General features: G+C 26.1%; 1 protein-coding gene and 1 long non-coding RNA gene across 7 annotated transcripts; one reads left to right on the top strand and one right to left on the bottom strand.

Moving 5' to 3' along the window:
- Positions 1-41,537: 41,537 nt before the first annotated feature.
- On the bottom strand, positions 41,538-115,908 carry LOC135927413 (uncharacterized). Of its 5 annotated transcripts, none has more exons than XM_065463390.1 (13): positions 115,875-115,907; positions 115,759-115,832; positions 115,510-115,721; positions 92,381-92,504; positions 84,232-84,631; positions 83,826-84,021; positions 74,936-75,072; positions 69,402-69,602; positions 66,191-66,436; positions 65,700-65,915; positions 65,487-65,594; positions 42,185-42,388; positions 41,538-42,119 (listed from the first exon to the last, which is right to left on the bottom strand). In XM_065463390.1, the coding sequence occupies exons 1-13, from the start codon at positions 115,885-115,887 to the stop codon at positions 41,956-41,958; spliced, it is 2,295 nt and encodes a 764-aa protein (XP_065319462.1). In that variant the 5' UTR covers positions 115,888-115,907; the 3' UTR covers positions 41,538-41,955. The 5 variants fall into 5 exon arrangements, with proteins under 5 accessions (XP_065319462.1, XP_065319461.1, XP_065319463.1 ...); XM_065463389.1 differs by having other exon boundaries at positions 65,487-65,597; positions 115,875-115,902; XM_065463393.1 differs by lacking the exons at positions 41,538-42,119; positions 42,185-42,388 and adding an exon at positions 64,556-64,788 and having other exon boundaries at positions 115,875-115,908.
- On the top strand, positions 55,723-74,689 carry LOC135927415 (uncharacterized). Of its 2 annotated transcripts, none has more exons than XR_010572078.1 (4): positions 55,723-56,080; positions 56,343-56,446; positions 57,209-57,320; positions 72,515-74,689. It is a non-coding gene; the product is annotated as an uncharacterized LOC135927415 (long non-coding RNA). The 2 variants fall into 2 exon arrangements; XR_010572079.1 differs by lacking the exon at positions 72,515-74,689 and adding an exon at positions 58,774-61,062 and having other exon boundaries at positions 55,724-56,080.
- Positions 115,909-126,287: the final 10,379 nt, after the last annotated feature.

Here is a 126,287-nt window from a genome sequence, read left to right as displayed (position 1 = left end):
CATGTAAATACATTTTATTAATTTTGAAATTTAAATATATTAAATCCTCGTTCAGAAGAAGCACTAGTTGCAGGAATTGCCAATATTTTTCTTGATAGCTTTGGTAAAATCTCTTTTTTGTCGTTTCCACTCCACCAAAGTAGTTTTAAATATACAAAAAAGTTTATTTATAAAAAGTTTTTATGATACCAAAAAGGACATTTTAATGTTTAATATTCAAAAAAGTTCATAGGAACAATTTTTTATTAATATTTACTTAAATGATTTTAAATTTTTTAACCCGCCCGCCCATTGTTTAAATTTCTTAACCAGCCCATTTAAAAATTTTTTAACCCGTCCGCCCCGGCCCGTTCTTATAAAAAATTTTGCCCCTCCACTTAGTTGGGCGGGCGGGCCCAAACCCGCCCAATGCAAACCTCTAAGTCCAATAGTACAATCAAATATTGAAAGAAGAATTTTAAACAAAATATCACTTCATCAATATGTGAGGTAAAACATATCTTAATTAATTAAAAATCACTTCTAATAAGAACCCTCTAGAATAGTAGAGATTGCATAGGGATCGTTTTTCCTTGTTGTCTGGCAACTGATATTTTGTCCATTCAGGGATCTTCGGCTTCATGTGAGCGGTTATTCTCAATAGGGACAAATATGATAATGAAGAATAGAATTCTTTGAAGGAAGAAACCATTTGAAAGACATGCTCTAAAAACTGGTTATTGTCAAATTCGATTATGCATAATTATATTTTTTCAGTATTATATTTTGATATTTATAATGAGGTCATTGTACATTTTTAGTTAATATTAAATTGAGGAAATTATTTAGATATTTTTATAAGCGTTTTTAATTCTAAAAATTGGGTGTTTTTGGCCAATTTGTTTGGATAACATTATATGAAATCATTGGGTTTTATTTCGTTTATTTTCTGTAAATTTTGATAAGCAATGATAATTAGTTTAGAAAATCCTAAAAAGGTAAATTTAATACATCTACATCTGTTTATAACTTTTTCAAAAAATAATTTATTTTTTAAAAGCTTTAGAAAAATTTTCGAATCTAATATTCAACGAATCTAATCGACTAATAATAATAATTTTATTATTCGATTCGTTTTTTGCAAAACTAAATAAATACTAAATTAAATAGGTAAATATATATTTTATGAAATTTTTTAAATACTAAAAAAAATTGCAAAAAGTTTATATATTTCTTTTAATGTTTGAATTTAAAATTTTTCAATAAATAACCTTTTACTTAATTTTTTTTTATAAAGTAGCTAATAAAAATAGTTAACTTAAAAAAAGTTTTATTTTATTTAAACAAAACGTATTTATTTATAAAAAAGTATATACATCAGAAAAATATATATGGTTTATATATGTAATATCTCTTGTCTGATTTGAATGGCTCAGTCAGTATAATATAAAAATATATAAGTAAGAGCTAAATATTCAAATATATACTTTTCTACAAAAATAAGTTTAATAAAAAAATAAGAATAATATTACAAGGTAAAATATCAATATTTTAATTTATATAACATCTCCCTCTTCTAAGAAGCATTCCTCATGAATTTATGTAAAATATTATTGAGAGCTTGTCGTCCAAATGCTCGTTGGCTTGTCTATATCGCATTTGATTTTATACATTGGTTTGTCCAAATAGTTTTGAGTTTGTACTGGTTTGTCTAAATTGTTAGCTTGTTATCCTTATCGTAATTTCGTCTAATTAGCTTGCTTGTCTTACTCTGTTGTTATTATTACCAATTTTCAAAATTGTTAACATCATCAATAATTGGGAATTATAAGAATTGATCAAATTGGATATTAGAATAAATGAATTATGGGAATAATATATAGAATTTGGAATAATGTATAGAATCGAATTGAATAATCGAATGTTGGAAATAAATCAATAAAGTTATTATATCACATTTTTGATGTTTAATTTATTTTCGCGTTTGTTAAATATTTGTTTTATATATTAGGTTACATAATCTTTAAGTAAGCATGTTTTTGTTTTATTCGTATAGGTCTATAAATTGGTGTTAATATGTCTTTATTTGTAATATTTTAATCTGTGTCCACACTGTATTCCGTAAAAGATCTCTTAGATTTAATATAAATGGCGTCACTAGGGGGACGAGCCCCCTGAAAAATTTGAACAGCCCCTGGAGCAAAAATTTTTTTTAATGGCAATATCCCCTTGAACTAAAAATAAATTTTTTTTATTGTCCTCTGAACGATTTCTTTTATAATTCTATTAAGTAATATATAGACTTAATTTTATTATTTATAAATTAATAAGACTATCTAAATTTTTATTTAATGAATACTATTAATTATTAGATTAATATATAAAAATTATATTTTCACTATGTCAGTTTGCAATCAAATTCGGTATTAAAAATAGAATATCAATATCACTCACTAAATATAAATTTAGCATTAACAGTTGAAGCTTAATTGACTTTTATTATTTAAATTATTATATAATCCTAATTAAATATATATTCATTTATTAATTGAAAATTAACAAATTTAATATTGTAATTAGCCAAGTTCAAAATAACTAATCAATATATTATTAATTTTTAAATTTAATTATCATGCCTCTTCCTAAAAATATTTTCAAGGTCCATATAAGTATAAGAGATTTCTTTATAAAAAGTAAGTAGACATAAAGTTTATAATCCTCTTTTATATATAATCGATATAAAATATTAGGTAAAATGTCACTTTTACAGACTATTTGTCAGTTATATAATATATTACAATTAATATTTTAATAAATTTTACTAATAAATGCTTTTGATAATAAATATAAGTAACCATTCAATTCTTTAACGCCATCTATTTATTTAAAAATATTATTAAAAACCAAACATCTTATTATTCTCCCACAATGGATGTAATAAATTAGATATCTTTTCTACTCTTTTTTACGTGTTTTTAGGAAAGATATTTTTTCTTCTTTGAAAAATTGTTTTGAGTTAAATTTATAATATTAGTATGTTTTTGATATTATTAAAAACTACTATGATTTTAAGATATAATATACCAACTAGAGGTAGTGAGACAATAATATATAAAATCTTAATTGCTTTCATCATATCACTTTGGCTCTTATTTTATAGTTAAAATGTTTCATTTCTAATATGGCATCCTTGCCGTGTAAATAACTCAAGGCTTCAATATTTTGCATAATTAAGATTTTTAGTGTTTTTGTTTTAACAATTTATCTAACATAATATTCTGATATGAGTTAACGTTGTGAATGTCATGGCTATGACTACAAATTAACCAGCATCTATTATATATGTGGCTATGTAATTTATGATTATTCCTACAGCTACTGAGAGCATATTATTGCATATTTTAGATAGGTAATAATTGTCAACTGTGTAGTCCTTTTTGTATCATTAAAAATGGAAGATAATCTTTTAGAAATTTAATATCTCACAATAATTTTCTCGATTACTTATCTAGCTTCATAATGTCATCTAGGTCTAACCACTATATAGTCTTATGATTTGGATGAGTCGTTTATGTTATCCTCTTCAAGAATTATTGATTTGGTTAGGCCTATAAATTTTTCTTATTAGTCAATTCTATAAAACATTGTCTAAAATAATAACACAACGTTATATTAATTTCGTGAATTTTTGTCAATGGGTTGTTAAGAATTATATTATATTATGTGGTTTTTAAAAACCATTATCAATTGAGGCATATGAATGAATTAACCTTTTTTATCACTTGTAATTCTTTAGAGCAAAATATTTTATATCAGCAATCGATAATATTTTATATTATAATAAATAGATTTTGTATTAAAAAATATTATTTTAATGTCTTGTATTGTTTTAATTATTTATATGTTAGTTAATTTTGTACTCATAATAATATACTAAATGGCAAAATATGAAATTCAGAATAATCGTTCAGAGTTAGCAAATTTTAAAAAGTATAATATATCAATATAAAACCTCTAATTCAAATGGCACGATTAAAAATCCTTTTGCAACTCCTGTTGTAGCATTTGGTGTATTTCTGTAATTAAATAAGTATTTATCAAGTGAAGTATCTAAATCATTCTTAAATTTCTTTTCATGTGCATAACGTTTTAACCACACGTTCTACCTAGCCATTAGACTGCTGGTGGTATTCGGGTGTAAGTATATGTTTTATGCCATTTCTCAAAATCATTACTTCTGAAGTTAGTGCTACATAGGCGTAGTCAGGATTTTCTTAAAGGGTGGGAGAAATTAATAAATATCTGGGGCTTCTCCCCCAGACCCCATTTTGGGCGGCCTTTCGGCCCGCTTTTGCCCGGGATTTCTTAATCTATATATAGCCATAAAATAATTTTACAAGATATTTTAATTTTTGAAAAAAATATCTCAATTTAAAATATAAGAAATTGATTGGTTAAAGGCTAATATCAAAAAATAAGCCTGGAACAAAGAAATATATTTTTATTAGTTTATATAAATAATAATTTTCATATATATACATTAATACAAAAACGTGGTAATTTACAAATAAGTATAAGAAATTTCTTTATAAAAAGTAAGTAGACATATAGTAGATACAATTCCATTTTATAGAATTGGTTACAAAATATTAGGTAAAATGCCACTTTACAGACATATTTTACAGTTAGAGAATATATTAGAGTTAATAATTTAACAAATTTTACTAATCAATGCTCTTGATAATAAATATAGCAACAATTTGCATTCAATTATTTAACGTTATTTATTTTAAGTAAAAAATGATATTAAAATTTAATCTTCATATTATTTATCCCACAATGTCTTTAAAAAATATTTTCTGATGTCCTTATCAATATTTTATAGTTTTCTGTAAAATATAATATTCGCTATATTGGTAAAAATTACTTGATTGTCATATGATAATTGATAAAATTAGATATACTGTAAATCTACGACATATAATATTACACTGTTTGTATTGTGCTTTAGTATTTTTATTTAATTTATGAAATTTTATCAATAGTTTTATAATTATATTTTACTTTTATTAAGATAGATAAATTAAAATTACTCACTTTATAAAAAATTATATTTGATATATATTATATTATTTAGTAATTTTATGGATCTATTATTAATAATTTTAATACATTTCACTTTTGTCTTAAGACTTATCTTTGGCTTATATTCCACTTATTAAAAAACATTTTTGGTTCATTTTATATATTTATAAATTTATTTTCCCAAAAATGTATAAATTATGATGAATAGTTTTATAAAAAATATCAACTTTTACATTCTTTCTTTCAAATTATTGTTTAAGATATATGCATACATTTTTGAGGGTCAGGGAGTGGGGGGAGGACTAAGGGGGATATTTTTTATTAGCTAAAAATGATATTTACAAAAAGTAATTTCTGAAGAGGGGGTGGATTTCCCCTTGCCCTCCTCCGGCTACGCCTATGATAAAACTATCTATTAATTTCACGGATTTATAAAAAGAGTCTCAACTTGTTATAACAGGTTTAATCAAATATCGTCCCATGTTTTCCTTAAAAATGGCTGCACAGTTTGAAGATTGCCTATTTATATTCCACAATAACTTACCCTTAGAAAATGTAATTTTTTGAAATAGTTTTAAAGTTGGACTTGCATTGATATTTAAAGTGTGTGTTGAACAGGAATGATGCTTAGGTAAGTATAAAATACTATCATTATTATTTTGATTTTCAAATAGATCAAATAATGGCGGAGAAACTATTTCATCATCCGATTCCTCTCCTTGTTCATATACTTAATAAATTTTTAATAATTATATTATAATTTCTAGCATTGTCGGTGCTGCATTTGGTCACTTTATTTTGAATTTTATATGTGGTAAAATTTCAAAGATTATTTTTGCTAGATAATCAAATTTGTATTTTTTATTTAGCCCCTTAAAAGCTAAGTAGGTTGAAACCCTCTCAAAAGTGTCTGGATGTAGGCAGTATACTGTCATCCTTAAAAAAGAACTTTGATAAAAGACAATATTATCAATCTATAAAATATATATTTTATATACCGGTGATAAGCTGACCAAGAATCCATAGTTGTACAAACAATTTTTGGGATACACAATAAATCCACTAATTTCTTTGCCATGGTATCATATGCTTTATAAATTTTTAATACAAGGGTAGGCCTAGACATCACAATTTTAGTTGGCCGCAATTTTTTGATAATATTAATAAATGCAGTGCTTTTATTGAAAATGGTTGTAATTCTTCAATTACAAAATTAATAACTAGCTGATTGTGCTGTTTTTATTTTTTATATAGATGGATTCTGCATCTCAATGAGTGTGAGTTGATTGGCTTCAATTTTATTTATATTACTATTCAAATGTTCATTAATTCATTTTTGTGGAATTACAGTCTATAATTTTTTAATTAAAATATTATTAATTCCTGATATTTTTATAAAAATAACAGCTTTTTCAATAATTAAAGATAAATCTTTAAAAAAATTAATTGAATTTTTTAATCCCTCACTAAACTTATTGTCACGAAAAACATTAAAAATTGAAATTATGATAGCCAAAGATAATTATTCAATTTCTTATCTTTTTCAGAACTCCATTTGTAAGGAATCAAAAATATCTAGATTCAGTTCTCTAAAACAATATTGCTTCATAGTTTTATTCCATATATAAATATTTAAAAACACATATTTATTTGAACAAAGTATTTTAAAATCACTATTTTATTCTTTAATTAAATTTATTAACAATTTGAAGTTAAACCAATAGCAATACTAAAACAAGAAATAGAAGATATTATTTAAGCTCAATATTAAATTTTGAACCAATACCAATATTTTGTTAATCTTCGGATTTTAATGTTGGTTCTCAACCTTAGGCTGCATTCAAAGTGGAGACGGATCCGTTCCGTCAAAGTCAATCTTATTAAAAATGATATATATATATATATTGATTTTCATTTTTAAAAAATTAAACGTAACGTTATAACGCTTTATATAATTTGCCGGATCAAAAAGTCAAAATGTTTTGACTTCAAAATTTGCCGGATCCGTTTTAAGACGGAAGGTATCGGAACGGACGCACTATGAACATATATATCATTTTTAATGAGATTGACTTTTGACGGAACGGATGTAAAAAACGGATCCGTCTCCACTTTGAATGCAGCCTTATACTATAGTATAATTTAATTGCTTATATAATTTCATGATTAAGCTTTTCAAAATATTATGAAAGAATACTTCTTTTATAGTTAATTTATAATACCCATGATTTAATATTCTATTATTAAAGTAATGTTTAAAAAAGTTTGAACTGCTGGACATTGAGATTGAAATATTTGTGTTGGGACATAGTTTATATTTACAAAGTGTAGATTTTTTACCCTTAATTTTCTTTATTGGTGTAAAATATATTTCAAATTGGGCCAAGGGAAAGGTTAAATCATCTTCATCTGAAGAACTAAAAACTATGGATATAATATTCTTAAAATAAATTATAAAATAGAATAATAATATTATTAATATTTACTTTGAATTTTGATTGAATATTCATTAGATTAACATTCGATTGAAAATTTAACAACGAGAATTTAAAATAAAATAAAGGAATGGGGGTTAATATGAATTAAAAAATTGGACTTAAATTTTTTATATTAAAAAATACATAAAAGTAATTTTAAAGTACAATAAAATATGTTTATCTTTTTTTAATATTTTTAAGAGAAAATATTCAGTAACGTTGTATTACCCCAAAAAAAGAAACGCGTTACCCGTTACCTCTAGAAGAAGGTAACGAATGGCGTTCCTTTTCTTCAAAAAAGGTAACCACGTTAGTAACGACTTTACTTTTTTGAAGTTTTAAGCACTAGATATATGCATACATTTTTTGGTGACAGGGGGTGGAGAGAGGACTAAGGAGGATATTTTTTATTAGCTTAAAATAATATTCACAATGATAAATTTCTGAAGTGTGGGAAGGGGGATTTCCCCTTCCCTCCCCCCTTTGGCTACGATGTTGTACCATTATCAGTAACTAGAGTTTCAGGTATTTCAAATAGCGATATGGTTTTAAAAATTTCTTTTAATGTAATTTTAGTTGTAATGTTTTGAGAGTAACAATAATTGGAAATTTACTATACGCATCGACTACTATCAACCATTCTGAGAACGGACCCGCATAATCTATAAGTATACTTTCAAATGGTTTAGTTGCCGAAACTCATAGTTTTTGTATTTTTTTAGGATTGTTACAATATATAATACAATCGTCACAACTTTTATATTAAGTCCCAATTAAGTATTCCTGGAACCTTTTAATGGCGAATATAATGCAAGAGTCTCACGCTTAATGTTGCTATAATTCATTTCAGATTTTTTGACGAAAATTGGTTTTTCTTTGCCATTTTTCAGTACAGCTGCCAAACCACATTTAAATGCATCAGTAGCAATTCCGATTTGCAATTCAGGGTAGTCAATGTTGGACGAAGACTAATCAACGTCTTTAAGTCATTAAAAGTTCTAAAGTGTTCTAAATTCCATGCCCATTTTTCTTTGTTGACAATTTTGTATAACCGATCAGCAATATCTGCGCAAAGTTGTTTAAAAATTTTCTATAGTAATCAGCTATATACAGAAATGTTGATAGTTCAGCTGATTTTGGTTCTGGCATGTTTATATTGTTTTGATCTTGTCATGGTTGCGATATATTCACCCCAGAAATTTAACTTTTGAAAAATAAGCTTTTGCAAAATTAGGTACTAAACCATAATAAGATTTTTTCAAAAACTTTTTTGATGTTGTTTAAATGAGCTTTATCGTTATTTCCATTTATAGATAGATCATCAATGTAAATATGATATCTTTCATATCACCAAACATTGCAAAAGGTCTTTAGCCCAAGGAAGTCTGGTAAATTGGCATTATCCCTTTTATGTGGATATTGTCAAAGATTTTTGCAATTTTATCAATGGGATTCTGTAGAAACGCGTTTTTAAATTGGTAAATTTCTTTCCACTCGAAAGTTTAGCTATTAAATTATTTATTCGTGGAAGTGAATATTTAAAATCTTCTAGAGCTGGATTAATTGTGTCTTTAAAATGCACAAAGCCTAATGCTCCCATCATCCTTGTAGACGGCGATTATAGGACTTGCCTATCGAACATATTTAACCGGCTCGATGATTTTTTTTTGTATCCATCTTGTTAATCGATTGATTTTTTTATTTAACTTAAATTGTTATTATAGCCTTTAACTATGTATTTCGTTTAAATTGTTTTTTTTATAATACATATATATACCTTATTTTATATTTATTTTAGTTTTAGAATAAAATTTATTATAAATTAAAATCTCCACCGTTGTCTTTCACCACTGTTATCGCCTATATAACATGGTGCCCTGGAATGATAACTCACAATGATATATAAAAAAATCTCATATATATTGTGCATATGCCGATAAATGACACACACAAAATTATGACACTGGAATCGTACCAAATGATGATCAAATGGATGATTCAACTGGGAAGGAGAATGACTAAACTTAATATCAAACTAGACGAATCCATCATGGATAATAGAGTTGTTAAATTATTAAAATTGGGTATATGAACTTACAAGAACCATTATGATAGTTAGACAATAGGTTATGAATTCTATGTAGTAAAACCAATGACGATTTATAAAATATTCTAAATCCACGTTAAAAAAAGTTATTATAAAATTCCAATATAACTTAATAAAATAATTTTAAAAATTTTTAATATAAATCAGTCACAATTATCATATATTAATACTTAGATAACCTTAAAAAATATTTGCTTAATAATGAATTAACAGTTAAATTTCTTGATGACCTACCCATTGATATTTTTCGTATTTTTGATTTCTGGGATTATGACCAAATGTGGGAATTAACTGAATTACCTAAAGATCAATTCTTAGGTATAATTAAAAAATATTATGTAGATAGGCCATATTTAATTCAATTCCCGGATCATTATAGATTTCATATTGACAAAATTCAGTCTAAAAAAATTATAATACTAGTGACATAGGTTATTATAATAATAATAGAAATAATAATTATAACAAAAGAAATTATAACGATTATAAACCTAATGAGCATTTTAAAAACAACTTTAGAGGTCATAACTGTGAATCCCATGATAAGAAAAATGTTCGTAATAAAAATTTTAATAAATCTAATAATGAGAATTATTATGAAAATAGAAAATTAGACAATAAATATGATAAAGAAACACATTATAATAAAAGAAATTATCATTGTAATTGTAAATCTCTTAGTAACAAAAAATTGAAAAATATTGAATTAGAACCAAATATTCAAAATGAAAGAGATTCTTATAAACTAAAAGAGATATTATATAATAAAATTTGAAATATTCGTGATTATAGAAAATAAGGAAATAAACATTAAAGAAAACAAAGATTAAAGAAAATAATAAAATTAAAAAATCTCTTATAAGTAATACTAAATGCGATAAAAAAAAAATTGAGGCTTATAAATTTGAAGACAATTAAAAGTATCACTAAGAGAAGTCATATAAAAGCTAAACGTCTTCATTCTAGAATAATACTCAAGGATGTGATGAAGAGATCTTTTTCTAAAAATTTGAGGCTCAAAAAATTATTTTTTACTAAAAGCAATCTTATGAATAATTATTATTTCAAAATACTTTTTAAATTAAAAAATAAGGGAATAAAGCTCTGAAGAGAGATATGGATGTACAGACGTACATATCATCTTTTATTAAAAAAAATACATAATATAATATTGATTTTTTAAAGAAAAAAAAACGCGTAATTAAAAATAAATATAAAATGATATATTATAAAAAACGCGGAATTAAAAAATAAATGATATATTATGAAATTTATTTATAAAACGCAAAATTGAGAAACGTAAAACGCTATTATCTAAAACGCAAAATATATATAATATAAAATAAAAATAAAACGCGACCAATTATTTATTTTATTTCTATTCAATATTTGATAAATTTATTCTGATTCAAATATTCTTAATCAAATTCCTTATTCGTTAAATTAATTCTATTTCGTTTACTCGACGAATCATATTCTATAACGATGTTATTCAATAATATCTACATTCTAAAATCATTCTAAATCTTCATATATATTTAATAACAAATAATGATAATAACAATTTTAAAAAATTAATAATGATAACCACTGATATATGAAGCTTACGATTTAAACAAGCCAACAATTAAGACGACATATGCAACAACTTGACAATCAATTATAAATCATTTGGACGACAAGCTTGCTATGACAGCTCAGATGAATTGTGGGAATGCTTTCAGAAGAAGGGGAATGTTGATCGATTGATTTTTTATTTAACTTAAATTGTTATTATAGCCTTTAACTATGTATTTCGTTTATATTGTTTTTTTTATAATACATATATATATATATATATACCTTATTTTATATTTATTTTTAAGTATCATTTTAGTTTTAGAATAAAATTTATTATAAATTAAAATCTCCACCGTTATCTTTCACCACTGTTATTGCCTATATAACACATCTATTGAGTTCTTTACCCACAACATCAGTTTTTGCATACGGTATACGCCTTGGTGGTATAATCTTAGGTTGGGAGTTTCTCCTTAAATTCAGCTTGACATTTGCTTTGTTAATTGGTCTGTTGGTCATTTTAGATTTGCAGTTTTTGATCAGTTTTTTAATTTCATCATCATAACTTGTATCAATTTTTTCTATGAACTTATTTAAGATATTTTTGAAAGCGTTGATCCATGAACATCCTAATAGTGCATTTTTTCTTGGTTCAACAATCATCGCTTGTAACATTTTTGTGATACCTTCATAATTTACATTGATCTGAGTTGTACCAATTAATTTAATTAGATTGCCATCATAAACTGTTAGTTGTAGTTTGGTTTCATTTCTGATATGCCAATTTTCTTAGCTATGTCGCGAGGTATAATAGTAAATCTTGAATCTGTGTCAATTTGCATTGTGGTAGTATATTATTTAATTTCAAAGTAGCCATAAAAGCACTGTCATCACCATTGTACTTGTTCTCAGTCAAGTTGTTGACATTAAAATCATTATCAATATTGTCTTTGGCGGTGTCGACTTTGTCTTCAACAATTTCTTCAATGTTCATTATGCAATTTTGTGTTGTTATATCGATTTTAGTTACCTTATTGGATCTGTTTTCTCTGATTATTATCACTCTAAGTTGTTTACCGTATTTATTTGAATTATTATCATGCTGCCTATAATTATTATCATGCTGCCTATAATTGTTATTCTGGTAGGACCGATAATTATTATTATTGTTATAATAACCTCTAAAATTGTTGTTATGATTTCTCTATCATTATAATTATTGTTATATCTGTTATCATAATTTTGTTAAAATTGTTTCTACTATTAACATTATCAAAAGTATTTTGATTACGTGAAAATCTATCTAAATTCTTATATAACAGTATTTTTAGTATATATCTTTATTAAACTTTTTATAATTGCTCATATAATTTATATTTATAATATCATTATCTGGTTTAATATTATTATCATATTTTCTTCCTAATAGTAACATATCATAAGTTAAATTAACATCCTTATTTAATTTATGTTTAATATTGTTATTTAAGCTAGATATAGATACCCTAATTTTTTTATATGGTCATTATTACATTATTACTAAAGTCGCATTGTAGTTTAGATAATCGAGACCAGTCCAGAAATGATTAATCTTTGCCTTGAACGGCGTTATTAAAAATTACAGTTTAAATTAACATTCGGTATTAAGTACCTTTATTTTTTAATTATACAGTTAAAGTCCATAAATACACTGACTTTAGCATACATATCATCTTTAGCAGAACCAGATGATATGCTATTATAAAAATTTTGAATTATTATATCTATATATAAATCAGTAATAGCTTCTTGTTTGGGAAATTTATATGGTAGTTTGTCGTATAAACTTTAATTATTTAGTGACAAATAATTTCGTAATGCATTTATTTGAATCTAATTAATTTTATGACAAATAATTTCATAATGCATATAAATAATACATGTTAATTTAAATTTTAACAAATACGCAAGTTAATTGTAAAAATTACGTCTCTTATATATGTTTTCTGTGGAGCAATTCATAATACTTTAACATTTATTTTAAAGTTTCAAAAACGTAGGAAAACATCCCCGCAGTTCGGGAATCTAAAATACTCAACACCGTGGGTCTCAATTGTATCATAAACATTGTGGACAGGGTATTAAGAATAATATTGAACATGAACAAATAAGAAAAAAGATTTGTTTTTACCTTTATTTATATGTTGGAATATACTAAGACCATTTTATTTTGAATATATTTTTTTTTTATTTTTAATCACCAGTATAAAAAATGGAAGAGTAAAATAAAAATAAGATATTTTTTCAACCAGAGATTAATTTTAAAAATTATAATATTGTTAGACGGCTTGATTTGAGTCTATTTTAAAAAAGGGCTAACTCAATATTTTATTCCAAAAATATAATGCATGCCTAAGGTTTAAGCTCATAGATGGCACAAAGGTTTGGACATCTATTAGCGAAATCCCAAAAATCTGGGTTGGATCTGAAAATATATAACTCGGGCAGGGCCAAAAAAAAAAAAATCTGGGCAGGCTTCTGATATAAATACATAAATTATTTAAGAGTTAACTTAAATATATTACAATTGATGATTTATCAAATATTTATTTTGAATTTTTAAAAATGACTAATGATTAAAATGCCATATCTCTTAAACTTAAGCTTGGTCTTACTTAAAATTTTGCACATTTATTATTTCGTTCCATATCCATAGAAAATGGCCAAAGATCCCCATAAATTAAGGACCTTTTGTAAGTTGTGATCCAGATTTTTAAAAACCTTAGATCTCGGTTTGGCGTCATTTTATAATCTGGCAAATTTTCTAGTTTTTTATTTGCATTAAGTCACAAAAATATTATTGTATAAAATAGTTTTTATAATCATTTGGAAAAATCTACATTATTTTAAAAGAAAAAAAACCTGAAGGTGATAAGTTTATTTTATCAAGCATTTAGTGGATCACGAAAAAAATTTTTAAATTTCTTTTTTGTTTTAATTTTTTTTTTATTGCTAATAATTTTATTAATAAAATGGAAATAAAATAATATGTACGATGTCAAAATGAAATATATTTGAAAAAACAAATAAGAATTTTCAATTTTAAGTGATCACATGGTTTAAATAAATTATATGAATTAAAATATTAAATAACAGAGGGAGGAGGGGGGGGGTGCTATAAAGATATATTGAATGTTTTCTGGCATAGTAGAGCCAAAGATGGATAAAAAATATGATCTACATATCTCGAAAGATATTTCTTGAAAAACAATTATAAATTTAATAATATAATTTTTATTGTTAAAAAATTAGATAGGTTTAAAATTTTAATTTATATTTTATAATTTTTAATTATAAGAAAAATCGTTTAATTTTGTAAAAATAAACAGCAAGCTTTTATTTTCTTTTGCCGGTTGAGTCTGAATTGTTGATTACACTTGAATAGAGAAAGGATATTAAGAAAATCTCAGAGTTTTACTCTGATGATTTATCATGTGATGTTGAATTTTGGTATAAAAATCTTGACAAAATAGAGTTCTCTTTGAGGCCAAAAAATGCTTTGAAGGCCTTTTCCATGTGTAATTGCACTTTAGATTCCCTGCCTAATATGAAAACATTGTTTTTTTATTTTAGATACCTTACAGATTAGTACCTGCTTTTTCAACTTTGAAAAGGTTAAAAACCTATTTAAGAAATAGCATCGGTGAAAACCGTTTAAATGGATTAGCCCTATTAAATATTTATAAGGAGATTATTCTAGATAAAAATTTGGTTCTAGATAATTAAATATCAGAGAAAAATAGATCTCTCTTTATAAATTCAAATCATAAAATTGCAATATGATTTTAATATGTTCTTAGGAGAGTTGTTAATCCCTACTTTTAAAAGAAAAGTAGTGCACTACCGCTATCTGTCAAAAATATTTGCGCGCTATTAGCTACTATCTTTTATAAAAGTAGCTTTGGCTACTTTTTGTAAAAAAAATTTAGAAATAAATTTGTTTTATTTTTAGAATATAATGTAATTGTATAGTATATAATTTAACTAATCAACATTTATAAATATTTAAATATAGGTAGTTTTGATCATAAAAAGATTTATGTAAAAAATACAATTTATGTAATAAGAATAACTATTTATAGCATTTTTAATTTATTTTGTTGCATTTTAATAATAAAATCATATATAATATCATTCTCAAATCTAGAGCGACGATCAGATAGTATAAGTTTGGCCTAACTAAATAATCTATCAACACTAGCACTTGAGGGCAAAGCAGAATTTAGTTCTATATACATATTTTTATTATAAGAAAAATTATTTAAAAAATTTATATGGGTATTTTTAGATTTAAAAAAAGCATCTAGAGGATTTTCAATTATATTTGTATCCTTCATTTAAAAAAATTATCAGTGAAAGTCGTTTTTGTGGTTGTAACCAGGGCATTTTTGTTTAATGAGTATTCACCTTTCCCATGAACTTATTACGTTGATCTTTAGCATTATCGTAATTGATATATGGCCAATTTAGTTAGTCATAATTTCATTTGCAAATCGTATATCTGGCATCCTAATGCTACATATCTTCTTTTTAAAGTCTTAGGGTCTAGCCAATGGCCTGTGATTTCTAAATAAGCTCTAAAAATATTAATATCAGATTAATTTATAAATATAAATAAGTTTTTACTTTGTGTGAGTCCAAATATCTACCGTGGTACAAATATGGGATGCCACTAACTCTGCTATTAGAGCATCTTTTATAACTTCAAAATTATCTGCTATCTTAATCATTAGTGTATGGTGACATAAAATAATTGTTGTAACAGGGAATAGTCTTAATGGGACATTGGCTGAACTTTAATTATAAAATCGACAATGACTTAATCAGCCAGTATCTAGGAAATTTTGGCATGTGCAATATTATTAATCAATTAACTTGAATTGGATTGTCTTTTTGGATGTAGTCTTCCCTACACTAAAATTATTATGATGTTTTTCTATCTCTTAAAACTGTTGGTATGGTATGAACATTCTTATAAAATAAATACTATTGGAATTTAAAATTGACAATTTTTTGATTTATTTTATTGTATATTATCATTAAAATAAATACATAATTAAATAAAGGGATGTTATTTATACTAATGTATTTTAATAATAAATAAAATCCATATTGAAATACTTTGTAAAATTTTGTTATATACAAAAATTTAATTAAAATAATTATTTTTAATATAGAATAAAATATATTGAGTGATCATTAAAAATGGAGGTTGGGGGAAGGGGAATTTTTAGTGCTTCTACACCGAATATATTGAATTAATTTACAATTTGACACTAAACATTGATAAAATTTTCAGAATAATTGAAATGAAAATGTATCAGAATAATTTATTATCAACTATTAATATTTATATATATGTTTTACAATTTTTATAAATTGTAAATAAATTGTCGCTTTAAGCCAATATAAAAAAAAATCAATTTATTTAAATACATTACAGTTCTCCCCACTATAAATTGAATTCATCATAATAACGTAATAGGGGTTTCGTAACTCTTTTTTCTAGAGTTGTATTTCCATTATGTTCTGCAATATCCAAATCCTCAGTCATTGTTATGGCTGTTTCTTTAGCTTATACATGAGCTTCCCTCAGTTGGTTAGCATGCTTGTTTTTTACAATACCCTCAGACTCAACATCATACAATATCGCACTTTTCCGTTGAACCACTATTCCTTCATGCCATCCCGCATTTCTTTCGTTTTTTACCCAAACCTTTTGCTTCTCTTTAAATTCACGGGGCTCAACGTTCCTATCATTATAATTTTTTTGTTTCCATAACGCGTTTTCAGTCCTTTCTCTCGTATATAATTTCCATTGATCTAACGTCGTCCTGAGCGGCCTTCCAAACATCATTTCGGCAGGGGATTTACCGGTAGTTGCGTTTGGAGTATTTCGGTGTGTAATTAAAACATTCGCTAAATTTAACTGGTCCGGAGTCCCACTTCTCTTTCCAGCATAGAAACGCGTCTTTATCGTACGTATATAGCGCTCAGCCAAACCATTCGACTTGGGGCTATAAAGGGCTGATCTAAAATGTTTTATATTATTTTTATAAAGAAACGTTTTGAATTCAGATCCAGTAAACTGAGTATCGTTATCTGAGACAATGTAACGAGGTAAACCAAATCTAGCGAAATAATTACGCAGATTATTTATTACACTCGTTGAATTAATATGTGTTAAAATTGCAACTTCAACCCATTTGGTGAAAGCGTCTTCGCAAATTAACCAGTACTTTCCAGACACGGGGCCTGTCAAATCAATGTGTATTCTTTCCCAAGGTCGGGTAGGAAAATTCCAATTATATAATGGTACATCTATGGCTCCCGGTCTTCCTTCCTGACAACTTTTGCAATTTTTTACGAATTCTTCAACATCTCGGTCAAGATTTGTCCAGAAGACATAGTATCGGCATATCCCCACTATCCCCGGATGTCCTCGATGGATAACATTCAAAACCTCTTTTTTTAGGTTATCAGGAATGATGATTCTATCATTATAAACTAAAAACCCTTCCTCGAAAGAAATATTATCTTTAATTAAGATAAATTTTTTTAAACTTTCCGAATAATTATTCATATTATCCATATGCCAATGATTTTTTATTAATTTAACAATCTCTTTTAGATTTATATCATTGATCGTTTCACTAATAACTTTACTTCGAGTGAACGATAAATCTTCAATTAAATTTATCCTTACTTCTCTAATTTCATTTACAAATTTTTTTTTAACTTCATTCATTTTTTCTCTCTCTACCCCCAAACGGGACAGAGCGTCAGCGCATTTGTTTTGATTACCAGGCCTATGAATTATCTCATAGTCGTAATTTAAAAGCTTCGTGGCCCACCGTATTAAAAGGTTTGTTATCTTATTAAGGTCTCTTTTATCACCTAAGATATATTTTAAAGGTTTATGATCAGTAACCAAAATAAAATGTCTTCCATAAATGTACTGATGAAACTTCTCGATAGCGAACATGATCGCCGAAGCCTCTCGATCAATAGTGGCGTAATTCTTTTCAGCTGCCGAAAGTGTCCTCGATGCGTAAGCAATCGGTTTCTCCTGGCCAGTAAGAAATCGGTGTGCAATAACAGCTCCTAGACCATCTTCGGAAGCGTCACAAGAAATCACGACAGGAATATCGGCTGAATAAGAAATTATTATATCTTTTGATAATATTTTTTTAACTACATTAAATATTTCATCTTCCTTAGCTGACCAAAACCAACTCATTTTTACTCGTTAGTCGGTGTAAAGGCGCACAAATAGAATGTAAATTTTTAATAAACGATTCATGATAATTTACCATTCCCAAAAACGAACGTAATTCTTTAACATTAGATGGTGTTTTACAATTTTTTATAGCATTAATCTTATCTTCGGTCGGGTGAATTCCGAATTCATCATTAACATGACCTAAATAAGTAACTGACTTTTCTCCAATTTTAATTTTATCGGTCGTAGTTGTTAGTCCAGTCTTATTAAATCTTCTTAATACTTCTTCTAGATTAACTATATGATCAAAATTATTCTCGCCTGCAATAATTACATCGTCTAAAAATACACTAACCATAGGAATTCCCTTTAATACGTTTTGCATAAAACGTTGAAATATTATCGGAGCGCTAGTCAACACAAAAGGAATTCTTTGATATCGGTAATAACCGACATGAGTCGAAATTACTAAAAGGTCTCTACATTCTGGACTAACTCCGAATTGTAAAAATGCATCTCTTAAATCTATCGTTGAAAATATTTTAACACCCGCGATCCTATTTGTCAGGTCAACGAAAGTTGGTAGTAAATCGTTATCTATCGCTAAATATTTGTTAATTGTTAAACGAAAATCTCCGCATATCCGCATGGCACCGGATTTCTTTAAAATATTAACATTTGGCGTAGCCCAAGTAATTGGAGTCTTTGTTGGATCTACCTTCTCGATAACGCCTTCATTTAAAAGTCTGTCCAACTCAGCTTCAACGGTTCGACGCAACGGAAATGGAATTCTTCTAGATGGCAACGCAATTGGCACTATATTTGGTTGTATCTTTATGACGGCTTCCTGTAATTTTATTTGTCCTAATTTTTTTTTAAAAACTTGCGGAAATTTTGAAACGTATTTAAACTGGAATCTTTCATATTTATATTATTAATACGAACTTCTTCAGGAAGTTTTATATCAAATTCTTTAAGAAAGGGCATTCTAAAAATGAGAAAATTCTCACCCTTAACTACCCAAATAGGTAAAAATTTTGAAATATTTTTTACTTCGACTTCCACTAAACATTTACACAATACTTCGATTTTGATATGGTTACATCCTACTAGTTTATAAGCAGGTGATAATGTTGGTTTGCCTATGCGACTCCAGGTAACCTCGTCTATCACACTACACGCCGCGCCAGTATCGAATTCCATAGTAAGCTGCAGCCGATTTATCTTCGCATCGATTGTAGCTTTATTAGCAAAAGACAGGCGAGGTGTCCGTGGTAAAATCATTTGTAGCATGCGTTCTACACTCTTTCGCTATGTAGTTTGCTTTTCTGCACCTAAAGCATATTACTTTTTTTTGACTGAAATTAGGTTTAAAACTTGGTTTGTAAAAATTATGGTTGAATTTGTTAGCATTATAATTATTATCATTATTGAATTTGTTTACGTTGTTATAATTATTCTAAAATAAGTATTTTTGTAACCTTGCATAGGCTTATGTTTAATTATTTTATTAACTTCTGTCAGGGTTTACTTCTCCAATGAAGACAGCGCGATAGCTAGACGCACAGTATCTTCAAAAGTAATGTTTCTTTCGGCATATTTTGACCGAAGTTCTTTGTCCAGCTCAGATAACCCTACTCCTAAGATGAAAATATCTCTTAAGAGTTCATCAACTGGCGATATAAAATTACATAAAGCGCAAATGCTTTTTAATTTAATTGAAAAGTCAATTATACTTTCGTTATTTCTTTTTAATGTAAAAAAAGTATTCCTATGAAGAAAAATACTCGAGACATCCTTAAAATTTTTTTTATAAATTCTCGAGTAAAGTTAAATAATTTATATTAATCAAATTATTTCGAAAATAATATTTTTTATTTTAACTTGTGTGCCTAGCCTATATAGGCCAATAAAAAATCTTTTTTTTTATTTTCATCGAAAATATTTTTTACTTTGAAAATGATATCTAAATGATATAGGTAATCCTGAATATTAACTTTTTCTTTGACAAATTCTGGAATATGAAATTGAGTATGTTCTTCAATCTTCTTCAAAGGCATGTTATAATTTTAATCATTTTATTTTAAATAATTCGTCGTCGTCGAAAATTACTTGAAAAATAAATCGTCGCCAAATGAAATGAAATGAAAATGTATCAGAATAATTTATTATCAACTATTGATATATATATATGTTTTACAATTTTTATAAATTGTAAATAGATTGTCGCTTTAAGCCAATATAAAAAAAATAATTTATTTAAATACATTACAATAATGCTTTCAGTCGCCTATTGATCATAAATTTGGTAAAAATGTTATTAATATTCTTTCATTTATGCTGGCTACTTAAGTGGTTAGGCACTATAAAGCACAAAATATTGACAAATTTTATAATTAGTATTTACAATTGTTCAGCCAACTTTAACAAAGATGATTTAAAATAACTACCGAAAAATTGATTTTATATAATATTTTTAAGGGTCCGGTCTAATACTGGAGGCAAGGGAGTTTGGGGACTTCGCCTCCAAATTTTTTTTTAAAAACCCCCCTATTAATAAATCCTGGATACGCCATTGCAAACATCTCTAAATGGTATTATGTCTTTTCAATCGTCAAAGCAATATTACCTTTTCATATTATGGAAAGATATAATAATTTTTATACAGAAAACTGCTTTATATAAAACGAGGAAGGTAAGGAGTCTATGTTTTTAAATTAATTAAATCAAAGACTTGTTCAAATCAATATTATATAATTATTATAAAACGTTTTGGTGGGAAATATTTATATTTGTAATAAATATTAAAAAAATAGATAAACATCATTATAAGTTATTGTGGAATATTTTACTCTTCATATCACAGGTGAAAAAAATGACCCCAATTAAGATATTTTATATCTAAGAATTAAATGTATTTATAACTTTCATATTTTAAACAAATATTAAATAAACTTGACTAAATTTTAATATTTTATTGTTATTTCAAAATTTTATGGCAGTTTTTGCCAAGACAACTTATTTTAAAATGTTACTATGATATAAAAAAGAATAAAATTAAATGTAGAATATTTAACTTATTTTAAAATGTTACAATGATATAAAAAAGAATAAAATTAAATGTAGAATATTTATCTAATGTTCAAATATATATTTAATTTTAAAAATGATATGTTTATTTATGGTTGATACATCAATACTAAAACAGATGGAAAGTTGAGGTCTATGCAGAATTCTCAAAACACAGTTATCTTATAACTCAAAAACTACAAAATCAAAGTTAATTTTTCACATATATAAATTACCTAAAAACATTAAGCTACTAAAAGATCCAGACATACATATAGAAGAGTTTGGAGTAATAACATGTTAAAATGACTGGGGCTTGCATAATTCCACCTATGCTATGAAGGGTTAAATTTAGTGCATACCATTAAAGTAAAATATTAAAAAAAATATTTTGAGTTTAAGATATACTTATAAGCTAAATAAAATTAATTTTACAGGTCTTTGTAATAATTATAGGATTTATATAATGCTAAATAATATATAAGATAATTTTTTATTGCTAATGAAGAATTAAAATCTTGTAATTAGAATAAACAAATATTAAATAATTATTTACATATTTAAATTCTTAGATGTAGGTTGTGTTCAAACTTTCCCTAATTTCTATAGTTGATTTTATATCATCTTCATTTTTCGATGATTTTGAAGACTTATTAGAGTTATCATTTTCTCTTTCATCATTGTATTCTGGAAATTTGACTATGTATTTATCATAGTCAAATTTACATTGTTCGTTAATATCAGAAGATATTGGAGATATATTTGAGGATTTTAAACATAAAAACAACAATATTATTAGAAATAAAGATATAATCGACGTAACTAATATTAGAAATATCATTAATAACAAATAAGCATATATATTTCAGCAGGTGGTAAACATTGACTGACTTCTTGGAAATACGTATCTAAAAGGCTGTCAATCATCGTGAATTATACCCAACAAAATAAAGATAATTAATATTTTATAAGACTTTGTTCAAAGCTATTTTTTTTTACTTTATGCATTAGTGTTACTAGGGAAGGGGGGGGGGCTATATCCCTCTGAAAATTTTGAATAGTCACCTGATGAGAAATTTTTTTTTCTTAATAGCTCCTTAATATGTCCCCTGAAAATTTTTTTTTCTAAGAGCCCCCTGAACGATTTCTTTTACAATTCCATTACGTATTATATATAGAGATTTGATTTTATTATATCATAATTAATTAGACTATCTAATTTAATACTAAATGAGTGCTATTTTAATTATTAGATTAGATTAATACATCTATACAGAGTTGGGCAGGTCCTCCAGAAAAAGAATCTAGATACAGATACAGATTCTTTATAAAAAAATGAATCTTAGATACAGATACCAGTATCTTTTTCAGAATATCAAAAAGAAAGATACAAGATAAAAGATACTTGTATCTTTTACTAAATTAGAGTATCTTAAATACAAGATACTTTTAAATTATAAATACCAATTAAATTAGAATAGTTTATAAAATACAGTTTTTATTATTTATTTGTGAAGAACATAGCATACACATATAAGTATGAATATTTGCAATAATTAATAAAATATTTATTAATAAATTAATTATAATAACCAGGAATTTTAATATTAGTTTTTGCCCATTAATAGCTTAAACAGGGAAGGGAGAGTAGTATATTTAATGGGAGTTGAAAATTTACAAATAAGAAAAAAAAATTATATCAAATGATTTATTAGAATTTGCAGGTTATTTTCTATCTTGTTTTAAATATAGCTTATATTCGGAGTATATGGCTAAATGGCATCTCTAAAAAAATATAGTAGTTTTATTTTATTCATTATCTTTAATAAGTATTTATCATTACTTATTTGTGATTTTTATGTATTATTTAAATTAGTTTATTTTCTAATATGACTTATTAATTCTTGCGTTTGTAATATCATATATATAAATATCATTTAAATCTCTTTTCAAATTTTTTTTATATATTTCTTGCAAAATCATTAATTATATATAAAAAATATCATAATAATGTACAACTTTATATTATAATTATTAAATACATAATTATTATTAAAAAAATATACATAAAAATGGATTTCGATTTTATTTATAGAAATAAATGATTTTATATATAATTTTTTTTTAAATTTTATAACATTTTATTTTTGTCAGAGACCTGCAGAGGCACCATTTGCACGGCCCGGCCCGGCCCGGATAAATTAAAAAAAAATTTTTACGGCCCGGCCCGGCCCGGCCCGGATTTAAAAATTTAAGGCCCGGCCCGGATATTTTTTAAAAAAAAATTTCAGGCCCGGCTCGGAATTTTTTAAAATTATATGCGACCTGGTATATACAAAAATTCACCTATGAGGTATTTTACCATATTTTTCAGCGAGTATTATCGCTTATTATTTAAAAAATACATGAAAAAAGCTAATATTTTGAGAATATTATATTGAATTTATAAAAATGGATATTTGAGCATATACTATATTTTTTGCATTTATAAAAATAAAACTAATATTCATAAAAATGGTAATAATATTTTGAGCATATACTATATTTTATATTGCATTTAAAAAAAATAAAACTAATATTTAATTTATAAAAATGGAAAATATTTTGAGAATATAATATATTGTATTTTTACTATTTAATTTATAAAATAAAAATAAATCGCTATTTAAAAAAATGCATGTATAATAAATAGTATTTTGAAAATATAATCTAATTGCACAATATTAATATAATTTTTTTTATAATTTTTAAATATTTTATATTACATTTATAGGTTGGTTTTTCAGGTGTAAAAAAAATTTATTAATTTTCATGGATTTACCATCACATTTATGTCTTTTTAGATGTGATGTACCATGTTTATAATTATAAGATAATATACTTGAACAATTCTTACATTGTACGTAGCCAATGTTTTTTTTATTTTCATCTATGATGATGTTAAATTTAGCCCATATTTCAGATTTTAAATTATTATTTGTATTTCTAAAAGAATAAATATTTAATTTTATTAATTATATCATTAGTATTTTGTGCCATGATATTCCTTTATTTGATTGTTTTGGTAAATATTCTAAAAATTTAGATATGAATTATAAAAAATATATTATTAATACTTGAATATTGGGGCTTATTTAAGATTTGGTAAAATATGTTGTAAAAATTTAGATATGAATTATAAAAAAATATATTAATACTTTGAATAAATTTGCAGGAAATTAATAATTAGATCGATCTGTGGGTGTTAGGTGTGTTAACCATCACCCAATATTATATTAATCATAACTATAATATAATATAATCTTATAACCATTAACTCATAATGTAAAAATTTTTATAAAAAATATTAAGGCCCGGCCCGGCCCGGGTATATTTAAAAAATTTAAAATACGGCCGGGCCGGGCTTAGGGCCGGGCCTGCAGGTCTCTGATTTTTGTTAAAGAAGCCATTTTATATCTGAACAAATTTTATAATATTGGCGGATAACCGATATTTTAAAATGGGTGAAACCGGCCCGATCCGATAAAAAAATCGGCACATCCCTAATATATTTTATATATAATTATTTTAGCAAGTTTTTATTAGAGAAAATATTTAAGCTACAATTGATATACAAAAATATTAGATAATTTTGGCTCTTAATAAAATAATTATAATAAGGTAGAATTTAATTTTATTAGTTACTTTTATTTATTTATGATATAAGTAAAATTACATTACAGTATTTATTTACAAAATTTAATCAATTTAAAATGCATTAAAGAAAATTATCATGTTAATAATTAATTAATAAATATTCTGCCATATTGTTATTTTTTTACGCATTCTGTTTATAAAGGTGTGCGAGATTCTCTTCAGAATCTGTTTTTAGTGAAGCTTGTGATATTGGCAGTTATTATCGCCGCAAGCTGACCTCTGGTAAATTGGAAATATTGGTATTTCTAAAAAGAAATCTTCGTTATATTAATGTTAAATATTATTTTAAATATTATTTTAAATAATTATTTTAAAAATTGTTTATTACTTATTATGTATATAGATTAATGTTATTATTTATTATATAAAAGTGATTTAATAATAAAAATATTTTATATACTTTTAGAATTGCAATTGAATTGAATATAAACTATAACTCATCATTATAATATATTTAAATGACATAAGTTATGGTATAGTTAAATTATAGATGTTATACTAATAAAGTATATTAAAAATTAAAAGCATTGGTATCTTTAGAGAATACAAAATTAGATATGATATCGGATCGGTAATCGGCCGATATCAATTTAATATCAGGAATATCGGATAGGCCTCCAAAAAGTGGTATCGACACACCCCTAAAAAATATATATCCAAAATGATTTTAATTTGTAATCAATCATCTTCTATAAAAATTTTTAATAACAATTATCTAAGAGGGACTGAAGTATAGGTATTATTATGTTGATAATTATAAAATAAAAATATAATATACTTTAATATGTTTAACAAAGTTTGTAAAGGAGTTTGTTGAACCTTTAATAACTTTTTACTTGTGCAATTTTGACATTCAGCTTGTACCTTGTTCTTTTTCACATGAATTACTTTATAAAATTTTCCATCTAGAATTTTAAGATTCGGCTTTGATTCAGGAGAACCCATCTCCATAATTTCATCTTCACTATTATGTTTGTTAAACATTTTACAAATTAAAAAATATTACATACAAAATATATCCTTCTCTTATTTAGTTTTGGTGTTATTTTTAATCCATTTATCTTTGTGACCTATAACATTTCCAACTAATTTTGGTTATCAATATATTTAAAATATAGCGGGAAAAAATAAAGAAAATAATACAAGATTTCACGAAGAAAATAAAGTTACATTGTGTGATATGTAAATGTTTTAAACAAGAATAGTAAAAAGAATCTGTGTCTGTAATGAAAAAGATACAAGATTCTTTTCAAAATAAAGGATCTTAGATACAGATACTAGTATCTTATTAAAAATGTCAATAAGATACTGAGTTAAAGATACAAAAGGATCTTGTATCTTAGATACAAGTATTCGCGGTACTGCCCAACTCTACATCATTAGATTATATTAAATTATTTAAAAATTAATAAGACTGTTTGAATTTTTATTAAATGAGTGTAATTTTATTAGATTAGATTAATACATATAAATTATATTTTCACTATGTCGGCTTGCAATCAAATTCTGTGTTAAAAATAGAATATCAATACTATCACTCTAAATGCCTAAATGTTAGTGCTGTAAAGTAAAGAAAAGGAACGCAATTCGTTACTTTGTTTCTTTTTTTTGAGTAAAGGTAACTCAAAACGTTACTCGTTACTTTAAATTTTTTTTTAAAAATATTATGAGTGATAAATAATTATAATTTTCTATTATTGAAATTTATGAGATAGATAATATTTTAATTTCTGATATTTAGTTATATTAACATCTAAGTTTTATTCTCTACCTTTTTAAATTTTTTATACCACTTAATAATTTAACGTCGAAAACGTCATAGCTTAATTTAAAAAAAATTTGATCGAAATCTATATACACATGGTAGGTTAAATTTATTCATATTTAAACATAAATTACATACCATTCATCAAATGATTCAATATCGTACTTTTTATAAAAATATCTATTAATAAAAAATATAAAAAGCTTAATAATATAAATTAGCAATTGAATAGGACTTAACTCATCAAAAAGATGGGTAACTATTGTTGTTTTTTTTATAAAAATAACTATTAATAAAAAATATAAAATGTAATAAATATATTGTATAAATTCGCAATTGAATAACATTTAAGAAAAAGATGAAGTATTAAAAAAAATATAAAATGCATTAAATATAATTTAAATTTGCAATTGAATAGAATTCAACTTATAAAAAGGATGTCAAACTATTGTACTTTTTATAAAAATAACTATTAATAAAAATATAGAGTACAATAACATTTAACAAAAAGATACTTACCAATTATCATCTTTCAACTAAATTGCAATAAATATAAAATGCAATAAATATAATTTAAATTTGCAATTGAATAGAATTCAACTTATAAAAAGGATGTCAAACTATTGTACTTTTTATAAAAATATAGAGTACAATAACATTTAACAAAAAGATACTTACCGATTATCATCTTTCAACTAAATTGCAATAAATATAATGGAATAAAAATATTAGAATAGAGTACAATAACATTTAACAAAAAGATACTTACCGATTATCATCTTTCAACTAAATTGCAATAAATATAATGGAATAAAAATATTAGAATAGATAATCACATTGATATAATTCTAACAAAATGATTGTTATTTACATTGCATAAATAAATATTTTAATATTATTAAAAAATTTCATGGGCGAATAATAAGCCCACTTATATTGGGTATAGATTAATATATTTGTCTGTAACAATGTGGCCATAGATAATATTTCTACCTCTGTTGCCCAGACACCGTTTCCAATAACATTTCTGTTAACTAGGTATTCCTCTACAGGATATCCTATAAATTTTCCCATTTCCAATTTGAAATCTTCGCTCCTCATAAAAAGAACACATTCCTCTCTAAGGTAATTATAATTTTCCTGGGTATTTGATATCTCTTGTCTTATACACCTATAAACATGGTAAATAATTAAATATTATTAGATACTAACCTAAAAAAACAGTTCCCATCACCCACAATATGATCGGTTGTAAAAATTTCTTTTAATATACCACATTTTATCTTGGGATAACGTCCAATTACTTTGAAATTGAACCGTTTAGAGTGATATACCTTCCAGTTCCTTGTTGTGGGCAGAAAAAGTTCACCAATTTTCTTTGGTATTATTGCTTCCAAATAATTTCGTCATCTAAATTTGATAATTAAATAATAACATATTTTTAAAAAATATAACTACCCTGATCAGAGGATAATTCTACATTGCCTAAATATGTATAAATATTTTGTTAAAAAATAATAAATTTACTATTAACAATTTTAACAATTGTATAAGGACCTACCCAAGGCTGCAAGATTTTCCCTCCTTTCCTGTCAGTCCGACGATTATTCCACACAAGCACTTTATCATTTATGTGATAAAGTGCATTCTTAGCAGCATTACGAGTTTTATAATCTCGTTGCTGCATAAGCTGAGCCTTTATAATATTTTTTGTTGCAGTCTTGAATATGCCTTTCATATTGTCTGCCCTTTTTGGAAATTGCAGTCATAATCTGTTTCTGGTTCTCTATCATCCTTAAATAATAAAAATAAATATTTATTATATATAATAATTTTATACAAATTATGATATATATATCATACCTCACAGGGCAGTAAAGCTTTCCTGCCATACATCATCTCATATGGCATAAATTTTGAGGATTCATGCCTTGATGTATTGTAGGCAAATACAATACCAGGGAGAACTCCAGGCCAATCTTTCTGATTGCCTTTTGTACACTTCAAAAGGAAATTTTGAAGAGTACGATTGGCTCTCTCTACCATGCCATTAGCCTGAGGATGGTAGGCACTTGTCACTCTCTGCTGGGTTCCCACGAGTTTGTGATATTCATTGCTCACTTGATTTACAAACTCGCGCCCCTGATCATTAATTTGGACCTATAAATATGATAAATATCATTATATTATAAAAATTTCATCAACCTTGACTCTGCCATGCCTGCATAACAGAGAGTATAAAAAGAGGGTCACTGAATGGGCTTATCATTTATAAGCTGTGCTTCGATATATTTTGAAAAATAATCAACAGCAACATATTTGAACCCATCAATGCTCTCTGGCAATGAATATAGTTCTACCCCTATTTGTGTCCATACCTTAGATGGAATAGGAATAGACTGCATTTCCAAACTTGTTTTGTCAAATCAGGAATTGTATCTTTGACATAGGTCGCATGATTTTACAAAGTCAATGACATCTTGCCGCATTCCTTGCCACCAATATCTAAAAGACATAATTGAAATGCTATATTGTTTTTTAAAGTTTTAATGTTAAAAGAAATTGGGTTAAAGGTTAAATTTTTCCTATCAATTGAAAGAGCTGAGTGTATTGGTACTGCTTGATGTATAAGTTTTTAAAGTTATAAATTCTTTCTAAAAGTGGTGCAAGCTTTTTGGGTCATATCAGGTTAAAACTGAGCAATATTTACTACCTGATTATGTTAAAGGAAGTGTTGCAAGCTTTTTGGGTGATATCAGGAATTTAATCAATATTTTAAAACAATATTCTATTAATTGAAAGAGATTTTTGATAGATAATAAATGGAATTTAGCTTACTTACTTTTTAAGTAATAATACAATATGATTTTAAAGTATATTATAACAAAAAATAATTAATTTTTTTTATAAAATAATAATACGCCAACTTGCGGATTTAATAATAATGAAATTTAAAATGTAATTATAATTATTTTTAATTTAACTATAATTATTTTTAATTTAATTATAATAAAGGATTTAAACTCTTTATAATGAGATAAAAGGAAATACAACTATTAATGTCTATTCATTTATTATTGAATATATCTAAAGAATATAATTTTTTATAAGTTATTTATAGAATAAGAAAATGAACCTCGCTCCAATAAAAAGAGAATATAACAAAAATTTTTACTTAAGCATTTGTAGTTTACCTTGGCATTTGTAGTTTAGTCAAACCGTTAATGTTATCTAGTTTTCCAAATTAACTATCTTACCTATAAAATTTTGTTTATAATCTTATTTTATAAAGTATGATAAAGAGATATATAAATTTGATAAAATGAGAAGCAAATAAAACTATAAATTTTCCGATAAAATGAAGTTAAAATATTGTCTTTTACTGATTACATAAAATTACTAAATGTTTACAAAATACAATACCTTAACGAGAAAATTTTTTATAACTAAATAATTAATAGGTATTTTGTATTAGGAAGATATAGTTTTTCTTTTTTTTACCTTTTTCTCCTTACACTCATAACTATTATACCTCACTCAAAAACTATAAATTGAATAGGGCATAATTCCACTCATTTTGGTAAATATACATCTGTATTACAAGGTTTGTTGGTATCCTTGAGCAGTGGCCCCTACACTTTCTGAGCGAATAAAGCAGAATACCCCCCCCCTCCCCCTCCCCCCTGAAAATTCCCCCCCCCCCTCGAAAAAATGATAATTATTTTATGACACCCATAAATTCCAAAAATAATTTTTATTGCATCAATTTTTAATATATAATATAAATATGCAAAAAAAATATACTTTATAAATATTATTTTTAAATTAATAATTTAGATAAAAAAAAATATACTTTATAAATATTATTTTTAAATTAATAATTTAGATAAATTAGGGGAAGAGAAAGCGAATTTATAATTTCATCAATATTTAATTGTTTAAATAAATTTTTTTCCATTGATAATATGGTTAAATTATTGAGAAATGAATCTTTCAGGGTACTACGAAGTCTTGTTTTAGTTAATTTAATTATACTCATAACTCTTTCGGCAGTATATGAGGTTTTAGGAAGTGCAACATATAACACACCTATTTTAAAGTTAAAAAAATTTCTATATTTAATGATGAAAGTATATATACCTCTCCTTTTTGGAATGTAATGTTTGATGTCTAGAACTTTCAAAATCAAAAGGTAGATTTCTCTCCTTCATAAAATCTTGTGCCTTTGAAAAAACATCCAAAAATTCTTTGTTATTATCTATTAGATTAAAAAATAATTAAGATAATAATTTATATCATACTTCTCAAATTAATCAAGCAATCTTTTGACAATTGAATTTGATTTATTGCAAACCCTATATCCTTCGAAATGGTTTGCAATTTTGTACAAGCCAAACTTGTTATCAACAATATTTTATCCAAAACACAAAGTGATAAGATAAAATCAAATTTTTCAATTCTAAAGACTATAGCACTAGCCATAGTGGAAGTGGCAGGATCTTCAGAATCCTTTAAATTTGTAAAAGCTGCCCTCAACTTATCTAGTATTCCTAGAACATTTCGAAGTTCTTTAATTGATTGGCATAATTGAACAATGATTAAATTTAATCGATGAAAATAACACCAAATAAAAGCTGCCTTTGGCGCCTCTGCTCTAATCAAGGCCTGCACACACCATTGATTCTTCCACTCATGTTTGAGGCGCCATCATAACTTTGCCCAACTAGAAATTCAAGGGGTAAATTCATCGAGTCTAGTTTGAATATAATATTATGCTTAATATCGAGACTTCCCGTACAATATATGTCAATCAGTCTTTCATCAGGCTTCGGCGTCTCACTATTTTCAACATATCTTACTATCAAAGCTATTCCTTTTGATTTCGAATCAACTATGATTGAAAAGCACCTGTTAAATGTAATATTTTGAATTTTTTTTATAACCATATTTTTCATGGTTTCAATGAGAATATTTATGTTATTATATGAAAATAGATTTGAATATAATTTCGTTTTTAATCCCTTATTTTTTTTATCCCTTTTTCTTTCTTCATCTTGTTGTATATACATTTTTAGTACAGGTTCAGAATCTGCAATAAGCTTAATAAGGGCCATCATATTGTTTTCTTGTTGCCTGTTCCCCCAGTAGGCTTGGTTACGAGATATTAAATAATCTAAACATCTTATTATAATTCTTATTTATAGAACGGTTATTATCTACACATTCTTTCTGGGGTGTTATAAATTTTAATATCGAATTTTTATTGTGAGAAAGCCTTCCATAATCGGCCATCATATGTGCCTGTGAAGATTCATGCAGAATATCACGATTAATATTTATTCTGCCATTTATCTAGACCTTCACATGTCCATTTTGAATTTGTGTGTGGACCTCCAAATAAGAGACATGTTAAGCAAAAAACTTTATTCATTTTAATACTATAAGTAATCCAATTTCTACCAATTTTGCTATTGTCAATATTAGTTTTTTCATAAAAGCTTTCATTAAAAGATCTGTTTGTCAATTCTTTTTCCAACAATATTGATGGTATCATTTGATCCCTAAGAAAAGAGAGAGAGGGATGATAAGATATTTAAATTAAAATATGAATACTACTATCTATTCATATTATGCTTATAAAAAATTAGAAAAATTTCCGTCAATATATATTAAATTAAATATTAAGTTGGGGAAAAGTACCCTCACTCAAATTTACTGAAGCAGTTGCTTCGGCCCCCCCCTTCGTTCTAGGGGCCACTGTCCTTGAGAAAAAAATCAGCAAAATTATAGGGAGGATGAGCCTCCTTATAATACACATTGGTTCACTTTCGGCAGGTCTATGACCAATGTGACAGATAAGATAAGAAGATAAAAAATTATAATTTACTTATAAATAAATTTAAAAAATTGAGCCGACCCAGCGAGTAGATGATGTGAGTATTTTTGATTTTATCTTTTATATAAATACTTTTTTCTAAAAATTTTAAATTATGGTCGATATTTCAAAATTATTTCTTTTATATATTGTAAACATTCTTGAGAGAAGAGGTTGCCAAGGGAGCGATAGTTTAGAAATTTTTTATTAGCTTAAAATGATATTTAAGAGATCAAGTAAATTTCATTAATGCTTTACCTGAGTTTATTTTAGGCTTATTAAGAAAATGCAAAGATAGAGTCGACTCGAATAGGAGTAGTTTTTTCGACTAGAAACTAGGCTCAAGTTGCAGCTAAGTCGACTCAGCTTAGCCATTTAACAACACTAAATTGCACAATTAAAATTATTGACTTCATATTTACAATTATTACATATAGTACTATAAAATTTAAATAATTCAAATCATATTTGATTGTATAAAATCAGGCATTTCCCAAATGGAATTTAAATAAATAAATTAAAAGAATGATAAAATTCTTAAAACTATTATATCTCATCAGTTTAGAACTTTAGCGTAAATAAATAAAATTATTTCTAGCAACAATTTACTAAGGATATCAATAAAAAATGCCTATAAATTATTGCATCTCATCTTCGCCCTTAGCCTATTTTAAATTTACTAAACGTTCTTTCACAATTCAATTGCATAAATTATATTGTTAAAATATTCATAAAAATAATCGAGATTATTAAAATCAGTTGTGTTTGTGGAAAAAATTTTATATATCATTAATTACATACCTTAATAATATTGTTATTTTCCCATTTTTAAAATCTAACGAAGAGCTTCTGTTGGCAATATATTGTGTGTCACTTAACGTAATCCTTGTTTTCATTACTTTTGAAAGGAAATTTTCATGATTTAAATTTTTATTTTCAAATTTTATAAGTGTTTTATTGTGGTCTGATCTTGTGTTGCATAATTGGCTATAAACTATGCTAATTAGGCTTAGCCTAAAAATAAGCTAAACTAATTAGGCATTGGCTAAGGATTTCGGCTAATTATGCGTCAGCATTACACAATTTTTATTTTTATTTATTACAATTTATTTTATTTATATTTATAATATAACCCTGAGGTTGATTAGCAGAAATCCTTATCGGATGTCTAATTTTTTATTAATTAGTTTTGGCTATTTTTATCTATAAACTTGGCTGAGGTTAAACAACTTTGACCAAACAAATTTTTTTATTATTCAAAGATTATATAGACAATGTGACTACTTGGAATTTTTATTTCCATCCATTTCTTCTAGAGATTCTGACCTAAGATCTTACATGCAATGTCTATAACATATCTCTTAAAGCATCGACTTGGATTTTTTGTCCATTTTAATTATATTCGTTTTAAATTTTGCCTTTATTTTTAATGGAAAAATATTTCATTTTTTTTTCGGTTAGCAAATATTTTAATAATTTTAAATTAATTAATATTTCAATAATTGATTTAATTTTTTTAATGAAACTTATACATAGAGGAATGGGTAAATCACAGATATGCGTTTTTAAATCATTTTAAAAAATCGAATAATTGGTGGATTGTTAATTGAAAGAAAGTACAATTTTAGGGCTTCATGCATTTTAAGAAATGATATAAGGAAATAAAAAAATTCATATTTTTATGATAATAAGTTGTTTATAATCAAACTCAATGAATTCAGAAAAGTACATGATAGGGATACATAAAAAAATATTGAAAATTTTTTTTTAAGAGGACATAAAGTAAAATTAAAAATAGGCACAGTTAGACCTGTGCGCCGACGAAACTATCGGCGGCAGGCGCAATTTTCAAAAAACTAATCGATGGCCGGCGGCGCGCCGATTTTTAGCCGCCGTCAATAAAATAAGCGTAAATCGGCGCAGTTAAAAATTTTTATAACATAAATTTTTTTAATTGCTTATTAATTTTTTTTAAAGAAACAAATAAATATACACAATTCTACAGATATCTCGGAATATTTTTTAATATTCATTTAACAGAAAACTTATTATATCCAAAATCGATTTCGTAATTTTATAATTATCATGTATAAAAATTATTTTATTTAAATTTTCGAGACATAATGATGATCTCCTTTAATTTAACGTCAATCCAGCGGTAGAAAAAACTCTTTCACTAGGTGTGCTAGTCGCCGAAATGCAAAGAATTTTTTTGTCGAGCCTGGAAAGATTTGGAAGTTCACTCTTCTTTTCTCTCTAAAAATTTAGAACATCCATATCTTGTGAATGTCGTTTTCCAAGAAAACTGTGGTTCTTGTTCTAAGCCACCTAACTTGGAATCATAATTTATATTTGTTGAATGTTTATTTGCCAATTTTGTCAAATAACTTGAATTTAATCATTCATCTTCATACTCATGTTATATTTACTACCTGATTATCATCATTCTCTATAAGTTTAAGATGTTTTATTATAAATTCTGAAGGTGAGCAATTTTTCTCTATTAAATACTTTGACACAATTGTCAATCTTTAAAATCTTGAATCTAAAAGAGAAGCCAATACCTAAATAATTTTAAATAAAAAATAAAAGAATATACTAATATAATATTACTTGCAGATTACAAACCGGAAATCGTAACGCAAGTTTTTTTAGCATATTTTCCTTAAGTGAATAATTTTAGAACTATCACTAACATTTACTATTAAATGTGTTTCAATTTCACTTCTAAAAAGTAATGCCAAATTTAAAGTAGGCCCTTTTTGTAATGAAAGAAATTCTACAGTTTCTTTAAATTTTGAAAGAAATGTTAATAGTTTTTCTACCAGATCAGATTCATAATTTGAGAAAGTGCTTTCCAATTCTTTTCAAAGCATTATTAATTAAATTCGTATTTAATCCAGATACTAGCATAATTAATATACTATGCCAACGTGTTGGGACATTTAATTTTAAGGTTTTCATATGCATTGGAATTGTCAATTTGAAAACGGGTACCTGGTATGGATCAATGTTGTCAAGATCTAACATGTCTGGTGTTAAATCTATTGTACTTAGACATTTTTGATATTCCTCGAATTGTAAATTCAACCTCTGCAGTTTTATATCTTAGAGCAGTAATAATTTCTCTAATTCTTTTGCAAAAAATTCCCAGACTTTGGATTTTTCCAGAGTTAGGATACTAAAATTATTTATAGAATTATGAAATATAGATACATCCATTTTAAAAATATGTAAAATTATGGTAACTTTTGGAATTTTAGATTTTTGATTGATTGAATTCTATAATGACGTCAATATAATTATGATTTTAAAATAGTAGAAAATAAAAATTCATCAAAATCCTGATTGACATTAAGAAATTACAAGAGTGACGTTGACCAATTATTAGAATAAAAAGGTATAAAATATGAAAGAAATTTATGCGCCGGCTGTGCGCCGCCAACACAAAAAACGGCGGCGCGCTGGAGTGATTTTCTTAAACGGCGGCGTTTTCGGCGTAACCAAAAAAGATCGGCGGCCGGCCGGCGCACAGATCTAGGTATAGTACATCTTTTTGGGGATTTATCGTTATTTCTAAAAAATTTTTACCCATTTCCACAATGCTTTTAGACCATTTGTTTTGGAATATACTGGAGAAAAGAAAAAAATAGGGGGTATAACAATCTCCCCAAATAAGATATCGATATCTTTTCCTTATCATTCTTTGGAAACTATTTGTGTCGTACAAAATTTTATTTTGCTGTAATTTTTAATCAATTTTCTGACATAATTTATCATAAATTTTTGTAAAAATCACAAATTACGATAGTTCAACTTTTGTTAAAATTATTTGTCTTACAAACATTATCCAAATTTGATATAAAAAATTTGTAATATTTAAATATTTCAAAATATTTGTAGCATATATATGAACGATTTAAGATCTATTTTAGGATAAATTTATATATCCAAGTGTCTTAATTTAAAATGGGATTACCCCAGTCTTTTCTTTTCCACTACAAATCCCCTAATAAGTTTCAAATGGTATACCACTCATTTCTAATACCAAAAATTTTAAATTAAATTCATGTTAAAATAAATAAAAAATAATACCATTATTAATTTATCCTAGACAGACACTAAGGCTTTGGAACTTTTTTCTAATATCAAAAACTTTTTATAAGGCACAAAACAATGTTCGTAAAATTTTTCAAATTTGTAATTATCTTGTGGATCAAAAGAGAAAGATAGTGGCAATTTATTACTAGACCCAAACTTACCTTTGGGCTCAAAACATAAATATATATATTTTTTTAATATTTCTAAATTTTAACGCAAGAAATTACAAAAAATAATGTCAATAGGAATCTCTCGATGAAATCAAAGGTTTTAAAAAAAATTAATAGTATCAAGAACTTTTAACTAGTTTCATAATAAATTTATTAAAAATATTTATATTTTAACTTTCCTTGTGGAATAAAATGGAATAGCAGTGTGGATTTAATACTATATGAACCTTGCTTAAAACATAAATATATAATTTTATTTTTACATTTGCCGCGGGGGTTAAAAAATATTGCACTAGAAATTTCTTTGAACTTAAATGTTTTAGAACATCTTTATAGTAACAAAAATATTTAACTAGGCTTAAAAAAAATTAAATAATTTATTTATTCTCGCGATAATTTATTTTTTTTCATGGGGTAAAATATAATGGCAGTGCCAATTTATTACTAGAACCAAAGTTTTCGAACATTTTTTAGTATCAAAAAATTTTAACTAAGCTTAAAACATAATTTAAAAAAATTTTCATAATTAATTTTTCCTCGTGGAGTAAAATAAAATGCTAGTGCCAATTTGACCCAGTAGTTTTAAACAACTTTTTACTGTAATAACTAGGCTTAAAACAAAATTTAAAAACAATTTCATAATTTTTTTCCTCGTTGGGTAAAATATAAAGACAGCGCCAATTTATTACTAGACCCAAAAGTTTTAGAACCTCTTTCTAGTATCAAAAACTTTTAACTAAAATCTTAGAGCAAATTTTTTTATAAATTTTCGTATTTTTTTTTCCTCGTAAACTAAAATATAATAACAGTGCTTATTATTAAACCCAAAAGTTGTTTTTTAGTATCATATATTTTAAACTAAGTTTAAGACAAAATTTAAATTTTTTTATAATTTAGTTCTTCATGGAGTAGAATATAGTGGAAGTACCAATTCATTACTAGACCCAAAGGTTTTAGAACATTTTTCTAATATCACAAGCATTTAACTATGTTTATAACAACGTCTTAAAAAAAATTCATATATTTTTTTCCTCGTGGAGTAAAATATAACACAGTGCCAATTTATTACAAGACTCAAAGATTTAAGAACATTTAATAATCGGCTCTTCTAATTCCATAAAAGCTGTTAATGCTTGATGGCTGAGACTCGATCGTTGTGGACAAGTTTGCAATTTCTTTCTCCCTGGACAAGCAGTTTCAGAGATAATTATCATTTGACTAGAAATTTAGATAAATATTACGCTACTAGAAACTTAAAAATAATAGGTAAATATTACGCCAAGGAAAACTTAAAATCGAAATTAATTGATAAAATAACTTAGTAGATGAATGTCATAAATATATGTAATTAAATATATATATGAGATAGGAATAAATATTAACAAATTAATATAAACAATAATATTTTTGAAAAATATAATCCGGCATCTGCATTTTTTGTCTTTGGGAGGGGGGAATTTGCCCCCCTGCCACCCCCCCCCCCTCGCTGCGTACGCGCCTGGTCTAAGAAAATCTTTCTAGTATAAAAAACTTTTATCTAGGCTTAAGATAAACTTTTAAAAAATTTTCACAATTTATTTTTTCCTTGTGGAGTAAAATATAATGGCAGTGGAAATTTATTACTAGACCCAAAGCTTTTAGAACATCTTCCTAATATCATAAACATTTAACTAGGTTTAAAACAACGTCTTTAAAAAATTCCAATTTTTTTCTTTGGAGTAAAATATAACAGCAGTGCCAATTTATTACAAGACCCAAAGGTTCAAGAACATCTTTCTAGTATCAAAAATTTTAACTAGGCTTAAGATAAATTTTTACAAAATTTACACATTTATTTTTTTCTCATGGAGTAAGATATAATGGCGGTGCCAATTTATTACTAGAACCAAAGATTTTTGAGCATCTTTCTAGTTTAATTTTTTATATATTTTGTTGACCCAGCTAGTCGACTAGTAAGCCAACTCAGCAGCAACCCGGGTCGACTCAACAGGCCCAATGGGTCGATTTTCGACCCTGGCTCAGGGTTGGGTTACTTTTTACGATTTCGATACGGGTTATTGGTCGAAAAAAACCAAGCATTTAACAACACTATAGCTGATGTCCCACAAGAATGAAAAGCAATTAGTATTCTCCATAATTTGTTGATGGATATATTAAAATAAGCCTGTATGAGTATGAATCAGAAACTTACCTTATTTTGATGTGTTAATTCCAAAATTTTTATTATTCTTAGAATATGTTAATGAAGTATATATATATATACTTATTGCGTTCAATATGAACAAATATTTGAAACATGTTTGAATATACTTTTTTTAAATTATATTTATTTATGTACTCAATAAAAAATTAAATCCTGCTAGGTGAGGGTTTTGTATAGTTATCATGGAAACAGATTTTGGAATTGGACTTATTAAGAACGAGTCAAATTGGCTTCAAGAAATTATAAAGAGCATTACAGATTGTTCCATCATCAAGATATCAAAAATTCATATCCAAATCAAATTTAGATAGATAATAGATGAGACAATGAATATCAAGGTAAAATAAACGAGGATGTGTGCCCCCTGCTGGCTTTCGTCAGAATCTATGACATGTGGGCTAAATAACGGAGTTTTAATGTTCAGTATGTCTCTCTAGGAATTTTGAATAAAGAGGAAATTTGCGATAAAAACAATTTATAAATTTGTTATTGAAAGTAGAGATCTGCAAGTCTATTTATATAATTACAAATAAAGTCCATGGCTCTTAGTATATGCCTTTTTTTAATATCTGGAATGCCCGCCGTGCCGAGACTTTTAGCGGGCCAAGGTAAAAAATAATTTGGCGGCCCCTTAAAAAAAAATGTACCTAAGCTTTATTAATATTTATTCGCAATGAGAACTAAAGGCATATATATTCTATTAAATTTCAATCATAAATGAATAACGCACATTACAAAAATGAATATAATCATAAACTAAAAGATACAAGACTCTGTGCCATGCAAGATCGTAGGTAATTTTTAATTAATTTGAGCGACAAGCTGGGTTCTGCGGATTCCATGGCAGTTAGAATGGTTAAAATAATCCTTAATAACAATTGATATATAAGGCAAGACATGGAGTTTTTATGGAATGCTTGATTAATATATTCACTAAAAATTTCAAAATTAGTAGATCTTGCAGATTAATATATTACTTACGTATCGTTAATAAAATATTTGATTGACAACATATTTCCTTTAGCTCTCTCTTTCAGGGACATTTATCAATTCTTGTATATTAAATAAGAATACAAAAACTGCTGGAAACGTTCCTCAAACGAATTTCTCGCTTGATCTAATGCATTAAAAATTCAATCTCACATGTTTTTTGCGTATCATGTATAGGCGTGTCATCTACTTCGTAAGGAAAATATTTTTGAACTTTCAGTCTACGTTTCCGATTCCTGTGCACTTTGGCTGAATATAGGGAATTCTGAAGGACGTTTTCCTTAAAGCGATCTTAAATATCTTGCATACTTTCTATAAGTGTATTCTTTTCAATTCAATATTGTCACTTTGTATGACCTTATTTACTAAATTCAAGAGATACCAAAAATGGAAATGTTTTAATTTTTAAAGAAATGACTTCTGTGCAGCAATTGGAGTCATCAGTTTTTTCGGATGAGTCTATTAGAGCATAGTAAATATCACCAACCTGATTTTTAATTGCCTTTACACTCTCATCCTGATAGAGGTAACGGGTTTAGAGTAAAATTATTATGATCTTTCAAAATTTGCCATCGCTAAGTCGAAACAAAAAAAGAATATATATATTCGTTGGACAACGTTAAAAAATGATTTTGGGACTAATGATGTTCGTGCCATATCACCAAGTAGCATATTTAAGCTGTGGCAACAAGGCATAAAAAATGACCTTCGATTTATTTGTTATATACAAACTTGAACCCCCTTATCTCATATTGATTTTTTAAATAAATGATAAAAAAAATGCTTTTACCAACGCTTGGCCAGTACTGGAATCAATTAGAACGCCAATAAATCGTTCATTTATTTTAACGGAGTTGTTAAATTTTACTTATCTTATAACTACGATTAATTATTTCTGGTGACTTATGATTGGTGTGTAGTCTAATATTACGCGAAAAATATATTGGGTTTTTAATAGAATCAACAACTTTTTTCTACGATTTTATCTCCTATCAAGTTTATAATTTCATCTTGAATTCGATTTCCAAGGTAATGATTATGAAAACTTCACTATTCTTAATTCGACGAATGTGGCCGAATAATATTATATCAAATTTTGATAAAAAAAAATAATTTCTTATTTAACGAGGTTTTTTTTTATAAAATATATATTTTCAAAATTAATAAATGGATTTTTTACAAAAAAAGAATAATGCCTTGCTTGTATGTAGTATAAAGAAAAAAAATCCCTTTTTTCAAGAGCTAAAAATAAATGAGTAAAATTACAAAATTTGGCGGCCCCTAAAATTCTCTAATTTCGAAGGCCAGGGTCAGCTGTCCTGCTCGCCCCCCTTCTGCAAGACCCTGGGGATGGCCGACAAAAGTCTATAATTAAAGATAAATTATACATGTGTTAAAAAAAACTAGTTAGATTTTTAAATTATTTACAGTGGAACAAAATTCGTGTAAAAAGGACCCAATAAACCTTCAGTATAAAAAATTAACTGAGTCAAACTAGAGATTATAGATTTAGTCTTCATTTACCCAAATATTTTTGTGATATCTAATTAAAAACATATTATATAAAACGTGACAGGCATAATAATTTATTATAAACTACAAAAGCGCCATATATAATCATCTTTTAATTTTCATCCATAGAGAACCGATGTCCAAGGATGTCACAGTCGATGTAGACTTAATTTGATTCTTATGTTGTTGAGAGGTTAGCCAGACTATTGGAATGAATAAAGTGTTGGAAGGGGAAGAGGTATATAAATCTTTCAATGTCAGGTCCATATCTATTTTAATGGCCATAAAAAAATTTAATCTTTGTATTCAAATTTTTTTTAAAATTCCTGTTTACTTTCGTAATTTTCGGTATTCACTGGGATTCTTAAATTTGTAAAAGTCACATATTTATCTAGTGAGTGTAGCTTTTGATAAGTGAGTAAAGAAATAGGATCGGAAAATTTCAAAAAATTGCTATTCAATCTCTTCGTGGAATCTGAAACGACCGGCGGTTCATCATCGATATTTTGGCTTGATGAGGTGAGGGATAAAATTTGCCCTTATTAATATTATAAGAGAAAAAGATTTTTAAAAAATGATTTTTTTCAAAAATTTAAAACTATGAAAGATTCATTGAAACCTGAGAGGATTAACGTTTTACTGAAAAAAATTTAAACAAAACGCATAGAGTTGGTTAAAAAAGTACATCGCATTTATCTGGTTATATTTGTTAATGAAACTTTAGAAAACAATAAACTATTTAAAATATAGACCATTTAATTTTTAATTTGTGTTGATATTAGGGTTTTAATTCCGCTCAGATCAATTTTTCATGAGAGCGATTCAAAGAAACATGATGGTCTTTGGCAAAAACTGTAAGATAGCAAAATTTTTTTTAGATATGTTGTATTCCATAATAAATCAATAAAAAAACTCGATTCTCAACCCGACCCCTTTCGAATTTTTTAAAAATTTGTATGTTAGTAGTATATATGTTAGCGGCAATGTGAAAATTCCGGCAATGTATACATTGCCGGAATTTTTTCGGCAATGTGAGGTAGTGGTAGGCAATGTAAATGCGAAATACCCCGGCAATGTGAACATTGCCTATGTGTATTTTACAAATTTATTATTTATTTAAGATTAATTTATTATTTATTTAATATTAATTTATTATTTATTTAATATTAATTTATTATTTATTTAATATTAATTTATTTTTTGATATAATATTTTAATTTGTTATATTATCTTTTTAAATATATTTTTTGATTGATATTTTTTTTTAATATATTATAATATATTATAATTTGTTACATATTTTTTTTGATAGATATTTTTTTAATATAATTATTTTTTTATATATTTTATTTTTTTTGATTGATATTTTTTTTTTAATATAATTTTTTTTATATATTTTTTTTAATATAATTACTTTTTTAAATATTTATTTTTGACGTAGATTTTTTTTGATAGATAATTTTTTTTTGTTTTTTGGTTTATATTATTTTTTAAATAAAACTTTAGAGGTAATATATAATATATTTTTTTTTAAGTATATTGAAATAATATATTATAATTTGTTATATTATTTTTTACATATTTTTTTTGATTGATATATTTATTTTTTACGTAGATTTTTTTTGATAGCTAATTTTTTTTTGTTTTTTGAGAGGTAATATATTTTAATTTGTTATATTATTTTATTTTTTTTTGATTGATATTTTTTTTTAAATAATTTTTAGATAATATATTTTAATTTGTTATATTATTTTTTTATATATTTTTTGATTGATATTTTTATTATAATGGTTTTTTATGTATTTATTTTTCACGTAAATTTTATCTTGATATATTTTTTGATAGCAAAATTTTTTTTAATTTTTTGTGTTACATTATTTTTTTAAATATATTTTTTGATTGATATTTTTTTTAAGATAATTTTTAGAAAATATATTTTAATTTGTTATATTTTTTTATATATTTTTTGATTGATATTTTTTAATATAATGGTTTTTTATGTATTTATTTTTCACGTAAATTTTTTCTTGATATATTTTTTGATAGCTAAATTTTTTTTTTATTTGTGTTATTATTATTTATTTAAATATATTTTTTGATTGATATTTTTTTTTAGAGATAAGATATTTTAATTTGTCATAATTTTTTTAAATATATTTTTTGATTGATATTTTTTTTAAATGATTTTTATATAATTTATTTTTAACGTAATTTTTAATCTTTAAATTCCTAATTTTATAGGTAAAAGTGATAAAAGGTATAATCGTAATTTTTGAACTTTTTAAGTTTTTAAAAGCAATTTTTAGTGAAGATGTATTATAGAAAAGTGACAATTGTCATAATTGTTATTTTTGAACATTTTTTAGTTTTTTTAAAGCAAATAGGTAAAAATATGTTTTGTAAAAATGTTAAATTAATATTTCAGTGAAGATGTACTATGGAAAAGTGACAATTGTCATAATCGTTATTTTTGAACATTTTTTACTTTTTTTAAAGTAAATAGGTAAAAATATGTTATGTAAAAATGTTAAATTAATATTTCAGTGAAGATGTACTATGGAAAAGTGACAATTGTCATAATCGTTATTTTTGAACATTTTTTGGTTTTTTTAAAGTAAATAGGTAAAAATATGTTTAGTAAACGTGTTAAATTAATATTTCCGTGAAGATGTACCATGGAAAAGTGACAATTGTCATAATCTTTATTTTTGAACATTTTTTAGTTTTTTTAAAGTAAATAGGTAAAAATATGTTTAGTAAACGTGTTAAATTAATATTTCAGTGAAGATGTACTATGGAAAAGTGACAATTGTCATAGTCGTTATTTTTGAACTTTTTTGATTTTTTTTAAAGTAAATAGTTAAAATTATGTTTTGTAAAAATGTTAAATTAATATTTCAGTGAAGATGTACTATGGAAAAGTGACAATTGTCATAATCGTTATTTTTGAACATTTTTTAGTTTTTTTAAAGTAAATAGGTAAAATTATGTTTTGTAAACATGTTAAATTAATATTTCAGTGAAGATGTACTATGGAAAAGTGACAATTGTCATAATCGTTATTTTTGAACATTTTTAGTTTTTTTAAAGTAAATAGGTAAAAATATGTTTTGTAAAAATGTTAAATTAATATTTCAGTGAAGATGTATTATGTAAAAGTGACAATTGTCATAATAGTTATTTTTGAACATTTTTTAGTTTTTTTAAAGTAAATAGGTAAAAATATGTTTAGTAAACGTGTTAAATTAATATTTCAGTGAAGATGTACTATGGAAAAGTGACAATTGTCATGGTCGTTATTTTTGAACATTTTTTGAGTTTTTTTAAAGTAAATAGGTAAAATTATGTTTTGTAAACATGTTAAATTAATATTTCAGTGAAGATGTACTATGGAAAAGTGACAATTGTCATAATCGTTGTTTTTGAACATTTTTTAGTTTTTTTAAAGTAAATAGGTAAATTATGTTTTGTAAACATGTTAAATTAATATTTCAGTGAAGATGTACTATGGAAAAGTGACAATTGTCATAATCGTTGTTTTTGAACATTTTTTAGTTTTTTTAAAGTAAATAGGTAAAATTATGTTTTGTAAACATGTTAAATTAATATTTCAGTGAAGATGTACTATGGAAAAGTGACAATTGTCATAATCGTTATTTTTGAACATTTTTTAGTTTTTTTAAAGTAAATAGGTAAAAATATGTATAGTAAAAGTGTTAAATTAATATTTCAGTGAAGATGTACTATGGAAAAGTGACAATTGTCATAGTCGTTATTTTTGAACATTTTTTGAGTTTTTTTAAAGTAAATAGTTAAAATTATGTTTTGTAAAAATGTTAAATTAATATTTCAGTGAAGATGTACTATGGAAAAGTGACAATTGTCATAATCGTTATTTTTGAACATTTTTTGAGTTTTTTTAAAGTAAATAGGTAAAATTATGTTTTGTAAACATGTTAAATTAATATTTCAGTGAAGATGTACTATGGAAAAGTGACAATTGTCATAATCGTTATTTTTGAACATTTTTAGTTTTTTTAAAGTAAATAGGTAAAAATATGTTTTGTAAAAATGTTAAATTAATATTTCAGTGAAGATGTATTATGTAAAAGTGACAATTGTCATAATAGTTATTTTTGAACATTTTTTAGTTTTTTTAAAGTAAATAGGTAAAAATATGTTTAGTAAACGTGTTAAATTAATATTTCAGTGAAGATGTACTATGGAAAAGTGACAATTGTCATAATCGTTGTTTTTGAACATTTTTTAGTTTTTTTAAAGTAAATAGGTAAAATTATGTTTTGTAAACATGTTAAATTAATATTTCAGTGAAGATGTACTATGGAAAAGTGACAATTGTCATAATCGTTATTTTTGAACATTTTTTAGTTTTTTTAAAGTAAATAGGTAAAAATATGTATAGTAAACGTGTTAAATTAATATTTCAGTGAAGATGTACTATGGAAATGTGACAATTGTCATAGTCGTTATTTTTGAACTTTTTTGATTTTTTTTAAAGTAAATAGTTAAAATTATGTTTTGTAAAAATGTTAAATTAATATTTCAGTGAAGATGTACTATGGAAAAGTGACAATTGTCATAATCGTTATTTTTGAACATTTTTTAGTTTTTTTAAAGTAAATAGGTAAAATTATGTTTTGTAAACATGTTAAATTAATATTTCAGTGAAGATGTACTATGGAAAAGTGACAATTGTCATAATCGTTATTTTTGAACAAGTTTTTTTAAAGTAAATAGGTAAAAATATGTTTTGTAAAAATGTTAAATTAATATTTCAGTGAAGATGTATTATGTAAAAGTGACAATTGTCATAATAGTTATTTTTGAACATTTTTTAGTTTTTTTAAAGTAAATAGGTAAAAATATGTTTAGTAAACGTGTTAAATTAATATTTCAGTGAAGATGTACTATGGAAAAGTGACAATTGTCATGGTCGTTATTTTTGAACTTTTTTGATTTTTTTTAAAGTAAATAGTTAAAATTATGTTTTGTAAAAATGTTAAATTAATATTTCAATGAAGATGTACTATGGAAAAGTGACAATTGTCATAATCGTTATTTTTGAACATTTTTTAGTTTTTTTAAAGTAAATAGGTAAAAATATGTTTAGTAAACGTGTTAAATTAATATTTCAGTGTAGATGTACTATGGAAAAGTGACAATTGTCATAATCGTTATTTTTGAACATTTTTTAGTTTTTTTTAAGTAAATAGTTAAAATTATGTTTTGTAAAAATGTTAAATTAAAATTTCAGATGAACTTATAATGTTTGACGCATAATCTTAGTAATAAATATAAGGGCTAATAGTATTTAATGTTCGCTATATTGCAACATAGTTAATTGCTAAAATTTATTTCGTTTATAAATATATTCATGAAAATGTAATTAGTGATAGATATACATCTCAATAGCTCTAACTTTTAATTTTAGATAGTTCACTAAAGTGTATAAATATTTAAAATATATTTACTCACAGAATTGAAATAAATAAGTCAAAGATATTATAGTTAGTTGATATACAAATAACCGATGCAGGATTCATATTTAAATATTTCGCAGTTAATATTTTAGGAAAAAATAAATTAATAATAAAAATATTTTATTTATACATCGGTCTACTATTATAAATTATGTTAAAAAACATTTCCGGCTGCTATGAAGATTAAGGTGCAATCGTAATAGTAAAATATTTTATCATTTGAGGTCATTAATGTATTCATGCTGAAATCTCGAGATTAATCAAATCAAGGCATTGACGATTTGCAGGAAAATAATTCATCTTTAATTTTCAATATATAATAATAGCGAATTTAGGAATTTTAATGTTAATATTCCTGTTAGTGTCTATATAATATAAAACATATCTAAACTGAAATTTTAATTTAACACGTTTACTAAACATATTTTTACCTATTTACTTTAAAAAAACTAAAAAATGTTCAAAAATAACGATTATGACAATTGTCACTTTTCCATAGTACATCTTCAGTGAAATATTAATTTAACATTTTTACAAAACATATTTTTACCTATTTACTTAAAAAAAACTAAAAAATGTTCAAAAATAAGGATTATGACAATTGTCACTTTTCCATAGTACATCTTCAGTGAAATATTAATTTAACATTTTTATAAAACACAATTTTAACTATTTACTTTAAAAAAAATCAAAAAAGTTCAAAAATAACGATTATGACAATTGTCACTTTTCCATAGTACATCTTCACTGAAATATTAATTTAACATTTTTACAAAACATAATTTTAACTATTTACTTTAAAAAAACTAAAAAATGTTCAAAAACAACGATTATGACAATTGTCACTTTCCATAGTACATCTTCACTGAAATATTAATTTAACATGTTTACAAAACATAATTTTACCTATTTACTTTAAAAAAACTAAAAAATGTTCAAAAACAACGATTATGACAATTGTCACTTTTCCATAGTACATCTTCAGTGAAATATTAATTTAACATTTTTATAAAACATAATTTTAACTATTTACTTTAAAAAAATCAAAAAAGTTCAAAAATAACGATTATGACAATTGTCACTTTTCCATAGTACATCTTCACTGAAATATTAATTTAACATTTTTACAAAACATATTTTTACCTATTTACTTTAAAAAAACTAAAAAATGTTCAAAAATAACGATTATGACAATTGTCACTTTTCCATAGTACATCTTCACTGAAATATTAATTTAACATGTTTACAAAACAAAATTTTACCTATTTACTTTAAAAAACTAAAAAATGTTCAAAAACAACGATTATGACAATTGTCACTTTTCCATAGTACATCTTCACTGAAATATTAATTTAACATGTTTACAAAACATAATTTTACCTATTTACTTTAAAAAAATTAAAAAATGTTCAAAACAACGATTATGACAATTGTCACTTTTCCATGGTACATCTTCACTGAAATATTAATTTAACATTTTTACAAAACATATTTTTACCTATTTACTTTTAAAAATTAAAAAATGTTCAAAAATAATGATTATGACAATTGTCACTTTTCCATAGTACATCTTCACTGAAATATTAATTAACATTTTTACAAAACATAATTTTACCTATTTACTTTAAAAAAACTAAAAAATGTTCAAAAATAACAATTATGACAATTGTCACTTTTCTATAAAACATCTTCACTAAAAATTGCTTTTAAAAACTTAAAAAGTTCAAAAATTACGATTATACCTTTTATCACTTTTACCTATAAAATTAGGAATTTAAAGATATAAAATAGAAAAATTACGTTAAAAATAAATTATATAAAAATCATTTAAAAAAAATATCAATCAAAAAATATATTTAAAAAAAATTATGACAAATTAAAATATCTTATCTCTAAAAAAAAATATCAATCAAAAAATATATTTAAATAAATAATAATAACACAAATAAAAAAAAATTTAGCTATCAAAAAATATATCAAAAAAAAATTTACGTGAAAAATAAATACGTAAAAAAACCATTATATTAAAAAATATCAATCAAAAAATATATAAAAAAATAATATAACAAATTAAAATATATTATCTAAAAATTATTTTAAAAAAAATATCAATCAAAAAATATATTTAAAAAAATAATATAACACAAAAAATAAAAAAAAATTTAGATATCAAAAAATATATTAAGAAAAAATTTAGGTGAAAAATAAATACATTAAAAACCATTATATTAAAAAATACCAATCAAAATATATATAAAAAAATAATATAACAAATTAAAATATATTATCTAAAATTATTTTAAAAAAAATATCATACAAAATATATCAAGAAAAAATTTACGTGAAAAATAAATACCTAAAAAACCATTATATTAAAAAATATCAATCAAAAAATATATAAAAAAATATATTTAAAAAAATAATATAACACAAAAAATATTTAGCAAAAAATAAAAAAAATATTTAGTCAAAAAATATATCAAGAAAAAATTTACCTGAAAAATAAATACATAAAAAACCATTATAATAAAAAACATAAAAAACCATTATAATAAAAAATATCAATCAAAAAATATATAAAAAATTAATATAACAAATTAAAATATATTATAATATATTTCAATATATTTAAAAAAAAATATCAATCAAATAATATATTTAAAAAACATATTATTATATCTAAAAAAATAATATAAATTATCAAATAAAATTTTAATCTTAAAAAAATTATTAATAATAAAAACAAAATTATTAATAATATAATATTACAAAAATAACACATTGCCGAAATCTCACATTTACATTGCCTCCACTACCTCACATTGCCGAAAAATAAATTATTATTTTCAAATCGGCTTACCTTTTCACCTATGCGTATCTTTAAAAAAGCCAAAATTTAAAAATACGCTTGCTTCATTAAATATCTCAAGAAATAATTAAGCTAAAAACATAATTATCGACCAGCATGATCGTTGACAGGTTATTCAATTTTAAAGTTACTTTATATAATTTCTGCCTTTGATTTCTGCAACCTTTTCATGGTGGCAGTAAAATTTTTTAAAATATTAAATATAAATTAACTTCTTAAAATTTTTATAAAATCCAATACTAAAATAGAAAAATTCAAGGATATTGTAAATTATAAATTATGAAACAGACCTCAAATAATAACGTTAATATTAATATTGAATTTCCAACATACACAGGTAATGGCGATGTTTTTCTAAGTCGTTTCGAAGACATATTCAACGATGCTCAGATCTCTGATATCGAAAAAGAAGGATCCTTCACAAGAAGACTACCAGACGAAGAATACATCAAGCTCAAATCGATATGTTCACCTACCGATTTCATCAATCCATCGATATTGATTGAAAAATTTAGGTTATTACACCCGAGGAAATCTACAAGTTCGAAATTGTTATTATTCAATGCAGCTGTACAAGGTAAAAATGAAAGTTACATCAATTGGGTAAGTAGATTATGTATTTTACAAAATGAATGTTCGTTAAGCGATAGTAGAGTCATTGAAAAAGTAAAAATTTCATCAAATAGCAGAAGTATCAGGCAGAAAATTACGTTGAAAGAGAATATTACGTTAGCAGAAGTCTTTAGTTTAAGAGATGATTTTGAGGAGACAGAATTAAAAGAAAATATAATAGCTAAAGTTGAAAACATTTCTTTAAATGAAAAGACTGAAAAAGAAACAAGCGTAAAACATTTGGAAAGACAAAGAGGCATAAAAGTTGAAGAAAACAAACAGGTGGTCAGATACGACGATAGACATAATCCACGATCGAATAACGATAACAGACAACGATGGACAGCAAGAGGCCATGACTTTCAAAGAAATATTTATCAAGGAAATAGTTATAACCCCAGTTACCAAGGAAATAATTACAACCCTAGATATCAGAATTATAACGCGAAACGTCAGAGCAAACTATCCAGGATCGTACAATAATTCTGATAATAGAGCTAGTTATAATAAAAATGACTATAATAATAATAGATTTAATAATGATTATAATTAGAGATATAACAGACATTATAACGATTCAAGATGTATTCAAAGATATAACGATAATCATAATATTGGAAATCGAGGAACTAATCAAGTATGCAATTGTAAATATCATAACAACGACAATAATCAATCACGATATACAAATAAAGTAAACACTGTAATACAGAAGAGATAGTACAAAAGTTAGATGACGAAATAATTGATGACAATTTTTGGGACACACCAATAAATTTTAAAAGAATAGTTAAAGAAACTAATATTGATCAAGAACTAATGGAAGTAATCAACGATATAAGGAATCATGAGCAGATAAAGAACAAAACGTATAAAAATATGGTATTGGAATTGAGTTTAATCAAAGGTTGCCTTTTTAAAGAGAATAGGATCATAATACCGAAAGGTATGAGAAAAGAGATTTTGCAAGAGTTGCATAATGGGCATCTCGGTGCTGGAAAAACAAAATCATTAGCGAGAGAGTATCTGTGGTGGCCTGGTTTAAATGCAGAAATAGATCAGGAGGTAAAGAATTGCGATGCTTGCAATAAATATGCAGACAATCCTCATAATATTCAAAACCCATGGGAAACAGCAACGAAAGTATTCGAGCGCGTACACATAGACTTTGCAGAGTTCAAAGATAATAATTTTATGGTATGTGTTGACGCCTTCAGCAAATTTCCTATTATTAGGAGAATGAGAAACACAACTACGGAATCAACGATTAAAGAATTGATGAAAATAATAAGTTTATTTGGTATACCTAATAGAATAGTCAGTGATAATGGAACTAACTTTACCAGTAAATTATTTAAGAAATTTTGCGAAGATCACGAAATCGAACACTTGCTCACCGCATCTCACCACCAACAGTCCAATGGCCAATGTGAGCGTATGATTAGATCAATGAAAATGAATATGAAAAGGAATATGGAAAATAATAATAAAATAGACGTAGACATAGCTCTAGAAAAGTTTCTTTTTAATTATCGTAATACACCCAACGCAACGACCAACAAAATACCAAGCGAAGTAATGTTCTCCAGAATGATTAGGACAAAATGGGAGTTGATAAAACCGAGGGATGAAAGAGATCATATACTAAATCGCAAGATATCAATAGATAGGGATATAGAAATAGGAGACAGCATATGGTATAAAACTTTTAAAGATAATAATTGGGAAAAAGGTACAATAATGCGCAAAAACGGAAATTTGTTGTATGATATAGATACTGGGAACAAAATTATAAAAAGACACTTGGACCAAATAAAAAAAAGATCAACTAATGTAGAACTTTCTTCTAATGGTGCAACAGTTTTTAAAGCGAATGTTAATAATAATGCATCACCTATATTTCCCACAAATTTTTTTAAAATATTTTTGAAGGCACTTAGCCAAGTAATGGATTCTTATTGCTATTAACAACGATCGCTTGTAAATTTTTAGTTACTCCTTCATAATTTACGCTAATTTGCGCCGTTCCTAATATTTTGATTTGATAGCCGTCATAGCCTGTTAATTTTAAATTAGATTTCTTTAATTCAGTGATGCCTGCGCTCTTAGCTATCGAACTAGGTATTATTGAGAATCTAGAGCCAGTATCGACCAGCATGATCGTTGACAGGTTATTCAATTTTAAAGTTTGATTTCTGCAACCTTTTAAGTTATAAAATTTATTTTATTGAAACTAGGTTTATTACAAAAAACCGTAAATAGAAAACTAGCTATAAAAAAATCCCTCTTTCAAATTACAGATAGACATTGTATTCCTTAATATTTGTACAAAATCTGAGATGAATCCTGGGCCAAGAGCTATTGCAATTTAAAAATAAGTTGTATGGTTTAAATTCTATATTATACCAAATATATAGTAATTTCTCTTTTTTAAAGTGGTCATATGCATTAAAACTCTAAAAACCCTAACTATTTTACAAATTTTTGAATATTATTACCAAATTGCACTGTATTATTATAAAACGTACGTCTTAAATTGGAAGCATTATAAAAGAAAAAATAATAATGATTTTGTAAAGAGTAATAAAGTAAAAACTATGATAATTAAAACCCAATAAAACTCTTCACTCCATCCAATGGACCTTCGCCCCTTAAAAATTTCTCTTTAGATTTGAAATTTTTGACCTAATAACTCTGCGAGGAACGATGTAGTTTGTTTTTTTGGAGAGATAATTAAATCTTTGTGATAGTAAGAAATATATTTTTATTTTATATATTATCAGAACATTAAGGTTTATTATAACAAATATATCTCATATTTGTCAAAATAAATCTCTCAAAGTTTAATCTGCTTATAATAAAACATAATAATTATATTTTATAAAAAGTCATATTGAAAACAAGAGAAGCAGCGTCATTGTTATTAATAAATTTTATCATCGCCATTTATCTGCGTAATTAAATTATGTATCATTAGCCAATTTATTAATAAATTTCAACAACTGTCATTAGCCAAAATAATTTAATGTTTACAGAGAGAGAAAAAAGTTATTTCAATTCCAGTAATGTGCTGCAACAATCACAATTAAATGATCTTAGACGGATTATTCCTGATAATACCAGTTAATTCCAGCATATCAATTGATCAAAAAATTTGTGTTCAATACTTTTCTGATGGAGATGTTATCCAGCATAAAATAAAAAAACTTTTTAACCTCTAAAACCATGAGAATGATTCTGGGATCAAAAAGGAATGGTATTTTTTGCAATTGCATATCTCCTTACGATAATTTAAATTTTAAGTTTTCTTTTTATCTAAAAAAAATTACTACATATTTTAAATATAAATGATATTTATATACGATTTTAGCCATATGTTTGCAATCGATGATTCAATTAAAAAAATTAATAAAAATCGTATTGAAAATGATTCGATGCGCAAAATATCAATCTAACAGCATAATTCGAAAGTCAAATCAAATAGAGAAATATTAATCAATTCTAGGTTTTCTTGGAATTCTTGAGCTTGCATCCCGTGGTGATAATGAATCTTCTAATTCAGTAAATAAAGGAAATTATAATTAATTAATTTATTTTAGCAGAAGAAAATTTATTATTGAAATATTATTTAGAAAATAGCACAGTTATTGGACTATCAAGTGATATACAAAATGATTTTAATTCTATTTCCTATGTCTTACAATCAAAAAATAATAAATGAATTAGAAGAGACGAATTTATAATAATATAGATGAAACAACTGTATAAACAATAAATCCCCAACTGGCTGTTGTTCTTCGATATGTTTACGATGACGGGACTTTGTCATTGAATTCTTGAATGATAAAAAAATAATAGGTCTAGTTCCGATGGCACAGTAATTATGTCAGGCCACATGACTTGAAGAGAAAATAAGAGGCGTTAATTCTTCAGCACTTTATATTCATTGCTTTGCCCATTTTTAAATATTATACTATCAAAATCTTGCAGCAAAATTTTAAGATTGTAAAGTCTTTTGTCGCAACTTTATATAGTTTAGTCTGTATAGTATTTTTAATTAAAAAGAAAAACTACCATGAGTAGCCCCAAATAGAAGAAATGGTGGGCTGGTTCAAACAGCTAAAGGATTTAGTAGTTTTTTAAACTGATTGATGGAGAATTCGATATTGTTTGGGATAATGTTTTAATAACATCTCATGGCTATTTAAATATATTAAATGATGTAAATTTTCAAATTTTGTTATATTATTTTAAGAAATTTTCCCAGAATCGGATATATTATTTGATATAGACCGAACTAAAATTAAAGATATATGTCTGAAAAGTATTAATGCTTTCAGAAATTCGGTTAAATCAAACAAAGAAAACTTTGATGTTTTTTAAGAAATTAAATGTAAAAGAGAATAATATTGAAGAAAATTTAGATAAATTAAAAAACGTAATAGATATCCGTATTAGTGATCTGCATCAAGCCTAATTTTTCAAGCCCGGTCCGAATTTATTTAAATAAAGAAATTAATTTTTATAATTACACAAAATAAATGATATATGGCGTCTAGTATTTATAAATAAAATCAACATTAAAAATTAGGCATAAAATTGATAAATTTAGATATATTAAAAAAAATTTCCAAAGCCCGACCCGACCCGGCTCAAATTTTTTAAAAAAATATTAGGCCCGGCCCAACCCGATTTCTTTTTAAAAAAATAGGCCCGCCCATTTTTGCAGATCCCTAATTCGTATTGCCCAATATAAAAGAATTTTATAAAAATTTGCTTAAATGAAACTTTTTCTCAATTGTTTTTTTAATTAAAAAAAATATATTATATTTTATTTGTTGTAGTTTAATAATCCCGAAATGTCATTTTTTCTTTAAATTTTGGTTTTCTTATTCTATTTCTAACTTTTTACGATCGCTATAAGTCATTTTTAATCAATTTTTGTCATCTTATTAATTCTCAATTTTTTTGTCCTTTTAAACGATTCTTTTTTTCTTAAAAAATTTATTGTATTTTTTATCATTCTTTTTCTCCTTATATTTTTATCTTCTTTTTTTACCTATTAATGTTTGTATATAATTATCTATAATATATATAAAAGCCTTGTCACAAAAATACCGTTACGCTAACACTGTCACACTTTCAATCTATATATATTTAAAAAATCGTTAATTTTGAAAAGTGCCTGTGGCCCAATCGGCAAGAACGTCGCTTGGACGTTTGGACTTAGGTTCGAATCCCGGCAAAGGTTTTTTTTCTTTATCTGGCAAAATGATTTTTTTTCTTAATCTGGCAAAATTAATCAAATAGATACTTTAAAATTCAAACTATTAAATAGGTATTCTGATATTTTTTACATTCTTTTTAAAAATCACCACAGAATCATATAACATTCATTCATCTTCCATTACCAACTAACTGATAAATCAAATAACTGAACTGAAACTAACTGATGCAATAGATATTCTTGGTAAATTTTTTATTTAATTACTATTTTATTATATTTTTAGATTCCTGCACAAGATACCATTCAACAAAAGATACTGAAAATCAACAATCAAATTGTGGTACTGAAAATCAGGAGCAATGTATTATTGTTTCAAGATCCTTAACAGTAAATTTTTGTCTCAAATTTAAACATAACTGATCATTATTATAACATACAACTCTTTGGATTTTCTTCTATAGGGGCTAAAAATGATAATATACAAAAATATGTTATGCATAACTTTTAAGTGTATATAAGTTAAAATTCAAACCATTAAATAGGTATTCTTATATTTTTAAATTTTAGCTGCCAGGAAGGTACAGTAAAGTTTGTCTGAAATTTAAATATAACTGATCATTATTATAACATACAACTCCTTGGATTTTCTTCTATGAGGGCTAAAAATGATAATTTACGAAAATAAGTTATGCATAACTTTTAAGTGTATAAGTTAAAATTCATACTATTAAATAGTATTCTTATATTTTAAAATTTTAGCTGCTAGAAAGGTACAGTAAATTTTTGTCTCAAATTTAGACATAACTGATCATTATTATAACATACAACTCCTTGGATTTTCTTCTATAGGGAATGATAATTTACAAAAATAAGTTATGCATAACTTTGAAGTGTATATAAGTTAAAATTCAAACTATTAATTAGGTATTCTTATATTTTAAATTTTAGCTGCCAGGAAGGTCCTGTTGCCTTTCATCATATATATATTAAACAATCATTATTATAACATACAACTCCTTGGATTTTTTTTCTATGGGGGCTAAAAATGATAATTTACAAAAATAAGTTATGCATAACTTTTTAGTGTATGTAAGTTAAAATTCAAACTATTTAATAGGTATATATTTTTAAATTTTAATAACATATCAGCATAAGGAGAAAGCCAGACGGAGACAGGAACTTTGTCGAAGCAAGAAAAGACAAGAGCAAAGTCTTATTGCATCAATATCAAAGTGTAGTAGTACTGAAAATCAAGATCAATGTAATATTACTTCAACATCATTAACATGTCTTAAATTTAATTTTATATTTAGAATAAAATTTAGATTTATGATAGAAATCATATTGGGTAAAATATAAAATAGAAATGCTTGAAAATATTTTAATTTTAAATATGGGCTAGACATTGTCCTGAAATTTTTTTTGCAGAAATTGCCAGGCCTGATTGAAAAACCAAGGCGCAATTTTCATATTCTAATTTTATTTTTAAATGAATTATGACTTTTATATTTTTATTTCAGTTCTCAACTAACAAAATTATAATTGTCTTTGGTGGGCTTAATAAAATCTTCCCAACAATATGGTTTTCAGAGATTTACCTATCTCCAGGCTTGGGAAAAAATTACAAAATTATTATGGGTTGGCAGGTTTGAAAAAAAATTTCAGATCAATGTCTGGTCCATATTAAAAATTAAAAAATTTTCAAGCATATCTATTTAAATTTTATTCAATATGATTTCTATCACAAATTTAAATTTTATTCTAAATATAAAATTAAATTTAAGATATTATTAAATTACAATAGAAATAAATGGAATATAAAATTAAATTTAAGACATTGTTATTAAATTACAATAGAAATAAATGGCAAAATTTTATGAAATTTGCATGGGACTTAGTTTTTTGATGAGGCCTGGCTTTGTCTGTAAAAATAAAATTCGGGTCAATGTCTACCCCATATTTAAAATTAAAAAATTCCCCAAGCATATCTATTTTAAATTTTACTCAATATGATTTCTATCACAAATTTATCTAAATATAAAATTAAATTTAAGACTATTATTAAATTACAATAGAAATAAATGGCAAAATATTGGGAAAGTTGCATGGGACGTGGTTTTTTGATTAGGCCTACTGTGTCTGCAAAACAATTTTGAGACCAATGTCTAGCCCATATTTAAAATTCAAAAATTTAGAAGCATCTCTATTTTTAATTTTACCCAATATGATTACTATCACAAATATAAATTTTGATATTTCTAATACCCTCACTGCTTACGGGTTACATTGCAGCAATTTTATCTCTTTTCTCCTAAATTTTACTATAAAGCGTACCATATATACAAACTAACTAATTACGAAACATCGACGGGGTGGCCTAGTGGGTTATGATGTAGGCTTGAAAACAGAAAGTTTCAGGTTCGATCCTGGTAAGGAACGTAAAAAATTTTGGATTTTTTCGATAACTGATGTGTAAAGACATATGGAAAGATGAATTTCGGAGCTTAGAGATGACACCCCGGTCACCGACAAGCTTGGACAGCCGGGTGCTAAGGATACTTGTCCAATAAACAAAAATGGAAATATGAATATGAAAGCTAGGGCGTTCCCTCCAAGCGACGCGCAGAATGTAGACCTCCATCCTGCGAAAAGTAAAATAAAGGTCAAAGGAAAGAAGACAAGGTTAGCAAGTTTGAATATTGGTACACTTAAAGGTAAGACGAGAGAATTGGCGTCAATGTTGAACGAGAGAAAAGTTGATATAGCGTGCATACAAGAGACGAAATGGAAAGGTCAGAAGACTTTAATGATTGGAGATGGGTATAAATTGTACTATAATGGAATTTAGCAATAGGAACGGTGTCAGCATCATCCTCAGTCAAGATCTAACCTCCTCAGTAGTAGAAGTCAACAAGATCTCTGATAGACTAATGAAGATAAAACTCTGCATTGGTCAATCAATACTACACATCCTTTCAATATATGCTCCTTAAATGGGTTGCAAGGAAGAAGAGAAAGATGACTTTAGAGCTATCCTTGATGAAGCTGTAATGGAAATCCCTAATGATGACTTAGTCATAATTGGTGGTGACTTAAATGCGCATGTAAGGAAAGCAAGAGATAACTACAAAAGGCACCATTGTGGTTTTGGATATGGAGAAAGAAATGATGAAGGAGAACATGTACTGAAATTTGCGCTACCTTCGACCTTGCCTTAACCAACACCTACTATAGGGGAAAAGACAGTCATTTAATAACATATGAAAGTGGTACAAGGAAAACCCAGATAGATTACTGCTTATCTCTCGCAAAAGATTACAAGATGTAATAGACTGCAGAGTCATCCCAGGAGAAAATATTGCAGCGCAACACAAGTTACTAGTCATGGATTTACACCTCACAAATATATCCACTCAAAACAAGATAAAACTGGAACATCAAATGGGGTAAATTAAAAACAATGACAGATGCCTTTGCAATCAATGCAAACATTGAAACAATAGATTCCTCAGATGTCAGTGAAAAAAAGTGGACAGACCTTTCATCCAGATTAATAAACACTGCCAAATCGACACTAGGCTTGACAAGGGGAGGCAACAAATCATACAAAGAACTATGGTGGTGGAATGAAGAGGTACAAACCCCTATACAGGAGAAAAAAGCCCTATATAAAATATGGTACAAATCCAAAAACCCAGATGACAAGACAAATTACAAAAAATGTAAGAGAATAGCTACAAAGGCGGTAGCTAGGACCAAAGCTATGGCATACGAGTATGGAAAACTACATACCAAAGAAGGGCAAAATAAAATATACAGATTAGCCAAACATCGAGAAAAGAATTCTAGGGATATAAACAGAGCTCCAAAAGTAATCAAAAACAAAGATGGGAAATTGATAATAAAGGAAAAAGAAATAATGAATAGATGGAAAGAATATTTTCAGGAGCTTCTCAACTTTAATCCCAACATACTATATCTAGACGAACACTCCCATGTCAAAACTTTATACAACCAATAACAGAATAAGAAATAATCACATGCCTCAAGCATATGAAAAACAACAAAGCTAGGGGTCCAGATGATATTCCATTCCAATAGAAAGCCTTAAAACACTAAGAGATGATGGAATACATCTCCTCACAAATCTGATAGTAAAATAATGGGAAATGAAGAAATCCCTCAAAAATGGAGGCAGAGCTATCTAGTTCCTATCTTCAAAAATAAAGAAGATCCACACAATTGTCAAAATTACAGGGGCATAAAACTAATGTCACACTGTCTTAAACTCTACGAAAAAAAGGTTAAGAGACATAATCGAAATAGGAGAAACTCAGTTTGGCTTTATGCCTGGAAGATCAACAGCTGATACAATCCACGCATTAGGCAAATGAGTGAAAAATACAGGGAAAAGAAAAAAAAGCTACACATGGTCTTTCTCAATCTAGAAAAGGCCTTCAATAGAATCCCAAGAAAACTTATATGATGGGCGCTACGCCAGAAAAAGGTTCCTGAAAAATATATAAGAATAATACAGGATATGTATATGGGCCATATAACAATGGTTCGTAGCACAACAGGTACTTCAGCAGGCGTCAGAATAGCCGAGGGAGTTCATCGAAGGTCGGCTCTCATCCCACTTCTCTTCATTACAGTAATAGATGTATTATCACAGTCTATACCTCAAACAGTCCTGTGGAATATATATTTGCAGATGATATTGTGATACTTGCCGAATCCAAAATGAAAGAAAGATTAGTGAGTTGGATAAATATCCTAGAAAAGAATGGATTAAAAGTAAATAGAGAAAAGACGGAGTATATAGTGATAGGAGGAGAAAAGACGGAGTATATGGTGATAGGAGGAGATAAAACAGAGAGCATTAATATAAATGAATAGCAGATATTGGCAATTGAAAGCTGCAAATATTTGGGCTCCACTATACAAACAAATGGCACAATAGAGAAAGAGATAAAGAGTAAAATTAATCAAGGGTGGTTAAAGTGGAGATCTTTATCAAAAACATTATTTTTTTATTTTGTTAATTTCTAATAATTAAAATGTTCCCATATCCATTTAAAACTTGAACATTTTCATTTTATTTATTGAAGGTGAAATTAATTTTTTTTCTAAGTCCATTTTTTGAAATCTATATAAGTTATCAAAAAAATACTATATGCTTGGTCATCTCTCTAAGCCTTGTCTATAAGATAAAAAATTTCGACACTTTATTTGTTGAAAATAGGCCATGTAAATTTTTAAAAACGCTTTCCTGAACAATAAATGAATATGGAACACTAGAATATTGACGCGACGATTTATCAGTTTTGTAGTTTATCTTCAAACATTCTATATTTCTGATAATATATGAGAGCTTTCGTTGCACAATAAATATTTCTTTCCTATTAATATCATATCTTCATTTATTTTTTTAAAATTTTTTTTCTTTTTAAAGGATGCTTATCAAATGGAATAAATGACAAAAAAGGACTAAATATTTAGTTTTTAAATTACATTTTTAAGTTTAATTATTTATAGATCAAATAATATAGTATATTGTATAAAATTAAATATACTTAATGCGCACAAATTGAGCGTTTCAATGTATAAAATGTCTCGCATTTTTATTGTTGATTCAAACTAACATGCCATCATTTTTATAAAATTAAAAATCCTGACTCAATTAAAGGAATGTGTTCAGGGTTGTCAGGTCTACCATATTGACTAGTAGACTAATAATTTTTTTTTAAAGTCGAAATCTACCGCACTCAACTCAACTATTACATTTTTGAAATTTTCGAGATATACTATAAAAACTCTCATATTCTAATATATAAAAATATCAAAAAATTAATATCAAAAATTTAATATCAAGAAATTCAATGCTCTCTAAAATAATCATAATTAAAAACTTTAATTTTATAAATATTTGAAAAATATATCCATAATAGTATTTTTTAACCTAGGGATTAGTTTCCTTTCTAACCCGGTTGGGAGTATAAGCTCCAAAAAAAATTACGAAAATATCAAAATCGAATAATTTTTACCTGGCAACACTGAATGTGTTACATTTTTTTATAAAAAAGTATGGCAAAACGTAAGCGCTCAATTTGTGTGCACAAATATTGGATGTTAGTTAATAACCCGTCAAGAATGGCGGGGTTGAGGGATAAATAGTTTGTGTATATGGTACTAAATATACTTCATTAATATATTTTATAAAAATATTAAAATTTAGGCGAAAAAGAGGTAAATTTGTGAATCACACCTCATAAGATATTGTTAATTTCTGATTCATCTATCATCGAATAAGGGAGAAAAGTATGATGGCTTATCTTTCTTGAAGGGCAAAATAAAAAATATATAACTAAGAGCACCAGAGCTCCCGTTAGTCAGCATTGCTGAGTCCGTCAAAAATGACGGGGAATGAGAATTTTCTCCTTACTCTTATGATAGTTGTTACCTGTTATTTGATAATAATATCCAATTTTATTCTCTATAACCCCTTCCCACCTTCAGGTCAGGTCCAATCCATTAAAACTAAGTTTAAATACTATGTTTTGAGACAAAATATATTTAAAGCTTTTACTTGATACCCATATCAATATTATTTGTTAAAATATTATTGATCATCTATGCCTATTATTTAATATTGAAAAAATTCCCAAGGTCCAAGACCATAATAATTTTGAAAAAATTTCCCCAACCCCAACCAAAGATCATAATAATTTTGGTAGTTGAGTGGAATAAAATATTTTAAAAAATCATAATGTATTTAAAAATACAATCAAAATCAGATTTTAAGGGCCTTTGTTTATTTGTTTTAGGTCAATGTCTGATTCATAGTTAATAATAAAAAAAATTTCCAAGTGTCCAAGCTGATAATAATTTGAAAAAATTTCCCCAAACGTAGCCCAATATAATTTATAGAAATATTTTTCGCCCAGCCCGACCCATTATAATTTTGAAATTTTTTTAACCTGCTAAGATAATAATTTTGAAATTTTTTCAGCTTCCAATAAAAAAAATATTTTCCAAGCCCAGCCCGACCCATTATAATTAAAAAAAATTTTCTCAAACCTGGCCAACCGATAATAATTTTGAAATTGTTTCCCCAAGCCTGAGCTTCCACTAAAAAAGATAAATATTGATATACTTAAATTACTTGATCATAATAGTTTCATATATAAGAATTGTATTACAAAATTTAATGTAGGGGGGGGGGGTGACCAGAAAGAAAGTTTGTCTATCGAACGTTAAGTCAGTGGTTCGAATCTCGTTGATGTATAAAAAAAAATTTTATTTTCTCTTTTAAAAAATAATAATTTAAAATTAAAGGTATATTCCTTCGATTTATTTAACATTAAGATGATAAGAAAGTTGATACCAAAAATAAATTAACATTAAGGTTATACGAAAACGTTCATTTTTTGATTACAGCGATTATATATATTAGATAATTTTCAAAGATAAGTAATGATTATATTTTACTAATTTATTTATCGTTTGATATTATAGTCCAAAATTTTAAAAAAGTACATTAACATTATTACCTAACGAATTTTATTCTGCAATTGCAATAATTTGATATACAAATATATGAAAAAAAGATATGCTTGCAAGAGTATAAAATATTAAAATTTAAGTAGAAAAAGAATGATTAAAGTAAGAAAATAGAGAATTGAAGGAAAATGAAAGGGAGAATAAAATATTTAATTTTAAAAAGACAAAAAAACAAATAATAAAAAAATGAGATGATGAAAAATTAAAAGATGACAAAAATAAATTAAAGAGATAGCAAAAAGTTAGAAATAAAATAAGATGGAAAATAAAAAATTATTATTTCTTGATGGAACCATTTCCTTTTCTCGTGAAACTTTTCCTTTATTGAACCTACCATTTTTGATAGGACCTTTTCTTACGTTTTTGGCACTTTTCCATTTTTGATTGAAATTTTTCCTTTTTTGAATGAGAAACCTTAATATTTTTTAAATTTATGCTGATCCACCATTCTGATTTAATCCTCTGGAAAAATTTTGAATAACTCTTTATTGCTAATTAGTTGTATTTTATGTGTATTAAATTATGATAAATTATTATTTAAAAAAATACATAATTAAAACGTCCAAATTAAGTTTTGTATTACTAAGTAAGACTATCAAACAAAGACTTTGATTTTGTGGTACAAATGCTGTACCATTGTAATATAGAAGGTCAAAGGATATTTTGAATGACGTTTTAATATAGTTTTTTTCAGGTAACAGCTAGAATATTAGCCTGAATATAAATAGTTTTATTATCTCGTTTTATATATTAATACCCAACGATTCTCCATAAAGAAGAATTTCTTATTTTTATTACTTATTTATTTTATAGCAATATAATTATTTATATCATATATATTAATCCAAAAGATACACTAACATTCTTTTTGATTATGACATTTGTGATTATTTGATTTTAAATTTATATTTTTAAACTGAACAAAAATAATCAAAGCAAAATCTAGGCGTGGCTTTCAAAAGAGGCTGCGTTTTCAGAATTACAAAAACCTGTGTGAACGGCCGGCGCTCAGGATTATCAAATGCAAATAAATATGCATCAAATAACAAAAAATTATTATTCCATTATATTAAATCTAAAATATCAGAATATTATTCGAATATTGGTTAGGCGCACTAATTGTTGATCACTTGTAAAGAATCAAATATTGATGTTGAAAATAGCTTCTATTTAAGATATTTAGTAAAGTTCTTTTTACAAAACAAAAAATATATATTTTTCTTTTTTTCTAATTTTTCTCCACCTAAATTACATTTCAAGATGATCAACTATTTCTTTCAATCTTATATTGTACTTAGAGATCTGCAAAGTTAAGCCCGAATCGGGTTTGGGCCGGGTCTAATATTTTTATAAAAAAATCGGGCTGGGTCGGGCCGGAACTTGGAATTTTTTTTAAATATATCTAAATTTATCAATTTTATATTGATAATACAAAATAAAAATTTTTGATTTTATTTATTGAAACTAAACGCCGTATAACATATGTCTTTTATTTTGAGTAATTATAAAAATTAATTTCTATATTTAAATAAATACGGGCCGGCCCGGTTAATTTTTTTAAAAAATTTTCGGGTTCGGGCCGGCAAAACTTTTTAAAAAAAATTTCGGGTTCGGGCCGGCAAAATCATTTTAAAAATAATTTCGGGTCGGGCTTGAAAAATTAGGCCTGATGCAGATCACTAGTTGTATATTTTTTAAGAATCTGAATAATTTATGAATCAAATTGTTCCGAAGGTTTCTTAATTAATTGAAAGAGGTTTAAATACTTGATGTTATAAGAATTTTAAAATTTGCATACGTGGTAATTTTTTTGAAATAGACAATGAAATTTCATGAGTGATAAATAAAATGACCATATTTTTACATGATTTATCCTTTTGTCTAGATATGGAGTTCTTGTGGTTTACAAGACAGGATTCACAATCAGATATGGCGTTATCATCCGATATAGCTTCGTCTAATCTCATCTTGGTTGCTTATAACAAATATTAATATTAATTTAGTTTCAGATATATATAATAGTACGTATTTAATTATAATCATAAATGTTGAACTTTATTTATAAGAAATATATTACCATTCTTTTGATTGGCATAACTTGAAGTAATAAGTTGCATGTCACGTGCTTGGTCAGCGACCAACCGGAGAGCAGGAAAACATTTTGGGCAATATAACTTAAAAGAATTGCTCCCAAGTGCGGAATTTGGAGAAATGTCTATTTTAGACATTAATAATTCAGTGTTTTGATCATATTTAAAATGATAACGTCTGGTTATGTCGCCAAAATCCTGACCTTTTTTAAAAGAATTTTTATAAATCATTTATAAAAACCTTCCTAATCTAAAAAAATCCTATTTTGATGAATAAAAAAAATTATTTCTCATACACTAATTTTCATCTTTTTTATACTTTATAATCAAATAAATTGTTCATTTCTAATGATTTGAAACTGCAAATAATATAAAATTTATTTATAGTTATGTATGTCTTATACTCTAAAAATGTCAGTATAATTTTAATTCATTTTCATTTATTCCCTATCATTTGTTTATCAGTAACAAGCAAAACCTGTTCTTAATTTGAGTAAAACTAGTTCCATGACAGTTCTGGCATCTTCAATGCTATCATGTCCAATCTTATCGGCATTCTGAATTTCTTTACCCAGAAATATTTTGGCGAGAGTTTTAAGTTTTGATTTTTTGAAGTGAGAATCGCCTCTTATATTGTAAATGATTGATGTATCGATAACATATGGGTGGAACATCTTCAGGGCTAGAAGGTCGAAATTCAAGGAATGGCCACATATAATGGCTCCTAATTATTTTTAATTTATATGCAAAATTGAAAAATATTTGTGCTAAAATACGCATGGATTTACAAACTGCATATTTCTAGTTCCGTTCCAATTCCTCTAAAATTAAAATATTGCGCTTACGTTCCATTCCAGTTCCTTTAAATTTAAAAAAAGTTCCAATAATTTTTAAGAACCGTTAAACAAAATTAGTTTTTTAATTAATTTTAGTTTATTTATATTAAGTTTATATAATTTAATATATTTGAGATAGTTGCTTTATTTTTTCATAATCCTGGCTTGATATTCCAAATATTTATAATTTATTAAAAATTATTGAAATTGTGAAAAGATGATAAAATCATCTTTTGTTTCAATCCAAAAATTAATTGTTTTTTATAAGGAGCATTCTTTTTATTAAAAATGAATTCAATTTAAAATGAATTCAATTTAAAAAGAATTATAATATGCATATAAAATCTCGGATAAAAAGAAATATTATATACACAAAAATAACATCGGAGGAGTGAATATTAGGAAGTTAAATAGACATATCTCAAAAATATAAAATTGATGGCAAAACGTTCTAAAAATCATAATGTATTCTACACATGCCTGAATAAATTTCCAGCAAAATCATATTTTTTTATTTAAAAAACGCGATCAAAAAATGATTTAAGTTGAAAAAATAAGGCATTGACTGAAAAAACATATTGACATGCTACCATATACATTTTTAATAATCGTCAGCTTAGGTTTACTATATCATTGATCTTAACTTAATCACATAAATATGAAAGTAAATTAAATTAAATGTACCTAGCCCTGACTCTTATATAAAAAAATTGCAATTTATTTTCTTTTATCAATTTTTTATTTATTTTATATCATTGTTAGTGTTGTTAAAAGGCTCGATTTTTTATAAAGGTAACCCAATATTTTACCCAAAAATATTATGCAAGCTTGGAGATCTTGCCTTGCAGAACATATTTTGGCGAAAATATTGAGTTAGCCGTTTTTAAATTATGTTTCCTAAGCATTTGGTTCCATATCCCAGTATATAAGTTTTATAAAAGTAGTAATTTATTAAGTAAGGGCTCTTACAAAGATGGGGCTCATTAAATTTGCAAAAGGATACATATATTTGAAACAATTTACGCTCAATGGAATATGAAGTCACTCAAATCAGTTTTTGATCATGATATGACCAATTAACCCTTCACTACAAAAGTGGAAAAAACTCCTTTTACTACAAAGGTGGGGTCTATTTTACCCCAAATTTTGATTAGCTATATCTCAGAACATATTAGTTTGAGATCTAAAATTTTGAATATATATTAAGAAATTATTGGAGATAACAAATAAAAAATCTTAGATTAATAGTTACTTCTAAAAAAAAGTTTTGCAAATTTTCCTAAAGTTGCTGAAATAAAAATTTTTTTTTGAAATCTTCCTTTAATCATAGTTTTATCATATTATATATTTTATTAATTCAAAGTTGAATAATGATAATTACATAAATTTTATAAAAAAAATCAAATATAAAAAAAAAATATTAATCATCAAATATCATGTAAATTTTTATAATAACATTAACGACAAAAAGTATTCATATGATATTTACAAATAAATTTAGAACAATTTAAACAAATAAAGGTTGTTTTTTTGTCCTTTACTCTTGGGCAATCATAGCATCTTCCTTTTTTATTTGATAAAGTAGGTTTTTCATCAGTAATATTGAGAACATCCCCAATAACCTACATATACAAGGGTTCTCATATCTTTTGATCATATATGGAGTAATGAGCTCCATTGCTAATAATTTTATAAATTGATCATTTTATTATCATTACAAATATTAAAAATTTCTCTAATATGTGTTGCTTTATCATTTGCTTTCCTTGCATCCCTTGTATTCATATCATCAAATCTTAGAACTTTCAATAGAAATTGGAATCTATTTATATTCATGGTATATCTAAATATATTTACACCAAATCTATCCTTATTCCATAAATCTCTTATATTTTGATGGTTTGATTTATAAACACCATATCATTAGTAAACCAACCAGAGCATTAAATTCATTCTCATCCATTTTAGTATGATAAATATTCATCTTTTTGAAGAGCCTCAATCTTTTGATTTGTGTATTTTAAAATTAAATCTGTAATAATTGCTGAGATGAAGTTTAAAGCTTTCTAGGGGGGATTTTGCATTTTTTGCATGTGATTTAACCCTTGGCAAACAAGAAATTATTATGGGATCTAGTTCTTTTTTGAGGCAGACATTCTTTATTCCACTTGATTTTGCCATCTTTACCTTAATTTTTTTATATAACTTATTAAAAGATAGCATATTTTACTGTAACAATATTTATAATTATCTTCATACTCATCACTTATATCATCTTCCTCTGTTTCTGAGTTGTGATTGCTGTCATATAAATAATCATCACTTGACTCAGAATCTACTTCACCTATATAAAATGTTATAAATATCAAATATTAAATAGAAAATACTTCCAGAACTTGATGATATTAAATTATCCATATGCTCGTTTTATAGTATTTAGCTCCACAAGAAAAAAAAATAGTATAAAATTTTAAAATTTTGTGTCACAATATAACAATGAAAAATTTATAAATAAAATTTTTTTTTCAATTTAATATATTAGTTTGTAATATACAATAATATTAATTAATAAAAAAAAAATTCGTAAGTACAAAGGTGGGACCTATACTACCCCAAGCTCAACAAATTGCAAATATTTTAAAAAATATCAAATCAATTATTTTGAAATTTGGTAGATATGTTCCTTATAACAAAATATTAAACTACTATAAAAATCAGGTCAAATTATCTTCAGGATTTTTAATTAATAAGATTATAAAAGCCGTGGGGTATTATTTACCCCACCTTTGTAGTGAAGGGTTAAATAATTCGCTTATAAAAAATTTTAATCATAAAAGCTGTATTTAGACTCACCCCTCTTATCCCGTTGTATCATCTTGGCTATATCCCTTTGTACATCTTTCAAAGTGATGGTAACGTCAATCAAATCATCTTCAGTCAATCCAGACCAGGCGGTAAGATAGTCTTTGACAGGGCCATCAGGTTTAACTAGCTGATCGTACACTGGGGTCAGAGTTTCATCGACCGCCGAAACCCGAATGAGACATTTGTCATCTTGATAGACATTCATATATTTTTTAACTATATATTAAATATGTTTTTATTTTAATCATGACTAGACCTACGCCGCCGGTTAAATATGACGCCGCCGTAAAAAAGTGTCAGCGCTCAACACGCCGCCGCCGATGTAAAAATTAGGCGGCGTGATATATATATTATTTTTAAAATATTTGTGAATTTTTTAATTAGTTATCCAATAAAATCTTTTTCAAAAAATATCAGTAATCAAACATAATAAAACATTTACTTGACAAACATGACTTATAGTGTAAAGAAGAAATATCTAAACAAAATTTAAAATTATTTTTCAAACCCATTGTAAAAGATACAACTGACCCAATAAAAGAAAAAAAATGGATTCTGGCAAGGAATTATGTTCTCATGTGTTGCAAGGATTTAATGTCATTCACTTCTAAAAATAATTCTGGAATGCAAGATTTTCTAAAGGTCATTTGTAAAATAATTATAATTTTTTTATTGAAATCTTAATTTTTATTTTAACTGTTAAAATATCTAATTATTTTATAATAAAATATTTAAATAAAACTGATCTCATCCCACATTTAGAATTTTTTAAGGCATCATGTTTTTATAATATTAACTTTTTATTATGTAGAAATATGGCATTATTAAGGCATCATGTTTTTATAATATTAACTTTTTATTATGTAGAAATATGGCATTATTTCAGGTACAAAAGATTTACCAGATAGAACAACAAGTAACCGGAGTGGATTAGATCATATGTATTTATCAGCGAAAGCATACATATGTCAGCAAATTAATATAGATCCAAAATTTTGTGCAATAACTTTTGATAAGTGAACCAACAATTATAGACGGCGAAATTATATTACCTTTATATTTCATGAAATAGATAATAATTTTAATATTGTATTTTATACATTGGCGACACATTATGTCACTCAAAAACATAACGCTGAACTATTCTTTCCGAGATAGAAAAAGATATAAATGAATTGGATTATGGGTCCAAGAAAATTCAAATGGTTACAGATGCAGGACGAGTGTTCGTTTAAGAGAATATGACCATTATTTATGTTTTTGGAGCATGGATTACATAATCTAGTGACAGTCGATGGAATAAAAAAAAGTTTATAAAATAGAAAATCTCATTAAAAAAGTGAGAGAAATTATAGTTTTCTTAAGATTCAAAACAGCGGATATTGAAAATATAAACAATATCGAAAATGGGAAATGTTTTGAATCGATATCATTTACATAGGATATTTTAGATTTGTATGATAATGATCCTTTTTATGAAAATCGTCTTGGGTTTAATGATGATAGTGCAAATCTAAAATCATATGAGAAAAAACATAGAAATTGAAATTAAATGTGTCTAAACGTTGGCATAGTATTTTAATAATGCTGGAAAGTGTGAGTGGCAATAACCAAAATCCTATAATAATTCTATTAAATAGAATGGAGAAACCGGATCTCAAATTATTTAATCCGATTAAGACTTGGTGTGTGATCTCTTAAATTTCCTTAAAACCTTCAAAAAACTGTTGAATTTATATCCGCCCAAAAAGGATTTACTATAAATATATCTTTAATATTTAGTAGTGAAATTAAAAATCATTTAATCGTATAAGTATATGATAGTCATCCCATAGCATCCCTTAAACAAAATATGCTTACTAAATTGATCATAGATTTATAATAACCGATCTTCAGGTAATATTTTAAAATACATAAATTAGTTTTTTTTATATTATTTCTCTTTGTTTTATTTTTACTTAGGTGTTAGGAGCACTTTTGGATCCTCGTTTTCAATCTATGAACATAGTAAATGAATATTTAAAAAAAACTCCGGTACAATTTTTATGTCAACACGCTACCTCTCTGTTGCCTTACAAGGACTAATTAACCGAATGTGAAACGACGGAAGTTGCTTCAGAATTCGATTATCTATAGTCAATGGCTACCAAATATTCATCTATTCACAACAATAATCTGGAACAAGACTATTTAACTAGTCTAGAAAAAGAGTGTTATTCTATATTTTGGCCTTATAATTTAGAGATAAAAGATGTCTTAGAATTTTGGAAAATAAGAACATTCGATCTTCCTAATCTTTTAATATTAGCTAGAAAGGTCCTGTGCGTTCCACCTACGAGCACACCCAGCAAGCGTTTATTTTCCATAGCTGGGTTCACTCTGATCTCTAAAAGATCATCAATAATGTCTTATAAATCTAAATAAAATAATATTTATACATGATAATTATAACTTAATAAAATCGTTAAATTATTTATAAACATAATAAAGCATAGATTTTATTTTTAAGTGTTTCATGATTTTATAATTTTTATTAAAAAATTTAAGTTATAAAAATATTTGACGCCGCAGCCGATTTTTGTGGCGGCGTCTAAATCGATTTGCCGCCGCTAGCCGATCGTTGAAAAAAGAAACACCGCCACCGATTATGCTCTCGGCGCACAGGTCTAATCATGACTATGCATGCTATTATTATACTTGAATTTTTTTTACTATTATTCCTAAATATTTTAAGCATTTTATACTTTATTGCAGTTATCTAATATTTTTATATAATTCAAAAACATCTTCTTCCTCTAATTCTCTTTCCCACATTAAAATAATTAATGTACACTCCAATGTTTTTGTCTTAGACTCAAAGTAACAAACTTCTCAGATATTAAACCATCTACTCATCATTAGCATGAAAGGAATCTGCCCAATTTGTCATAAACTTATTAATTTAAAAAAAGATGGTCATTTATACAAACATGGCCCCCAAGCCCTCCCTTGCTCAGGTTCTAATACACTTTGCACAAAACTAATAAAACCCCCAATTAATATCAAACACATACATGTAAATAACAAATCACTAGTATCTCACTGAAATTTAACACTATTAGATAACGTTAAAAATCTCAACAATTCAAATGAAAGTTTCAGTAATACCTGCAACAAAATATCCAAAAAAATAAATGAAGGCGACATATGCGGTGCACAAAAATTAATCTCTTCACAAACAAAACTCGCCATCTAACGACGTGACCCCTGACAACCCAAAATCCCTTCATCCACATGCCTCTTATACTAGCTTACCAAACCAACCGCTCAATATCTCCCCTTTCATAATTACCAACCAAGATATTCGCAAAACAATAAGTGAATTTAATAAATTTTCAGCAGCAGGCCTGGATGGCCATAGACCATCTTACTTCCAAATTTCTAAAATCTCATAACTCCAATAATTTTTTTAACTCACTTACCACCTTCCTTAATAATATAACTAATAAAGATATTCCCACATTAGCTCATCAAATTATATTTGAAGCTAACTTGATTGATTTTGAAAAACCTAATGGAGGCATCCGCCCAATCGCAATCGGTTTACTTTTCAGAAGCCTGATAGCTAAAATTATTGCAAAAAAAATTCCGATACTGATTCCCTGTTTGGCAAATACCAATTAGGATGCAGAACTAAAGGAGGCGTAAATATAGCCTCTCACAGCCTACGAATCTACCTTCAACATCCACCGATAAACTCCATTTTATGCAAAATCGATTTTAAAAATGCCTTCAATACAATATCACGTTCCTCGGCTATCGAATCTTTTATGATAATTTCCCCCAATACTGGTGCTTCGAATACATCTGCTATAACAATAGCACTCCCCTCATTTTTAATGGTAGCGTTATATATTCCGAAGAGGGATTACAACAAGGCGACCCCCTCGGCCCTATTCTTTTCTGCTGAGCAATCCACAATATGATGAAAGATCTTAAATATGATTTTGACCTAGAACTTAACCTATCCTAGATGATGGCACCCTTTGCGGTGATCCACATCAAATTAGCAAAGCCCTTAACTACCTCGAAAGAGAATGCTCTAAAATTGGTTTTAGAATTAAACAAAACTAAAACATGCTTCCTCAACCTTGAGATTCCCTTAGATTTATTTAAAGGTTACACTATTATCGAAAAAGAAGAGATCCATTTCTTGGGCTCCACATTAGTCAATAATAATATATCCAAAAAAATTATCGATAAAACCTTTTCTGAGATGCAAAACTTGGAAAAGTTCATCAATCACATTCCATCGCACCTTCGCATCTCTTCCACTCATCCTCCTACTCAAAATCTTTCGTTCAACACAATATTCGCTAAGACCTTTATAGAAAGGATTCTCAACCTTTCATTATCAGACTATAATTGACACCTAGCCCAATTACCCGCTAAACTAAGTGGTATCGACTTGATCCCCTTGGAACTACTTTCCCTATCTCTATTTAACTCAAATCGCTCAATTCTGCGATCTCATCATTCATAACTCTCAATGATGATCTTCTAACAGCAGCATTTGAAAGATGGAATCTACTTACCCCAGACGGTTATTAATTTCCAACCTAAATCTCTAATAAATCTATCATCGAACCCCTAATAAAGAAATTACAAAATAGTCTTAACCCTACAGATATTAGCAATATACAACTATTACAATTCAACGATAAATACGGCGGGTATGAATGGCTCGAAGCTTCCAAGCCAACCTTAGATAATCTCTTAACCAATGACCAACTGAGAATTACTATAGGATTTAGACTTGGATGTTCGCTTACACAGTCACACACTTGCCACCAATGCAGCTTACCCGTTCTACCTAACGCCAGACACGGCCTAAACTGCACCCGCAGTTAAGGTCGCCATCTCCGGCATAAAGCAAATAATAAAATCATCCATAACGCTTTTAATAAGGCTAAAATACCCAACATCCTTGAACCTACCAACCTTATTAAAGGAAGGCCTCAAACCCGACGGTTTAACCTGCACCCCCTGGTCCAATAAGAAATCCCTTATATGGGACGCAACCTGCGTCTCCTCCTTTTTTTCATCAATTAATTCAAACCCTCTTACATGTGGGGAAAATAAAAAAATTAATAAATATTCAAAATTAAATAACTTTATATTTCAGCCAATAGTCATATCAACTAACGGCAATTTTTCACAGTCTACATATATATTTTTTAAAACTTTATCACGAAAATTTTTTTACACAACAAACGAAAATCGCGAATCCTTATTTCTTAAACAAAAATTTTAACTAGAAATTTTTAAACACAATTATACTTGTTTTTTAGGTACATATTCATTATTAAATTCTTTTTAGAGCCTTCGATACTTATAATATATATTTATTTTTATTTAGTAATTTTACATATTTTATATACTTGTTTTAATATTTTAGTATTTTATCATTTTTTTAAATAAATAAAAAGTATCAATAAAAAAAATTGAATACATTAAACAAAATTTAAAAAAATGATTTGAACCTTCTTTATTGTTGTGAGTATAAGTGACACACATTTCGCAATCGATAGCTAGGAGGGGTATGTCGGATCTAAGAGCTGGATAAATTCCGTCGGGCATGGAGTATATAAAATTGCGATGAGGGGAGTTTTTTTCATCTCTTCAATTATTATTATAAATTAATTGGCATTGAATAAAATTTAGAGGGCTAAATAGATCTAAGTCAAAGTAAAAATAATTAAAATTGTTTAACAAAATAGTTTATTAGCAAGAAGCTAGAGTCCTGCATACCTATTTTCAAGTCCGAATCTTCAATTGAATCGGACCTGTCCATGCAGTGCTCTATTATGAACTAGTTGCCTTTAAGTAAAAAAAGAAGTGTATTTGTATTCACTACCCCTATTCGTGAGATTGTAAACATATTTCCGAAATTTAATTCTTTTTCACATATTAATAAATATATTTTTGGCAAAGAAGGAAAAAATATGAAATATGTTAAACATGGATTATTATTTTATTATAAAGGTTATTATATAGCGCAAATTTTTGTATCTTACATTCATTAAATTAACACCATTTATATTAACTACAAGTTGGCTGTACAGAACGATAAAAGAAGTCATAAGCCTAAATCTGACGATGGAACAATTCATACGTCTAAACAATAATAAAGGCTCAATAAAAAAGCTTCTAAAAATCAAATCCAGTTACCTACACCATCCAAATCTTTCAGCCCCCCCCCCATTAGCATAAGCACCACCTTCCTCCCGCCTTGGTAAACATACATTTATTTATTTATAAAACTCCTCATGTACCTAACCTTGATATAACTATCCAAAATATACTTAACTTATACTATCACCCCTTTAAGCTAATATTCTTAAGTAGTAAGGCAGGTTTATTAACAAAATATATCATATTCATATTAAATAAACAAAATATATCATATTCATATTAAATAAACAAATTCAATATAGACCATAAACTTAATTAATCAATACCCCTCCCTATAATATACATTTTACTTAATCGGGTACGGGCTTTTCTCTCTCTTCTTATCTCCCGTAGGCGTTTAAACAAGTGGTTTCGCCTCTTGCGCGCACAGGTAACTGCAGCCTGCCCAAAAATTGTGGATGGGCTCATCTCATAGGCTACCCCTAAATTTCTTAACCCAATTAGATGGGACGAGATAGTCCAAACGTAGCTCTGCTGTTTCATATAGCGATAAAGGGCGATTGCGCTTATTATGACGTAACTTAACTTAATAGTTTCATTTAATTGTTTAATAGATTTTTTGTATATATAAAGAATAAATTTATTATATTTTTCAGTTGTAATATTTTTAAAATATATTTATTTAATAAAAGTTTTAAATCTTTTTGTTTAATCTTCCTTACTCCCTGCCAGCCTTTAACATGGTGGCAGTGGAATTTACAATTTTGACCAAATGGATCAATCAACAATGAGGAGAATTGTTAAACTAGATATCAAACTAGACGAAGCTTCATGGATAATGGAAATGATTACTAAAATTGGGCTATAATGACTTACAAAATATTCTAAATCCACAGACAATATGATTTTAGCTACTGGAACATAGACAACTAGATAAAAAAGTTCTGAAATGTTATATTTATATCATTCTTTTTCTTTTTTTTAATTATAGTCTTAATTGTAGAAATAAAAAAATTAAATGCATAATTTGATTTTTTGTAAAAAAATATTGATTTCTTTACATTTGGTTCAAAGGGGAGGGGGGGGGAAATCAGTATAATTATCGGATTGGTGAAAAATATGTGGATCGGCACAGCCGTATCTACAATCTACAAGTTTTATTTATTGAATTAAAAATAAAATATTTCAGGTCTTTACTAATGTGTATTATAGATCCTGAATAATACCATATACAGTTATTGAAGTTACAGATATAAATAAGAACCTTTTCCTCAGCTCCTTATATTGTTAATTAACATTTTAATATATATTTCCTTCATTGTATTAGGAGAGTTGTATGTTAGCAGCAATATTTCACCCAAAATTTAAGCTTACAAAAGAAAGGGTAATTAGTAATTTGGAAAATATGTAGGATCAACCACAATCAGGTGCTTATTCAAATGATTATATGGATGAAATTAAAAATTTCTTTGAAAAAATTCTTCATGCACTTTCCCTTAATAATTTTTTTTATTCAAATGATAATTCAATTAATATTATACTTACATAAATTTTAAAAAATTATTGAATATAACCCAAAGCGCTCCTGTGGAGCGCTGTTTAATAAAGCTAAACATATTCTTAATTTAAAAAATAATAATTTAAAAAAATTTTGATTATAAATTATTGTTATATATTTTATTTTTATATTAGTCAATTTTGCATCGAGCATAAATTTCAGAAATCTATAAAATAGGAAAAGGATCGTGATCCTTTTTTAAAAAAAGTAGATTCGGGATTTCGATCCCTTTTTTGAAAAGAACGTGATCGAAATTCGATTCTTCAAAAGAATCGATTACCAGCTTGGTAATAGTATCAAATCAAACTATAAGATCAGATTTAACATATAATAACTAATGAAATATTATTATTATTTTTTAGTGAAACAAATATTTCCGAATTTAATAATAGAAATAACATTGAGCTAGAGGAATGAATTATCTGAAATACGTTAGAAACATTTAAATATTATCTCTATTATGAATTTTGTTTTAAATATAATACTGCAACATTTTCATCAATTCAAGTAGAAAAGTTATTTAGTTTTGGCACAATGTTATATGCTCGGAAACGGTAAAGGCTATGAAAAATTTGGCTCATTCCATACCAAATCAATCACGATTCTGCCGACCCCTTTCGATTTTTATAGAAATTTATCATGTAATCTGTAGGGTTAGCTTGAGCCAGTCAAATCGGATTGAGTTAAACTTGAGCCATAAACGGCTTTTTGGCATAGTGTGTCTAAAGCAAGAAGACTTTTCAGTGATTAACATAGGTAAGAAATTATATATAAAAATTAGTGCTGTAAACATTACTTCAAAAAAGAAACACGTTAATCGTTAACATAGAAAAGGAAAGCAGGTTACTTTTATCCGTTATTTTGTGAAAAAAAAGAACGTTACTCGTTATTCAAAAAAATAGAACGCGGACTAAATATTATATATAAATTTTCTTTTTATTTATTTATTTCTCATAGATAATAAAAAATATAATATTATTTTTAGCGTTATAAAAATTTATATTAATTTAGTCATCGTCATAAAAATTTATAATATCATTTTATTGAGTCATCGTCATAATAATATTATTTTCGTGAGTCATAATTATAATAAAAAATATTATTTTTATTTGATTATTAATAAATTTTTATTTATTTGTAAAAATTTAAAAAATATAAAAACCAGGGATTCGAACCGAACCCGAACCCGGAGAAGTGAACCCGGGTTTTTAGAAAAAAACTATGAACCCGAACCGAACCTGAACCCCATTTATAAAATTTTCAAAACCCCGAACCGAACCCAAGAATTTTATTTGAACCCGGGTTCAACCGGGTTCAGTGTATTATTTAAAATCATATATTAATATATGTAAATACAAATATTATATTTTCAAATTTCCAATTAAATGAAGTGTTAATAAATTTTAAACAACTTAATTAATTTATGCCATTTTTAAATTTATTCTCGATTCCTATTGGAGTGTTAAAAAATTTTAAACAATTGAATTAATTTACGCCATTTATTTTTAAATTTTTATCTTATTATTCTTAAAGATTATTAATTAGAAGAAAATGGTTAACAAATCAAAGTAAAAATTATTATATTGTTAATTTAAAAAATTCTAAACATCTAACTTAAAAATTGTTAAATGTAGGGCAGTTTTTGTGAACTTATTAAAATGATTTTAAAATTTATATATGCTAATCATTTATTTTTGGTTCAGATTAATTTTTACAAGATATTAATGAAGTGCATATTATAAATGAAATTAAATTTATAAATATCTCTTTTTTAATTCTGAAATCATTGCTATTTTTTATAGATTTAAGATTAAAGATAAAGTCATATTTGATAAGCATACCCTTAATACAATAGAAAAAAAATCAATATGTTCATATTGCAAAGTAAAAATGTCTGGTAATCACTTGTCAAATTTAGAAAGACACCTGGAAAGAAATCACAACAATGAATATTTTAATTATTTAAATGAAAAAACAAATATCAGGAATTGTTATTGGCAAAAAAACCTAAAATTAATATAGAAACCTTTTTTCCAAAAAAGCATATAAGTATAAATATATCATCTAATGATTTGATGAGTTCTATACTAGAATTTGTTACTGTAAATGGCCGGCCTTTATCAATTATTGAAGATTCGGGATTTCAAAGAATTATAAATCCACTCCTATCTTGGCTCAATTTAGTTATAAACAAAGAAAATTTATCCAGAACTCTTAATAAAACAGCCCAATCAATTAGAGACAAAATATCGAGAGAGGTAGAAGGAAAATTAATAAGTATAAAAGTTGATGCAGTTCAACGACTAGATAGGTCAATTCTTTGTGTAAATATTCAATTTATATCAAAATCCATTATAAATTTGAGGAATCTTGGAATTGTAGAGCTGAAAGAGAGATGTACAGGAGAATATATAAAAGAGAATATATTAAAAACTTTACTAAAATTTAAAATTAATATTGAACAAATATACACAATTACTTCTGATAATGGTTGTAATTTTTTTAAGAGCTATAAAGCTCCTGCAACCTGTAACTGATTATGATATAAGGAGTGAATCAGCAGATGAGGAAAATATGGATGTAAATGTATATAAATATGATATTGATGATATACAAAATACTTTTTTATCAACTATTATATCCTATCCGATTTATAGTGTACGGTGTGCAGCTCACACACTTCAGCTGGCACTTCAAGATGCTATAAAATTATCACCTATTGTGGAAACCATTGCAAAAGCTAGGAGCCTAAATTTAAAATTAAGACATCCCACTTACCAAAAGTTATTAAAAAATATGAAACTCCCTAAGCTTGTGTTAGATTGCCACAGATGGCATTCAACCCATGATGTTAGAAAGGCTGATTTTACTAAAACCCAATATCGAAGATTTTTTTTCAGAGCAATCTGATTATTTATTGACTGAAGATTGGAAAGAGATAATAACGATTGTTGAAATTTTAGAACCGCTAAAAATCGCAACCAAACAATTCCAATCTGAACAGTTAACACTGACAGATTTTTATGCAGCATGGTTAAGATGCTGCATCGAACTGGAAAAAAATCCAAACCATTTTGCTCAATTACTATATTCTTGTCTTAAGAACAGAGAAGAAAGGTTTATAAAGAACGAAATTCTCTTAGCTGCCATATACCTGGACCCAAGATACAAGGTTAATTAAAAGCTTAGTAAATTAATTATTTTAGATTTATATTAAAATTGTTATTTTATGGAATATTTAAATATAAACAATATAAATCCTTAAATATTACAGGTATTACTTAGTGATGATGATAAGATTTGTGCGAAAAGGCATCTTGTCAATTTATGGAGACGAATTAAAAGCTTAACAACGCCGATTTTATCTGATGATATTAGTTCCGATGAAGTTATCAAGAAGATGATTTAGAGAAATTGATACAACTTAAAGAAAGGCAGGAGAAAATACTTAAAAGAGGGCCAACGATTGCTGAGAAAAGTATTGGAACAATAATTACTGGATTTAGCGATTATAAAAGATTAGATAAGAAGGAAAATATTTTGCATTTTTGGGAGTCTGCTAAGCTGGAACACCCTGAATTATATATTTTATCTAAAATCTTATTTGCTGTTCCTGCAACCCAAGTTAATTTATCATATTTTCACATATAAATACATTTAACATAGGTTAGCGTTGAAAGATCTTTTCACATTTGAAATTCATTCTTTCACCACATAGATCGAGGATGAGTGAACAACTCTTGGAAGATATTATGCTAATACGTCCAAATAAAATTTTTAAAATTGATACATGACTATATGATTTGTATTTTTAACTATATTTGCCTATAAATAAAATAAAGAATTTATTTTTTATATCAAATTTTGTCTAGTTTTTTATTATGATTTAAATATAGAATTTTTTTTATCAACTCAAAAATTCTTGAACCCGAACCGAAACCCGGGTTCAAAAATATTTCCCTGAACCGAACCCGAACCGAACCCACCTTTATTTATTATACCCCGAACCGAACCCGGGAAAAAATTTTGTCGGTTAAAAACCCTAAAAAAGGGAAAAATCATCATTAATCTTTTTTTCAATTAATTTTTTTTTATAATTATTTTTTAATTATTTTTTTAAAAAATTAAATATATTTGAATTATAAATTTGTTTTAATATATTGATAGAAATTACGAAAATAAATAAATAAAATTACGAAAATATTCAATTTGAAAAAGTATAAAACCATAAATATATATATGGTGAATTCCATATCAAATCAACAAAAAAAAGTCACCCCCTTCAATTTTTCTTAAATTTTGCTGGTATTTAAGAAAAAAAATGAAATTTTACCTTCCAACACTGTTTACCTGCTAAGATATGGCCGTTAAAATCGCTGAAAAATGGTACATTTTTGACAAAATGCACCTCATTTATTTTCAAATATCTCGAGTAATAATTAAGTTAGAAAAATTATTAAAAATTCTATTTTTAATAAAAGTTCTTTAAAATGTCATAGAAATAAATATGATGGACATTTTATTAATATCGAAAACCGGATGTGTAAAACCGAAAATGGCCATAGAAATAAAAAGATTTTTTTTTTCAAGATTTTTTTTCTGTAGATAGATATCACACTCCTTTATATTTGTACAAAATTCTAGACTGGGATGAACATGGGTTTAGGAGTTATCACTCTTTATATGGCTAAAATTGAACAAATTTAACATTAATATCATCATATTTTAATTTAATGAATAGTTATGAAATAATGTTAATTTAAAAATTATGTCTAAATGATAGGCCCTTACTTTTTTTTATCTTTATAAAAAAATTTTGGGTGGCTGGGATAATGAGCTGTTTAAAACTTTAATTAAATTTTATCTCGAAATTTAAATTACTTGACAAAAATAATTTTAAATATTTTATTTAGCATAAAATAATCTACCAAAATTGAAATTCAACAATAAATTTTTCCCCATACATTTAAAATTAAAAGAAAGGCTTAATAAATTATTTGACGAGAATTCTATAGATTATAAAACATTCAAACAATGGATAGCAGTTGATCGAACTACCCTCGAAACACTGACAAAAACTTCTGACGAATTTGTAGATTATTTAATTGAATAATTAACAATTTAATTCCTCATTTGTTTATAGCTTCACGATAATCATTAATTCGAAACTTTTTAAAATTCAATTTAAATGTTAGCGAATTCTTAGTTATTGCAGACTTTTCAGAAAATTATGCATTTGTAGTGCAGAACCATGCACAAGGATGTAATCAGATAAATAATCAAGCCACTATCAACTCTTTTATAATTTATTACCGTAAGAACAACATAATAAAACATGTAAATTTATTGGTTATATCAGATTGTTTAAAGCACAACGCATGTGCATTTTATTTATTTTAAAAATTAATCGTATTTTTGAAGGAAGGATTTAATAGAGTGGCTAAAATTTATTATTTTTCTGATGGAGCAGTAACCAATATAAAAATAAAAGATTTCATTATTCTCTACAATCATGAAAATGATTTTGGAATAAAGGCTGAGTGACATTTTTTGAAACCGCACAAGGTAAAAGTCCATGCGACATTTTGGGGGCCGTTACTAAACGGTTAGCAGCTCGAGCAAGCTTGCAACGTCCATATGAACATCACATATTGACAACAATAGATTTATTTAACTATGCAAGAAATAATATCAAAGGGGTAAATTATATTGTAAGCAATAATGAATATATGAACATAGAAAGTCATCTTGAAAGCAGATTTTTGAGAGCAAAGAGAATTTCTGGAACACAAAGTTCCAAGCTTTTATTGCCATAGACGAAAACAAAAGTAATAATTTATTAAAATTCCTCGGATGATTATAATATATGATATATTTTAATTATAAATTTTTGATTGTATTTATATGTAATGCAATTTGAGGCAAATAAAGTTATAAATATGTTTAGAATTATTTTGTCAAGTAACTTCTAGACAAAATTTAACTAAAGTGTTAAACAAAGCTCATTATTCCAGCCACTTCTCAAAAATTTTGATAAAGATAAAAAAAAGTAAGGGCCTATCATTTAGACATAATTTTTAAGTTAACATTATTTCATAACTATTCATTAAATTAAAATATGATGATATTAATGTTAAATTTGTTCAATTTTAGCCATATAAAGAGTGATAACTCCTAAACCCATGTTCATCCCAATCTAGAATTTTGTACAAATATAAAGGAGTGTGATATCTATCTACAGAAAAAAAATACATTTTTTTTCTATGGCCATTTCCGGTTTTACACATCTGGTTTTCGATATTAATCAAATGTCTATCATATTTATTTTTATGTCATTTTAAAGAACTTTTATTAAGCTACAAAATAAAAATTAAATTATTTTTCTAACTTAATTATTTCTTGAGATATTTGAAAATAAATGAAGTGCATTTTGTCAAAAATGTACCATTTTTCCGCGCTTTAAACGGCCATATCTTAGCGGGTAAACAGTGTTGGAAGTTAAAATTTTATTTTTTCTTAGTTATAATATATACTACCAGTATACAAAATTTAAGAAAAATTGAAGGGGGTTGAAACCTTGGTTGATTTGATATGGAATTCACCAATATAATAAAAATATGAAAATTATAAGATAAACATTTATTCTTTTATATTTCGAAATACAAGCCGATATAATTTACCTAGGTCCCACGGGAAATCCATCCCTATTCAACAATTCTTTAGTGGCAAGGAGACGCAATCTCGGAAATTGATCAAGATGGCTGGTGCTAGGATGAGGAATGTTCAGCCCAGAATCCTGAAATTCGTTTATGGCAATGAATGCTGATTTCTCGTTGGTCAACATTTTATCGGGAATTAGGTGATTCCTGGTTAATGCTGTATAGAAAGAACATTTATCATAACAAAATTTTCATTCATTTATCGCAAATGAAGAATATTAAATCAACTATTTAAAAATGATTCTAAATTTTAACTAAAAATTGTTATCAAAAAATGTTTTCAATTTCTATAGTTTTTTTCGTTTTCCTATTTTTAAGTTAAGTTATTAAGCCTTACAGTATAAGCATAAATTCTTCAAATACAAACTTGCTGTTTGTGATCGAGAAGTAATCCTCTTATGAAGCTGACGTAATTGATTTTCAATCTGGATTAAACCACCGTGAGGTGGCAGAAAAGGTAATATAATCGTTTCGTCCATAAGGCTCCTAATATTTTGGGTATTATTCTTACCACCTTTAAATCTTTTATGAGTAGTCTTATGAGTCAAGGCATTAGTCAATTCAGGGAAATGCTTTATGAATAAGGAATTCGCATTGAATTCTTCATCTATAGATTTTTTATTGTTAAAATCGTTAATGTTTGTTAGGTAGTTCTTGAAATCGAAATAGATTGAAGGTGTGTCCATTTCAATTACTCCACATTCACTTTCATCTAATTCTTTGTTTTTTAAATCTTGTGATATTTTACAACCATTTGTTTTGTCAGGCTTTTAAAAAATTTTAATTTAAAATCTTACAATAATTGATATTTTTAATTTGGGTAAATGTCAACGGTGTCGTGTCAAATTAACCAAAAAATAAAGATTAGTTTAGAGGCCGATCCACTGGTGTAAAAAAGAGGGATCTAGAGATCATTACCTTTGTTCGTTTTCATTTTAACCTAACGAATCCATCTTATTTGGGCATCATATTTTCCAAAGATGCCATAAGTTTAATTGAATATTATTACGCTACCGCTAATAAATTATAAAAATAATGTTACAATAGTATTATAATACGGAATTCAATTTAATGTTGTATAATGCATGGCTGGCTCATTTAAGTATTATAGATCAAATAACAATTTTCATAATTGCTTTTGGCGTTTCTACATTTTTCGTTCTATCTTAAATCTTGATGCCAATTCTGGAATTCTTATTTTGCTAATAACTTTTTTATCAATTCCAACCAAAAAAAATTGATGGCAAATTTCATGAAGGCTGTGTCTTAATATGAGATTATGACTTTAATCTCGCTATCCATTAAATAAACAGAAAAGAACAATTAATATCTATAAAGATCGTAAAATTTACAAATATTTCGAAACGGGGAAAAGGACACTTTAATATATTTATGTGTAATGGATTTTTGAAACACGATTCAAAATCTGATATTGTGATGCAGCTTAAGGCGTGACGCTATATTTTTTATTTAGCTTATAACTATATTTTTTATTGGCTGGGAAATGAACTGATTGAGATTGATTAATTAATAAGTACACATTATTTTTCCCCTTTAACCATCTACCAAATGGATTTAAGGAGATTAATCAAGCAATACTTAATAGTTTGGCATAAATTTCAGAATTGGCTTTGCCAAAATTTTGGCTAATCTCAAGCTTAATGCAATATATCATAGATATCCTCTTGTTTATATCTAGGTTTACTTTTTTTGGTTGGCAAAACTAGTTGAAAAAAGTAATAATTAGGCATTAAATATTCATGCAAAGTAGATGCTATATTTTTCCTTCTGGCATGATGCTAATTTTTTCTTATTTAATTAATAAGTTTTTTACCTTATACACAAAAAGGGTTAAAATAACATACTAATTAAGCACTAAACATTGATAAAGCTTTTAAAATAAATTTTAACCGTTAATTATATATATTGGCTTAAGCTTTAGCATTAGTATTTTCAAAGTTTTGAAGAACATGCTTAGGATATCATATTGAAAATATAAAGAGAATGAAAATATGAAATGTTGGCTATTTTACTTCTATATCTGTTAAATATACAGAAAAGAACAAATGATATCTATAAATATCGTTATTTTATATAGGGAACCTTAATGTACTTAAGCGTAATTAATAATTGTAATTTAAAATCCCATATTATTTAAGACTCAGCATAATAGTAAGAACAAATTGAGTGTTTCAAACGTTGCGTTTGTCTTTCAAGTGGCCTCGTGTAAATTGGTAAAATTACCGTTTGGCGTTAGCAACCATTTATAAAGGCAAACAGGTAAGCTTTTTCAATACTTTTTTATTCTTCGTTTTGTATTATATTAAAATGTGATAGAAATTTACTTATATCCTAAAAAGAAATATTTAAAAATTAAAGAAATAAGAACGCAGACAATAATATAATTTTCAAAGACAAATTTTTTTAGAACTTATTAAAATTTTGAATCGACCAATATTAATAAAAAGACAACCTCAATTTAAACAAGGGACGCGTTACTTTTTTTATTTAAAAATTACAGAAAAAAGTAAACGCTCAATTCGTGTGCACTAAAGGCTTCCGTTATTATTTGCCTAATAACTAGTTTGTTTATTGGTTAGAAAAACTGATTGATGAATTGGTAAATAATAATCATGCTACATATTAGTGCACCCAGATTTTTAGTGCTTATAAAATATTAATTCTAGCATGATGAGAATTTTTCTTTTTGCGCCAAAAATGTTTTTTTCTTTAAACTATCTATGAAACGGGTTGAAGCTATAAAATACATTAAATACGTACTTTATTATATAAGTTTCAGAGTTAATGCTTCCATAAGTTTGGTTGACTTCTTGCTTAATGATAACAGTTTTATTTGTGATATAATATATTGGTTACCTTCCTATTAGATTGCTTTATATAAAAATCAGAGACCTGCAATTTTTTTAATTACCCGGGTCGGGTCTTAATTTCTTTTAATATACTTTAACCAGAGTTTATATTAAAACCGAATATTTTAAATCCCCATTATTAGCTATAAAAATGTAAATATTTTAAAAAATCATGACCGGGCCTGCAAATATAAAACCTGGGGCGGGCCGAAAATTTTTTTTAAAATAAAATCCGGCAACCATCTGGGTCGGGCCGTGCAAATGGTACATCTGCTGGTCTCTGATAAAAATAAAGGAATTATTCACATTTTATTTTTAATATATATATATATATTAATATTTTTATTTAAAAATTATCATCTTTTTAATTATTTTATATATTAGAGTTTCAGAATTAATGTTTCCAGCTTGACTCACTTCATACTCAATGCATGTCATAGTTTTCAATTTGTTTATAATTCAATATCTTTTTTTGTGGTTGGCAAAACTGATTTAGGAATTAATTAACTAACGCTAATCAGATATTTAAAACGTTTATATTCTCCCTTCTGGCATGGTGCTTTGGCAAATTTTACTTATTTGAGTAATAATATTATCATTCTTTAAATCATCTACTACAGATTAAAGCAATAAAATGTTTTTGATACTAGTAAATCAAATATTACCATAAACCAGATATTTAGTTCCATATTTTCCATTCTGGCATGATGCCAATTTTTTCTTATTTTATTAAAACAGATTATTATAATATATAATTAAGCATTAAACATTGATAAAATTTTCATAAATGCTATCAGTAACTTTTTAATAGTAAGGTTGGCCAAAATTTTGTTGATTATAATTTTTCGCGTTGACTAATAAAGCATGAAATATTGGCGTGCTTTCAATTGACCCAAATATTAAGGAGATGATAAAAAGATATATATTTTAAAAAGCAAAATAAAAAAATAACCTGGGATTCAAAATAATTTTTCAGAGACACGACCCCGCTAAAAGGGGAGAATTGGTAACCCCACCTTGGATAAATCGTGCGAGCTAATCAGTAAGATTTGGCTTATACCTACTGGCGCTTAAATTTCTAGTGAAGGTCAACAAACCGGTCCTGAAGGTCTTAGTCTGAAAACGACTGACGGACCGGTCTTTTAATTATTATGAGTCCGGACCATCTTTTTATTAATATTTAAGTTTGCCTTACTATTCAATTCATAAAATTTTTTAGCAAATTTTAGAGAAGTTACTTTAGTTATTGTGATTCTTTTTCTTTTTTTTTGTTTAAACTATGAAAACGAAAAGTTTATCAAAAAGAAATTTTAAAATTAAATATATATTATTTATTATGTTTAATAATATGTTTAACAAGAATTAAATTAGGGTAAAACGTAAATATTTTAAATAACAAATAAAATAAACGGAATTTGTTGAAATAAATTCCTAAAATTATGAGTAGATTCACTTATTACAACTATCTATGGCATCATCTTTAATAATATCTAATCTTTATCTCGCCATATATATCGAACAACTAAAAATAAACTCTTTAACTTTAGAAAAATGAATTATTTCTCAGATACCATCTCCTGGTAGAATTTATTTAACTCCGTTCAGTTGTTTCGGATAATGCCGATGACACTATCAACTCGATTGTTTTATAAGTTTTATTTACTTATTTTTAGCCTACCCTTTCATCTGATTGGATATACCCACCACTAACACAAGTCAGCAAAACCAAATATCAGATTATTTTATCTCTTTTAGTAAAAACCCGGTAATTACTGGAAAAATTTTTCCAAAAATCATAAGACACATCTTTGAAAACTTTAAGTATATATGAATACTAGGTACTTATACCGGGGGAGGGGAGGGAGGAAGGGTATAAGACAAGATCGTCGTCAAAATAGGGTGCAAGGGGAATAAGATAAAATGTAGGTGGAAGGTAGTAGAAGGTATGGTCTTTGCCAAATTTAATTTACATTTTCTTAGCTAATTTTTATTTTTTTAGGGGGGAGGATATCGTCATTGACTTAGGGAGGTATAGAAATGCTTGTAAATAATCATAAAACTAAGAACAAATAATAAAAATATATAATTGTCTTAATATACCTTAACCTACCTTCACACCTCAATAGACCCTAAAAGAGCTGGAGTATTTGTCATCCTTTCCCTTTCCTAGTAAAAGACCAGTCCTCCAGTATTTAAATATGTTAATAATATTGAAATAATTTTTTTTATAAATTAAATTTTGATGCCTAGAATATTCATATTATAGTAATTTGTAAATACCATTGTAAACAGGTGCCCAGAGTAATACCAATTGTTATACTGGAATGAACCTTAATAATAACTGAAACTTTATATCAAATCACTAAAAGGAAAAAACTTATAAACATATAAATTGCAATTTAAGACCTTATATTTGATAAGTAACATTCTCCTTAGGAAGTTTTTATTTTTCTTTAACTGATTTTTTAATATTTATATGATGCACTCATATGAATGTCTTCATTTTTTTTCTTTTTAAAAAAATAATAAGATATGATTAATTCATTTAGTTGCATCAAACTGAATGAGTTTATATCATTATTAACTTCAACCCTTATATTATGACCTTCTTCCAATTATTTTTTATAATCTTTGCATACTTATACACTTACCAAATTTTATATCCAATTGTATGTTTTTCCATTTTTTTATTTGAAAAAAATTTGAATAAATAAAACAAAAATTTCAAGACCCAAAAAAACCTTTATAATTTTTCTGAATCTTTACCAACCCAGAATCTTTTAAGTTTAAGGAGCTGACTGTCACTGAGCAGGAACTTTAATAGATAACGTTTCAGGCCACTGTTTGAAATGAACACAAAAATATTTCTCTACAAATAATAATAATATTATCTTAATATATTTTATTTTTTTATTCACATTTTAACATTCCAATATAAGTAATAATGTAACGTTTATCCTTATTTGAATTTCTATGTAAAAAAAAGCATGACCATGAAGATATACAAATAAAACTACATAATTGATGTTGAGTTTAGTTATTATTATAGTATATTTGTTGCGGGCTTACCAAAATTATAATTTTAATGGGCCTGGCCTATCTTTTAATTTTTCCATGAACTTGGGCTTGTATATTTTTAATTAACAATGGACTTTAATACTTTTTTAAAACAAAGGGATTAGACGGGCCTAATAAGCCTGGGGCAGGTACAGGGTTGGGCAAATTTTCAGAAAATATTATTCGGATACAGATACAGATACTTTATAAAATTTTGTATTTAAGATACAAGATACTTTAGAAAAATTTCAATAAGATATAAGATACTTGTATTTTTTTTAAAAAAAGTATCTAAGATACAAGATACTTTTTATAAAACTTTAAATAGTCAAAATCAAAATGTATAAAGCTTTATTTTCATATCTATAATATAAATTTATAAAAAAATATTAAAAATAAATTGTAGAAAATAACAAATTTATTATAAAAGATAATGCGATATTCCATTTAATAATTATATAATTAGTTAATAATAATAAATCAGCATCATATATCAGCATTATTTTTTAATATTATTAATTTTTCAAATGATTTATCGTTCAATCTTTGACAATTTTATCTATTAACCATATTAGCAAAGCTAAATAATCTTTCAACGGGGGCTGAGGAGGGTAATATTGTGTTATATTTAATAAATATTTCTTTTATATATTTATAACTATTTAACATATTTATACTCCGCCTGTCATCTTTCATATAATTTAGGACCTCTATTTCAATATCATTTATTGAATTATTAGAATTGGATGTGGTACTTTTAAGGCAAAAGTAATCATCATCTTCATCGATTGAAGATTTTGTTGAAGTATTAATTTCAATATTATTTTTAAAAACAATTAAAACTTCATGTAATAACAAATCCTGAAAGTATTTTTTTTCTTTTTCACCATCAATCCAACGATTTTTAAAATCGGGATGAGAAATAGTTGCCAAAAATGCACTTTTAAAATTGTTATCAAAATCATCTTTTATTTAAATAATTTTCTATGGCAATAGCTAATGGTTTGCAAAATTGTAGATTGGTTTGAATTAAATTTGTAATTATTTTTTACGACATTTAAAATTAGAGCTGATTCTTCATAATAGCAGTTGATTTCACTCTGTATTTTGTCAATCGCTATAGCCAATGGGGCCATTATATTGCAATATTCTTCTAAATATTGAATTTCAATATCTCAATTCTAATTTTTGACATAATTTAGGAAGTTCGCCTTTAAATTTTAATAAACTAAGAAGACTATCATACAAACTATTCCATCTAGTGCAACAAGGTGTAACTAATTGTTTTCCTAAAACTGCTTTGATAAGTTCTGCAGTTTTAAGCCTATTATTTGCATTCCATAGCTTAGTACATTTAGTTATAGCAGGATGATGAATTTTAGAAATGTTAGGAGAATCCTTAATAGCTCTCTCGACATCTGTTGTGGCAATTAGACTTATCGTATGGCACAAACAACGAATGTGTTGAGGCAATGTTATTGAGGCTTCTTTAGACCCTTAAATAAACAAATAAATAATTTTATTTGAATAAAATTTTTTACTAAATTTACAATATCATAATAAATTTTAAAGAAGTATTAAATAATACTTTCAATGATTTCGAATTCTATACATTCATCATCATTGATGTCAAAGTCATTCTCTACAGCTTCCATAGAATATCCAAACTCCTTGAAAGCTTTCTTAAAGTTAGAGCCGTTATCTGTAACAGTTGCTATAACTTTTTCGTCAATACCAAAGTCACGATGAATTTCTTTATTATGATCATCTTGAAGTACTTCAAAAAATTTACCATTAAGTATGCTTAGTTTAAATTTATTGTTATAATTTTCGGTTGAAGAATCATCTGAAGACAAAGATAAACATATTCTATTTTCTTCTTCCATAATATTAAAATAGACAGATATAAAACGATTCAAATATGATAGTTCTAATTGTTAGCAAATTGCTATATGACGACCAACGTCATATATCAAAAATTATCTTAAAATATCTAAATTTTGTAAATTTTTCATTTAAATCTTAAAACAATATCATTTTAAATTTTAATACTATTTAAATTAACCAATATAAATTATTTTTAAAGTATCTGTATCTTTTGAATACAAAGTTGGTTAAGATACAAATACTTTTAAATAATATGTATCTTAGATACTGGATACAAGATACTTTCCAAAATTTTAAAAAAGGTACAAGATACAAAAAGTATCTTGTAACTTAGATACAAATATCCGCGATACTGCCCAACCCTGGGCAGGTATGACCATAAAATTTCACCCCATGCACTGATCCTGACTCATTTTTTTAAACCCAAACTTAACTCTTTTAAAAACTCGAACTGAACAAAAGAGTAATCTGAAATCCAACAAAAATAAAATTGGAAATTCCTTGTATTTAATAATACTTTATTTAAAAAATAAAAATATATGTAAAAAATAAAATAATGAACCATTATATTTTTAAGATATATCTGTCATCTTTAAACTTCACAAAAGAAAGATACCAAATACCTATATATTTTTTTAAAAAAATGAATGACCAGGCTGATTCAATATACCTCTAATTTATATAAAAATTACATTATTTCACCTGCATTTTTATTCCAATTTTCAAAGCACCATTTGATATTTCTTCTTTTGGAATAGATATATCTATTTCTATAGCTATGACTATAACTTGACTTAGTCTTCTAACATTAATAATATCACACCAACTTTCAATGTAAATATTTTTTGAAATTAAATATATATATTATTTATAAAACAAATTTCAATATAAGTGAGGGAAAATATACACAAAAATAGGATAATTAACTAAATATGGATTAAATTCATTGAGGTCGTCCAATACCCCCTTTTTAGCCTGATCTAATCCAATATTAAATTAATATCGGCAAGCTGTTTATATACTTAATAGCTGCCTCCTGTCGAAATATTATTCTTAAGGGTCCTCTCTACCCTTTACGTTTAAAATTGCAAAAATTAAATTTAAATATGTTGATATTTTTGACAGTTATTTTTTGTGTATAAAAGAAGTTATTTATATTTTGAAGGCAATTATTAATCATTTTTTATATCGTCATTAGCTTCTGCTAATAATAATCAGTAGTTACCAAAATATATAATAATTTTAATACAGGAAAGAAGGGGGTAATACGATTGGTATTTTACATTTTTACTGTCATATTTTTAAAGCATTAACAAATAGCAGATTATATATTTATTGTAAGTGTATTATTTTTATAATTTTAATTCATACCTAGAGTAAAGTGGTTAAAAATCGTATCACGTCAATACCGAAACTTTTACCGCGAAATGTATTATCGCGAATGTCGATTCCCGCGAAAAGATATTATAGCGAATGTATCATAGCGAATATATTAGCGCGAATGCATTATAGCGAATGCATTACCGCGAAAATATTATAGCGAATGCATTACTACAGCGAATGTAATACCGCGAATGCATTATCGCGAATGCATCATAGCGAATGTATTATAGCGAATATATTAGCGCGAATGCATTAACGCGAAAACCTTACAGCGAATGTATCATAGCGAATGTATTAGAGCGAATACATTATCGCGAATGCAATATCGCGAATGCATTACAACTAACATTATCACAATGCAATAGTGATTTATATTTGACATAATTATATTTAACCCATTTATTAAGTTCCAAAAAACCAGAGAACCAGCTTAATTGTCTATATTTATTTAAAGTAGAGTTTTAAAATTATTTACCTCTAAAACACGTCACTTGTTATTTATGAAATTCGTATTTTATTAAAAAATATGTGGAATTTGGTATACTCAATGTTTTTAACGATTAGATTAAGTAGTTTTTTACAAAAGACCCTATTAATAAATATTTTATATTTTAAGATTGATTCTAGTAAAAGTTAATTTTTGCCCCAACAAGCCCCAAACCCCAGGTTTGTAGATTATATTGGTTTATTAAGTCTCCTATAGGATAATTGTTATTATCAATAATACACCATTTGTATATAAATAATTCATAAAAAATTTCAAAATGTGATATTTTATTTTAAAAAATGTTTAAGTTTTAATGAATTTTTTAATTCTTTTGATTATCAACTACTAGAAAAGGTGAAAGTTAAAGGGAAAAAAATAGAATTTAAAGCTATAATAGCCAATGAATACTTATTGTATCATATTTTTAAGCATAATATAATTAATTCGACCTAATTCTACTAGCCCCTAGTTACTGATATGATTAACCCTTTCCAGAGCTAAAAAAATATGTTGATAATTTTTAAAATTTTTTAAATAAGATTAGATGAAGGGGAACATTGGATTGAGACCTCTATCTTATTAAATCTTTTGTAATCGTCAAAATTATTAATTTTATAGCTTTAAAACATAAAATCTTATCATATATATTTTTAAAGATTTCCTTTAATTCATAAACTATAACATAAAAACAAAATATATTAAATTTTATAAAGTGGCTTTTAGAAAATTAAGATAAAAAAATGTAGTCGGACATATATTTTTAAAGATTTCTTCAAATTCATAAACTATAACATAAAATATTTTGGCATTATTAAACAAATCTCATTATTAAATATCACTAACAATATAAACATACGATAATTTTCTAAATTATGTATTTTATCAAAGATCTGATAATGATAAAATTTTGACATGAGAATAAAAATTGGAATCAAGTTTAATTCCTGAATTCTCTAGGAAAAAGTGGAATATTAATCCAGTTCACCAAGCTAACCCCATGGTTATCATATTCATCAATCTCCTTTTGTTTTTCAACTAAGATTTTATCAAGCAAAACCATAGATTCGTAATACGAATTCCACTAGAATTTATCAGATACCTACCCAATTTCTTGATGTTACCTGCCATATTGGTAGACATTTTTTGTTTATTCCACAAAGTAAGACACTTTTGGAAAGAACTTTGTGATATTATTTTATGTTATCAGCTAAAGCTAAAAAATTTCTGATGCCCATAATTAGGGGAGACCGGTGTTATAATGAACCCAGGGTTATAGTGAGAGTGGCTTTATTTTCTAGAGTATTAAACTCTAAGAGATAATATTTTACCAAAACTATATACTTATATATTGCATATGCGGCTATAATTTTTATTTCTATCGTACCGCTTGAAGAATTTTAATAATGCTTTATATCATTCGTACCTTCAAAAGTTACTTTTTACACTTTTACTATTTTTCAAAAATAAAGATTAATATACTATTTTACCACACAAAAATCATCTTATATAAAAGAAAAAATCCTATTTTATAGAATAACAATTTACCCGAACAAAATTGATAATATAAATACTTCAAAATATGATCTTAATCAAAGTGGTGGCTACTGGGGCTATTTATATGGGGTTAGGTCGAACCTTTTTTTTGCTATTTTTTAAAAATTTGACATGCAAAAAAAGCCAAGGAGAGACTAACTAAAAGAAAAAAAATCGAAAAAGGTTATTATATGATAAATAATTGTTTGGTATACAAATAAATTATATCAAGCATAACAATCAAGACTGCTTTCAATGTCAGTTATTAGTTAAATGGCTTTGCAATTTTATTGTTTATTTATTTGCAAAGATTGTGAATGTTTTAAATGATTTTATATAATACTTTTATGTTTTAAATCATTAAATATATCCTAATAAAAAAATATATAACTTTTATATATGGAAAATTAAAGAGAGTTTATAATAGCCTCGACCAAGGGCTTGTTCGTCCCCGGGTAGGGTTCACTCGGTTACCAAAAAAAATTCCAGGAAAAATGATATTTTGAAAAAATTATTAGAAATGTATTTTTGAAATTTAAACATATCATAAAACTAATAGAGCTGAACAAAATGAGATATTTTTTATTAAAAATGATAAAGTACTTATAATTTTCTTAAGGTTTGCCTTTAGGGTTCGCCATAACCCCGTTCTCCCCTATAAGTTTTCAATAAATTAAAAAGAAAAAACTTGATGTTTAATATTTAAAATGATTAGATGAAAAAGAGAAATCTATTTTATTACTTAGAATCTTTTTTATATATTTTGGGTCAAAAAAAAAGAAAAGCCTTAGCCTTAATATCAATAAAAAAATGTTTTTAGAGCCAATCCCCATTTTAACTTAATTTTCAGATTCAACTAAGTCAGTCGAAAAGCCGATAAATATAAAATTGTAACTTTCATGAAACTCCATTCGCGATATGATAATGTCGCTATAATACAGCGATAATTCATTCGCTATAATGCATTCGCTATAATGGATTCGCTATAATGCATTCGCTATAATGTATTCGCGATAATTCATTCGCTATAATACATTCGCTATAATGCATTCGCGGTAATATATTCGCGATAATGCATTCGCGATAATTCATTCGCTGTAATGTATTCGCTATAATGCATTCGCGATAACATTTTCGCGCTAATACATTCGCTATTTTTGCTATAATGCATTCGCTATATTATATTCTCGATAATGCATTTGCTATAATATCTTTTCGCGGTAATCGACATTCGCGATAATACATTTCGCGCTAAAATTTTCGCGGTATTGACATGTAACGTTAAAAATAGGGCTGTGCCGATTGGTTCCATGTCAGTTTAGCGAATATCGCTAAACACTTTTATCGCGAATGTCGTTTATCGCGAAGGGATTTTGTAGCGAAACTTTTATCGCGAATCCATAATAACGAATACTATTCCGCCAATGCAATATCGCAAATTTTTTATAGCGAAACCTTTATCGCGAATACATTACCGCGAATACAATATCGCAAAACCTTTAATGCGAATACATTACCGCGAAACATTTGAAGCGAATATATTACCGCGAAACTTTAATCGCGAAAATTTTATAGCGAAGTTATTATCGCGAAACCCGAATCGTGAAGACAATGTAGCGACAATTATTTCGCGAAACATATATCGCGAAGATATTATAGAGAATTTAATATCGCGATAATTGCTAATAATGACTAATTTATTTTGAATCATTTTTTTATAATTATATTATTTGAATAATATTTTTTTAATTTCACATAGTTTGTAATTTTCTTTTAACCATAAAAAATTTATATAATGATTAATAAACTTAGATCTGGTTTATGAAATTTGTTATTGGAATACACTTTTTTCGCTATCCTATCCTTTCCTTCGAAGTTCTTATTTTATAATAATCGCGCACAAGGAACTCAGCTTTATCAATATAATAATCATTGAGTTTATTGGTTAAATCTTGATATTTACTGGCGAAATTGATATCTGGGTAGCATTCCTATTTATTGTCTGATGACTTAATATTTATAAATTTATCAATCAATTTTGGCCAGGGTTAGAAGTCAGTCAATTGACCAGTCAAATGACTAGATTTTGACGGGTCAATTGAACGGGAGAATATTTGACCTGATCAAATATTCTATAAGATCTGAATATAAAAATATGTTTGAAAAAGAAAAAAACGATATAAATACATGTGAAATGTGATCACAATGCTTATTGAGTTCCTAATATTAAGGAGAGCATTTTAATCATAGGGAATTTAATGAAGTATGTAATATAATAAAAGAATTAGGCATACAAGGTGGTGATCAAAATATTTCAAGTTATATCATAAATTTCAGGAATAAAAGCGGCTTGTTTAATAGAAAATCATGGAGATAAACTTCCATAAGAAACAATCAGATTTCAATCTCAAGCAGTGGAATTAGCTTTGACCACCATGGCCAAAGAGAAGTGACATTACTAACAATTCCTAGATCTACTTCTTCTTCAGAAAGAAATTGGTCGATTTGTGTCAATAATCTTACTAAAACAGAAATCGATTGAAGATTTAGACAAAAAGAAAATTGATTAAAAAATATAAAAGAAAATGATGATATTCAATATAAAATAATATTTATTTGATTTTAACTATATTTGACCGGTCAAATGCACAACCGTGGTTTTGGCAGTCACTATTCTTAAACAGTGTAGATGAATAAAGTCTTCAACATTACTGTTTAGAATATCAATTTTGAATGGCAATTCAAAAATAAATTACATCTAAGTGAAATAAGGGATTTCCCCAATTTAAAATATTTATTAATCTTATTATTTTACGATCTTTATAGATATCTTTTTATCTTTTCTGTTTATTTGGAGGGGGGGCGTGATAAAAATTTTAGTATAATATCTCGGAATTAATTTCAATTAATTTAAATATAATATTTCTTAAATAATTTTAAAATATAATAAAAAAATAGCTACACTAAAAATTAACAAATAATTAATGACATATTTGATAAATTATAATTATTTTAAAAAAAAGGGTTACTGTTTTTATTATATTTTTTTTTTGTTATTTTTTTATCAATTTTTTATTTTTGCCTACAAATTTAATTTTTTTTGTGAATAAATTTTTAGGAGAATTTTGCCTACAAATTTAATTTTTTTGTGGTAAAATATAGGAATTATTAATTCCGCATATTTAGTTAATTTAAGAGAATTTTGCCTATAAATTTAATTTTTTTGTGGTAAAATATTTAAGTTATTTTTAGAATTTTCCCTATAAATTTAATTTTTTTGTGGTAAAATATTTAAGTTATTTTTAGGAATTTTGCCTATAAATTTAATTTTGTTTGTGGTAAAATATAGGAATTATTAATTCCGCATATTTATAAGTTATTTTTAGGAGAATTTGGTTACAAATTTAATTTTTTTATTTAAGATATTTAAAAAAGTTTTTTCTACAAATTTTTATTTAAGATTGATACCACACTGCGTGTGATTAAAGATAATGTAATGCAAGATTCGACGATAATGACTGACTCGTGGTTAGGGTATTCAAATATATTTTTCCTGTAAATCAAAAGTGGTAATAAATTTAAATCTATTTATCTTAGATATAATAGGCTAGAACAAGCCAATTATTTCCATTATCGGGTCAATCATTCGCGAAATTTTGTTGATCCTAATGACAGATCAATCCACACCCAAAAAGTCGAAAGGCTGTGGCGGGACCTAAAAGCAAACTACAAAAGACATGGGGATCGCGATAATATTCATGAATATAAATATTTTAGAAAATATAAATTGTTAAATCGTTTTGTCATTTTTAATCATTTTATAAATCACTGTATTAATTTCAATAATATATTTCAATTTAATGAATAAAATTGGGTATTTAATACTATATTTCGTGTATCGTACTATATTCCGATTTAACCCTTCACTAGAAAGGTTAAAAATCACTTAAACTTCAAAGGTGGAGTCTATTTTATCCATACAAAAAAAAATAAATTTGTAAGCAAAATTCTCCTAAAAATATCTTAAATATGCGGAATTAATAATTCCTATATTTTACCACAAAAAAAATTAAATTTGTAGGCAAAAATAAAAAAAATATCATAAAATAAATAACAAAAAAAAATAAAATAGAAAAAAAATAATATACCAATAACCAAAAAAAGTATTGCCGAAATTTAAAAAAAAAATTTCTCGTCTGGCTGGTGCCAATCCTTTGGTTATAAATTATAAATATTTTCGCCATTCTTTCCTCTTTATTTCGGAGTCTTATAAAATATGTTATCAAGCAAAAATAAGGAGATCTTAACCTTTAAAAATTATTTGTTCCGCCTGGATAAAGTAGTCTCAGATACTAATTATTATAGATGCATTAATCAAGATATTTTTAAATGTCCCGTACGACTTACAAAAAAAATGGTAAGATAAAAGATAATAAAGAAATACACAATCATCCAGAAAATCCAATCGAAATGGAAACCAAGAAAATAATCAATTTAATTAAGAATGAAGCTTTGAATAATACTATGGAAACTCCAAACTTTATTGTGGCGAAACACGTATCTCAATTATGTGATTCCATAACAATGGCACTACCATCACCAATCTTATGAAACGTATAATTCACCGAACGCGGAGTTCAAACAGTTTTGCACCTCCGAATCCTAGCAGTCTTATTGAGCTGGTATGAATATTCAATTACAGATAAATATGAAGATTTCATACTTCATGATGATGGTCCGGTAAGATTTTCTATAAATTTTTTGAACAAATATAACTAAATCCTTCATTTTTATTGCGATATCTGCCCGATAAGAAACACTTTATTATAATTGCTTATTTATTTAACATGTGTGTCAGGTTTCCGACCGTGTTATTATATTTGGAACAAGAAAAAATTTGGACTTCTTAGCTTCATGCGAACTTTGGTTTTCTGATGGTACATTTAAATCGTCGCCACCTTTATTTACTCAAATTTATACAATTCATGGGATTAGAAATAATAATGTTTTACCTCTCATATATATATTGACCAATAGAAAGGATTATGAAACTTATAAAAGAATATTTACTATTATAGGTGACAACTTAATATCAACTCCAAAAAAAATTATGACGGATTTTGAAATGGCCAGTGTAAAAGCTTTCAATGAAGTGTTTCCCAGTTCGCAACACAAATGTTGCTATTTCCATTTTGGCGAAACATTCAAAAATATCGCAGAAATATAAAACAGATGTGGAATTTAATATACAACTTAAAATGATGTTTTGTTTGGCGTTTGTGCCACCCTTAAATGTAGTTGAAACATTTGAATTACTAATAAACTCCGAATTTTATTCTAATAATCAATTGTTACTTCAGCCTCTAATTGAAACTTTTGAAAAGCTTACATTTGTAAAACGTTTGGAAGAGGCAGACTACCTGCTTTGTTTAATATTGAACTCTGGAATTGTTACCAATCAACATTGAACGGGGAAGCGAAAACCAACAACGCGGTTGAAGGGTGGCATAGATGCTTCAGTTCCCTCCTAACAAGTTACCATCCAAACATGTGGAAATTTATATCAAGTTATCTATATATCTATTATTTTAAAAAGTATAAAGATTTACTAATAAACTATATAATTTTTCTAGGCTTAAAAAAACAAGGGTTGACAGAGTTAAAAATTGCTCAATATAATTCTGGTGAAACACCCTCTACCCCGAGAAAAAAATTTCGAAATCTGCATGCGAGAATAATTGTTTCTGACTTCGAAAATCGATCAAGATTAGATTATCTTGAGGGAATCGCTATTAATATAACATTGAATGTTTAATTTTTTAAATTCTTATCTACAATAATAAAAATTTTGTTTGTTTTTATATAATAGTCTCAAAATTTTTATATTTTCATTATTTTTTTGTGATAAAAATATAGGAGGTCTACTTTGGTATAAAATTTAGCTAGTTACATAAGACTCATTCATCAAGATACAGATTTTATGAGGGTATTTACAAATTTTTTTATATGTGACGCAGTCTTTCTCTACCACATCAATCCCACTATTTCAAAAATAACTACCTTTCGTCATGCATTATAAAATTATTTTAAAATTAATATTCCTAACCCTTGAGTCATATAGTTGTTTCTCCTTACAAATATGATCATATTTGATGAGCAACATTATTAGAAAAATACTATTATAAAATAATACTCAAGTATTTCACTAAAGGGCAAAGTTTAAAACGAGGATTAAATTTACCTTTTATTTATTAAAGCATGTAAATTTATATCGGGGTGTTTTTGTCAGATGTTTTTTTCCATGGTTATTTTTAAACAGTCTGTTCAAATCAGTGATTCTTTTAAAATTTTACACTTCAGTTATATATTTAACAAACAAACTATTGGTTTAGACGATATGATATGGCAATGCTCTACTTTTTCCTTCACATATTCAATAAATAAAAAAATCATTTTTTAAAAAACTTTTTATAATGAAATTTATTTTTTAAGGATATTTATTCTATATGTAAATTAGATATAAAAAAATATGACCTGAAGGGATCTATTTAAAATAAGATAATACTTGCTATACCATTTCCTATTTTAACCTAAGAAAAGGACTGCGGAGAATATAATCAGGGGCTTGTATACATATCTATAAATGATATCAACCCTCTCAAAACTTTTAACCTCCTACCAAATATAAATAATTAAAAAAAGAAAGTACCTTTCATCGCTTTTCAATTTTTCAAATAATGATAATTATTTCATAACTAACTATCCCTCCCCCCCTGTAATTTCAATGATGCTCCTCTAATGAGTTCGCAGTTCAAGTTACGATATTGACCATGCTATAAAAATTTGGGAAAAAATTGGTTGCATTAATTTTGTTATATAGCTTTAAAATTCCTTAAGGTTATTAATTATTTAAATATTGGAATTCGGTTAACTTTTTTTAATATACTATATTCTCATTTGATTTGATAACAATGTAAATGAGCTTGGGTGGCTTCATGTCATGTCATGAATAATAAAAATAAAACTAAAATTAAAATACATCATTTTTTTGATTATATTTTTTTTACGGCATTAAAAATAATTTAAATTTTTTTTATTAAACAATAGCTCAACCTATTTGCTTGATGAAAATAATTAGCTATCTTAATTGTTTAAATTTTACCATAACCAATCCATCTCATTCTGATATAACATTTTCCAAAGTTGCCGCAAGTTATGTCATCTGTCGGAAAAGTTTCCAAGCTTAATTTTCTTTTGGCTAAAATATTAGCCTTTAATCTTTATCCTCATATTTTGAAATAAGGAAAAAAGTTGATTTTATAAATAATGATAATTTCATTTAATTTTTTTATTATAATAGCTTTCTTTAGATTCTTTGTTCTAAATTTGATAATTTTTGAAATTCTAATAACTTTTGGTTCATACTCAGGGTTGCCAGGTCAAAATTTTCAAATTGAGGGAGATGCGGGAGAAACATGAAAATTGCGGTAGAAATATAAAAATTGCTAAAAAAAATTTTTTGCGGGTGGCCTTCGGCCGGGATTTTGAATTGATTTAATTATCCGCCTATTATTTTTTTATAATTAGTTATATAAATACAAAGTCGGTAACTATTTTTCAAAATACAATAACATCTTAATTTATTAAAATATATTAATTTATAAAAAAAACCAATGATCTTTTTTAAATATAAAAAACGATTTTAATTTTACAATTAAAAATATATTTTATGCGAATGTCCCTCAAAACGACCTCAATTGGAAATCTACCGTGTGTGTGTATATAACTTAATTTTTTTATTATAATAGCTTTCTTTAGATTCTTTGTTCTAAATTTGATAATTTTTGAAATTCTAATAACTTTTGGTTCATACTCAGGGTTGCCAGGTCAAAATTTTCAAATTGAGGGAGATGCGGGAGAAACATGAAAATTGCGGTAGAAATATAAAAATTGCTAAAAAAAATTTTTTGCGGGTGGCCTTCGGCCGGGATTTTGAATTGATTTAATTATCCGCCTATTATTTTTTTATAATTAGTTATATAAATACAAAGTCGGTAACTATTTTTCAAAATACAATAACATCTTAATTTATTAAAATATATTAATTTATAAAAAAAACCAATGATCTTTTTTAAATATAAAAAACGATTTTAATTTTACAATTAAAAATATATTTTATGCGAATGTCCCTCAAAACGACCTCAATTGGAAATCTACCGTGTGTGTGTATATAACATTATAGGGATAGGCGCTTAATTATCAAGTATCACGTTTAAATACATAATAAGGTACTCCAAAATAAGATATAATACAGATGCAGCTACAGTTGCAGCAATTGTACTTATCTTGTAGTACAACATACACAGAGATACTTATCATCACAATGTTGGTAGAATCTTTTTCCCATAATATTTAACGACTCTATTATAAATGAAAATTATACTTGTAGAACAAATGAGCAAGGCTATCATTAATGGTTTAAGACCTAAATCCAGGAGGTCAATTTTTGACGATTTGAAAGATGGGCATATATATGCAATTCTAACAGATGCATCTAATAAGGGATTTTCCTTGATCTTCCGCTATTTCACAAAATTAAGGTCATTTCAATAAAACTATTAAATTTTTTCCCCTCAAATAGTGAAAAATCCAAAGACATAGCTAACCATATAATATCAGATTCGAGATGATCAATAAATTGCATGTCAGCTTTCTGATCTGATAATGCCTCAGTGAATTTGGAAAAACAGAGTGTATTTACAGAAGTGAGTCAGCACAAAGTTGGTTGCGATATGTTCCTAATACCGGCCATTGATAGAATTTTAAAATTTTATAAACCTTTAAAAAATATTTATTATAATGAATGGCAGAGGTATATTTAGGAATGATTTCACATGTAGAATGTGCAGTTGCAATCAGAAGAATCTTAACAAAGATTCACTAAATTATGCTGCAGATATGTCCATCTTTACAGTTAAAAATTGACAATAAATTTTATGGCGCCTTGCTAAAACATAATTATATTTAATTTGAGATTTAAATAATAGAACTAAATGTTTACCGTCGTTATTGAGATTATATAATTCCAAGCATGACATATTATACATTATTTAACCATTAGCTCGTTCTCTAATGTTGAATCCGATTTATCTCCTTTTTCCAGGCAGTCCTCTTCAAGCTAAAAATGCGCTCGGGTGGCGAATCATAAAAAATAGAGAGAATTAAAATCTCCTCAAACAAGACATCAATGTGTTCCAAGGTGATAATATTTATACAATTGTAAATAGAGTTATTAAAATCAAATTTTGATTGTAAATATTCTAAAATTGTCTTAATAAAAATATCTGCTTCATTTAAATATGTATTAATTAGAGTATTATTTGAACATTATAATATAATAATTTTAGCAATAGCGCCATAAAAATTATTATCAATTTTTAACTATAGAGATGAACAGAGCTGTAGCATGTGAATCATTTTTAATAAAGAATATTCTGATTGCAAAAACTGCATGCAGTAGATTTCCTACATGTGAAAAGAATCCAAAATTTTTCAAAATTTTAGGACAGCCTTTAAAATCTTTATTTAAGAAGTATTTTTTTAAGGGTTTGTAAAATTTTAAAATTCTATCGATGGCAGGTATTAATGACAACCACCTGATAGGTATATATCGCAACAACTCACACCATTCCAAGTCAGGCCACTTCACCAACTCTTTTAATTCATTAACTCTTTTAGTTGAACTAAATTCGTTAAAATATTTCATCACAATTATTTCGACATCCACAGACAGTACATTCATTGCCTTCTTGCAAGAACTATATAGTATATATGGCATATACAGCCAATTGGTAATAATTCATTTGTGCTGCCTCAATTCGGTAACTTTAGTTTTTGCTAAAATTTACAGAGGCATTATCAGCGCAGAAAGCTGGCATGCAAATCATTGATAACCTTGAATCAGCTATATTTACCCTTATGTGGCTAGCTACATCGTTGGATTTTTCACTATTTGAGGAAATTTTTTTAACAGTTTTATTGAAATGTTCTTATTCTTGTTGAAATTGCAAAGGATCGAGGGAAATGTTTTAATATTTCCCTTATTAGATACATTTGTTAGAATTGCATATGGATGCCCATCTTTCAAATCGTCTAGAATTGACCTCTAGGATTCAGGTACCAAAACATTGTGATAGCCTTGCTCATTTTTATTGCCACAAGTAAGGTTTGCACTTATATTGGAGTCGTTAAATATCATGAGAAAAAAATTCTACCCACATTGTAATGATATATATAGAGCTCTGTGAATGTTGAACTACATAATAGATGTATACGATTTCCGCAAATATAGTTTCATTTTGAGAATATTTTTGTATTGCAATCGATGTTGATATACTCCCCTGTACTGACTAATATAATGAAATAATGTTGATTTATTATTGGATAAAAATAAAACAGGATAGAAAGAAATTTACAAACTAGACATGTTTTTCGAATAAATATTTAAAAATATAAAAATAACGAATTAATGTCTCAAAATTATTATTTACATATTAAAAACGTTAAAATACCTTTTTTTTAAATTGCGGGAGAAATTAAAAAATCGCGGTAGATTTTTGCGGGAGATTTCCAATTGCGGTAGTTTTGCGGGAGAGAGATATCTGCGTGTAAACTAAAAAATTGCGGGAGTCCCGCTGATGGGGAGAGACATGGCAACCCTGTTCATACTTAAAGGTTGCTATTGTCTATTTCTCTTATTAAAACTAGTTTTTGTCTATTGACTAGAAAAACTGATTGATGGAATAGTGAGTACTAATCTGGCATTTCTATGGTATGAGCTCATCCAAAAATAATTGTTTTTTTCGCATGTTGCCAATCGTGGCAATTTTATCTTATTCTGTAGTTAAAAACTATCTACCAAACGAATTGAAGAATCAATGTAATAAATTTCATATATTGATTTAAGTTCCAGATTAAATGCTTCCAGAAATTTGGTTGATTTTACGCTTTTGGGAGATATAGATTTTATTTCTCTTATAGTACGGTTACCTTTTTGTGTGTGAAAAAAATGACTGAAGAATAAATAAATATTAGCGCAAACCAGCTATTTTCCATTCTATCAATAATGCCAAATTAGGCAATTTTTCTTATTTTGCTAATAAACTTTTTTTTTATACTGTCTATTAAACGAATTAAATTATAATTAATATGGAACATCCATAAAATTTTCTGGAACATCCATAAAATTTTCTGAATAAATTATTTCCGTCGCTTAAATAATAGACTTGCCAAAATTTTGTTACTAATAGTTTTTTCCTTTTACGAGCTACTATACTCGTTTAAATACTCAATTGGTACAAATAAAGCAAGAAATATTGATATAATTTACAATTGGTTCGTAGAACTATTCAGCCGCCAAATTTAACGCTGATATTAAAATATATAAATCTTGTCTATTCCTCTGTTCTGATACACAAGTTGAAGCATATAAAGAAGTTACTCAAAATTATCAAACTATTATGGTAATTATAGATATAAATAGCTTAAACCTTTGATTTCGAATGATACGATCAAGTTAGAATATTTTGAAAGAATTAAATAAAAATGTAAATATAAGCCTAAAAAATATCTAAAAATTTATTTTTAATTCTACATTCAAATGCTGGCTCAGAAATGAGTTTATTGAAATATAATTAGGCGAAAAAATCCTTCTTCGGTCTCATTTGATTTATTAGAGGACGAATTAATGGTAAAGAAGAATTTTGACATGAATTGCAAAGAGTTAAAATTTATTTTTATATATTAAACTTTTAAATAAAATAAATTCCTTCCGATAAATATGTAGATTTGGATCTAATTTTTATATATTTTGACTTTATAAATATGGATAATATTCAAATTCGTAAATTATAATTTGAAAAAAATTATTCACCAATATTTATATATAAAAGTATTGCAGTTGTCGCGCTTTCCCACTTTTTATCCTTTAGTCATTAAAAATCCCACCTCACTCTTAGAATATGGGAGGTATAGCCGGGCCTAAAAATTTTTGCAATTTACAAAATGAGAAAATTGAATAAGCCACCTATTTAATCTAGAATTAAAATATAGCCACTTTTTATAATTATTTTTTATTATCCTTCATTTATATACTCTTCTAAAAATTTAGAAAATGTTTTTAAACCCCCCCCCTTGTGGTGGTAAAATATGTAAAAGTAAATAAATAAACACTTAACCCAGTTTGCCCTGATTTCCCAATATTGGAATATTTTTATTTTCTTGATTTGGAACATTTTCTATTTATTTTCAAAAATTCCATTTTATTAGAAAAAATGAGTAAAGGTGCTTACAAATTGAGTAGAAGCGTTTAGCGATGTTTTCATAAAAACGCTATGATTTAAATTGAACTGGTATTATTTTAAAAAATGATGAAAACTATTTTACGCATTTTAATTTTTTTTAGAAATCAGCAAAAATAAAAAACTAAAATAATTGAAAATCTAATGATTTATTCCATAATTTATTCTTCATAAATATTACAAATTTATGTAATCCAATAGAATATTTGGAATTTTTTTTTTGATTAATCATAACTTTACAGTTATTTCTATTTATTAAAATGTGAATAGAAGAAAAAGGAAAGGTCATAATATTCAAATGAATTAGTTACTATTATATCAAAGTTATATCGATGTGCATTATCTCAAAATTGTAATTAGGAGGCATTAATTATCAGTAAAATCTTCTATAATTATTATAATCTGAGAAAATCAATAAAAAATTCTTAGCTTTTAGTATATTTTTTTTATCTATATTAGATAAAAAGTATTACTTTAAATGACATAAAGCACACTTTTAAATTCTATGTTGGGGGGAGGGTTAACTTATTCTGGTAAAAACTTAACCCAAAATGTCCGCTCTATACTTACAATCCTGAGTGAGTGAGACCAGGAAGACTAATATATTTTCTATCACATCAGATAGAGGTTACATGCTTATTAAATAAACAATAAGTAATAAAATATTCTTAAAACATTCGCGTTTATGATTTAGAAACTTCGGTTGGTAAATTGATATTGAATATTTCAATTTCACTTAAATGAATTTACAATTTTCGCGGTCATGCGCTCGCTATAATAATTTCGCGCAAATACATTCGCGGTAGAAAATTCGCTATAAATGGTTCGCGATTAAAGTTTCGCTATAACGAGTTCGCGATCAAAGTTTCTCTAAAATGTATTCGCGGAAATAAATTCGCGATAACGAGTTTGCGATCAAAGTTTCGCCATAAAGTATTCGCGGTTAAAGTTTCGCGAAAATAAATTCGCTATAAAGAGTTCGCGATAAAAGTTTCGCTAAAATGTATTCGCTATAAAGTATTCTCGGTTAAGGTTTCGCGGAAATAAATTCGCTATAACGAGTTCGCTATCAAAGTTTCGCTAAAATGTATTCGCTATAAAGTATTCGCGGTTATGGTTTCGCAGAAATATATTCGCGATATTGTCTTCGCTATAAATGTTTCGCGGAATTGGTTTCGCTATATTACCTTCGCTATAAAATTCCTTCGCGATAAAAGTTTCGCTGAATTGACCTGATACGGTGCCGATTCACATATTTTTCACCTATCCGATCTGATATTGCTTCAAACCCGATCCGAAATTTATAATGATTTTTAATCACTCCCGTTTGAACCAAATGTAATTAAGAAATCAATATTTTTTATGCAAAAAATCGAATTATGAATTTAATTTAATTTTTTTATTTCTACAATTAAGACTATAATAAAAAAATATATATTTAATAATATATCCATTTTATTTTGGTATGAATTATAAAATTATAAAATTGTAATATTTAATATATTAAATTATAATATATTAGATTTTTTTAATAAATATGAGAGCCTCTAGATTTTCTGAGAATAAGCTTCTACGATATGGACTATCCATATCTCCTGCCGTACTGAAGGCAAACTCAGATGATTCCGCAGATAACGCATTTTGCAAAATAATCTTTGTCTTTTGTAAAATATTTCCATAATTCAGATACCATATTTAAAAAAATTCTTCTATTTAAAGTATAAATAAAAAAATTGGCGTTATTTAAAAAGATTTAAAATAAATAAAACTTTGGGTTTTCCTTTCTATTTTTATAAAAAAAAACTTTTAAAATACTATAAATCTATTTTAAAAAGAAATAAAATTTAAAAAAATTATTTAGAAAATATTAAAATAATGTAAAATTAATATACATAACATAAAATAAAATAACAAAAAAATGAAAAGTAAAAAGATCGGATCGGTTTTTACAGGTATCGGCCCGATCCGATATTTTAGGAAAACGCTAAATATCGGTACCGATCCGATCCGATATTTAATATCGGCACAGCCCTAGTTAAAATACAATTGAATATAACTATATTGTTTAAATGAACAAAATATTGAAATTTTGACATCTATTCATCCTTTTAGTATAAATTAATCTATTCATCACTTTTAGCCCTGTATTGCATACCGTGTATCTCATTCCACATACTACAAATTGTATAATAAATATCTTATAAATAAATTTTAAATCAATTGCATGGTGTGTATTTGAAGCCATATTCTATATCTTCGATATTTTAATTTGGGCCACGTGATCTATTATTTATTTTTAATTTCGAATTTTAATAAACCCTATTTTTAAAAATGGCTATTTTTTTATAAAATTTTTCTTCTCAATTTTCTACCCATCGGAAAAGGAAAAATAATATATTTGACAAATTTCAAAACATTAAAATTAGATGAATAAAAGGTAAAAATAAATGTTTATGAAATTATTTTATATATATTTATTATTTTTGATATATTTTGTAATAATCATACGTGGTTTTAAAGACACATTATGCAAATAAGGTATTTTATTTGAGTTTTATATTTTTAGAATTATGAATTGTGGTGACATACCTAATGATAGTGAAGATTCAAATTTAAGTGAAACGTCGGATGAGGAGTTTCTATCAACACAAAATAATGATTTATGTATATTTAAAATTTGCTCTTATATAATCTATAAATATATAGATTTCAATGAGACAGATGATTCGGAAGAAAAAGAAAATATCAATAATGAAAAAGAAAACACTAGGAGAAAAATAGTTTGGAATTCCACTTGAAAGTGGAGGCCATGACCCACTACATAAAATTAGACCCCTAATAACTCTAACCAATAACATACTAAAATCTTTATCGATAAACGAAAACATTTGCGTAGATGAGCAAATTATTCCATACAAAGGGATAAGCAGGTTGAAACAATATAACCCTCAAAAGCCCAAAAAATGGGGCTATAAAGTATTTCTACTATGCGGAGATGATGGCCTTCTGCATAATTTTGAAATATATTCTGGGAAAATACTAGCAGCGAAAGGATTGCCTGATGTTGGAGCAAGTGGCAATGCTGTGCTCCGTTTAATTTCTTATATACCGCAGCAAATTAATTATAAATTATTTTTTGATAACTGGTTTTGTTCCCCAAATTTGCTAGTCGTACTCGCTCAAAGAGGGATATTTTGCGCGGCACGGTCAGAGGTAATCGACTTCCAAATATAAACTTCCCAACAGATAAGGAGTTTAAAAAAAAGGCGAGGATTTTTTGTTTCAAAAAAAAACAATAATAAACGGAGTGAAGCTAAATTCAGTGTGGCACGACAATCGTGCTGTGACTTTATTAAGCACTTTTGTAGGTGCACATCCTCTAATAGACTGTGAAAGATATGATAGGAAAAAAAAGGAAAAAATCATGATAAAATGTCCAAATATTGTTAAAATATATAATAAATCAATGGGAGGTGTAGTTCTCATGGATTCTCTACTTTCCTTATATAGAATTCATATGAAATCAAGAAAATGGTATTATAGAATTTTATTTCATATGTTTGACATGTTACTTATAAATTCATGGTTGCTATATAAACGTGATTGTAATAGTATATCAATAGCACGCAAGGATCGATTAAGTTTGTACAATTTCAAAATTTCAGTGGCGGAAGTCCTTTGCAAATATGGCAAATGCACTTCAAACAATATACCAAAACGAAAATCAGTTCAAACTGGTTATCGGGAAAAATGTAAAAAAGGACCAGCTCAATATTTACCACTTGAAGAGGTTAGGAAAGACCTCACGGCTCATTGGCCAAAATATAATGATAAGAAGGGTAGATGTAAAATGCCAGGATGCTTATTTATAACAAAAGTATCTTGCAAAAAATGTGGTGTATATTTATGTTTTACGCCCACAAATAATTGTTTTATAGATTTTCATGAAAATTATAATGTTTAAACCTTTAACATTTGTTGTATTTAAATAAAATTTTATATATTTATAGTTTAAAGTACAATAAAAATTATTGTGGAAATAATTGAAATTTGTATACTTAATTGCATAATGTGTATTTAAATCCACATACCGTTCATCTTCTAAGAAATTTAGAATTTTTTTTAAAAAAGTGAGCCATGAGATTATCAATAGTATCTAGAGAAATAAAAAATCTAGTTTGCCAAAAAAAAATTATTCTAACATAGTACATGCAATACAGGGTTAGTATAAATTAATAAATAAATTTTGAATTTACCCATTTTAGGCACATCGTAGATTTCAATTGGTGCTTAAAGTAAACTTCTAGAAAAATATTCATCAAACTCGGAGAAATCAGAGGACATTGCGTCCATGCTTGTGCAAAGCCTTGAAAATTGTAACTTCCATTATCAAATATAACAGCTTTTGTGCCGATAACGTAAGTGTGTATTTCAGAAAAAGATAAATTGTGGTGAGTGAATTATTAGTTTTGAGTGAAAATATTATCCCCATTGGTTGCCTGTACCATACAATTCACAATGTGGGAAGAAAGGGAAATGTTTCATTATAAATAGACAAAGAAATAATTGCCAAATTCAACAGATCCACGAACAGGGTATCTATTTTAAAAAAAATATGGATTCTCGAGATAATGAATGGTCCGAATTCCTATAAATTGCTTTATAAGAATATGGCTATCATTAATTATGGCTCTCAAAAAACTTTATAAAAATTATTCAGCTGTTAAATCTTATTTTTTATCCTAAAAATCCCAATTTAATATTATTATTTTTTGAAAAAGTAAAGCCCGAAGATTATTTAAGTCTAGTTATTAATATAGGGACGACCTGTAGTTAAAAAATTCAATTGTAGTGGAAATGTTTCATTAATAAATAAATTAATTAATTATAACTTTAAAAACCCAAGTTATCGATTACTTTTATAGCTCGGTTGTAAGACAAAATCTTATAAAATCTGATGATCATGATAAAATCGACAATCATTTCGTATTTAGAAAAAAAAGTGAATTTACTAATAATAAATGGGAAAATCTAAGTATTATGAAATTCGAAAATAATCAGGTTCGGGGCGGACCGGGTCTAATATTTTTAAAAAAATTAGGGCCGGGTCGGGTCGGACCTTGGAATTTTTTTTAAATATATCTAAATTTATCAATTTTATATTGAATTTTTTATGTAAAATAAAAATATTTGATTTTATTTATTGAAACTAAGCGACATAACATATGTCTTTTATTTTGAGTAATTATAAAAATTAATTTCTATATTTAAATAAATTCGGGCCGGGCCGGCAAAACTATTTTAAAAAAATTTCGGGTTCGGGCCGGCAAAACTTTTATAAAAAAAATTTCGGGCCGGGCCGGGCTTGAAAAATTAGGCCCGATGCAGATCACTAGGTAAAGATTTTAAGGAATATGTAACAAATTATAAAAATTTGAAATAACATTAAATCTTCTGAAAAATATGTACTGATTTTTTAAATAGTATCTATTAATTTTATATTAAAAAAATAGTATCTACCTTTATTTTACTGCGTATTAGTATATTCAAAATAAATAAAATAACCGTCGAAGAAAAAAATAAATATTATTTGTTATAAAAAAATAACAATCGGAGAAAAAAATTAATATTTGTTATAAAAAATTTTTTTTTGAATTTTAATTAATTTCTCCTGCTTTTTTTTGAACAAATCTGTCTACCCTGCTGGTCTTACCTATTAGGAAAATAATCTAAAATGTGATTGAAACTATGCAAATAAGCATTCTTTGGAACATTATCAACCACAGTTGACCTTTAATTTATAATTTATTCAGCTAGTAATGCATCATGGGATTAACTCCCTTACAATAAAATCTACTAAATATATAATTTTTTCTCTATAGATTCATGGAAGGATTCTGAGTTAATAATATTTAGCAGATTTGTAGGTGCTGCCTGATGAATTGAAAATATTTATTTCATTTGAGTAATAAAAGAATTCAAGAGGGGGATAAAGAAGTGTATTATATAGTATTTTTTCAACTGACCTTGGAATGCTGGGTATTTGCTGCAAGTCAAGGTAGACAAATATCTAATTCATAGAGCTCTGCTTTTGACTCAATATGACATAATTTATGAAATTTATCATCTACATTCCTAATTTCTTTAAGTTTCAATACAACTATTTTTGAAGAAATATCTTTTTCATGCCATTTTTATTTTTTTTATCATATTCTTCATAATATATTTGGCCTTTTCTCTAAAAATTTATAGAAATCTTGGAAGAATGAATATGGATAATCTATTCCTCTCATTTGACTATTCTGATTCAATCATCAAATAAAGATAAAATTTATTATTTATCCATAAGGAAAAATTCTGATTCCCCGTCATTCTTGACGGGCTATCAGCTAGTTTATATATATATTTTTGAAAAAAATATATTTTTCCTCTTCGTAGTTCTTAAGGTATTTTTATATTTTTGTACTTTTGATACAAACAATTGAATTAGAACATGGTTCCATTATATTTTACTTATTTCTTTATGAAATATAAGATAAGTCCCAAATAAATGATTGATTTTTATTATGTTAACTTTTAAAGCTTCTAGCCAACCATGTTAGAGTCATTTTAAAATTGGCCCTGGCATATTGATTTCACAAGTTTTGACTTTTAAAAAATGCACAATTATATATTTAATTTTTTAATGTTTGGTATTTTTAAGTTTCCTTTTGCTCTTATTTAGCATTTCCCTCTTCATGGCATTTGAAAATGTCTTCTTTGTATTTATGAATATTGTGAATAGTTTTAAGATATATTAAAACTTTTAGCACATTCACTTTGGGTAATATTTTTTAGAAATTCAATCACTTGAATAATAAATGAATGCAATAAACCATATGCCCAGTTTATAGTGGTCTTATGCAAATGAAAAAAATTAGGGATGTACCGATATTTTATATCGGATCGGATCGGGCCGATATTTTGCCCATTTTAAAATATCGGTTATCAGAAAATATTATAAAATTTTCCGATCCGATATAAAATGGCGCTTTTAACAAAATTTAAAAAAAGTTATATCTAAAAATCCATTTGTTTTTATAAATAAAATCGGAATATATTTTTATGCTTAATTATTTTAATAGTAATAATTAGTTAATAAACATTTTGCAATATAGTTATTTTTTTTCGCATTCTGTTTAAAAAAGTTTCATTAATCTCTTCAGAATCTGTTTTTAGTGATATTAACAGTCCCCATCACCGCAGACCGATCTCTGATAAATTGGAAATTTTGGTATTTCTAAAAAGAAATCTTCGATAAATTAATTTTATATATTAATTTCAAATTTCAATATATTTGTTTATTACTAATTATGTAAATAGATTAATGTTATTACTTATTATATAAATAATTGCAATTGAATTGAATATAAACTATAACTGATCATTATAATATATTTAAATGACATATGTTATGGTATAGTAAAATTATAGATGTTGTACTAATAAAAAGAATATTAAAAATTAAAACCGGTATCTTTACAGAATACAAAATTAGATATGATATCGGATCAGTTATCGGCCGATATCAATTAAATATCTAAAATATCGGATCGAATCAGCCTCCAAAAAGTAGTATCGGTACACCCCTAAAAAAAATTATATTCTGTCTTTAGAAATATTAAACCTATTAGCACATTATAAATTCAATCACTTCAATAAATAAATGAATGCAATAAACCATATGCCCAGTTTATAGTGGTCTTATACAAATGAAAAAAGTTATATTCTGTCTACTTTTCAAAGTAAACAATTTGTCAAGGCACTTTATAATAGTTTATAGGAATTTTATTGCTCAGTTTAATTAAATTAGTGAGCTGCCCAAATTATTAAAAAATCAAATATTAATGATGAGCTTTTTTTTAATAAAGATGCCATTTTATATGATAGTATAATTCAATAACAGGGGCCAATAACCAATATTAAAAAACCAAACCAGTCATATGACAAAACTTATCCCACAACATCTACTTATTCTAACAACAAAGTGTCCAAGACAAAATAAAACTATGTATAATAAATGTATGTACTTCATTTGTAAATATTTAATTTGATCCTTTATAAATATTGGCTCCATTGGTATAAACATATGCAAAAAATTGAAGATATTTTGCATAGTTATTGGTTTAACATGGTGACATTTATTACAATACCATAATATATTTTCAAAATTTAAATGATTAGGATTGGACAACAGTTTATCTAATTCCATAAACATATTTAATTTCAATCGAGGCAATTGCTAGAATAAACTTAAATATATTTATATTTAATCAAACCCAATAATTATGATCCATTTGGAGAATTTTATGTCTTTTAATCTCATTTTTAGCCATATGACTTAATTTTGCACCTTGGGAAATCAAATTATTTAGATGATTATTAATTTCATTACTTTTTTTATTCATGTCACATGTTAAAAATAAAGAGTGCGATCCGGTGTAACTAAACTGAGAATTGACCGGTAAATCGACAGGTAAACTGAGAATTGACTAATATTTAATTTTATTTTATAGACTTTCAATTGTAATTTGAAAATATAAATAAATTGTTTTTATTGCATAAATCTTTATCTAAAATTAAATAAATTTAAAATAAAATATAGAATATAGAAGAAAATGTAGTCCTGAAATTTTTAATATGTATAGAACAGAAAATATAAAACACATAATAAATTTTTTAAATCATAAATATATTCAGTTAGATGGCGTATTAGATTAATAATTATTGGTTTTTAATTAAAAATAATATGAATTATAAGGGCATAAATTTTTGTTCTGGATTAATTTATTTGGTACAAACTTATATAATCATAAAATAAAAAAATTTGAAGTTTCCATCACTATTTTGGAGTTATGATGTCAATTCTCAGTTTAGTCAATTTTTTTAGATTTTTGGTATTTAAAAAATGTTTTATTTTTTTGTTTCATTTTGTGTAAAATAACTTATATAAACATAAAATGAAAAAAATTTGAAGTTTCCTTCACTATTTTCAGGGTTATGATGTCAATTCTCGTTTATCATTTTTTTAGATGGGATAATGTAGGACTGAGGTAACGAATTTAGCTCAAATGTTACCTATATTTTAATTAGCTTCTATTTTATAGTAATATCCTATTTAGTGTTGATAAAAAATTTCATAGCCCTCCAAGACCTAGAGCCCATTTAGAGTTTAATTATTATTACAAAAAAAAATATTTTTATAACCTTTTATTTGATACCCTTATCAAAAAATTATTTTTTGCACCCCCATCCTTTCCACCATGCACCATCCCAGACCAAGTCATACCCATCAAGACAAGCAAAAGATACTTAAATTAGCTTTTATTTGATACCCATATAGATATTTTGTGTTGATAAAAATATTCCTGACCCCCTAAGGCCTAGACCCGGATCTATGAGTGATTATTATTATTACAATAAAAAAATATTTTAATTACCTTTTATTTGATACCCATATCAAAAAAAATTAATTTTTTTCTCCCTACCCCTTTATCCATCCCTCAGGCCAAGTCATACCCATCAAGACCAAGAATGAAAACTTTCAGTCAAAAGATTTTAAAATTAGATATTATTTGATAACCATATCGGTATTTTGTTTTGATAAAAAATTTCTCCCCCACCCCCAGACCTATTCACGCATTAAGGGGGAGAGATTGACCTCCAGTTGAATAGATCTTTTGATTAGCTATCGAGATACCCTATATTAGACATATCTTATTTCAAGGCAAAAAAACAACATTAAAAATTAATAAATAACAATAAAATTAAAAAGAAATAGAACGAAATCGCAATTCCTCTTTATCACGATTAAAACGTGATAATACCGTATTGTCATTCCTTAATTTAAAACCCTAATTTTTTATTTATCTTTTTAAAACCCGTGATGATCCCGGATAGTTCTGATCCCTTTAAAAATTACGACATATATACTGTGTAAAATAATAACGCACCCATTGTTGTTTCCTTTTGTATTCTCGTTTAATATATTTCGCCATTTTGGATTATATTACTTTTCTATTGATACAAAATTTTCAATTTTTATAAATAAAGTAAAAAAGGCCAATGTACTTGGCTAAATTTTATCATGTACCAATTAAGGACATAAAATTCTAAGAAATTGGGTTTTTCATATAGATTATTTAATTGTTAATGGAGAATTATAATTCAATAACTAATTGGGGGCCATTTGTGGGGCCCAAAAATTATCAAGGGGCCAGGTTTGGTGGGCGAAATTTTTAAGGGGGCAAGGCCTCCCGTGGCTTAAGGTCTACACTACGTGGGACTTTTCATTTTTTGTTTACTATTCCTTTTTTAATTGGACTTTCCTAAACCATAAGTACCTTTTTTATTACTTTTCTTTTTTAATCGGACCTTTTCCTTTTTTGATTGACATTTTTTCCTTTTAATCGAACTTTTTCCTATGATTGACACTTCCTTTTTGAATGGGAAACCCTGTTATCTATTTCTCAATAACTATTTTATAAATCAATTGTGTTTGTATCTATACTTATGATTAGGCCATATCCAATCTTTTTAATCGAGAACATACCCTTTATATCTCTAGTGCATATTTTTTCTTTACAATCTTTATCACTTTTTAAAACATCACCTTCTTTTTGAAACTTTTTCAATATTCATACTTTTTTAAACCTATCTCACAACTCTTGTACTTTAAAAAGAAATCATCTATTAATTAAAAATTATACCCAATTTTCCTTTTCTCTTCAGAAATCTTTAATATCTCATTATCACCATCATTTAAAAAAACTATTTCTTCCCTTTCCTTAAATTTGCCTCTAATCACTAAGTTCCAAAAATTTTGTTTTCTTATAATTTCTTATATTATCATCGATACAACTACAACATAAATGTTCTTAAATCTTATCTAATATAAATGCTGACTTATTTAAATCTTTGTTTTTCATTCCAGGCTATTAGCTAATCAATGTTATATTTGAATTAAATCTTTAATATCTACCAAAAAATCTAATCTCTAATTGAGATCTATTGCGATCTTTTATTTCTATGACGGCTGCGGAGAATCTTATGTTTTAATTCCTAATACACCAAATATTATCACACCGATTTCATAAAAAATTTTATTTCCCAAATTAATACTAGTTTTCCTAAATCCTATATATTTACTTTTTCAAAATTTTATTTTCTTTTTCCCTACATTGAATATTTATTAACTTTTCGTGATCTTATTATTCATCTCACTCTAATGTTTTAATATTAAATATCCATATTTCTTTAATCGTTTCTTCTTTCTTGTACAAAATATTTAATTCTCATCTTTAATTGATCTGTTACTGAAAAATTTTCAAGATATTCCCTATTTCATCAATTATCTGTTTCAAACATATTTCTTATATACTTTATTTATTTCTTTTTTTTGAACAAAAAATTAAATCTTTATAAATTTTGCCTTGATATTCCTCCTAGATCAAAAAATATTTAAAAAAATATCTATATCTATAATACTAATACGATTTAATCATTATCTTTTTGTTCATAACTATCACCTTGCCATATCAATATAAAATTAAATTTTATATTTTTTTTAACCCTCTTATTTATCGAATTATGCTAAATTTTTAGGTACATGGTAAATTTTTATTTGAACCATCAGCAACACTTTTATAAGTAGTTGTGTGTGTGGATGTAAACTACTTATAATTAATACTAATTTAATTTATTTTATACAATTATATTTAATCATATAGAAAGTTTAATCATAAAAATAAAATTACAAAAGTATAAATATATAATTAAAGGTAAGAACTTATTATATAATCACGTGATAAATAGTGAAATAAAAATTTATCAATATTCATATTAAAATTTTAACGTATTTTTAGGTTCCCGTTTTATATCCCTAAAATGGGAATCTTGCTTATATCTCCTAGAAAACTTTTAAAGTAAATTTGAAATCGATAAGCGATTTTTATTTTTACGATTTAGAACCTATTTTTATTCTTAGGAACGTTCTGGACCGTTTCAGGAAGGTTCCAGAGTACACATTTTATCAGATATAATAATTCCAATTTAAATTTATCAACAAAACCTTATAAATGTTTTCTCCATTTGTTAAAAAGATACTGTTTTTTGTTGCAATTATTATTTTTAAATTTTTTCCATTTTGAAGTTTTTTTCACGCAATTTATTTTTCCGTAGTTTTTATTTCCTTCAGATTTTTTCCCCATTTTTTTTCCATCAGGTTTTTTCTCCACTGGATTTTAAAAAAATATCCCATTTTTAGAATAATTTTTTATTTTGTTTTCCTATTACATATCATTATCCTAAATATTATTTAATAGATTATATTTTTTTTGAAAAAATGCTATATCTTACAAACTGCAATAATATGCGATTTAAATATAATTTAAAAAAATTGATAAATATCTGAAATATTTAACCTAAAAATCATTAAAAGCATAGACTTATAAAATTAAGGTTGCAATCAGGGTTGCCGGTCAAAATTTTCAAATTGCGGGAGAAATTTGGTATTTTGCGGGGTAAATATGAAAATGGCTAAAGTGCTGGCCTTAGGCCTGGTTTGTAAAATGGCTTAGTTATCCCACTATTATTTCTTATAATTACTTTATATAAATATTTATAAAGTCGGTAACATCTTATAATATTTTTAAAATAGGTAATATTTTCCAAAATAGGTAATATTTTTCAAAATTGGTAATATTTTTTAAAATGGGTAATATTTTATACTTAGTTTTAATTTCTACTTCTTTGTAGTAGACTTACTTTATTTATTATATAAAAGAAAATAATTTGATCAAACGAGACAAATTATTTTTTAAATAACATCTTTATAATAATTAAATTTATAAAAAAAATACCAATCTATATAAAAGAAGGTAGCAAGATAAAATCTTATAAAAAAATATATAAAATAGATAATTTTATGCGAATATATACAAGGTTTTATAAAATATAAAAAAAATATGGAAAACATTAATTATATTTTATTTGAGATTTAAATATTGGTACTAAAAGTTTACCTATTGAGATATTTATAATGTTGGCATGACATATAATTATGTTTAACCATGAGGTCGGCCTCTAATGTTGTTACGGCATTTCTCTCCTTTCTCCAGGCTGTCCTCATCAGGCCAAAAATGCTCTCCGATAAGGCATTCGAAAGAGGTAAGTATAATATATGTGGGCATTTTTTTTCTAAATGTAGGGATTAATGTTATTATGAAAAAATTCTACCTATTTCTCTTTTACTTTTAGTCCATCTTTTGGAGTATTCTGGAGAATCATAAAAAACTGAGAGCATAACAATCGCCTCAATATGACATCAATATCTATCAATATTGTAAATTTATTAAATTATAAAATTCATCAATTGATGGTTTCTGTTTCAAGATCATATACTTAAACATTTGTAAATAGTTATTAAATTCAAAAATTGGTTTAGTGAAAATTTCTGCTTCATTTAAAGAACCATTAACCCTCTATTGTGCGAAAAAAAACTTATTTTTGTATTTAAAGAGCCCTTAATAAGCTAAAAATAATTGAAAAAATAATTTCTTTAAACCGTAAAAAATTAAATTTTTTAGTATGTGTATTTAAATACACAATGCGTGTAAAAAGTAGTGTTGTTTAAGTAACGAGTTACAAGTAACTGTTAAATTTTTGCTATAAAATAACTGTAACTAGTTATATTTTTTAAAATATAACTAATTACTTTTAAAAATATGGATGAATAAACCTAAATAATATATTCAAATAATAATTATTTTTAATGTTTTTTTTAAAATAATATAATTATTTATTAAATGAATATGAAAATTATAATTAACATACTTCATCTATATTCTATAAAAAAATATATAATTAAAAGAAGATAAATTAAAAAATAAAATAATTTATTTAGATTTGCTCGGCGGGGCTTAATGACCCACTTATAAGATATACAATATCGACAAATTTTGATTGATATTCTTTGTCGTAGGTAGAAGCCTTTTTTAGGATCATCTGATATTAAATGTAATGTGCTATTGCTTTAAATAATTTTAGGTCTTGGGGTCCAAATGATCCACAGAAGATTATCAAGGTGGCTATATTTATTTGTTTTTTTATTTTCAGCTTTCGTTATAGTGTTGACAGAAAAAAATCTGACAAAACGATCTAAACATGTATAATCTCAAGCGAGGGGTAAACCTTGGTTCCAAGGGACTTGTTTAAATGTCTGATTGTGTTCGCAAAGGATAAGTCTAAATAGATTTTCTTTTCTTAAATTGTTGCATTGCTGGGTTTTATAATTTTGTAATCAACAAGAAATAAACCTATTTTTTAATATTATATTTCCTTACAAATTTAGCACAATATTTTCCATATTTTTTGGCCTCAAGTTGCTGGCAATATTTATACTCTGGAATTACATAAGTTATAAATGTATTTTTTTTAAATTTTATTAAATTAAAGCATAAAACTTACTATAAGACAACGATTTAGATTATTTTGGAATTAAATAATTTTTGTATAAAATGCTAAATTAGTCACCATTACTTACTAATTAGAAAAGACAAAGACTATGAAAGAAAAAAAATGTTAAATTAGTCATCATTACTTTCTAATTAGAAAAGACAAAGACTATGAAAGAAAAACAAAATAATATAATGCAGATATCAAAATATCATTTCCTTCAATAAAAGATTAATCAAATAACCTTCATTCCATAGGCTAATTTAATTTTTTTGAAAATTTGGGAATTATATAGGGTATTTTTGTAATGGTCCTCTTGTTCAGAATTTTTTTGCCTTCCAAAAAAATATGTAAATTCTATGCTATAAAGTATTTTCCAAATTATACAATAATGCATGTACATATAATTAAATTAAATATAAATTATCTAATACCCTTCCCTTAATATTCTTATTATCACAATTTTCTTGACAAAAAAAACTCCAGTATTATACAGTTCTATTTGAATTAACATTAAAATATAATATAATTGCAATAAGTTTAAAATAAATATTTGCAACAACTGTATATATAAATATCATATTTGCAAATATTTGAGTGAAAAGATCATTAATTCTTAATATATAACCTGAAACCCATTTTTAGAATTAAGAGACCATTTTAAAATTTATAAGAACCAGAAAGTAACTTATAATGTAACTGTAAATAATAACTAGTAACATTTATAAAAATGTAATTATATTTACCAATGTAACTAGTAACTGTAACTAGTTATGTTTCAAAAGTATTTAACACTAATAATTTGTATATCCAATATTTTTATATTAAATAAATGGTTCAGTAAATAAAATGATGTATAAAGTAACATATTATGTAACTAGTAACTGTAACTAATTATTTTTCAAAAGTAACTTTTAACAACATAAATAAAAAGTATCATATTTTTACAATTTCAAACCTATTACAAATTAAGATATATGATTTTATTATTTAATAAATAATATAATAAAACAAATTTATATTAATTTTCATGAAATAATTTAAAACAATCGTTTTTTGAAGTAAAACATAATGATACATCACATTTGGTACAAATCACTTTTGTAACAAATTTACACCCAGAGTTTTTGCATCGCGCCTTTTTACTATATTTTGATCAATTTTCCAATGTTTTATTAGATTCTATCTTATTTCTTTCTGCGGAATATGGCCCCTTGCCAGATTTTTCTTTATATTTGGTGTCAATTGATATTAGTTTTTTTACGCTAGTGTTCATATTTTTGCTAATTTACAGAGTATCTCTGCTATTGAAATTTTAAATGTTAATAATTGCATTTGTTTTTTTACCGTTAACTTTAAAGCTATAAAATCTCTATACATTAATTAAAAATTTATAAGCATCATATCAAGTATATGGAATACTATACGGTGATACCATTTATGTGATCTTTGTGAATTCGATATAAAGCAATCAATGTACCATTAAATCTACACCTCCCATATTTTTATTGTAAATTTTTACAGCTACTGGACACGGAATTTTATGTTCCTTTCTATCAAACCGTTTACGATCTCCAACAAGGTAGCTACCTATATACATACTTACCTATAGAATCTATGCTGATCATACTGATGAACTACTAAGGTTAAAATAATAACTATCTTCAAGAATACAGTAGATTTTGATTATAGATAGCAAATAAAGAACATTTAATAATATAAAAAATATAATCAAAAAAGCCCAAATTCATATTGCATTTGTGTGTATTATGTATCTGGGTACACGTACCTTAAAACTCAAATTTTAAACACTATTAATGAATATAACAATATATTTATATATAAAACATTTCTTTTACCTGTATTTAATAGGATTTTTAACTTCCTGTTCCTTAAAATTTGTACAATAGAAATGATCATATCATATCATATTATACACTGGGGAGACATCCCACAATTAAGTGGGCACTCCACCACCTCATAGAGGGCGTCTCCAGTGCAGTGAATTTGCATTCACTGTTTGGCAGAAATTATACCCTACTGTCTGGGTCCTGTTTAATTTGAGTGGGATGACAGGTACCACTCGTGGATAAGACAGGATCCACAAAGTTGACAGTAATTTACCCTACTGTCAGGGTCCCGTTTAATTTGAGTGGGATGACAGGTACCACTCGTGGATAAGCCAGGATCCACATTGTAAATAATGTTTATTTATTAAAAAAGATAAGATAGGAATATGTATTAGAAAAAAGGGGGGGGGGGTGATTAAGGAGTAAAGAGGAAGAAGAATTAGTTTTTGTTATAATTTATTTATTTTTTTGTTTTGTTTTCTCTTTTTTTTTTTTATATTATTGGTAATAAGAGATTCTTGTGTTAAAATAATGTTAATATCATATTGATCAAGGAGTTTCCTAAGTATAGTTGTTTTTTAAAGTAGGCCAGGAATGTTGTAGGAGTAGATTGTTAGATTTTTGAAAATAGACATAATATAAATTTTAAAGTAAAATGTAAGATAAATTTGAATTTTGAAATAGAAAAAAAATGGGGAAAAAATAAGCAGACGATACTTGGAAAATTGAAAAAGCAAAAAGCAGACAAGAGAAATGATGAATAAGAAAATATCCATGAAATTGAGTTTTAAGAGAGGATTAAAGTTAAATTTTGTTTAAGAAAGAAGTTGTAATTATATTAAATGTTGATTTATATTATTTTGTTTAAATTAAGTTAATAAGATTAATATATAGAAAAAATAAATTGTTAAAGGAAATAAATAATTGAAATAAAAGATAAATAAATGATTTATAATGGTACTTGCTAAACTTTATAGTAGCTTAGGTAAAGAATTGGAGAAGATAAGAAAGAATTAAGTTATGATGAATTGATTGAGATAAATTAGTAAATAAAGAAGAGAATTTATTTCTTTGAATCTAGAAAAAATAAAAAAATTAATGAATAAAAGTAATAACTTGACAGAGATATATTATGGGTTATGTATAATCCTCAGCAATTAAAAAAAGAGTCTCATTACTCTCCCAAACATCTTCCATGCATTTGAAAGAAATATTCTTTCTCCAGTTTAGAAATATTCATAAAAATAAATGTTTGCTATATATAGGCATTTCTTAAAGAAATCATTTAGCTAATAATGTGCAAAGCCTAATATAAAACGATTCAAATATATTTCAATAGAATCATTTTTGTTACAAACAAAAGTTCTCAAAAAAAATCAAACCAAATAAAAATCGAATATTTGAGTATCCTATCCTATCCTATCATACACTGGTGAGACATCCCACAATTAAGTAGGTACTCAACCACCCAATTTACCCTACTGTCTGGGCCCGTTTAATTTGAGTGGGATGATGGATACCACTCGTGGATAAGTCAGGATCCACAAAAGTTGACAGTAATTTACCCTACTGTCAGGGTCCCGTTTAATTTGAGTGGGATGACGGGTACCACTCGTGGATAAGCCAGGATCTACATTGTAAATAATGTTTATTTATTATAAAAGATAAGATAGGAATATGTATTAGAAAAAAAGAGAGGGGGGGGGTGATTAAGGAGTAAAGAGGAAGAAGAATTAGTTTTTGTAATTTGTAATTTATTTATTTATTTTTTTTTGTTTTGTTATCTCTTTTTTTTTAAAGTATATTGTAAGATAAATTTGAATTTTGAAATAGAAAAAAAATGGGGAAAAAAAATAAGCAGACGATACTTGGAAAATTGAAAAAGCAAAAAGCAGACAAGAAAAATGATGAATAAGAAAATATCCATGAAATTGAGTTTTAAGAGAGGATTAAAGTTAAATTTTGTTTAAGAAAAAATTGTAATTATATTAAATATTGGTTTATATTATTTTGTTTAAATTAAGTTAATAAGATTAATATATATAGAAAAAATAAATTGTTAAGGAAATAAATAATTGAGATAAAAGATAAATAAATAATTTATAATAATGGTACTTGATAAACTTTATAGCTTAAGAAAAGAATTGGAGAAGATAAGAAAGAATTAGGTTATGATAAATTGATTGAGATAAATTAGTAAATAAAGAAGAGAATTTATTGCTTTGAATCTAGAAAAAATAAAAAATTTAATGAATAAAAGTAATAACTTGACAGAGATATATTATGGGTTATGCATAATCATCAGCAATTAAAAAAGAGTCTCATTACTCTCCCAAACATCTTCCATGCGTTTGAAAGAATCTACTAGAGTTTTGATTCAGAAGAGTAGGAGTTAGGCTTATCATGTCATAAAAAAATGCATTTAGTCGCAAAGCAAATATTTAAGGAATATAGTGTGCTTGAAAATGAAATTGTGAGTGATAGAAGTATTTGTAGAATTGGTA

Source organism: Gordionus sp. m RMFG-2023, chromosome 3, assembly GCF_954871325.1.
Source record: "Gordionus sp. m RMFG-2023 chromosome 3, tfGorSpeb1-WG-v2, whole genome shotgun sequence".
NCBI classification, from domain to species: Eukaryota; Metazoa; Nematomorpha; class Gordioida; order Chordodea; family Parachordodidae; genus Gordionus; species Gordionus sp. m RMFG-2023.
The sequence above is the reverse complement of the archived record's forward strand: the minus strand, read 5'-3'. Positions and strand labels throughout refer to the sequence as shown.

Bases quoted from the DNA above. Each gene is read 5' to 3' on its own strand.
- LOC135927413 (XM_065463389.1), bottom strand. The intron at 115,722-115,758 runs GTTTGATTAAAT...AGTTTATTCTAG, and splicing joins AAATGGATCATAATTATTGG to CAATTGCCTCGATTGAAATT. The intron at 42,389-65,486 runs GTAAAAATATGG...AATATTAATAAG, and splicing joins TAGACAAAAGGATAAATCAT to GGCAAATTTTATCCCTCACC.